Raw genomic sequence first — 126,328 nt, forward strand, 5'->3', positions numbered from 1 at the left:
AGCGTCTGCTCCCCTAAACCTGCTAGAACCTAAAAAAGTAAAACGTAATAGACATCATGATGAGATGAGTTCATAGAAACAGTCATTAAAGGCTTGAGGAAAGTTTGTCAAAAGTCACATTAGGTTTCCTAACATTTCCTAGAATATTTCCAGTAGCTGATCACATTTATTCAACTGTTTCTGATATTCTGACTTCGGTAGAATTTTTCAAGATTGACACAATGCAGGTGTATGGGCGGCCTCAATAAATCGGTAAAATATTCTTAGTTGCAAATTAGAAATGATTAACTTGCAGCAAGTGTTGACAATTCAGAAACATTTTAGAGATCAGCTTCACTGCTAAGCTATAAAGCTGCCCATAACACTCAGCTTTTAGTTGGCTTACGACGAACATTCGGCTATTGATTGTATATTTTAATGAAACAATCTAATCCTACAATTTCAATATGAATGTACTAAAAATAACAAATCTGATGATCTTTTGGCCATTAATCATTTACAGACTACAATTACACAAAAGCTATGTATTAAAAAATGCACCCATGGACATCATCGGATTTTCCAAATGAGCAATTGCCATCGTACAAAAATGTCAGGTCAATAATTTGGAGCCCACACATGGTCCAAAAATCACACAAAACTTTGCTGCAAACAATTATATCGGTGTGTGTTTGGCTAACTAAGGCTACAGAAAAAGCTGTATGTGCCATGAGACAAATTTCCAATTTTCTAACCAAACATTCAGCTCTTTAGACATTACAATTGCTCTGTCTATAGCGTTGTACCGTAGTGACACAATATTAAAAAAAGGAACAACATTAACGCTCTTATCTATGAACTGCGAGTCAAATTATTTTGCTCAAAATCTCACTAATTCAAATTAGTTTCCAAAACTTGAATATTTGATTTTTATTAAGGGGCAAATTTATCAAAATGTGAGTTTAGAGCTTAACACATAAAAACTCACCCATGTTCTATTCATTCCTATTTTTAGAAGCGCATTTATCAATGGGTGAAAGTAAGAACTATAAATATGATTTTAAAAATCCCATAGAAATGAATAGAACATGGGTGAGTTTTTTTTTTTTGTATTAAACGAACAGTAACACCAAAACCTGAAAGTGTTATAAAGTACTTAAACTATAATGTACTGTTGCCTTGCACTGGTAAGTTGTGTGTATGCTACTGAAACCCTACTATAGTTTATATAAATAAAGCTGCTGTGTAGCCATTGGGGGCAGCTAATCAAGCTAGAAGAAATGAGAAAAGACACCGGTTACGTAGCAGATAACATATTAAATACCATTGTATTATACTTAATCTGACATAACCTGTGCCTTTCCTCCTTCTGCCTTTTCCAGCTTCAATGGCTGCTCCCCGTGGTTACACAGCAGCTTTGTTTATATAAAATATAGGATTTCTGAAGCAAACACACCAGCTTTACCAGTGCAGGGTAACAGTACATTATATTTTAATTCTATTCATTTTTTGGTGTTACTGTTCCTTTAAAGGAAAAGTAACGCTAAAAAATTTGAACAAAAAAAATCTATTCTACCCTCCCCAATAATTGCCCTATCCTGAAAACTATTTGTTATTTATAATGCTTTAGAAGAAAATACCTGTAAAAAACTTGGCTTCTGGTCCTATGGGATATGGCCATGCAGGAGAAAGTATCGGGTGAAGTTTAACTATGCGGTGATCGACTGATCGAGTCTAGCCTTCGTTCTGTATAGGAAGGAGTCAGGCTAGACTCGATCAATCGATCAACTGATACTTTCCCCGGCATCGCCATATCGCCTTTGTTGAAATGACCGGAAGCCAAGTTTTTTACAGGTATTTTCTTCTAAAGCATTATAAATAACAAATAGTTTTCAGGATAGGGCAATTAATTGGGGGAGGGTAGAATAGATTTTTTAGTTAAACATTTTTAGCGTTACTTTTCCTTTAAGCTCTAAACATTTTGATAAGTGTGAAAAAAGTAAAACTTCAGCATCTAAAGGCTTGAGTTTTAATAGAATTCAACCTAGGCAACATTTAAACAAGTTTTCCATTTTTTTTAAGAGTTTGTAGACCCATTAAAATGGGTAGATATAAATTTGATGCATTCAAGTTTTTTTCATGGTTTTACTTGATTGAGTTTTGTAATTGTTTTTAATAAATAAGCAAACAGGGGTTGATTTAGAGTTTATTCGAATTGAAAAGAAAAATACTCTAGTTGACAAATTTGAATTTTGATAAATAAGCCTCTAAGTTTGTAGCATCATTACCATTCTGCAGCTGGGATCTTAGTGAATTTGCCTTGCCCACTATTATTTTGTTTTGGTTCCGTATGGAATACTTGTTGAGAAAATGTTTTCACCAGTCCAGGCCTATCGTTCTTTGAGTGAATAGGATTTATTAACCTTTTTTTATTTAAATTAAAATAACAATTTATGGTGAATTTCTAAGCCAATGCATTTGTGCCTCAATTCTTCATATTTAATTTAATTTTAAACACGCGTTTATTAAATATCTAGAGCTTTATTTTTCAAAGGGATCACCGGACTCCTCCTTAATCCTATTGCTAAAGAGAACATAATCTATATTCACTTGGGTTCTGTAAAACAAATATACAGCCAGTGCAAGGAGACATTTTGTGAATGTATTGGAAACCATTGTGGTTTCACTGGGCGTTGTTTAATGTTAATAAGTCATTTTTTAGCAAACGTTTATGGGCCAGCTCTAAGCATGTGTTGTGCCGGAAACCACGGTTTGGAATCCTATGTGTAAGGTTCCTCCTTGCCCCAAATGAAACATCCTCCACAGGTTCAGCCAAAACTTCCAAGATCACCAGATAGCATTATGGGTAAAGAGAGTTTTCCAAATCTACGCTAGATGGGTACAAACACCAGTTATAACCAACCAACCGACTACGACCTTGCAGTTCTGTATCTTGTTTGCAGCCCTTGTGTTGTAGTTAATATGTCCTCTTTGAGTTACTACAAAGTTACCCTATAATTTAATATGTTTGATTTTCTTGTGTGCAGTTGTGTGAGAGATTCTGAAATTAAAAGAATTTGCACATTTTTTGTTCTTTTTTTTTTTGGGTTTGCTTTTTTTTTCCTGCGTTAGAATGTGTGAACCATCCAGATACTCATTTCTAAACATTTTACAAAAAAAGCTTTATTGCTGTATTGAGAACTGTTTGGAAATTATTATTATTATGTTTTAACTGCACAATTATTGTATTGCAAAAATTTCCATGGACACTGTATGGCATGTTATGTCATTGTTATCCGTTACTAGACCAGACCATCTTCGTTACTAGACCAGACCATCTTATATAGTGTTCTAACTAAAAACAACACTGTCAAATTTTACTAATTATTTTTCTATACATATTTGTTCCTGCATTTTCACAACATATCAAGTTCACCAAAAATATGCCTTACTATTGTATTATATAATGCTTTACTCTGTATATCAATAAAGCACGCAATTATGATACTTATAAAAATGATGTCTTTGTTCTTTTCCCAGTTTCAAAACTGCTCCATATAACTGCCATAAAGAAACAAGTACAAGGATTATTTCCTAATGGTAACTTCTCTAAAGCAGCCATAGGAGAAATCTAACACTGGTGAGCAATAAAGGCCAGTGGGGAAGCCAACGTTAAGGGTAATGGCACACAGGGAGATCTGTCACCCATGGATAAATCTATGCTACCAAAAATGCTTTTCCACCAGCAATAATGTAAATAACTGGTGGGAAAACACAGGAGTCGCTGGCTCTCAAGTTGCCTCACTCAGAAACTTCAGGTGACTTTGGAACAGAACTTTATGCGTATGTTTTCCCCACTGGTGATTTCTAGTTCCTATGTGGACTTTAGAAATGTATTTCCTAAACTGGAGATTATCTTACTACAAGAATCATGCACCTGGTGGGAAATAACCACTTCTGAAAATGACACAGAGAGGGTTACTTTTATGTCTGGTGGAAACTTATCTTGACAGAGTGTTCTCTTAAATTAATGGATCTAATAGAAATAGAGAAACACTTAGCATATGGCACACTCAAAGTAGCTATAAAGGCAAATATTTTGAGTCAGATTTTAACTATTTGAACACAACTTTTCTCAAGATAAGAAAGATTATGAGATGAAAAGGGTTTATGACACCTCAAGGTTTTTCCAGTCTAACCCCCCCTCAGGTTTCTCCCATGGTTCCAGTACACCTAACTGTTCCATCCATAAAAATAGTTTCATCTAAACATGTCAAGTTTTTCTAGTAGAGAGTATGACTCCACAGATGCAGTTGATGGTACTACTGGCTCGCCTTCTTCTACTTTTCCTGGTGATTCTAGTTAAATCCAGATGTATTATAACTTATCAAAAAACTCCAAGACCCCAAAGAACAGTCACTGGACTATTCATTCGATGAGGATGTCTGGAAAAAAAAAAAATCTAGGAGAGGAGGCAAGCGGAGATCCAAACATTTCAAAATACCCACTGAGAAAATGGAACAAATGGTATTAAACTTCTCATCAAGGGTGATTTCGGATGTTGAACTGGATATTTTGGGGAAAGGGCTATCATTTTGTCATTTTGTGGTGAATATAATTTATTTGAGATGTGAACAGCTTTATTAGAAACCTTTTGATAAAGAAACATTTCATTGATCATGAAGGATCTTCAGTTTTGGAAAGGGAAACTTATTATCTGACAAGGATACATATTTACTACTTAAACAGAATCCGATGAATAACTTTCAGGGTTTTCTCTTTGAACTTGTAAACAGATACTGTATATTGATTTGGGAGTAACCCATGGTACACAAACCAGGTAAACCCCCCCCCCCATCCCCTTAGGTAGACCTATAGTTGTGGGCATTGGCTCCCTTGGTGAACTCCTTTCAGGGCTAATTGGCATTTATCTCCCACCCCTGGTACTACATTTACCTAGCTATATCAAACAGTGCACAAATTGTGCACTTTATTCTTCATCTAGGCATCAAAGGGATTCAGTTTCATCTCAAACAATCAACCAGTGATTTTCTTACTTGAAGCCATACACATATACTTAATTTTCGTTTTGATAAATACTACCTCCTAAATTTGCCTCAGCCAACTTGTACATGGCATAGTGGGAATAGATATACATATATGATGATGACAATTTAATTCTGTGGTTGCCATATAGATGATCCCCTTTTCATTTAGAAAGGAGATCAAGTTTTGTATGAGAGATTTGTGGAATACATAAAAACCAATGATCTTAATTTAAGATTCACCTCCAAATTCCAGACTACTTGTATTCATTTCTTAGACATTAGATTGGAAGGCACTGTTACTGGTGGCAACACCATAGTACATACTATCCCCAGAATATAAATAGTTTAACTAACTACTACCAAAAACACGCAAAGGACTAAAAGATTATGGGGTAGTATTATCAAATATATCTAGAAGAGTTTTCTAAGATATAATTTTGTAAAAGGCCAATAGCTTCAATGTAGAAGAAATATATAAATTAAAAAACTATTAAACTATTTAAGAGGGGCCTGGATGAGTGCTTGAACAATCAGAATATCCAAGGCTATTGTGATACTAATATCTACAGTTAGTATTAGTGGTTGTATTTATAGTTTATGTATGTGAGTGTATAGATTGGTAGGTGTGGGTTGTGTGTGCTGGGTTTACTTGGATGGGTTGAACTTGATGGACTCTGGTCTTTTTTCAACCCTATGTAACTATATTTATTTGATGTAAGTAACTGCAACCTCTTCCCCATCTTCCCCCTTCAACGCCTACCCAATTTGAGATGGTTTGTCTTTTTTTGTGTTGTTCTTTGGCTGAGATCTGATCTAAACATTTTGCCCTGATACCAATGATCAGAGTGTACAGGGGTCCTGTGAAGATTATTCTGGAGAGAACCCGATTTTCAAACCTGCCCAAAAGATATTTGTGCAATATTCAGACCGATACCAGGCAGCTTTAATCATTGGGCAGCTATAATCTTCATACGCCATAAATTTTGGATTCTGTATGCGGACGGTGAAACAGAATACACTTAAAATGTCCTACAAAAGACCCGTAAATAGAAAAACTAACAAGTTGTGCATGCGAGATTTGCCCATTTACTGTCACTTGCCGGTCACCCGCTAAGTGTTTTGCTTACAATTCAGAAATTGCATACTGCTGTAACAAATCAATGCCACAATATGAAATATTAACTGGCCCAGATTTAACGTAAATGAAATTTCAATGAGCTTAGTTTGGAATAAAATCTCATTTGGGGACTGCTTGTTTATTTTAATGAGTTTTGTATCAAACGATAGAGGAATTGTACACACAAAGAGTTCACAGCGCTGCTAGCAGGAGGTTGCTGATCAGTTGATATGAAAACTGGAAACACAAACAACCTTCATTTGAAATAGGATGCACCCTTTACAGCTTTCTTATTATGTAAATTGTGATTTGTATCTGCATGCAGCTTGTAGATTTTTTCTGTTCATATTATGTGTAGGGTTCTCTAGCGGTGCCACACAAGCAGAATATAAACATACTGTATTATGGATCCAATATTCTCCAACATGGATCATGCTCTGGGCCAGCATGCTTCCCTTTGTGCACATCTATGTTTAATATAGGACAATTAATATTGCAAATGTGTTCTAAATTATTTACGTGTGTGTGTATATATATATATATATATTATATATACACACTGTATTTCCTTTCAATTTTTCTATATTGCAGATGGAGTATAAACTTATTTTATTGAAAAAACATTTATATGACTATGAAAATGTTAATACTTTAGAATTATTTAGAGTAATTTGCTCGTATTTTGTTGTATACTTGAATAGTCTGCATTACCAAAAGTGTGTTTTTTGTCTTTTTTTAAAGCCATTTAGGCAATCTGACATATAATCTTTGCATTGCCATTTTTTTATATTTATTGCTTTCACACTGACACCCACTCCTGTGTTCCATTATAGTGAATAGTGCCCCTGTGTAACATTTTGCACAATGAGAAATGTATTACACCCTTAAAAGCCTGCTTTATCTCATTATATAGATCGAAAAGCGGAAAGCCTTATGCAAATGTCACCATAAGTTCAACATGTAGGAATTTGCTGACAGCTCCCTAACAAGGAGCCCATATAGCAAGTAAACACTGCATGAATAAATTGAGACCCACTTCCTTCACTCACTCCCTAATCATAGTTGTAGTTCTACTAGTCCCTGAGTGTGTTCCTCATTGCTCTGGTCTCCCTGGTGTGACCCATGATTGTTCTAGGTTACTTTTACCATGCTGTTCTGATTCTTATTCATGCTGCCTGCACCGGAATTTGACCAGTTTCAGTTTTCCAAACCTTGACCTTGGCCTGAAACTACTATGTTAGAGTTTCCATTCCTAGTGGTTTCCCCTAACTTATGGATAGACCGGACACTTTCACTACCCCATATGGGAGTCGTCTGACACCATCTCAAGTCGTCTGCATCTAAAAAGCAGCTGAACGCAAAACTAAAGTTGAAGAAAATGCCAAAAGTAATTACTGTATACAGGCAAATATTTAGTGCTCTATTTCAAGAAATTTAAGCAATTCTGCAATATATAATTATTTCAGTCTGTACAGTTTTGCACTATAATTCCATCTAATTGTACATAGGTTTTCCTGGAAGTGGATAACTTTAAGCTATTAATATATTGATGATGAAATCTGGCATTTTGTATTGACAAACTATTTATAATCGTGATTTGTACAAATCACTGTAAAAGTCTTTTCAACGAACATTTTTCATTTTTATTTGTAGATACATTTTTTTTTTAACTAAAGCAGAATATTTATTCCACAGTTGTGGGTGTGTATATATAACATTTTCATGCCAGGACCGCCATATTTTACAAAAGGAAAGGGGAAAAACGGGGGGAAGCTCTGTAGCTTGAACAGATATTGCATTATTTTTATATACCAATTATTGAAGACTCATTTCCCATACTGACTACCTTCTGTCTTCTAGTGATGCAATTTTTTGTTTAGCTTTTATCACTCAACTGCTTATCTAATGTACTCTTGCTTAAGTGATCAGAATATCAGCCAGTAACGGCAGCAGACCTGTGTGCCAATGGGGTCCTGACTAATCATGGATGGGAAAAGCTTGTAAAAATGTTCCTGTTGCAATCAGTTGTTGGGTAAAAATATTGGGACAGGGAGTTTGAGAACTGCAAGAGAGAGGAAGGGGTTACAGGTATGGGATCTATTATCCGGAAACCTGTTATGCAGAAAGTTCTCGATTAACGGTAGGTCAACTCTCTGTAATAACAAAACAGGAGCTTGTACTTGATGTGAACTAAGATATAATTAACCCTTGTTGGAGGCAAAACAATCCTATTGGTTTTGTTTAATCTTTAAATGATGTTTTAGTAGACTTAAGGTAAGGGGATCCAAATTACAGAAAGATCCCTTATCCTAAAAACCCTAGGTCCCAAGCATTCTGGATAACAGGTCTCATACCTGTATTAAAATCAGTAACCACCAATCACTGGTACAAGCAATGTTATAATGAGAGTAAAAGACTTATTTGAAGGTGGCAAGGAACCGAAATGTTACTAACCTTTCAAAATGAAATTCAAATGCCATTTTCATTTATGGACTATGTTATTACACTATTACAAAATTCCAACTGTACAATTGTATTTTCCATTAACCAAATAAAAGGATGGTGCTTGTTCTAGAGATAGTAGCCATTGTGATGTCTGAGGCCTGTTGGGCAGTTCAGATTTTGATTTTGGGATTGTCAGAAAAAAGTATCGGTCTGGCTTAGCCTAAGTGGTACTGACAAGTAATGTCTCTTACAATAACACTGGGTGCTGAGAGTACTTTGTACTTACTGAAATGGGCCAACTGCCAGCCTTAGACACATGTACATCCACACATGTACTGTACTTTGTATCTCACTGTGCTTTGGAGAGAATGTACTAGCCTCCAGCTAATGTATCTCATGCTCCAACATAATAATCAGAAATGGTAAGAAATGTGCATTCATAACCTGATTAAAACTGTATATTCCCCACACAAGCTTCATGAATATTTCTTAATACATTCTGTTTTTTTTTCCTAGGACTTTTTTTATTTTTAAATTGAAACACTTTGAAATGCTTTTTTTGAGAAGCACAGCTGGATAAATGATGTGATTGGCATTGCGGAGCTCTAGGGATATGGCCAACAGTGTCTGTTTCTATGGTTACCAGACCCAAAGGAAGACAGAATTGCACAAGGGTGGGAAATACAGAGGCAGATAACCAACTCTCTTTCATCCCTTCCTTCAAATTGAATAGTTATTCTTGTCAGAATTGCTAATTAGAATTTGTCATTGCTTCAGAAATACTTCTTTTAAGAGTACATTTGAATTTTACAATTATTATAAATGATTCTTGATTAGCAGCAACACTAATTGCTTAGACAGAATACAAGACTGGAATACTTTGGATTTGCATTGACCAATTTTATAATGTTTCACCCATAAAAAAATCCCCCACAATATGTCACGCCTGCAAAATCTAAGCATATCCATACCAACATGGCAAATTTTTAGAGCCAAAAGAAAGAGAAGCGGAAAAATGTGCAGTAACCAGACCTCCCCAATATAATTTGTTTATTTTGTAAATATATTCTTACTTTATAGCTTTACATATTTCATACAACTTGTATCATTTATTCATAGGTTAAAAACAATGAAATAGAGCTGGCATTAAAAGCTAAAATGAAAGGAGATGATAAGATAATACAAGAATCCAGTAGTAGGTGTAAAACCAGTTCAAATGGCAGCATATGTGATGGTATGGGGGTTCATTAAGGTACATGACATGCACATCTGGGAAGGCACCATTAATGCTGAACAAAATAAGCACCATATGGTGTCATCCACACTCTATATTTTTCAGGAAGACTTTGTTTATTTCAGTTAGAAAATATGTACCGTATTTTTCGCTGTATAAGACGCGACGCTCCGGAATATAAGACGCACCCAATTTTAAAGGAGAAAAATCTAGAAAAAAAAGATTCTGAACTATATAATATACTCATTATCAAGTACTTGCCATCCTGCTGTGTGCTTTGCATGACTAGAGGTGCGCGCGCAAATGTCAGCAGCGTCAGTGCGCGCCGATCGGCACTGCAAGGGGAAGAGGACGCATGGTACGGACGTCCACGGGGGGGGTAATATCCCCCCAAATATTACGAAAGTGCCCCCATACACAGTGCCCCAATTGCCCCATAGACAGTAGCCCCTACACACAGTGCCCCAATAGAAAGTGCCCCCATACACAGTACCCCAATTGCCCCCATAAACAGTGCCCCAATTGCCCCATAGACAGTAGCCCCCACACACAGTGCCCCCATACACAGTGCCCCAATTTCCCCCATACACAGTGCCCCAATTGCCCCCATACACAGTGCCCCCAATTGCCCCCATAGACAGTAGCCCCCACACACAGTGCCCCCAATTGCCCCCATAGAAAGTACCCCCAACAGACCAAGTCATCGCCGGAGGCTCCTTCTCTCTTATGCCGCTGCACAGGCACTTCTATAAGGTTGCGCCTCGTCGCTGACGTGTGACGTCATAAGCACGGGCGCAACCTTATAAAAAGGCCTGACGCTGCCGCATAAGAGAGAAGGAGCCTCCGGCGATGACTTGGCGGTACTGGGGTGAGTATTCGTCGTATAAGATGCACCAACTTTTCCCCCCCAGTTTTGGGGAAGAAAAAGTGCGTCTTATACGGCGAAAAATACGGTAACTACATTCTGCACATATAAAAGCAGTATGTCTCTGTAGGAAGAGAGCCTGGGTGCTAAACTGGTCTGTCACCTATTGCAAACATTTGACGCGTTATAAAACAAAGGAAACCCAGAGCAGCTAAAATCCTATATCAGACAAGAATTTCACTTTCAAACGTAGAGCAACTAGTCTGCTCGGTTCCCAAAATAGTTCCAGAGAGTTGTTAACAGAAGAGGTAATGCAACACAGCAAGGAACTCGCCCCTGTCTTGAATTTTTTTCAAGCACGTATTTTCAGAAAACTGAAAAATGTATGCATTTCAACATTTGGTATGTCGTCTTTGTGTCATTTTCAGTAAAATGTAAGCTTTAAATCATTTGGTATATCATTGAATTCTGTTTTTATTTACAAACTGCAAAAAGTTTGGATCAGTGCCATTACTGGGCAAACTGGCCCTCCCACATATAGTGCCAAATTACCTACAAATACAGTAGCTTAGCCATGGCGCTGATACTTTTATGTTTATTTCAGACTGGTGTAAAATACACATGTTAAAGAACCATCAACCATTTCTGCTGCATACCTTGATGCTTATGGGATGCTAGTGGATGAATCAACACCTCCTGAACCTAACAAAAACTTAACTAATCATCTAAACTGAACAAATCATCTTTCCACCTAAACCTGGTCCTACTCCCCCTTTACAATCTCTATTAAATGCACGCTTATTAACCCTGTCAAGTCAGCACAATGTCTGGACGTAGTCTTTGACTTCTCTCTCACCTTGTCTGACCATATTAACACAACTGTCAAAACCTGTCAGTTTTTCTTATAAAATATTGGCAAAATTTGTCCCTTTCCTTCAAATGCAACAGCTAAGACACTCATGCATGCTCTCTCATCCTATCCTGTCTAGACTGCAACCTGCTACTAGTCTACTGGCCTCCTAAACTCCTATTTCTCTGCCTCCTACAATCTGTATTAAATACTGCTGCCAGAATTCTTCTCCTCTCATCCAAGAGAGTACAGGCCCCTCCCCTGCTGAAGTCCTTATCATGGCTTCCCATGAAACACATAGTAACTTACACGCTCCTTCTCATGACCTTCAAAGCCTTTCATTCCTATGGACCTCCCTACATCTCTTCTCTTGTGTCTCCTGGCAAACGCCTCTGCTCCTCTTAGGATCCCTGTTTGTTCTATGAATTTATTGTTTTGCAGTACAGTGATGCATACATAAGAAGCGCTATATAAATAAAAATACATGTACAATATCCATTATGGCTTTATACAAAGTCAGCAAAATACATTTCTATGTTAGGCAAATTATAATGTTTTTTTTTTTCAGAACCACATACCCATTTGTTAATAATGTGCAGTTTTAATGTGTGTTCCATATCGAGGGAGACTGTAAGATGGTTTTTGCATTATTTACACATCATATAAAGAAACTGCTCTCAGCCCAGCTCTGGAGAGTTCAATAAATTGCACTAAACACAATATTGGTGTCATAAGTCACTATGCTATTAAAATTACAAAATCAATGTTAAAATCCATCAGCCTTTAATATATTACTTATCTGAAGTAGATAATTTTGCCAAACAACCATGCTTTCAATCAGTTATTTTGTAACGACACATGAATTAGCAAACTGAGAATTATTTTTAAATTTATTTCACTGAATACATTTTAATTGCTAGTGTACATGTTCCATTTTTAGGCATAATGTTTTGAGATCCAGCACCTTATCATGATAACAAAGAGCAGTGAAGGGCTTGGAACTAATCACAGCCTATTGTGCTTAAAAACAGTTCTAGTCTTTATATTTGCATTTCCATTTTGTCCCTCTAATCTGAAACAGTGTTTAGAGGCTGCTATTTTTTTTTAGCTATTTTTCAGTTTATTTTATCATAGGGCCTTACATAACATTGGGATTTTGGTAACTCAGTTTATTAGTTAAAATAGTTAGTTAAATACAAAGTATACAGAGTACACTCAGGGTTCATTTTCCATGTAATGCGTATCCCTTCATCTGATTCTTAAAGTTAAAGTTCAAAAAGAGAACACAATTTATGATTATCAATCTTTGCTTATCAATTTGACTAAATGCAGTTTAAGTGCGCCACAACTGATTGGCCAGAATGGTCAGCCTGCCTAACAAATTAGCCAATCTGGCATACTTTACAGACCCCAAACTTCCAATTTGGTCACATATCTCAAAACGCCACCAATGTGTGTCCACATTAAATCCCCAGATCCTCCATTATATTATAAGAAAGACGATGCAGAGACATTTTACAACAGGAGATACATTATTTATTATAATTCACAAATGTCTAAGGGGCTTAAGTAATAAAATGCACAAAGTTTGCCCAGAAGCAGTAACCTATAGCAAACCATCAGTAGGTTGAATTAAATGGTCATCTATTTAAAAGCAAACATCTTATTGGTTGCTATGAGTTAATTCTACTGGACAAACAGTGCCTTTTATTACATATTGGGTTTTGAGTCACATGGCATAAATTACATCACTAAGCTAAGTTTATAAGGATATAATTTACAGAATATTCATGGTGCTTGGGTATTGTAACTATATAAACACAAATACTGAGGAATATTGTAGGGAGCATATCCCCTTAATCAGCAGCACCACCACCATATACGCAGTATGGAAAAAATGGTGTGCTAATTATTATACAGTAATATCATGCATAATTATATCATTTCAAACACTGTATAATCCTTTCTTCTACATTTGCAGCGCCATAAATCTAAAAATGTCACCATAATGGCAATAAATCATTAAGACCTACTGTATGACAAAACTGAAGATACAATTTTTATACAAAGATTCACATAGAGAAAAGACATACAAACAGGGAGATATACCCCTTTTTATTATGAAAAACCATGTGGCAGTGCTTTTTGTTTAGAACATATCAATAATACCCAAGCCATCTTACAAATGTTTACTAGAAAAATAGCAATTTATATTGAAACAGGAGTACATATTGGGTATCACATATCATACAGAGAAACAAAGGGTATACTACATTGATCTTTTTTTTTTTTTTGCTACTACCAGAAAGAAAAATTAAATTTTAAATCTTCATGTACGTATGTATATTAGTTTTTGTTCTCCCCAGTGCATAAAAACAAAAAACAACACATTACATTTGCAACAGTGACTAAATGCATGAGACTGGAGCGCACAGTATTAGTATATTTCATCATTTCCATCAGTTGTGAAAATAAAAACAAATAATAAAGACATCATCCACAAATTTCATATGACCTGAAACAATGACAATACATTTCATTGTTCAAAATGGGAGATAAACAGAGAGGCATACAGTAACACACATGTTGCACTCATGCCTTGCCATGGATAAACCTTGAGTAGTTCTTAGTCAGACGAGTGATCATTTGATCTTTCAACTACATGGAAACTGCCTTCAACCCACCTTTGAGAAGTGTCCGCTCCAAACATTCCACAACCTCATTACACCTTACATCTCCCTCTTGGCTTGAAACCTCTTGTAAACATGGCTTTTGCCGTACTGTCTCCTAACAATATACAAAACAACTACTTTGGTGAAACGTATCTGTATGTGCAAACTGGTGTGTCTTGTGTGTGTGTCTATGCCAGTACAATAAAAAGGATAGTCATGTAGAAGGACTCTTTATAGAAAATCTATAATGCAAGAATTCAGATATTCTCTGTGCCACTTCAGCAATCCTAGTTACACCTCTAGATATTGTAATAAAACTAAGCAAAATGTAAGGCTCAAGGAAATTCTGCACAAACTGGGCCATCTCTCATGGGTTTTTATAAACAGGGAACTAAAATATATTTCATAAAATGACAGCACCAGATTCTTCAAGCAAAAATGACCTCATCACCGACCCAATACTTCTGTATCTCTCTACGCCTTTTATCTTTCATGCTCGCTTCCTTACAGTGCAATTTATAGTACAGAATTCAGAACTAATTTTTTTAAAGGTGTATCACTTTAACAAGGCATACTGATTAGGTTCTTTTAGTCCCTATCCTGCAAGATAGAAGGGCTTAACAGGACTTAACAGAACTGATTTGATTGCTTTTTTTCTCTTGCTTCAGAATCCCTTTCAGTCTTTGATTTCCCTAAATGTATTCTGATTTACAAGCAGCATGTTTTTTACTGCATTTATCTAAGTCACATTTGCCTTTGTCTGCCCCATACACCTGTGTTTTTCTTTTTATGCAGTGAACAAGTATCTATCTGATTTTAATAGGTCATTTGTGCAATAAACAAACTGTGCAAAAACACAGTTTTGCCTATATAAACATTTTTTTGTGGTTGTTACGATCCAAATTATCCTAAAACGTCCACATTTGTTATGAATGGGGGCCATTTTTAAAATAAAATTAAGAAAGAATGACCCAAAACCCAGTCAAAATCTAGTGTCATTCATACAAGCTATGACTACAACTAGTGTTTAATTCAGAGGAACATTACACTGATCTCACTAGTATATGTCTGGCTAATGGCTTTATAGATCTCTTACCTGCTAGATCTCTGAAGCAAAAACATTAAGTCCCTCTCCTTATATCAGACACTTACTGTAAAAAGTGTGCATACTAAACACCTTAGTGTGTTAACCACATTCACAGAAAAAGTTTGTTCCCGGTTTGACAAGCTCATGTTTTTCTACAAATATACAGTAATGTGGGGCAAACTTGCTGAATGATGGTCAAAGCCACCTAACAGGCTCATGCCTGGTTGGCTGAAGCCACATTTAAGTACTATCAAGCATCTCTCTGGGTAGAGTTGCCTGAAGATAGTTTAAAACATGAACCCCAGTTTGCCTGCTTGCAGTTGCTGCTTCAGAATACAATAAAGGGGAAACATATGCTCATAAGTTCATAGGTAGATAATTCTTCAAAATCTCACCCGTAGTATAGATGGGCCCAGGTGCTCATGCCCCAGACCTTCAGCTTAAGGGAGCCATCATGGATAAATCACAAATATGGAAGAAAGGCAGGCACTCCGGTGTTAAGGTGAATAAATGGCAGCCGTTCATGAAGAAGTAGAGTAAAATCACAAAAGTTTATTATGCTAACACATAATACAATTAGCCTTACGCGTTTCGTACCATGCGGTACTTAGTCGTAGGCTGAATGAGAAGTTACATACAGGAGGTATTAAAGCAAAGGAAGCCAATGGCTTTGCAAATGTAATTAACCAATCATCACATGTCAGAGTTAATTGGATGACAGACAGCGTGTTAAAACAAACCAAAATGAAAAAAGCACATGTGTTAGAACAGTGTGTTTCCTAAATGTTTACTTAGGAAATATCAAATGCATGTATAATCGAAAAGTACAAAGTGTATAAAATAGTCCTGTTAGTAGTCCATAAAATGTATCACTGTTCCATCACATATTACGAGGCTGATGATGTAAAATTTGAAACTATTTAAACTCAGGTTTATTTATATAAAGGCACCTGAGGGCCTGTGCCTAGGGCAGAACATTTTGGAGGGTAGCCCTTGGGTGCCTAAATTTCTTTTTTCAGTAAACAATTAAACATCCCCCCAGCCACTGCCGAATAGTTCCTGCTGAAATCCGGTGACAGAGCTTGGGCAGCGAGGGGGTACACCACCAAAACATGCAGAAGTAACATCAAACATGCTGCACGTGACATCTCTTCCACCAACTAGGGGGCTTTTTTGGCGTACAGTGGGGCCCGACCTTAATACAGCCTTGTTTAAACTCACACATTACAATAAGTGTGTTTTGTTGTAAATCCAAATATTTTTTATTTCTGAAAAGTTGAGTTTAGAACAAAATATTCTCTCACTTTTTTGTATTTAATTGTATTTAGTGAGTGAGTACTCACTTGTTCTGAGGTGGTTTAAGTCATTATTACACTGCCAAGTTTTTAGGAAATTTTCCAGTATTCTATTTATAAAAATTAAATAATAAAGTCTGCAAACACAGATACATTGTCTTGTCGTTGCTACATATAGGGCAGGTCTCACTCAGGACAGATCATACAGTTTTCGTGTGCTTTCAGGCAGCAAAAAACCTTGAAAAATATTGAAGGATTATTAATAAAAAATGTGATATATAAATTTCACTAAAGAATTGTGGGGGAAAAAGTAACACAGTATACATAACAGAAAGAAGGATTAGAGAACATAATCACAATTCTGTGTTGTATATGCAGTTATTTCAATATGCCCCTAGCCATTTCGAATATAACAAGATTTGGTAGTATTCTTTTGTACAATGCTTTTATTTTCTCTTCTCTCCAGCAACACTTGGTAAACAAGCAGACAAAATGCAGCTTGGATAGTTGAAAAATAAAATCCTGATGGGATATTGTATCATTAGTTCTTGCTAGAAGTAATCAAAGAGGGTTACATGTTGACGTGATTAATATACCCAGATGCTAGTAAGCACTCTCCTCTAATGCACTCATTAGTATTTGAGCTCTGCTGGACCAGAACATTTTTAGATGGGATGTTTAATATTTTAGTTACTAAGGGAAATGGCAACAATTTCATTACTGTGTGTGAGCTCCGACAATTAGATTCCACACCTCCCTTGGCAGAGCGTCATTTACTTTTATTAGATTTCTGTTAGAAGGCATAGGCTATAGAGCTGAAATTATATTCTCATTCACTTAGAAGAAAATGTTAATGTTTTCCAGCAGTTCTTCCTGTCAGTGACTCACATAAAATGCTAAACCTGGCTTTTCACCATGAATCCAAAATTGCATCCTGTGGTCCACCTTGGATTTAGCTGTTCTGATAGGCATAAAGCTCACTCAGGCTAAGAAGATTTATGGAGTTACTTTTACAGTGGATGGATGCCATCTATTGGCACGTTGTAGGCACTGTCGCTTGCAGAGGTAGCTTTCCTGATGCCAGTGTGTAATCCCAGCAATTGCAATAACTGATCAGGTGTGTCACATACTTTTCTGATCCATAAATCACCAGCATTCTCTGTTTATTGCTTGGAAATTGTTTGTACAGGTAAAGTGGTTAGTGCTTTCATGTCCAGCAGCTTTGTTACCATAAAATTACAGAAAGCTATTTGCTAAAGAACGGCTACTGTATTTCAGGTACCCGACTAACACAATTTAATACTGGTTACACAATGGACTTGTAACTAAATTCATTAGTCAGTTCTCTAACTGAAAAATATATATATGATAACAAAATGTTGCACAATGTATTCATTATTTTTAATCTAGTATCTATGATAAAAGAAAAATGGTGCTTAGTAAATAAGTCCCGTCAAATAATAAAAAAAAAAAGCACTTCTTGGTTATACACAGTACGGTTTTTTATGAGGCATTTTATGTACCAAAGGGTTTAAAATGCTATAAATGAGCACATCTGTCTACCGCTTAAAGAATTGTTCTTGCTAATAGAGCAGTGTTCCTTCTCGTAGGCTGAATAGAAATTCTGCTTGTGACTGATATCTTTAAGCTGCAAAGAATGGCAGGGTCCATTTAGAAAACAATTATTTTGTCTTCCTCAGATGCATGTTTATCCCTCTATAGATTTACAGAATGTGTTCATGTACATCATGCAGACAGAGGCATCTAAACAAAATGCAGGGTATAAGTTAATTATGAAACATAGGGCATCTCCCTATAGAAGGCAGCAAATACATGTTGGGTGAGGACAATTAAGATGCTAAACAGGGATGTATGAGCCCACAGCTACGTTTAAATTGTGTGTGAGTTCAATTACAAGATTAGCAATGAGATAGCAATGAGACGTGATAACAGGGCACAATCTCTATGGAAACTGCACTGCTGCACTTTTATAGCCAACTTCCATCTCAAATACATCTAGAAGCTTTGGTTGCTTCTTCTGGACACTTCATGGAGGTATTCATACCTAAATATAAATATTCAGCACCAGAACAGTTACAGAGTGTGAATTAATTTACACCACAAGTGGTGAAAAAGCTGATGTAAAATAAATGATGCAATTCTAAAGCTTTGCTACCTGTGAATACTGCCATACACCTGGTTATGGATACCAAAAGTGCAATCAGCACCGTGCTTGGTGCTCCCATTGATACAATTATTAACTGTTTGCATCTCCCTTTCCTTTTACCCCTCTGATCAGGCCCCAAAAATCAAACAGCAACTACGAGGAAGCACATAAAAATTAAAAATAACATTGTGTGGTATATTAAAAACAAAAATAACCTCAAGGCAAAACACACAGAGCTGCAAACTTAAATTTAATAAATTTTATTACATTATTGGTAATATTCTCTTTTATGTTCTGTACCAAGGGATTGTGGAATTGTGAAGCATTTTGGTTTCAGCACATTTAATTATTGTACTTAAGGTCCTCATACACGGGTCCCTTGGACCGATTCGGCAGCTAATCGGCCCGTGTAGGGGCAGAACCGAGGGGCCTGGCTGACCTATATCTGGCCTGAAATTGGCCAGATATCAATCGGCCAGGTTAGAAAATCCAGTCGGATCGGGGACCGCATCGGCTCGTTGATGCGGTCCCCGAACCGACTGCCCCATTTTCCGCCCACATAATCCAATCGTTTGGCCCCAGGGCCAAACCATCAAATTATTTTTTTTCTACCTAAACGCTCCCTGATATCGCCCACCCGTATACACCTATACAAGTACTGTGCACTTTATCAAGAATCGCTATATATGCAGCCCAGACTGAAATGCCAGGGCCTATTTTGAATTTGAGCTCAAACCTGATTATGGAGATAAATTATTTGTGCATATTTGACTAACGGCAAAGATAATGCCTTTAATTCACATTACTGTGCCATTCAAGTCAGTGGGACATATTCAGGCACTGAAAAATTTCTAAAGTGAAAATTTGTGTAAAAAGCTATAAAAAGTTGCATATTTTAAGCCAGAAGTACAAAATTTATGCTGATACAAATTAGCATAAAATCACAAACAGTTTTATAAAATTAGCTGATTTCAATGGTATTAAAGTACAAACATTTAAAGCCTTTCGGCAATCACAGCATATATCATCAAACTTAAATGCTGAAATCTTCTTTAGCCCTAAGAAACCTGCTTTTTGAACGGGTAAGGGGGTCTGGGGTGCAGGAAATTATTGTCTTTAATCTATTTGAGGCTGCTTCCTGCTGTATTTAATGTATTTTAGGTGCCACTGCCCTCTGTCTCTCGCTGTATTCAATTTAATTTGGGTGCCACTACTTTTTCTACTCATTCTAAAATGTATTTAGGGTTTGGAGTTATTTTTCATAGTACCACTATTTACAAGTGCATACTGTGTACTGTACAGCTAAGAAAGGCTAATGGCACATGGGGCAGTGTATTTTAGCTGGCAGAGAAATGCCTGTAGCCACCCTAAAATATTGTGGAGCAATATTAGCAATTTTGCCTGTGTGCCCACTCCCTAAATTTCATAACAGTACCAGCAGTGCTATTAGCCCATCAGTTCAGGCAGCTGAATAGCTGAATCCTTCCCATTGTTCTGCTGATCAGCTACTGGGGGGGGGGGGTGATATCCCTCCAACTTGCAGCACAACAGTAAAGTTACTGAAGTTTATTAGAGCACAGGTCACATTGCTGTGGCACCCTGGGAAATGAAGAACTTGGCTAGTCCCCCTGTGAAATTAAAAAATTAAAAAATGCATTTCAATGCAGGGTTCTGCAGGAGAAGCTCTATTAACTGATGTGTTTTGAAAAAAAAAAAAAAACATGTTTTCCCATGACAGTATTACTTTAACATCACAAAGATATGTAACAATGAGATTGGCAATGAGATTGGCAATAGTATGTAGTCTATATATTAGGAACCACAATACTGGCCATTTCATTTAACATGTGAAACAAAGGGGTGCATACAATCTCTTTAAGATGCTGAAGTTCTTGTCATACAATTTTCACACAATTTGTAATTGATGTAAATATACAAAAACTTTTTGCTAATCTTATGTTCATCAGCAAGATCCTGATGTACACTTTGCAACTGCCACTTTTCAGAAATAATGTTCTCAATTCGTAGACATAATGTTCTAGTTAAGTAGAGCTAATTATTGTGTAATTTTATATAGGTGCCAAATGGGGACATTAAATCACTTCCAGAACAAAATAGAGGTTGTGATGTCACCCCCAAGCGCTATATCTGTGCGTGTCTCCCTTTTAGGGGCAGGATGACAGATACTTGTAAATGGACATTAGACCCACAGGCTTTATTTGAATCTTGATAAAGTCATGTCCTTTTAGAAAATTTTCATTTTTTTCATAACATATGCTCCCCTTTACACCCTAATTAAACTCAGGTTAACTTGACAATACAAGTTAAGTACAACAATGCTTTATTAGAAATTGGAAGTCAGCAATTGTGAAACATGCAGTGATACATGTGCTAAAAGACTTTTAAATGCCCATGCTAGAAATAAGAAAAGGGGTAATGAGATGCCAAGTTGTTAGGCCACCAGTGTTAGCTCAACTAGTCTTCATAAAAACATACCATAGCCCAGGAACTGTGGATGACACCACCATAATTTGTTTGGTCTTCCTACATGTCCCCTGCTGGGCCCTCCTAAAATTGGTAAAGGAGACACCAAGGTAAATGAAAGAAGATGGTGGCACACCTTTCCTTCTCCTTTAAGGTATATGGTACATGTTGCTCACCAACCCCTTGGATGTTGCTCCCAGTGTCCTCAAAGTAGGTGCTTATTTTTTAATTTCTGGCTTGGAGGCAAGTGTTGATTGCATAAAACCCAGTGTAAAGCCAAACAGAGTCTTCTGTAGGCTGCCAGTCCACATAGGGGCTACCAAATAGCCAATTATAGCTCTTATTTGCACCCCCAGAAACTTTTTCCATGCTTGTGTTGCTCTCCAACACTTTTTCCATTTGAATGTGGCTCATGGGTATAAAAGGTTGGGGATCCCTGGTATACAGGTTTATATTATTTATGTGTGCATTAAGGTAATGACAAGAACTGGACAAAGATCATATTGACCAGTTTGTAGCAAGCCAACCCCCATTTAGGCAGTATCAGTGCCTAAATGAAAATTATTAGGTGTTGCTGAGGATACTATGTTCCAATAGCAAACACACACAGAAATAATAATCCATCAATCCAAGTGCCAAACAAGGGGAATATCCTAAACAAAGCACATTTTGCTTCATGACCTGCAGATGTAGCAGCTGTGCCTGCGCACATCCCCTCTGCACAGACTGTGGGACAATGACCCGTGTCCCAGGGCGCTGAGCAAACACAGTGCCTTTTAAGAGAATTTTGTCCCTTGCCCAATTCTTTTATTTTACTGAACTACAAATCCTACACTGAAATTTTGTTCTCCATTACATTTTTCTTTCACAGGGATGAAATTGAAAATATGTTTTCATAGTGTAACATTGTAATTTGTATTAAACGCCCACACTATCATATTTTTGAACAGCCAACTTATGCAAGCAATAACTAGTGATAAGCAAAACTTTGCCAGGTTTCGCCATGAAAAAAGCCCATAGACTCTCCAATGGCTGCAAAAATGTGGAGCAGTTAAAAAAAAAGTTGCACAGAAATGCCCATTGATGTCAATGCACTTCAATACGGGGAGGCCTATTTTTCAAAATTTGAATTTGTTTTCTACTTTGATTAACCTCAAATTTTAAAAAAACAGCAAATGTTACCTTATTTACTAACAAATAAAATGTTATTTCAAAATGTAAAAAAAAAACCAAATACCTAAAAATTTTCAGGTAATTTTTAATGGGCCACAAAGCTTGAAAAAATCAAAATCAAGCTCGAATTGACTAAATAGTTACAATTTTAACTTGGACAACTCCCATTATATTTATGTAATCTCTCAAGCTATTAGATGCTGAAGTTTTACATTAAAGTTTTTCCAGTTGTTTTGTTTCTTTTTGCTTAAAAAAATATACAAAAATCCACGTTTCTTTTAAATCATTCAATTTCATGATTTTTAATGCAAAAAAACTCGAGTCTTGAGTTTTAGTAGTCTAAAACAGGTTATCATGCAGTATTTAACTGTATTTTGCTCCATTGAATCCTCCTGCTGTTTTAAAAGTCCCTGTTGCAGAAAAGGCGTCCACAAATATGATGCCACCCCCACCCCATATGTTACTTTCAGAAGGACATATATTAGAACCAAAAGGCTTCAAATTAAAGGGGCAGGTTAATCAAAATGTGAGTTTAGAGCTTAATACATAAAAACTCAAAACTCACGTTCTATTCATTCCTATGGGATTTTTAGAAGCGTATTTATCTAATGGTGAGTTCTAACTTTTACCAGCTGATAAATACGCTTCTAAAAACCCCATAGGAATGAATAGAACGTGGATGAGTGTTTATGTATTAATCTCTGAACTCACATTTTGATATATCTTCCCCTAAGATCTGTGGCACTAACCGGACAAACAACTTCAAACTAACCTGAACAGCCTGGAGCAAATCTTCATGAAAGAATGGATGATAATTGATTTCAGAAGCCCATTAGTTCAATGTAGGATATGTTTAATCAATAAAATAAAAGAAGTTGTGAATATACTGTATAGAATTGCAAGAACCAGAAACAATTACATTTGTTTGGTGGGGGCATCTATTTAAAAAATGAAGTGTACCTTGATTTGTTGTTAAAAACAAAGTTTACCTTTTTTTGTTACTAGTTACAATATCTTATCCCTTGCACTGCAAAATAATGGGATATCTTTTCAGCTGCATCTGCTATGGTGCCATATAGGTTTACTGCTTTTTACAATAGACAGTATCCTAGCTTCTGTACACAGCTCTTCATGCAGAACAGATGCATGTAGTTCACTTTCAAAATGTTTTTATTAATGTATAATAAAACCAGATAGTTTTGTTTGTTCATGCCCAGGATAAATACTTTGTGACTGTTGCATTTTGACGGTATTCTGCCAAGGGGTGCCCCAGGTTTAAAGCAGCTTTTCCTTTAAAAACAGTATTTTTTAAAATGCATGCATTTCATACTCTGATATTTCCAATTTCCATTTAAATTAAATAATGTGAATTGCTAGGTAGGCTGCAATTTACAAACATCAGCATAAACAATAAAGCAGATAAAAATGATTTAAAGATTCACACAAATGCAGATTTTAATCCTGAGCCACTCAAAAATGAGAGTGCAGCTTGATTTGTATCTCTTTGTTAATTGCTGTGGAAATCACAACCTCCATATATTAGAATATTTTAAAATATCTTTCCGAATTTTGTGGATATTATTGAAACAAAGTCCAAAGGCCTATAGCGTTACCAACTTTTTTGGTTGTGAGAAGTAGATCTGTAAGCATCAGTTTGGGTGTTGTGTTTTGTGCTTAGCAAGTGTCCGTCTTTTTTAATCTGCTCTCTTATCTGATTGTGCAAGAGGCTAAGGTTACAATTTTACCTCGAATGCCCCCTTGCTTGCATAAAGTTTAAATACATAACAATGTAATTCAAATCATTGACATCAATTCAAAAGCTATTAGAATATTGTATTCTTCTTTATGTGGCAAAAAAAGACATTTGCACATACTCTGCAGCAGTAAACTGTGGGGGGGTCAATTTAATAAAGTTGTGTCAAATGCAGAGTTGTGTAAGTATTAATATAACATATGAGGTTCTGTGATCTTTTATAAAGAAACAAATCTTCTGGGACTTGCAATTACAAATCTACATAGGACATCTGAATCTTTTAGGATAGACCGGGAAGTGTTCTATGGTTGGTATGTCCCATATGCCACCACTAATCCCTGGCTAAAAGCAACTGTAAAAGACATACAAAGGCTTAATTCTAAAATTGGCCCAAAAATAGATGCAGCCAAACTGACACCATTCCTTATATGTACTTGTGTCCAAAGCTGGCTACTTTATGAGATGGGGGTAAGTGGACATGAAAAAAAATAACCAACAAACTCATGCAACTTTTCTTCTCAACTGCTAATTTATTCTTTAAAAAAGAATAGAATAGAATAGATAGAATATACCCATGTGCATTATGTCGCACTAAGTCGCACACTGGCAAGAATCACATCAAACTTGAATATTTTATTAACTCAGAAAATAAATAAATGAAGTTGTTAGAGACAATTCAGTTCTATTAAACCTCGGTAGATTTTACTTGCCAAGTTTTTTCTGTCGACTCAAATTTTCATAAATCTGCCCCAGTGTGTTGGCTAGACAATATTGGGTACAACCTCTCACTGATCAGTGTCTGAGAAATGGACAATTTAGAGTGTTATATTCTTAGCTACAAAGCTATCCAGAAAAGTTTCAAAATATTTTCAGAATGACAAGTTTTGATAAACTACTGACTCTCATTTATGAGGGATCGTATTTTATCAAAGGCAAAACTGTGTCTTACACCGTGATTAGTATGCTGTATTGTAATATTGCCCTGCTGCTGTCACAGTCATTCTGTTATGTTTGTCATTTGTTATGGTCTGGCCTGGACTATGGGGACTATTTACTAACATTTACATTTTTTTTCACAAATTTCAAAACCACGAAAAACACAAATGTATAAGGCGAAGGAAGGAGCTGCATCCACTATGCGACGATCGATTGATCAAGCCTAGCCTTCTTTCTGTATAGGAAGGAGTCAGGCTAGGCTCAATCAATCATCGCATAGTGGATGCAGCTCCTTCCTTCCCCTTATCGCCATAGTTCAATTGACAGGAAGCCAAGTTTTTGCAGGTATTTTCTATTAAAGCATTTAAAATACTAAGTGGTTTGCAGGATAGGGCAATTATTGATGCAGGGTAGAATAGCTTTTTTACTTAAAAAAATTTAGTGTTACATTTCCTTTAAAGGTTTTCCTTTTTTTTTTTTTTCATTTTTAATTCCACGAAGCTTCGCAAGAAAATGTAAAAACCAAGAAGAATTGGTGTTTTTTGTGTTCTTTTCATTTTTGTTACACAATTTAATTTGTTTGTGCTTTATCAATTTGGATCTTTTAATGTCTAGACATTTGTGGCTTTTGTGGAAATGAGTTTAATTGTGGTTTCAAAAAAAATGTAAAACCACCCAAATCTGAATGTTAATAAACCTGCCTCTAGGAGTCAGTAGATTCTAGCAAATGTTGGTGTGATCAGGGGTTATGTGTACGGTTTGATTAGTCTGTAAAAAAAATGAAACTTGCATGGTATGGGTAACCAAAATGCAATTTGTGTTTATTTTGGATTACCACAGAGCCTATAATTATAGTGTTTTCATTTCTTAATGAATCCTTTTGTTTTTGGTTGAAAAGTGTAAACCGTCTCTCTACTATCAATTCCATTTTGGCTGAACCACTATCAGCCAAAGTGTGCGAGACATTTGTCTGCTTATTTTGTCTGAGATGCAAAAGATTATGTCATCTCCAGATGAAAGTAAAGGCATCCAGATTACAATTTTACCAAGTCCTTGGGTACTAAGATTACTATAACTATAACAAATAATTTTCAGTTGTCTGGCAAATTATTTATTTTCTACAATTGCTGTCAGAGCCTATGGAAGCACTGGTGATGCCGGCGCTTTCTGGAATTTAGCACTAGGACTATCAGAAGGAACCCTATGCCTGCCTCAGCCCAAGCCATTGCCTGTCACTGCTGCCCCTGGTATACCATACATTTTTGTCAAGTACGAGGCCTTTGGCCTTACAGGTAATTTTTAGATGCCTTTCCCAGGTTCACAATGAAGTGTGCTAAAAAGACTATTTAACTATAACTGAAGAGCACAGCGCAAGGTTGAATTCTCTCTAACAAACGCAGAGGATTCCAATACATTTGGAAATTGAATTTGTGGACAATATAATAAAAGCTTGCTGTGTTCTATATAACTATGTACACCTGCGGGATGGCTACAATTACCAGGACACACTAAATAGCACAATTCCAGATAAAAATTGGGCACGTTAGAGATCCAGCAGGAGGCAAGAGGAAGTGACAAAAATGTCTATTTCTTCTTCATTCTCAATTGTAGTATAGGGAGACCTGTATGAAATTTGCCATTTTAGTTATATTTTATAACCTAAATAATTCCACAAGATGAAGGATGGAGCCACACTAAAGTTTTGGCAGTTTTGGCACTAAATTGTTTGTTCTTTTTGTCTTTTGTTTATATTTGTGTAGACTATTGCTGCGGGCAAGGAATAAAGTGAGTACATGAAATACAAGGTACATTGTAAGTAAGAATGAAACAAGAATTCAATAATTTTAACATCAATTTAAAAATTATATGAAAAGTACAGATGTACTAACAAATATCAAAAAACTGTGGAAATTAAACTATTGAAAAAAAATAATTGAGATACCATCAAATGTTTATTAAATCCATATTTACAGTTCAGTAAATGATGAGTTTTGTTTCCATCCTTGAGATGAAGAAGGCACCACCATTTGATGGCAGAGTTGGAGACACTGGGTAAGAGTTTGATGTAGTCACACTTTTTATAGGAAACTTTGAAGGTGGTAGAAATCTGTATATAAGCTTCATAATTTCAACTTGTATTGCATGGTCCACGGTACCATCATAATGGATGGAAGTAGCCAAGTTTTAAATTAAAAATTGAAAAATTAAAATTGTGGCATGTCCTCATTTGGATAATTCTCTTGGAGGCAGATTTATTAAGACACGAATTCGAATCCCGAATGGGAAAAATTCGGATTGGATACAATAATTTCTGAAGATCGCAAATATCACTAATAGGCTTACGAAAAAATCGCATTAGTCACGATAATATTGTATTGGCGATCCGAAAGTCACGAAATTTTTGTATCCGAACGATCGTAAAATGCAAGAAAACCTTTCCGACTTTGATCCTTCTGTGCATGATTTTGGAAGCCTCCCATAGGAATCAATGGCACTGTGCAGTTCCAACCGGGCCCAAGGAAAGTCACGATAACGAAGCTTGAATGAATCCGAAACTTTCGTACTCATTGCGACAATACGATTTTGTCGTGTTTTTTTTACGCACAGTACGAAAAAGTTGTGTTAAGTCGCAGAAAACACGAACGGTCCGATCATTTGTATGATAAATCTCCCTTAGGTATTATAAAGCATTACATCTCTGCCCATCTCCAGATGAAATGCATTGAGTTTTTTCTTTTTTACATCAGCAGAGGTTATATGGCTCCTCTGAGGCTGAGTTCCCTCAGTGTGCTAAGGTCACCTGGCAGTAACAGGTGACCTTAGCATACTGAGAAAGAATATAATTCACGCAGGACCAGAATCCACCTTGCAGCTCTTTTAAGTATTAATTCCTCAAAAGATAAAACAACATAAATCAATAGCTAAAATTGAAAGAGAGTGCACCCTAAAGGTGCTAACATAGTGTAAAAATTTAATTCAAAATGAAATAAATCAGGAGGCACCTTCACCCACTTAAGGGGAAACATATGATCTATCTTCAAGGAGGGTCACCACCTGTGTTCATTGAGTATTCATGGCTAAGATATGGGAAAAATGCATATTTTATGTTACATCCCTGTCTAAAAGATGTTGGTTTATGGAACCATTCAGTACATAATTACAACACAGAGAATTGATATTGAAAAGCAGTTACCTTTTTTTAGCCACTTTATCCCCCAAAAATCTTCAATTATATATAGCGATCTACATCATTTTCTTCCTGGAAACAAAAGGAATGACTTGTCACTGAGGTCCTCTTTTTAAAAATCACTGTAACAAATCTCCTTGTGTGCTATTTCTATAACTGTGCAGCTTAATTTTGATTAAATTTCTTTACAATATTCATGAAAATTGGCAAACTTATTTAAACAGTGTCAGAGCATGCAGAGGCAATCTGACTGCTGATCTGTGGCTAACTCTTGAATGCTTTCCCAACAAGATTCTTAAATAGGAGGGCACCTAATCAGACACCTAAAATCTGGTTCTACAACAATTAGGGGATGCATCCCATAAATCCAGAGCTTGGATCTTGTAAGCCAAGCCCATTAAATATAATCAAGGTTTCAAGGAAAAACAATGAAAAGAAACCCAATCTTTTATTCATGGCCGATTTAGTGAAACATCCTATTGGTTTTAAGGTTAATGTACTGGAAAACAAATAAGCAAAATGTAAAATAAATGTTAATATATGCAATTAAGATTTTCTTTTGTTTGTTATATGTCTCTTGGAGCCCAGCCAATGTATTTATTTAATGAACATCTGTAGTCTGGAAAATGAAGTGATAATTCTGGAAAATGAAGTGATAATTCAACGTATATTATAGGGGAATAATCAGCAGAGAAAAAGCAACAGGGACTTTTTTAATGGAGATTAAGCTTTGGTAGATTTTACGCAGATATTTCTTAGAAACAAAGAAAAAATAATAGTAAATAATTTTAATAGCAGGTTTGAAAAAAAAAAAAAACATATACAGTATACCCATTCATCCAGTCCATTGCAAAAGGCAGAAGGCTTAAAAATACAATTCTGATCATAAATTAATAATCAGATAACAGATCAGTACCATTGTTTCTTCCTGTTCATATCTGCATTGTCAGTTTTTACTAAAAGACATACAGTTTCTGTTGGGGGGAACACCATACTTTGCACAATAAAGGAAACTGTCATTCTATTTTTTTTTAATTTTCTTTATTTTCATTTTCAACACTTAAATGGGGGATACAGAAGGCAAGGGAAAAAAAAAATTTACATTTACTGTAGGCAATTGCATTAGCATCAAGTCATGACAGCAAGTGTATATCTAGCGTACAGATTACATCCATCTCTAAAATCTCATTCTTATCAGTGGCTTCTCTACCTGTCCTAGTCTGGTGTTCAGTAAGGCTGAACACCACTAGAAAACAGGATAATAGGAAAAAATGGGCGGAGACTAAACCACAATAAGAAATTTATAGGAACAGAACCTATGTAAAAAGAAGGGCATGAAGAAAGTACATTTGTATGAATATGAAGAAATATATAGATGCACCCAGAAAAGAAGTATATAGATGCAGCCAGAAGGAGAAATTTCAGAATCTGAAGATTTTTTTTTCCTGTTGATGATATAGTGGCCCTAATTGCAGCTATCAGAGATTCAATGGGGTTAGAGGAATCCTCAGAGCCCCCTAAAAAATCAAGCAGGTTATTTGCTAACATGAGCAAACGTGAAGCTTCTTTTCCTGTGGATGAAGCTATTAGGAACAAGATAAAAGGTCAGTGGTCCGTATTAGATGAGAAATGGGCTCCACAAAAGAAATGTAATTCTCTTTTCCCTTTGATGTGTAGCACACTAAATTCTGGGATGTACCAAAGCTTGATCCTCCTGTAGCCAAAACTGTCAAAAGGACAACTCTACCAATGGAGGATAGTTCTGGCCTCAGAGATCCGATGGATAGGAAGGCAGATGGGGCCCTAAGGAAAACCTATATGGCGGCTGCATCTGTGGCTAGATCCCTTAAGGTTTGGCTCATGCAACTGGAAAAAGCTTTAAAAAAAGAAAATCTTTTTTTCAGATGTGCTCATGGTGATCTCAGCCGCTGATTTTTTGACAGAAGCTGCTTTGTCTTCAGTGGTTATACTGGCCAAGACTACAGCATTTGCCACCTCAGCCAAAAGGGCTTTATGGCTCAAGCCAAGGATAGCGGATACAGCATCCAAAAATCATCTGCTTAATTTACCTTTTGAGGGAGAAAAGTTGTTTGGGTCACAACTGGAGCTCCTGGTTGAATAGAAATTAGATGATATGGTAAGGAGCTTGCCTCAAGACAGGAAATCATACAAGCGACCTTCCTTTTGGGGTTTCAGAAATGCTTACAAATACAGACAAGATTTGAGGGGTGGCAAGACATCAAGAGATAGAAGTTATAGCCAACCCACAAAGAAGCCTTCAAGAGGAAGAGGCCGTCCAGGCTTCAATCAGAAACCTTTCTCAGCATGATGCCTTGCCAGTTGGAGGAAGATTAAGGTGATTTGCTCAGGAATGGAAAAAAAATCACCTCAGATGAATGGGTGCTGCAAATAATAAACCTAGGATATTCAATAGAATTCAATCAGCTTCCTCCAACAAGATATATAGAGACTCGTTTACCAAGAGGAGATTATGCAAAACAGGCTATGGAACTAGAAATTCAGGAATTCAAAGAAATGAAAGTATTAATTTATGTTCCCTTTAAAAACAAAGGTTTAAAGGGGTGTATTCGCCGATTTTTCTTATTCCAAAGCCAAATGGTAAATACAGAACCATTATAGATCAAAGGTTTCTGAATCAATTTATTTGCAAAAAGAAATTCAAAATGGAGTCAATAAGATCCACCTTATTGCTTCGGGAAAGAGAAGTGATGTAGACCTGCAAAACACTTACCTTCACATTCCCATAAGGGAAAGTTACCAAAAATTCTTAAGGTTAGCCATAAAAAGACCAACAAGGACAGAACATCTTCAATTCACAGCCGTGCCTTTTGGAATATCAAGTGCCCCAAGGGTTTTTACAAAGGTGATGGTAGTAGTGGCAGCATATCTAAGAACCCAAGGTATTGCTATTATTCCTTATCTGGACAATTGTCTACTAAAAGCAGACACAGAGTGGATGTTGCAAGAACAGCTATGCAGGACCTTAAAATTTTTCAGTCACTGGCCTGGCTAATAAATTGGGAGAAGTCCAATCTAAATCCTGCCAAAGAAATAAAGTTTTTGGGAATGATATGGAACACAGAATTTTCCTTCCTCCAGAAAAAAGATCAGACAAAAAGTGCATGAATTTCAGGACAGAAGTATTTCGTCTGTAATGCAAGGTCTAGTAATTCTGGGTCTTTTTTCAGCAGTAATAGAAGCAGTTCCGTGGGGGCGCGCTCACATGAAAGATCTACAAAAATACATAAACTCCGTTTGGGACCATCAGAAGGCATCACTCTATGTTCCACGAGAGATAAAAGAATCCCTCACGTGGTGGCTACAACCAAGGAATCTTTCAAAAGGTTCTTCCCTATTTCCAGATTCTCCCCTAGTTATCACAACAGACGCAAGTGGCAAAGGTTGGGGAGCCCGCCTGGGAAGAAGGAATTGTTCATCAGACTTAACTCTTTAGAATTAGAAGCAGTATTGAGAGCCCTACTTGCCTTAAAAACAATCCTAAGAAGTCAAAATGTTTTAATACATACAGACAATATGGCAGCGGCTTATTATATAAATCTAAAAAGTCTACTAGCACACCACATTTCTGGTTGCAGCAATATTCAAGCAGATTTTTTAAGCTGCAGGTCGATACTTCCGGGAGAGTGGAGTTTAGGCCAAGAGACATTTCTTCAGATTTGCAAACTCAAGTGATAGACCTCATGGCCTCAAGATACAATGCAAAGCATCAAAAGTTTTTTTCTCTGACAGCAGGTCAGGGAGAGGAAGCTGTGGACGCAATTGTCCAATCCTGGGACTTCAGCTTAGCCTATGTCTTTCCACCAATCCCTATGCTAGCAAGGGTAATCAAAAAAAATTGCACTTTGTTATACAGAGGTGATCCTAATTGCTCCTGCCTGGCCCAGAAGGAATTGGTACTCCAGCCTCCTCCAGCTCTCTATGAGCCCTCCTTGGCTCCTTCCAGTGAAGGAAATTCTTTTGTGCCAGGGACCAATTTTTCATCCAAACCCTGCAGTTCTGTGTCTTACAGCATGGAGACTGAAAGGGTTATGAGAGCACAAGGACTATCTTCACCGGTAATTGAAATCCTGTTGCAATGTAGGAAAAGAAAAAAAAAAGGGAATTTATCAGAGAATTTGGTCCTGTTTACGGAAGTGGTGCTTAGACGATGAAATTGACACCGGAGGATGTTCCAGTTTCAATCATCCTAGATTTGTTACATGACGGCTTCAAGAAAAAATTTGCTCCAAATACACTCAAGGTCCACATTGCAGCCCTATCAGCTTTCAGGGCATCCATTAATCAGGAGATTTGTCAAGGATATCAGAAATTAGCTAAGACAAATAACTTAACTTCCAAATGGGACTTAGACATTGTGTTAAAAGCTTCGCAAGATGTGCCCTCTGAACCTCTGGAAGAAGCTTTCCTGTATCACCTTTCCTCCAATTTTCATAGGAACTTTGAAGTCATTCTTCCAGCCTTTTTTGCAAAATCAAAGAATAAGGTGGAGGAAAAACTGCATTTACTGGATGCCAGAAGAGTGTTTTGCTCTATATGAAGAGGGTCAAACCTTTTCGTATATCTCACAACCTTTTCGTTTCTTTTTGGAGAAGTAACAAAGGGAAAAGTGCCTCAAAGACTTCCATTGCCAGGTGGATAAAACTTGCAATTTCCATAGCTTATTCTGCTTCAGGAAGATCAGTACCTCCAGATCTGAAGGTGCATTCTACCAGGGCAGTGTTAGCCTCACAGGCAGAAGTTGGAGGCACTTCTGTGAACCAGATATGTAGAACAGCTTGTGGGAAAGTTTCAGAACATTTGCGGAACATTACTGTGTGAATGTGGGTACCCCTGTTGAAGTAGCATTCGCAAACACAGTGTTTTATTCTGCTTGTAAAAATACCCCCCCTTGATGTACTGCTACACAACTCTCTCTAAGTAAGTGCTGCCTTCGGGACTGAGGGAAAGTAAGTATAAATTCGTTTTTCTTTAATTGTCGCACTGAAACCACTACTTTTTCTGCCGCACAAAATAGCAGTGTCAAAAATCAGAAAACCGTTTTGACGCAAAGGATCCTCCAGGGAAGAGAAGAGACACCTGACATTGACTTCTACATAATCTAATTGGTGAATTGTTGGATTCGGATTTTTAGCCATTTTGTTGCATTGTAAAAGGCGTCCAGTATCCATCCTAAATGCATTTATACTAAAATAAGCTTCAACTAAATATGTATATATGTATATTTGAGATTTACTATTTTAATTATATTAAACTTTGCACATTTTTCAGGGTTGTATCAAACATTTTGTGGGCCTTTTAGACAAGTACAAGTCTGGGTGTAGAAAAACCAGTGTGCCTAGCAACAGCTGTTCCTCGAGTTGGTCATCTCGTTGGTATTCCATGCTATTTCCCGAACTCATTGAAGTATTTTAAAAGGGTAGCAGCATTCCCCAATCAATAACATGATAGGGACGTGTCATAAGGCAAAAGTGGGGGGGGCAGATACGGTAGCTGAACTTTTAAGAAAAAAAGCTAAATTCTACTTAAATACTAGACAATAAAATGGGATCAACTTGGGATTTATCATGAAATTCCAAAAACAGCCCAACAACAACTGTTCCTAGAATTGGAAAAAATGTGCAAATCTTTAAAAAGATGAGCAAAATGGTCAATTTTTTTTTCTAAAATTACCCAGGACCCCTACAGCAGGTCTGCCCCCCCACGCCAAATTTATTGCATGCCTGCTGAGATGCCCTGGTTTTCATATTTTAAATATTTGAAGGTACATTCTGCTTAGGGTTGCCACCTGATGATCATTTTTCTGTTTCATCCATATGGCAGTGGACACCTAAAGGGAAAATCCCTTTTGTGTAAAAAGGACAGGAAATACATAAGCTGTCCCTACCTCCATCTTTTTTTTCTCCTGTCTGTGTCTCTCCTCTAATGAAAGTTAGTGACTCCTAAAGAAGATGTGGCTATTACACGTGTGACCAGACATTAAAATATTGGCAGAAGATAAGGAAGTGTCCTGAAAGGGCATGTCAACCCCAAAAATAAGTTTTTGCCTAATAAAAGATTCTAAACAACTTTCCAATATGAATTTGTTAACATTTTTTAGTGCTTTAAAAACTATATGTAAATGTAATCGCTATTAAAAGCAGCATTTGCTAAACTTCTGGTTGTTACTTCTTAAACAATGTTGTAAAGGTCAGTCTTCTCCAGCAAGGCCTTGTGTTACATTGTTTCAACAGTCAGAGCCACCAGAGCAGGGAATAGAAAAGGACAGAAAAACACTGCTTTTAATTGCAATTATATATACAAATAACTCAAAAACCATTATAAATTATAATAAATGCATATTGCAAAGTTGCTTAGAATTTATTTTTCTATTATTAGGCAAAGTATGACATTTTGGGTTGACTTGTCCTTTAAAGGATGCAATGGAAAGAAGACAAGATTTGATTCTGAGGAAATCTTTATGGTTACTGGGAGAATCTGCAAACCAGGTATTGTTCTTACAAGAGAGGGCCGTTTGGACAGGTGTGGAGAAAGAGAAAATTAGCTGCTAAAGCTATTAGCCTGGTGGTAGCTGCTAATAGATCACTGTGGTTAAGGTACTAGTTAGCGGAAACTCAATGCAAACTTGATTTGTGCTTGCCCTTCAAGAGTAACCTACTATTCCGGACTAGGCTGGATCAAGTAATCTCTAAAATTTTAGCTCCTAATCAGCTTTTCTTTCCCAACACAGAAGAGAAAAACGATTTTTGATCTTCTGGAACTTCTTTTAGGGAAGCTAAGCAGTACAGGCCAAGTACAGGCAAGTCATATGCAAGACAATCCTGGTTCAAGTTCAGAACTCCACCTTTTTAAGGACTCAAGAAAGATGTCAAGCTTAAAACTCAAGATCCAAAATGGTGCAGGAGACCTGCTGCCATGGGTATGGGATAGATTTTCCTTAGTAAAAGCAGCTTAGACTCACAATGTTACAGACAAGTTACTGGGCATTTTACTAGACATCATAGAATTTTTTGTAAATCTGCCAGGCAACATACTTTTAGATGTTCAGAAGAAATGTTCAAAATTTGAATCTTCACCTAATCACTACAGCACAGTTGTGTAAGAAAATGATAGCAACTCTAGAATCAGTAAATTGTGTGAGAATTTACAGCAGGCCTCTGCAGATGAATTTTCTAAAACAATGGAATTTAGATAACAGCAATGCAAATAAAATTATCCAGCTGTCTTCATAAACGCTAAACTCTCTCTCTCTGTTGATAGGGCCTGCAATTCAGAAATTCCTCTGCCTCTTAGTAATACAAAGTGGAAGATCCTAACCACAGTTAGCGTAGGGAGTTCACTGAAAGATTTTCAAACTCAGGGTGCCCTATCAAAGAGAGAAAGCAGGAAATCGTCCAATTAGATTAGTTAAGAGCAGTGTATCTAGATCTGTAAGGATTTCAACATTTTATTAATCATTTGATAGTCATGGTGAGGTTAGACAATATTACAGAGAGAAACTCTCTCATCCTCATCAAGGAGGAAACAAATCATCAGATCTATTGTATTTGACCAAGACTATATTTGACTGAGCCCAGTTTATGCTGCATCCAAATGTCACATATGTATCACAGAGGGAAAATTTGTTGGTTGATCACTTGACCAGGAAGTTGTCAGTATTGGGAAATTCATCAGGAGATCTTCAATCTAATCCAAGAAAAAAATGACATTTTTCAATAGACCTTAAGATAGAAATGAATCAAAAAGTCACAGTTTATTGTTCATGGTTCCTGAACAAAAAAGCAGCCTTTGTGGGTGCATTTTCAATTAAATGGCATTTTTCTAAAGCATATGTGTTCTCTCCAATTCTTCTGGGGAAAACATAAAAGAAAATCAAAGAAGAAAAGGCAACAGTAGATCATCCATTCAGAGTTCCTCTGCATGCATCAAAAGCTTCTGTCTCTATACCCTCATACATCCAAATCTGGCAAAGTTTGCTTTGGTGGCATGGATTTTGAGAGGTAAACCTTAACTAATAAAGGCTTATCAGTTAACAGAGTAGACAGAAAACAAGTTACATTACAAAACTTGGGAGCTATTTTACTCATGGTGCCAGAAATTCAATATTTGAACTCTGATAGCTTCAGTGTTGGATGGGATAGAGGGGGCAACAGAGAGAATTTTGGTAGGTGAAAAGGGGGCCCAATTATTCAATGATAAATATATCCAAGGAAGAGCAACAGATGTTAAAAGTCATTAACCTGTTACAGTATGAGCTTAATGTCTTCCATTAACAGGTTTTAAGCAGATTTGGGATTGAAACCTTTTATAGAACACATACAGTTTTATGTAAAAGATACCTTGGACAATTTTATTACAAACTCTAAACTTATTCAGACTCTTAACTTATTGCAACTGTATCTTGTATTTATTTGTGCTTATAGTAATACTTTGTATTTATCTATTTTAATACCCCTGTTTATATTAATGTATTCTACTGTACAGCGCTGCGTACATAAGTAGCGCTTTATAAATAAAGTTATACATACATACAAGGGTAGATCATAATTTGAAGTGGATTTAATAAATTTGCAGCAGCGGGGGGTGTGGCTGACCACGGAGCTGAATGGCAGCATACTAGACGTGCTCCGCACAAAACAGAGACACAAAGCCGATTAATCTGCAAAAACATGGGGAAAACCCATAAAAATAAACCGGAACGCGAGAGGCAAGTGATGGAAAAATCTTTACCTCCGGATAAAGGCATAGCACCTATATTTAAACAATCTAGAGCCGACCGAGATACGCACAAAATGGCGCCGGCGGCTGACACAGAAGATCACACTCAAGAACAGCAAGTTCAAGACTCCTCTGACCCAGAAAGCGATAGCGAAATATCCCTTCAAACTTACCTGAAAGCACTTCCAACGAAGGATGACATCAAAAACCTGCTACGCGAATCGACCGACAGTCTAAGAGCCGAACTGCAAGAAATAAAAACGGACCTTTCAAATATGGCGGACAGAACCTTCGCGCTGGAACAAAAGCAAGGTACTGTTTTACGAAACCAAAAGAAACTTTGGGGTATAATCCACACACAAAAGTCACAGCTAGAAGAAGCAAACCGACACATAGATGATATTGAGAACAGAAGCAGGAGAAATAACATACGAGTCAGAGGAGTACCAGAGACTATCACTAAAGACGAAATCCACACAGCCTTATTACAAATATTTAATGGCATCCTGGAAAGAGAACTACTAACTGAGATAAAAATAGACCGGGAACACAGGGTCATTAAACCCAGGAATGCTCCCCCAGAGGCTCCGCGCGATATTCTATGTTGTATACATGACTTCCAGACTAAGGAAGAAATCCTTACCAAGGCGAGGTCAATTACTAAAATAACTTTTGAAGATCAAAAGATCTCCTTATTCCAAGACCTTTCCAGATAACTTTAATCAGAAGGAAACAGTTAAAGCCCTTAACAGACTTACTGAAAGCCAACAACATGCTGTATCGATGGGGCTTTCCGTTTTGCCTGATAACAATTAAAAATGGCCAGCAATACACTCTCAGATCGCCTAAAGACACTAAAGAATTTTTCAGTAAACTACAACTCTACCAGGCTGGATGGGAGAAGAGGAAGAGCTTGCCCAGCCAGACGTAGATACTGACAGCGAATGGAGAGAAGTCCCTGCTCAGAGACTCACACCTAGAACACCGAAGCACAGACTCCTCAAGGACTATAATTTAAAAGCAACCCCCAAAAGAACAAAGGAATGATCAAAAGAGAGCCTAAGCTGAGCTTTATGTCTAACAAGCTATCAGTGGGTAATGGTATATTATTTCCTAACCCCATGTTAAAATGTTAATACTGTTACTATTTTTTTTCTGTATTAATCGGCAGTGTCAATTATTGTGCTTATTAATGACACATAACAATGCTAGACCCACTCGGTCTGTGGGTCCACCACCAACCCCCCCAGTTAACATAGTTAACACAGCAAACTATATGGCTCTTATTATGTGGGGTAAGCCAACCCCCACACTACAAAGAGCGGTTTTCAACAAGGTACTAAAGTCAAATGCCAAGCCAATGTACATAAGTTTTACCTTAAGTTTTATAAGTTTATCCCACTCCCTATTATGCATTACTATGCCTACAAAAATACCAGGTTATTACTATATTATACTGTACACATGGTACCAGACATGCATAAGCCAAAATGTTAAAAAAAATTAATATGTCATCTAATGCAACCTGTTCTCTTATTTCATACAATGTCAATGGGTTAAATGAACCGGTTAAACGATCACAGGTCTTGCGTGAATGCAATAGGTTGGGAGCCAAAATAGTTTTCATACAAGAAACACATTTCAAATCGGGGAACCAACCCTATATCACACCTAAAATATATACACAAACCTTTACCAGCAATAATCCTGAAAAGAAATCATTAGGAGTTATGATACTGATCCATAAAGATATACCTTTCATTCATACCGAAACCATGAAAGACAAAAATGGCCGGTACCTTTTTATAAAAGGTAAATTAGCTAACATAACGGTTACATTAGCTAATATTTACTTGCCCAATCAAGGCCAACTAAGTTTACTTACTGAAATAGCCAACCAACTCGAAGCATTCACGGAAGGCCTACTGATACTAGGAGGGGATTTAAACCTCCCCCTGAACCCGTTAATAGATTCCTCCTCTAACAAATACAATATCTCCTACAAAACCTTAAAAAAAGTGAAAACCATCTTTCACAACCTAAATCTAATCGATACATGGAGATGTCTAAACCCTAAAGAAAGGGACTATTCACATTTTTCCTCGGTACATGATAGTTACGCACGTATAGACTATATATGGATGTCACAAAACTGGTTACACTTCTTAAAAATAGCTAACATAGAACAAATTACTATCTCTGATCATGCCCCAGTTACAATACTTTTTGAGATTCCCAACACCCTTAAACCAGAATTTCTATGGAGATTAAATGAACACATACTCATTAAGCAGGAAAATATAGATACAATACATAACCACATCAAACAATACTTTAAAGAGAATGACTTACCTGAAACGAACCCAGCCATCTTATGGGAAACACATAAATGTGTCTTGAGAGGTCACCTTATAGCCTTGTGCTCTAAAATAAAAAAAGAAAGGAATAAAGAAATAGAAAACCTAATCCATGAAATTCGTACAATAGAAAAAGTACACAAACATTCCCTAGCAAAACAAACCCATCAACTTCTAACTTCCAAAAGAGTAACCCTGAAGGCTTTACTAGATATAAAAACCTATAAAGCTTACCTAGGAACTAGACAACGCTTCTACGAGTATAATAGCAAATGCAACAAATTTTGAAAAGCAGACAAGATAAAGCCCATATTACAGCTATAAAGGATAAAAACCAAAAATTACACCATAGTACAAAACTAATAGCTGCAGCATTTCAGGAATTTTACCAAAGCTTATACAAAATGAAATCAGAAATTAACAATAGTTCAGACACTGACAAAGTAAAACAATTCATACTCTCAGCACACCTTCCCCAATTATCTAGAGCACAAGTCTTAACATTAGAAGAACCCTTCACTACTCTAGAAATAAACAAAATTATAACAGAACTCCCAAACAATAAAAGCCCAGACCCTGACGGATTCGGTGCATCCTATTATAAACAGTTCCAGGAAGACTTAACTAAATATCTTACCACGTATTTTAATTCCATTAACTCAGATCAAACATTCCCAAGCCAAGCAAAAGAGGCGCACATAACTATAATAGCTAAACCCAACAAAGACCCCCTTTTATGCGGCAGCTATAGACCAATTTCGCTGATCAACACTGATCTTAAGATATACGCTAAATTACTAGCAAATAGGCTTAAAAATATCATACCAGAACTAATCCATCCGGACCAATCCGGATTTGTCCCCCAAAGAGAAGGTAAAGACAACACTTCCAGATTAATCTCCCTAATATATCATGCACAAAAGGCAAAAATACCTAGTATGCTCCTCACAACCGATGCTGAAAAAGCCTTTGATAGGGTGTCGTGGGACTTTCTTAAACATACTTTACTAGGTTTTGGTTTAGGCGAACAAACAACTGGGAAAATACTAGCTCTTTATTCAAATCCAACAGCAAGAATCAGAATTAATGGAACCTTATCCCCAGTAATCCACATATGCAACGGAACCAGACAGGGATGCCCCCTATCACCGATTCTATTCATTTTAGTCATGGAAACACTGCTATCACATATTAGACTAGATACCAACATAACTGGGCTAACAATAAATCAACAAGAGCACAAAGCTATAGCCTTTGCTGACGACCTCCTCCTATTCATTACCAGGCCCCATATTGCCCTCCCTAATATAATGAACCTCCTGAAAAAATTCGGAGAAGTCTCAAATTTTAAAATTAACGCTAGCAAATCTGAAGCACTGAATATTAATCTACCCATAAAAGAACAGAAGCAGATTGAAGGCAACTTCCCCTTCCAATGGGCCAAAAATTCCATAAGACATCTGGGAGCGAACATAACAAAAGACCTCCCATCCCTATATTCACACAACTTTATACCTCTCCTAACCGAAATAGAAAATACTTTAAAGAAATGGGAAAACAACAATAAACTGTCATGGTTCGGGCGTATACAAATAGTCAAAATGGTAATCACACCCAAAATCCTATATCTTCTCCAACTTTTACCTATCAAGATACCTAAAGCCTTTTTCTGTAAAATAAAAGCAAGAATCTCTAGATTCATTTGGAATAACAAGAAACCTAGACACAAGTATAGCAAACTAATTCTAAACAAAGACAGAGGAGGGCTATCAGTTCCAGATATATACCTGTATTATGTTGCAACCCACTTACAACGTATACTCCTGTGGAAATTAGGCAAAGACAAAGGGAAGATCTGGCTAGATCTAGAACAGCAATGGTGTAACATTCCCTTGTATAATCTAATCTGGGCTCTCCCATCAAATATTCCCCAGGAGCTACATCACCACCCGTTGATTGGGGCCACGTTAAAGACTTGGTTTGAGATAAGAGATGTGTGGGAAATATCTCCTCACCCTTCTCCCACTACACCACTTATAGACAATCTTGACTTCCCTCCTAGCCTAGAGAAAAGAACTTACGACCACTGGGCAATGACTAATAACAGACCCACAGTCCTAACAGACCTAATATCAGACAAAGGAATCCTCCCCTTAAAAACAATACAGAGATCAAAAAAAACCCTTCCAAGGGACGCATGGTGTTATAGACAACTACACCACTACTGCAATAGCAGGAATCTAACTAAAGCAATTAGAGAACCCACATGGTGGGAACAAATGATGTCTTCACCGGGGAAAATAAAAAAACCCTTATCTAGGTTTTATAAAGGGTTAATAATAAATACGCTTAACCAAGATGAAGCTTTGGAAAACAAATGGGAGACATGCTTGGGGATAAACATAGACCCCAAAACATGGCAACAGATCTACAGGTCAATGCACAAAAGTTCAATAGCTTCTAAAACCCAAGAAACCAATTACAAATTGATATCTCAATGGTACTATACCCCGGTTAGACTAAACAAAATGTTCCGAAATGTATCCAAAATGTGTTGGAGATGTCAAAACCAAAAGGGCACGTATAAACATATCTGGTTCGATTGTCTAGGAATTAAGAACTTTTGGTCCAAGGTATTGGAAACAATGCAAAAAATAGCCCCAATACACCCAAAGGTCAATCTTCCAGCCCTAATAGTATTACACTATGACTCTACTACCAAACAAGTGGTCACAAACCAATTGTTACTTTTTATGATTCAAGCTGCCAAATCCCTAATACCTAGGAAGTGGCTCCAAAACATCCCTCCTACCATTTCAGAATGGTTGTCTACAATGGAAGAAATAAAAAAATTCGAAGAAATCAAAGCCATGAGACAAGGAACGTTTACTAAATTAAGGAAAACATGGTCCACCTGGTATACAATATAACTCATTTCATGACCTAAATCCAAACCCACTATGACCCCTTCCATTTCCATTATCATTACCTTCATAAGCTTTTCCACCCAACCCGACCAACCTCAAGGTTCACACCCCATGATTGTGTAAAAGAATGATTGTTAAATTATAACATGTTATCATAGAATGCATAACTTTCCCTGTTTATATAAAAGTTTTATATACTTACCGACACTATGGGGCTGATTTACTAACCCACGAATCCGACCCGAATTGGAAAAGTTCCGACTTGAAAACGAACATTTTGCGACTTTTTCGTATGTTTTGCGATTTTTTCGGCGTCTTTACGAATTTTTCGTTACCAATACGATTTTTGCGTAAAAACGCGAGTTTTTCGTAGCCATTACGAAAGTTGCGTAAAATCTTGCGATTTTTCGTAGCGTTAAAACTTGCGCAAAAAGTTGCGCTTTTTTCGTAGCGTTAAAACTTACGCGAAACTTCGCACCTTTTAAGTTTTAACGCTACGAAAAAGGCGCAACTTTTCGCGTAAGTTTTAACGCTACGGAAAAATCGCAATTGGTAACGAAAAATTCGTAAAGACGCCGAAAAAATCGCAAAACATACGAAAAAAAATCGCAAAATACCGATCTTTACGAAAAAAACGCAATCGGACTCATTTCGACCCGTTCGTGGGTTAGTAAATCAGCCCCTAAGTGTGTCTATGTCTGCAATCCCCCAATGTCTGTTTGTTGTTTCTTTTTCCCCCGTCCTTCTTCCTTTCTGTACCCCTTTACTGAAAAAACCAATAAAGAAAGAATTACAAAAAAAAAAAATAAATTTGCAGCAGCAAATTTCCACATCTTGAATTTTTGAGATTTATTAAACACAAAAAACTTCATAAGGCGAATGAGAACATTTTGCAGCTAAAAGCTGTAAAGTTCATACAGATTTCAACCTAATTTCCAGTTTGAGCTTTCAAAATTTGAAATTCGGTAGACTCAAAGGAGGATGTGATTTCACTGTGTCTGAGTTTGTTTTTCACGTTCATTAAGTTCTTTTATTTTGAAATGTTTTCATAAATAAGCGCACATTTTTTGAAGTACACTGTATACCAATATCAAACATGAACTGGGTATAAAAAATTGTGAGGTACTTCTTAAAGGAATACTGTCAAGAGAAAACATGTTTTTTTTCAAATGCATCAGTTAATAGAACGTCTCCAGTAGAATCCTGCATTGAAATCCATTTTTCAAAAACACAAATAGACTTTTTTATATTTAATTTTGAAATTTCACATGGGGCTAGCCATATTCTTCATTTCCCAGGGTGCCACAGCCATGTGACCTGTGCTCTAATAAACTTCAGTCACACTTTAATGCTGAGCAGCAAGTTGGAGTGATATCACCACCCACCCTCCCAGCAGCCGATCAGCAGAACAATGGGAAGGGAGCAAGATAGCATCTCCCAGTAGATATCAGAAAAGCACTCAATAGAAAGAAGTCCGGCTTGGGACTCCTTCAGTTACATGGGAGTAGGAGAAACAATAGGTTACCTGAAAGCAGTTCTAATGTGTAGTGCTGGCTCTTTCTGAATGCTCAGACTCAGGCACAATGCACTGAGATGGCTGCCAACACACCAATATTACAACCAAAAAAAAATACATTTGTTGGTTTAATAATAAAATTTTAAATGGTAGAGTGAATCATTTGCTATGTGTAATTTATAAATAAAAAGCATACCATAAAAATCATGACAGTATCCCTTTAAAGGAGAAGGAAAGGCTAATAAAGAGTTAATCTCAAGCTGCAGGCATACCTTCAGTTGTCTCAATAGTGCCCTTAAGTCTTCCCATACTTCACCCATTCAGAAGATCAGAAGCCAAACAGGCAAAATGCATCGCTCCCATAATGCATCGCTCCTTCAAGACTTGGCGACTTGTTACTGCAGGCGGCGCATGCGCACACAGCAGGAGCGTCCGGTTGCCATGGCGACGCAGCGTCGGAGAACTCTGTGACAAGTAGGTGGGGGAGCGGGGGGCAGGGTGCGGCGAGCGGTGGAGGGTTTGTGGCAGGAGCGGGGAGCTTGGGGGGGTTTGTGGCAGGAGTGGGGAGCTTGGGGGGGTTTATGGCAGGAGCGGGGAGCAGCAGAGGCTTTGTGGCAGGAGCAGGGATCGGAGGGGGGGGTGGCTTGTGCTTTTCAGCCCATACAGACACACTGGACAAGATGTCGGCGCCATTCACTGAAACAAGTATGTAGGTTCTAGTATGTGTATCTCTGTAAATCTTTCATTAGGCAAGCCAGGAATATAGCGTTTTTTTTGTAACTTACAATTTTTATTGAAAGATTTGGGGGGTACAGAAAGAAAGAGGGAAAGGGATTAGCAGTTTAATTTCCACAAATGAACAGAGCACAGTAAAGCATGTTATATCCTTATTTATACATTTGTCATCTGTTACAGTCATGTATTGAGAAAAAAGGACAATGGAAGGGAGATATATGGGTGAGGGGGGAGGGAAAGTTGTTTGCCCATGAATTTAGGGGAGAGGGCCCCGGGGGGCTTTGTCCTATCTATAGGAATATAGCGTTTTTACACAGCAATAGTAGTACTATTTAATAGTGTGCTTAATAGATTTTGACTTTCCTTCTCCTTTAAGGTGCGCTCATTTAGAGAAGGCCAATGACTGAATTAAAACGGCGGGTACATGGGCTGTCAGACCGAGGACCACAACAATGATGTGATGAGAAGATTAAACCTGCCTGACCGATATCTGGGCAATTTTAGGCCCGATATCGGCCCCAGTTTGCACAAAAAACAGAGATCCTCTGATGCCAAAGTGAAAATAAGAGCCTAAAACCTTGACATTACATTTGGTCAATTTTCCCCATTATCTTCTCCTGAATTTGCAGTTTTGCCTCTATTAAAACACTGGACCAAAACTCAATATTCCTTTTGTTCTTTGTGACCCATTGTCTACTCCTAATTTATCTTAATTAATCTACATATTCTGAAACTCTGTTAAAATACAATTATCGTCTTCTTCCTAAATTGTCAAAAGTCTGGCCCCTGTTCGCACAATAAACACTGGTACCCTCTAATGCCACCATGAGTCTAAAATCTCAAGGTAAAGGTGCCCATACACCTTCAGATCACGATATGCCCCACCTACAGGTGGGCGATATCGGGAGAATCTAGGCTAATTGTAATAAATTGTAATGACAGGTATAGGCAAAGTTTGTCCAGGGACCACATAAACGAGCCGATGCGGTCCCCAATCCAACTAGATTTTTTTAAACTGCCCGATCGAGAACTGCCCGTCGGTAGTCCACATACACGGGCCGATTAGCTGCCAAATTGGTCCGATATCGGCAGCTAGAATCGGCCAGTGTATTGGGACCTCCAAAATTAGCCCTTGTTCTGTCCCTAAATTGTCAAAAACTTGGTCTTTGCGCAAAAAATCACCAGAGCCCTCTAATACCACCATAAAAACATCTTAAAATCTCAAGATTACTTTTGGTCAATTTCATTCATTGCTTTCTCCTGCATTAACACAGAAAGAAAGAAATCGCCAGCGCTCGGTCTAACCCACGCTGTAGTGTTGACCAGCTGCTAGAAACACACTATTGTGCCAGCGCTCGGTCTAACCCACAATCTGGGGCAAACTTTCTTTCTTCTCCTGCATTAAAACTTGTTGAATTTCACACATCTTGCCCTAAATTAGCTCATTTTCTCTTGCTAAACTGTGAAAATCTGGTCAATTTTATCCACTGTTTTACTCTAAATTAGCCTTTGTTCTATCTCTAATCTGTGAAAAATCTGACCCATTTGCATAAAAAACACCAGTACCCTCTGATACCACCATGAAAAAGAGCTTTAAATGCAAAATTACTTTGGCACCTAAATTAGCTCTTGTACTGTCCCTAAATAGTGAAAAATCTGGCAATTATTTGCATTAAAACACTGGTACTTTTTGATGCCACTAAAAAAAATAGCCTAAAATGCAAGACTACTTTTGGTTAATTTGATTACTTAATTTCACTTGACCCTAGTTTGCAAATTTTGGTCATATTTGTAGCAGAAGCTCTGGTATCAGCAGATCATTTCTTGCTCCCTAGCAAAAGTCAGAGCAGTGGTGTCAGAGCTCTGATCAGAGAAAAGTTTTTTTTAGCTAAATACTGGAAGGTGAGGCTTGGGTAGTGTGGCATTTTTAGTAACCAACATATTTTTATTCGCTGGCACATGGAGTCTCTGGGGGCAGAGGGCATTGTTGGCAACCGCAAGAAAAAATGATCTTTGCTCCCTGGCAGATGTAAGTGTGAAAGCAGAGGGGAAAAATAAAGTTAAATATAATGAAAGTAATTTTACACTCAGTAAATATTATGGGCAGCGTCACTGGTGGTGATGGGTTTTGTTAACAACAAGAAAAAATGTCTCTTTTTTTATCTCTGACAGAAGTTTGAGCTCTGATTTCTGATGCAGAAATAATATGTACTTTTGGTTACATATTCTGAGCAGAAGCTCAAGTGGCAGAGGGTATTGTATTGTTGCCAACCAGACAAAAAGTATCTTTCATGTGTTCCTTGGCTCATGCAAAAGCTCTGAGAAGATACAATAAAAGTCTTCGTCTTGCCCCCTGGAACAACTAGGAACAGCAACAGCTTTACAGAGATATTTTACATTTGTTTAATATCGGGAGCAGTGCCACTGTTAGACAGCAAGTATTACTGGAACCTACCAATAAGAATTATTTGCTCCCTGGCACAATCAAGAGTTCCTGGTGGCAGAGAAAAACTAGTTTACTTTCGATTAATTTTGGAAACAAACACATTGGCAGCGGCTTATATTGCTTGCATCCATCACGGATTAAAAAAAATCCAACTCGCTGTTTAAAATCCTCCTACAGTACGACCTGTAAGACAAACGAACAACTACCGCCAGTAATAAGCGGCTTGTTCCAGTCAGCCTATTATACGCTCGCTTTCTGCTTACCCCTCCCCCTGCGAGTGCGTGCTGCGTCACCGCGCTAATAGGCTCTGAAGCCCTGACGTTGAATCTCATCTCGCGAGATTGTGACGAAACGCTGGGTGAGCTGGCCTGAAGGGGTCTAGAAGCTGGACATTTAAACGACGTTGCGGGACTTTTAAACAGCGACCCGGGACTGCGGGCTGTGTTATGAACAGCGGGACTGTTGGGCGGTATGATGTGATAAGGGCCATTGTTATTTGCTGTTCTTTCATGGTGTATTCTAGGCATTTAAAGGGAAACCATACCTTCAGAATGACCACTTAACCAGCGGATAATTGATATTATTATAGGGGCCCTATTAAAGAATCTTACTTATCTGTTATATCCATAGCTATAAATACTGCTCTTTTACATTGTTCCCATAAGCCACCATTTTGAGATGTTCTGTGTTCTTCCTTTAAAGATCACCTGACAGGAAATAATGCAACTGTAACAGAAAGAAGTGTGTGTGTGTAGAAGACACAACTCTGCCCATTCATTGGTTGGTTTAACCTAACTGTATAAGTGCCCTTGTTTATGCGTGAGCACAGTGCCTGGAATGAGCCAGAGGGTGGATCTTAGTGCTTAAAATGACAGTTTTTCCATATGGCATCATTACATTGCACATACAACTAAATGAGTATATTTTTCATATAAAAAGTGTTTTACATATGGAAGTGTTATTTTATAGAGCGTTGCAATGTTTAGAGGTATAGTTTCCCTTTAAATGCAAGGGTCGGTTTCAGCCAACTGTGCAAAAGTAGATTTATTAGGCTGACTCAGTTCTAATTATATTTCTTCTCTACAGTCTTAGACAGAGAGACTCGCAAATAGTTATAGCTCACTTTGTGATAATGGATATGCAAAGAGCTGGTGGAATGTTGTGCATGCTTGTTGTCCAGCAAAACATATGATACTGGAGCTTGGCTTATGGCAATGCTGGGCAGCTATCATTGTTTTCTAAGAACATATTTTTTGTGAACTATGTGGATTCATAAACAAAAAAAAAATGCTAAAGCATTTGTGTTTTCTTAAGACTTTGTGTATTCTGTTTTTATGAAAGCCAAAAAAACAATCTTTTCGTGAACATTTACTTTTTTATTTGAAAAAAAGCCAGGGGTGTGAACAAAACTAGGCCTTAAAAGAAAAAGTGTGCTGTCTAATTTCAGTTTTCTGTTATGTGTAGTTGATGCTTTCAATTGTGCTGTTCTGTTCCCTCCAAGATTTGTTTGGCCAAGCGGTCCAAAATCCACTTTGTTTGGAAAACCATCAGGCTGATTTCCACCTGCCAGTATGTATCCATACATGGGGAACCGCTGCTAATATGCAAAAGTTGTGGTATTGGAATACTAGTTCTTCTACGTATGTTTTTTAGTGCACAAACTCTGCATGTGAGGGCTGGTAGTATATATATTTCTCAAATAATTATGAGGATCATTAGGTAGCAAAAGGAAAAGGGTCACAGTTTAACATTTTGCTTTACAGAAGCAATGCAACCATATATATAATATGAGTGACCTTTTTGTGTGTCTGCCGAGGGGGTGGAGGCAGAAAGATTTTGTTTTACCAGGCGAGACTGGTAAATTTGACCATGATTTGGCCAAAAATGTAGTCTACACTAGTGGCTTAGATTAATGCTGTTCAACTTCTGTGGTACTGACGGGTTGAAATTTTCTCTGGCCTACATGGTGGAGGGCCAATAATGGAAGCCAATTTTGACCACTCCCTTTTTTTAAAAAAAAAACATACCTGCTTCAAGCCACACCCATGTTACCAAAAGAGCTAATGGTGGTAGCACACAAAAAAATTATAATAATTGGTGTTACTAAAGGGGTATCACCCATAACTCACATGTAAAAAAAAATAATTATGTATTATTAAGACATACTCTTAAATACATATGGCTCCTCCTCCCCTGTGGATAGTGCAGCAACCCCCAGCACATAAACACCTTGGGGTTGTTTTCTCTGGGAAAAAAGGTGCTTGCGAGGGGACATGATTACTCTGTACATATACATTTGAGGGGATTATAGGCAGATAGGGGATGTTCTTTTTTTCCCATAAAAACAATCAACGCACCAGAGGTCACCCCTTTAGATTAGAGGAAAGGAGCTTCCATTTGAAGCAGCGTAGGCGGTTTTTCACGGTGAGGGCAGTGAGGTTTTGGAATGCCCTTCCTAGTGATGTTGTTATGGCAGATTCTGTTAAAGCCTTTAAGAGGGGCCTGGATGAGTTCTTGAACAAGCATAATATCTAAGGCTATTGTGATACTTATATCTACAGTTAGTATTGATGTTGGTATATATGGTTTATGAATGTGAGTGTATAGATAGGTCAGGTCAGTATAGATTTGTGTGTGCTGGGTTTTCTTGGAAGGGTTGAACTCGATGGACCGTGGTCTGTTTTCAACCCTATGTAACTATGTGACCTTATCTGAACCTGAAAGTTACAAATTATATCCCAGATGGCTTGAATTGTGAGGTTGACTCCCCTAGGGGGCCTCATGTAAGGTTGCCTGGCTGATATTTACTGGCCTGGCCAATGATGATTAAAGGAGAAGGAAAACCTAAGTCACAACCAAAATGTTAGGCACCCCCAAGTGACTAAAATCACTTGCCTTGTACCCCGGGCTGGTGCCCCTGTTAAGAGAGAACAGCACCAGCCCGGGTAGATGCAAGCGCTTCCTTCTTCCGCATTGGCGTCCTGCGCATTAGAGTGAAAAGCCGAACACTCTAATGCGCATGCGCTGGCTCAGGGAATTCACCGCAGAAGAAACGCAGAAGAAGGAATCGCTCGCTACAGGTACCCCGGGCTGGTGCAGTTTTCTCCTAACAGGGTCACCAGCCTGGGGTACAGAGTAAGTGATTTAAGCCACTTGGGGGTGCCTAACATTTTGGCACCCCCAAGTGACTTAGCCTTTCCTTCTTCTTTAATGCCAATGTTAGTAACAGGTCAGGAAGATAAATAGAAAGGCTGTCATTCTTAGTTTAGTGGGTTGACAATAGTGGCCTGAGCTAAAGGATAGTTTGGGGGTGATTTGGGGAGTGCCCTAATTTGCCATCTCAGGAGGTGATCTTAAGGTTCTTGGGTTTTATTAGCAGACATTGATTTATTCAGGGAAATATCACACTGGAAAAATGCCTTGTGCAATTTGCATAAATCATAAAGAATATACTATAACTTCACAGAGAGCTTTGGGTTCCCTCTTGGAATTTGAATATTTGAATAATTGAAAGAAACTAATTTGTTCAGGAGAATAGCACTCTGAGAATTCAAGTTTAGTGCCAGTAATCATGTCCATGTGCATTAATCACTGCCTTTTGCAATGGCTGTACTTGTTTTCCTAACTTTTTTCCCCTGGGGAAAATAGATTCAATAAAACATTTGGTATTGCTATTACTCCCTGTTTTATTCAAATTAAATCTATTGCCCTTACAATCACAGGAGATGCTAATTTGTACCGACCCACATAGTTTCAGTTTTAAGTCAGTGAACCAGTAGTACGTTATATCCATTACCCTGCTTGTCCCAAACCCAAAATTAAGAGTGTTAATAAAGAGTCATTCCTTGTTGTTCTAAAATCCTCTGCTCTTGGTCAGAGGTAGTCCTGGAAAGGAAACCCAGGTTTTGCTCCTAGAATTTTTGTGGAACACCCCATAGGCTAGTGCTTATGCACTGTGTTTTAAAGCCAGGGATGTTGCAGATCAGATTCCAACTACAGACCAGTTTCTCCCTGATTGTGGCTCATTAATGTAGTGCAAAAATGTGTAATCCACATATGTAGAGCCAAGGAAGTGGATCCACATGAAAAGCATTCGAATAAGGAGACCCTCTCCACATTCTTTAGCAAAGCAGAAGGGATCACAGTTGCTTTACCAGTCATTCTGTATGTGTTAAGGATAGATTTCTATATAGGCCAGTAAGGTTCTTCCACTCCCATCTTAGCAAACCAATTTAATACATGGAGTCTTTATTACTAATCTGATTTTTGTATCTTTTATCTTTAGATTAAAAAAATTGAATGACTGGGTAGAGATAATTGGTAGGTCAAAGGTTAAAATCTTGATTAGATAGAATAGTTATGTGTCGGTGTCATTCACAATTTCCAGTGTTTGTTTTTTGCTTTTATTCACTTTAGACATGTTGTAGACATAGCTCTATTTATAGAGGCATATGTGGACCCTTTACTGTTATGTCAGCTTTAGAGGGATAGTGCTCAAGTGCCTTAAATATGGTGGGGGTACCCCTCTGTTTTGCGAGCAGCAAATGCACAGTTCTGTCTAAAGGAATCGCATTGTGAGTTGAAATAAACATGGCTTTATGAAGGATAGGTCATGTCAGACTAATGTTATTGCTTTATATGATGACATAAGTACAAACTTAAACAGAGGTGTTGCGGTAGATGTGGACTATTTGGATTTCTGCATAATTGGCATTATTTAATTTGGAGAATTAAACAGAAAATGGACCCCCTTTTGGACATAAGCCCAAATGTATGAGCACATGTATAGAAGGTGCATAAACCCTTTATGAACTGCCAGAAATATTTTTCTTCTACACAAATATACCTGATTTACCAGCTGAATGGGCTGGGCTATATTTTCCCTTTAAAGATGCTAAAAGCATTTAAACATACAGTAAGCATTATGGAGGTTTTACATCCATTGTATTCTTTTAATGAACAGTAACGATAGTTACTGCTTGTACAAAAAGAATGATAAGGCTGGGTTAATTCTTTTTGGGATGCAATTTCACAATCAAAATGATCAAACAATTAAAATAAATAAAGTTGCCTGTTGATGTTAATTGCATTAAAATTAGTGCATTGCTTCTTCAGAGGTTTTAAACATCAGGTGTAATAATTAAGCTCTCTTTTGTCAACCCTTTTTATAAAAGGGCCATTGGTAAACCGAGACAATTGTTATTTTGGACACAGTGCTCACTGTATTCTGCATCGGTAGCATATTTGACCTAAGCAATTTAAAGGGAACTGTCACAGAAAAGAATTCACCCCACGTCATGAGGTTCTAATTCCAGATTTTGGAGATTTTTAAATGTTTGATTAGTGTCCTGTATCAACCTGTCATTCAACATGAGAAATTCCAAAGTGCTCACTAAGGTTGGAATCCATTGTTAGGCCATGATACTATTAGTATTGTATTATTTCATGCTTCTCAAATAAATTGAATGCTATAACCAGTTGCTTTAGCTATCAGTGTCTGTGTCTCTAAAAGCATGTAGGAGGTGTGTGCGACAGGACAAAAACGTTAGGTTGAGAGAGCAAAGCAATAAAACTAGCTCAAAAACCTTTAATAAAATAATTTTTGGAAATCTACAGTAGGCCACCATTATGCTCTAACTTAATAAAATCTATTATGATTGCAGGAGAAACATCTGGGAAAGCTGCTTTATAAGACAAAGGGTGGAAGGGTGTGTTGCTGCATTAACTATGTTCTCTTCCTAATATACGAATCTGTTCCATTCGTTTATGATTTGTAAATTCTCTCCAGTGCTATCAGTTTAACAGTGAGGAGCTAACATACAGCCTTATAAATTATTGAAAGTGCTTCCGAGACATTAATATTTAATGGTTTTCCATTTGCAAAAATGCTAATTAGATGTAGCATATTTGCAAATGACAAAACTTCTTGCATCTCGTTGATCCCTAATGCTAGACAACTAACAAATTAATTCCTGTATAGGAACTTGGTAATTGCATACTGATTTTACCAACGGTAATGTCAGCACAATGCTTATTGTGCATTACAAGATTATAGAACTGCAGATGCTTTTATCACACTTTTAATGTAAGAATTACCTGACACTAGAATGGTAAATGTTGGCTTTCTGAAAACAATTGTTACTGATTGATTTCAAAGTGAGCTCGAAATGGCTTGGGTCCTGGATCACAGGTTGCAGTTGAGGGTGAGGTGAGGCAGAAAATCTTTTGCAGGATGGCCTGGGGAGTTCCTATCACATGCCTGTTTTGAATTTCATACTCACCTTATTTCATAGGATGTTGCTATGTCTCATTTTTACCAGAGGCAAGAAATTAGCTAGGGGCGGCATTTTTCGTTTTTGTCATATGCCCCACAATTAATTTGTAACTCTCATAACAGACAATTTCCTTTATATATGTTTATATTAAATTGTCACATAATTAAAATCACATTCTGCTTTTGGAGCTCATGAATGAATTTTATAGTACTGTATCCTGAGCAAATTGATATTAACTAAGTAAAAACTCCTACAGTTGAACAACTTTGTCCTGTGGGCCTTTTGAGCAAACTTAGAAAAAATAATGAGAGAATACAATGTTTTTGCTGCTTAAGGGCCATGGCCCACAGGGAGATTAGTCGCCTGAGGTTTATCTCTGTTACCGCGGGCGACCTGCAGGAGGAAACTTCAGGTGACTTTGGAAAATGAAGCAACGCATAAGCCTTCCCACCACCCATTCACCTTATGCTGGTGGGAAGCCATTTCACTGGCGGTTGCCGTCATTTAATCATGTTGACTTATTTCACAATGGCCATGGCCCTAAAGTGATACTGACACATTATTGCTATTTACAGGAATGTCATTATCCGTGAGAGACAATAACTGAAAATATGGGTCCAAAGAAAAGGAGAAATGATCCACCTGTTCGGTAGAAAATCACCATATTTTCTTACCATCTCTGTCTGTGTGTGTGTGTCCAACTTAAATGGAAAATATACCTCACTTTTTTAGCATGAGCTGATTCAGTTGTGCTGATGTAGGTGCATAAATACTATCTGAATGTCTTAAAATAAATATCATCTAGATTGTAAGCTCTATGGGGCAGGGACCTCCATCCTCTTGTGTCTTTGACTCTTAACTTATTGCAACTGTATCTTGTATTTATTTGTATTTATTGTTATACTGTGTATTTATCTATTATTATCGTAATAACCCCGTTAGTATTAATGTATTCTACTGTACAGCTCTGTGTACATAAGTACAGCTTTATAAATAAAGATATACATACATACATATACATTATTTTTTCAGACATACATGTTACCACAAATTAAAAGGAAACCATGATATATCTCTGCTTGCAGGGACCATTTCGCAACTTCCTAAAGCTCACCGTATCATGGAACTCTCCATTGTGAAATTCCCCTTTCCATAGTGGTTGGTGCACAAATTTTCTGGAAAGAAGAGGGACTTAGGGGTACATTTATTAACGCACAAACGGTCCAAGCGTATTTTGTGCGACAATTTCGTACCTTGCGACAAAATTTGTGCAACACAATCGGATTGGCGAGTACGAAAGTTTCGCATTCATTCAAGCTTCGTTATCGTGACCTTCCTTGGGCCAGGTTGGAGCTGCAGAGTGCCATTGATTCCTATGAGAGGCTTCCAAAATCATGCACAGAAGGATCAAAGTTTACAATTGTTCGGTACGGATCGCCAATACAATATTATCGTGATTAATACGATTTTTTCTAAGCATTTTTGTGATATTTGCAATCTTCAGAAATTATGGTATCCAATCCAAATTTTTCCCATTCGGGATTCGAACTTGTGATTTCATGAATGTAGCCCTTAATGTTCCACAATCCATTACTTCACAATGGAACAATGCAAGGGAGGGTTGCAAGGCACCGTGAGCTTAAGGAGGCTAGTCTTAACTTGTAGTGACCATCATGGACTATCGTGTGTGAAAAAAAAAAAATCATTTATTTATGGAAGTTCAGAGTTTATGAACTGATTAAGTTCATACCAAAAAGTGAGGTAAATTTTCCCTTCAAGTTTGACATTCATACAGTAAGAGAATATGGTAATTTTTAACCAAACTAGAATTCATCACTTTTCAGTGGGACAAGGTGAAGAAGAGGCCCTTAGGTGGGGTTAGGGAATGTTTCATACAAAGAATGTATTTTTTTTTTCAGTCTGTGTAATTGTCTGTGTCTAGAAAAATTAATATTTAATAATATATAAATTAATTTCTTGGAAGTCCAGATACTGTTTATGCACCTTTTCTACTTAAGGCCAATTTAATGAGCTCATGTCAAAAAGGTACGTATATTTTCCCCTCAATGCTAGTGCTAGTAAAAATCACTATTTGGTATCTCAGGTTGCATTTTTTGCCTGAAGATGCAGATAGCACATTTCCAGGCGATAACTGGGCCATTGTCGTGTACACAGATGACCCATTGACTAGAGCAGTTACCAGCATGTTGGTGTTGATTTCATTTACTAAGGGCAAGGGCCCACAAATACAGTATCTGCCTCAGTGCAGGAACACCCAGTGGAGTGGAGCTTAGGTCCACCCAGGCCCGGATTTGTGGAGAGTGGGGGACCGGGGGCGGCCAGTTTGGAAATCTGGCCCTGGGTCCACCTCAAAAATGCAAAAGCAGGCGTTTTTCGGGTGGACCTACACACTGCATGTGCCTACACTGAGGCGGATACTGTTGTTTTCAGTGCAGGTACACAGAGCAGCATAGGGGAGCGGATCCATTTCTCTCAGCCTGACAATAAAATTCTACCTTCCTTGTGATCTTGCCCCATACAGCTGCTCATCATTTTGGGATTTGGTCCACCAAATAAGTGTTTTCCACAAACAAACCAACCAGTATATTGTGTGTAGTAGTTTGAGCATTTGCTAGAAATCTGTGATCTTGATTTTCTTTTTTTTTTTTTTTTTGGGGGGGGTTGGCCACAGATATAAATCAGGCTGTTTGTGTACTTATTGGCTGACTGCTCTTCACATACTGCTTGTGCTCAGATTTGACCTTTAGATCTAAATATCTTTAAGTGCGCATAGTCTTACGTGACTAGTAAAAAAAAAAAAAAGGCATTGCATTGGTTCAAACGCTATCTTGGATAGTTTTTATATGTTTATTAAATTTCAACATATAAAGTTTTGATTGTTCCTTGTGGCTTTTTTATATATAACAATCCAAAAAATGAGAACAAAAAATCAAATTCTTATTTACGTTAGAAAGGAATTCCTGCAAAGCATTGAGATGTAATAGCTCAATCGTATGTTTTTCTTTGTGGCAGCTCAATTAAATAGCCAAAAAACTTTCCCAGTCATGCATAAAATCAGGTCTGTTGTCTTACTGCAATTTTAAATCATCTTTTTATGTGCAATTATTTTCTGTTGTATTTTATGACAGACGTATTACCATTTCATGATTCATTTTCTACTTCCCATTTATTCTAGTGTTTTGTCATATCAAGAATGTCTCCTTATCACTGATTACAAACTTTAAAAAGTATAATGGTGTGTATGGCATAAATGGAATTTAGTAATATGAATTCTTGAGTTTGTTTAAAGTGCAACCATGGTTGCTCATCTAGAAAGAATATGTGCCTTTTTCTGTTCTTTTCCTTTTACAGATTTTTCTTAATGTATTTTTGTTTATATAGATTTATATTATTAACACAACTGATAACCAAATGGAAGTCCACTGGCCAGATATGGCACCCAAAAGGATTATTATGTTTGCCAGCATCAGTAATGCCTATTATAGTAATAATATGTTAGATCTGCCCACTTTATGGAAGGGTTGGATAGCATTTTATTAATTGCTTCTAAATTCTGCCAGAAGCTGGAGCTTGTAGTTAGAATCTAACAGAAGCAAAAAAGCTGATTTAGTTACTACTTATTGCACTTTAACTTGTCTAGTTAAGTTGGAGCAACCATTAGAAAATGCTCTCTTAAAGGAAAAGGAAAGGTAAAAACTAAGTAAGCTTTATCAGAAAGGTCTATGTAAATACAGCCATAAGCACTCACAGAAACGGTGCACTTGTCTCCTTTTTTGTAAACATGATGTTAGGGTATCTGACTCCCTCTCTCAGAAACATATATATTGCTGATGGCAGTCTTGAATTATTTATGGATCTGGAGGTGGTCTCCACATGGTGATCTTGTTTAGTTAGGGGATCTGTAAATAATATTTGCAGGACAGTGATTACTAATAGGGCACACAGTGGAAAACTTACTTTAAAAACAGGGATGCAACAAATCCACAGTTTTAGAATCCAGCCAAACCCCGAATTCTTTGTAAAAGATTTGGCCGAATACTGAACCCGAATCAAAATTCTAATTTGCATATGCAAATTAGGATAGGAAAGGGTTACAGAGAACCGGATGTGAAGAGTGTGGTGAAAAAATTTCATTTAGAGTGCGTTATGGAAAAACATAATTTTTCTGTAATGAATAGAATTTCTGTTTTGACCCATTCTAAAGGATACCATTTCTTTCAGATACAAGATGCAGGAAGGGTCAGAAGATCATAACCACCGGAGGACTTTATGAGCCCTGTCCTGTCCTTTCTGAGTATTAGTCTACCATCAGGCCCTGTAATGGCGCAGAGCAGTCAGCAGCTCGACATGCAGGTATTAAGTGATCTTCAGCAGCGCTTCCCTGAGATTCCGCGGGATGTGGTTTCTCAGTGCATGCTACAGGTATGTTCAAGTGGTCCACAAATGATCAGCCTATTTATAGAAGTCTGTGTTCTTTTAAATTACTATTGGCATATACTTTAAGCATTGATGCCTAGCAAAATAGAAATACAGTAGAGCCCTAATTCTACATTTCACAGAGGCTGGCATCCAAAGTGATGTAAAATCCAGGGGGAAAAATGCTAATTGCCAGTATGGCTTTCAACAAAACAGCATAAATTCCAGGAAAACATTATATCCAGGTATGTAAAATTGGGGTTCTACTGTAAATAATCTAAGTAATATTTATCTGTAGCATTTTTTGCCATACTCCAACTCAACTGGTCAAACTGTAAACTGTGTTCTGTTTTTCTAGATATGCTGCTTTACTTAAATTTTTCCTAGAATTAAGTTCATGTGTACATAAAGAGAATTTGCTGTTTGCCTAAATGAGTACTTTATGTCAAATACACAAGAGAAAAACAATAAGTTACCCTTGTAAACTATTCTATTTTTGTTCCTATTATATGTAAAATTGGTTTGTTTACTTCACCACAAGGTTGGTTCCAGTTTTGTTTGTAATGATTCATTCAAAAATGATTCTGTGTCAGTCACCACTTGTGTTCCATTAAACAGTCACAAAAGAGTAAATACAAATACTGTAATTTGAAGTTTTTCGTTCTATCTAGCTTTTGGATAAGAGATCTCATACCCGTACAATAAGAAACAGAACTTATGCACAGATTAAAATGAAATAATAGGCCAAGTCAAATTAATAATTAAGTCAAAGAAGATTGAGCATTTTTTTTCTTTAAATCTAAATTACTTAAGGCAATATTACACATATATATATTATTTCTGTGATAACCTATGGCCTAGTGACATTTCCATCATGTTGGTAATAGCAGCAGGTGGATAACTAATGTTACTTGTACATGTCAGGGATACCCAACAAATGCCTGTCTACCAATGTATTTTAGGCTTTGATTCTTCTTTGTATAGTACATACAATATTAAATAGCACGGTTTAATTTTTTGTTTAAGTGAAAATATCTGGACTGTATTTGAAAATATGAACTTTTCTCCCCTAAAAGTGCTTACTGATAACATCAGTAAATAGTTTAGTGATGTCACTTTTGCGATTTTCTTATTAAAACATACAACATGTTGTGTAAGAAAAAATGTACTTTATGGAGATAATTCAAAGTTTTGAGACCTTTGCCAACATTAAGCCTTGGGCCATGTGCCATTTATATGATCGTGGAACTCTTCAAAATATTTTATGTTTTACATTATCCTTTATTTCGCCCCATAACAAATTCAAAAATCATAAGACTTTAAGACTGTACTACCCGGTTCATTACTGTTTGAGAAAGCGCATAAAATGGCCATAATCAGTTAAATGACGTTCACTGCTAAAATAAAATTCAAGTCAGACATGTTTATTTAACTGTATAGAATTATATTTGCAGTGCATGTGTTCTGGGATTGTTTGGTTGTGACAGCTGTAGTAAATGAAGTTATAACACTTCATAATAGGTGTTTCATTAAGCTGAAAGTTGAGACTATTTTTCTTTTTTTTTTGAAGAACAACAGCAATCTTGATGCTTGTTATAGAGCTCTTACACAAGAGAGTTGCAAGTACCTGTATATGGAATATCACAATTTGGATGAGGCACGAAGGAACAGTAATCTTTTGCACATCAACCTTGGTATACATCCAAGTAGCTCATATCATACGGGAGATGGAGCACAGGTTAATGGACGTCCACTGGTTCACAGCTCAAGTGATGGACACATTGATCCACAGCACTCTTCAGGCAAGCTTTTGTGTCTTGTTCAAGAGCCCCAGTCTGCTCCAGCTGTTGTGGCACAAAATTACAATCCATTCTTCTTGAATGACCAGAATCGAAATTCACCAACACCCCCTCCGCAGCCCATTCAGCAGCCAGGTGTCGGCACATCTGCTATGCAAGCTTCTCTGCCTACTTATATGCATGTACCTCGTTATAATGCAAATCCTATAACTGTAACAGTATCACCGTCGGGCCACAATGTTCCCAGAGCTTTACAGATCGTTCCTCAAGTTCAGAGCAATCCTTATGGAACACCTAGTTCTATTTACGTAAGACAGCCATCACAGAATTCTCCAGGCAGGCAAACGCAACAGAACAATCCCTGGCCGCCTTCACCGCAAGCTGTTCTTCCCCATTACAATCCATGTCCTCCTTATCCTCACAGTTTTCAACCTACACAGTATTCTCCAAAACAGCCTCAGATTCCACAGTCTGCTTTTAGATCTCCACCAACTTCACAGTGCACTTCTCCCTATAGTTCTCCACAACATCAAGTGCAGACCAACCAGCTGAGCCACCAGACATCACATGTGTTTCTGCCACCCAGCCCATCAACAGTGTCACCTCACCTATACCAGCAGGCACCTCCAGCCTATCCTAAGCAAAGTAGCCATTCTCTTGGGTATCTTCCCTATGGACCTGGTATGAACAAGGGATCTATGAACAAGATAGAAATCACAGTTGAATCACAACAAAGACCTGGACCTGCCTTGAATAGAAGTCCGTCCCCAATAAATAACCAGTCTTCTCAAAGGAGCCAACAGCATCCTGTTTATGCATCAAATGCACGGTCAGGGTCACCTTCAAGGGGAATATCTAGCCAGCCAAAGGCTTCATATAGTGGCAGCCCATTATTTATTACATATTCACAACCTCCTACAACAACTGGGACTCCAACACCTTCTTCACGTGTTTTAATGTCTCCGTCAAATCCAACTGTGTTTAAAATCACTGTTGGACGTGCTCCAACTGAAAATCTATTAAATATAGTGGACCAAGAACAGCATCCCAGCACACCAGAGCCTATACAGCCAATTTCCTTGTTGCCAGTTTCAGGTGGAGACAAAGGAATCCATAAATATCACAAAAGTTCCAGCTCTGGGTCGGATGATTATGCATATACCCAAGGTACTAAAATCTGTCCATGAAATTGACTGTAGTAATATAATGTTTCTCAAATTAAGCTAATATAATTTAGGCATTTGGTGGTAATGGTGTATTCATTAAAGAAACAGTAATATCAACAAAGAAAGTGTTTTAAAGTAATTAAAATATAATATATATTTTATAAAAAAAAAAAAAAATATATATATATATATATATATATATATATATATATATATATATATATATATATGTATATATGTATATATATAAGTAAGCTGCTGTGTAGCCATGGGGTCAGCCATTCATGGTGGGGAAAAAAGGAGAAAAGACACAGGTTACATAGCAGATAACAGATTAGCTCTGTAGAATTCATTGTTGTTTTACAGAGCTTATCTGCTATAAATCCTGATCCTTTATCAGACTGAATGGCAGCTATTTGGTCTGAAAAAGGATCAAGTAAAATAGCAGTTAAGTGCTGTAAAATATAACAATGTTCTACAGAGCTTATGTTATCTGCTATGTAACCTGTTTTATTTAGCCCTGTGTACATAGCAGCTTTGTTTATATAAACTATAGTAGTGTTTCTGAAGCTTATAGCAGCTTTTACAAGTGCAGGGCAAAAGTACTTCTTATCTTAATTAACTACTGATCATTTTTGGTCTTACCGTTCCTTTAAAAAAATTTTAGTACAGTGTTTTTTTTCTGCAGTTTCTCTGTAGTTTTGGAGATCTCGGAATTCAATTGAATATCAATGGAATTGTCTTTCGCCATAGTAGAGAGGTGTCAATTTAAAAGTGAGAAGATAAAAGATTAAGTCAGAAGATAAAAAGCAGTTCTGGCTGATTGAAAAGTAGGGTCAGCTTCCCCCCCACAATTTATTCTAGCTGCTTTCTTTTTTTTCTCCCCTCTAAGCGTAATCCACCCATATTGTTTTGGTGTCCCAGGCATCCCCTGCATCTATTTACGTTAAACACCAACACATTCCAACTTTGTCAATGTAAAAATGTATTCATTCTCCCAGAAGTCCCAGATTTTAGCATGGTTTGGTATCAGCCGAGCTGTGTTCATTCATTGTGCTCATTAGCTAATACGTACTCATGACTTTCCACAAAAGGCCTGTAGGACAGAGATGGATTGAAAAAATGATGCAGAATTTTTAAAAGTGCAGAGTTGGTGAACATTATCAGAAAAATAAACATTTTGGTCATTATGCTTTTAAACTTTTATTAATCTAATTGTATTAATGCCTGTTAAAGGGGAACTCCGGCTCTAAACCAAACCTCCAAACCCACACATCACAGAAACCCCTAATATACCTATCACTGTAATCTTTTTCTTTAAGAACATGCAGAAATAATTTTTTTCTATGATGAAATGGAGTTGTAAAACGGTTATTCTCTTTTCTGCATCATTTGAAATCCTGGCAGGGGAGGAAGGACTAAAACATTGACGTTACTAATTGTTACAACTTCTCCACAGCTTACAGACACATGCAGGAACTACATAACCCACAATGCATTGCACCATGATGTTACTTTCCTTATTGACATCATGTGTGCAGGGAATTATGGGATTTAAAGGATGCAGGCTGAGGACAGTCATCTACTGTTATTTCAAAGTAGATAGCCAGATCAGTGTGTGATAGGCTTAAGTAACTGTTGCAAACCTTATTGCAATAGAAATCATCGAAAGGCTGCATATTTTTTAACTGATGTATATTGTAAAGTTGCTTGAAATGATTATGTTTTCTTTAAAAACAAAAAAAAGCTTCAGTTGTTTTAGGGTGGAGTTCCCCTTTATAGAGAGAGGTTGCTTCTTGATACATATTCAGCTGATATTTGTTATTTAAGCACTGCAAGGCATTGTGTTTGCTCCAGCTGAGAAACTGCCAACCTGCTGCCAGAAAACACGCAATTGCATTTTAATGCCAAGATCTGTCCAGTGTGCACATTGACAGGCAAATGTCAGGGCAGTGGATGGCAGCGGATTGGTGTTTTTGCCCACAAGCAGAGAAAACACAACATGTGACAATAGCCTTAGGGCACCTACACCTTGCAGATTATGCCAGGCTAGTCCAACTGGTTAAACCCCTTCATGTTCACATTATTGAAGCAAAAAGAATTGCAAAATACCATAGCTCTTTATAGCCATCCTGTTTAGATGACACCAGTGTAAGTAAATCTGAGGGATTCTGAGAGCAAAATATGGGAATGAGTGTTGCCTCACTGCCCCACTTTATTAAAATGATTATTAATCATAACATTTTAAAAATATAGGAGGGTTAAATTAGCAGTTCAGTTAAGAACAGGAAAAAGCCAAGTGTTAAAAACTGCAGTTATTTATACAAATCAGACCTACCTTGTTATTACTTCTGTTTTCCCTTTAACTAGTGAGCTCAAAACAGTGTTTTAATATGCTGTGAAGTGCTCATACAGTTTAATCTATAATCCAAATGGGATTACTCTTCTAGTCGAAATAGGAATGGATCTTGTTTTAAAAGGTATGTGTTCCAGATAAGTCAAATCTATTGCTGAAATAATTTTATTGGCAGAACAGTCATTATGGTGTTAGAAATGTATCGTGGTTTGTATTAACATATATCTTACATTTGGTAAATGATCATTTAAGGTTTCTGTTATATAGTTAAACATAGAGAGAGAGATAAGCAGCTTGTGTGAGAGTGGCAGACTGGGCAAATCTACATGCAGTGAAATACTATAGTACTGCCTTTTTCAGTTACAGAAAACACTGTTTTTCTGTGTGTGTGTGGGGGGGGGGGGGGGTTGAGGTCATTTAAAAATCTACAATAAATTTTAGAATTTGAGGAATGTTCCCATGGTTTTGAGGGCTAAGAACTGATAAAGTGAGCCTTAATTTTTGTTTCTCACTACTTTACCTTTCAAAGCCTTATTACTGCATCAGAGGGCAAGAATGGAGCGGTTGGCTAAAGAGCTGAAACATAAAAAAGAGGAGCTGGAAAAGCTGAAAACAGAAGTTAATGGCATGGAGCATGATCTAATGCAGCGCCGCCTCCGGCGAGTGAGCTGTACAACAGCAATTCCAACTGTAAGCTCTAGGCAACATTTAAATATAGCTGCAAAGTGAAAAGCCCTACACGTAAAAGGCCAGTATACCCCCTTTTTCAACATTAGTTTAATAAATAGGGCTTGTGCTGAACATACTTTTTTGGGTTTTTTTTATTATGAAATATGTATGAATCTTGTCATCTTGCATTTATTCAGGCAAAATCTGAAACTGAAAGCATAGTCATACAAACAAAACAAATCACCAAGGCACTGAGAAGCTTCCCTGTATAATGCACTGTTCCTCATCTAAAAGCCTAAGAGCCTACAGCTGCGGTATGAGATGGGGTTTGTTTATACAGAGAGCTTCTCCATTCTCGTATGTATGTGACTGTACTTCCAGTTTCAGAATTTGTCTAAAAAAATTGGGACTATAATCTAAAAATATATTTAGCCCAGGCCTATTCATTGAGACAATGTTAAAAAGGGGGCTATATTGCTCCTTTAAAATGTGCCATCCTACAAGGGCTCATTCATACTAAACTGGCTGTTTTGTCACCTGCGTGCAATCGCCTAAGGATATGCCAGTAAAAAAACATTATTACTTGCAAAGCAATGGCAGCCATTTTCACACAATTATGCATTTCCCTTAACTTAAGGACTTTTTGTGGCGACTTGTTACGCCATGCTTTATTGCACTTATACATAGTCTGTTTTGAAAAGTTTTTGACGAACTGACATATAAAAGCCAATCTTATTGGCTGAAGGGACGGATATTTGGTCATGTGTCTACACACAATGGTGGCTATTTAATATTGTTCCATTTGTTTGCTGGCATCTATTTACCACTAAAGCTTTCTGATGTTCCTTTAATTTGCTGCTTATTTTTAAAAAAGCCAAAGATTAGTGCAAGAGAGTTTAGCCTAAAGCATGTAGTAGAACCATTGCTTAATGTTAGAGGCTAGTTGCTAAGCTAATTTTCTCTTGTGTTGCTTTTGCCAGCCAGAAGAAATGACCAGATTGAGAGGCCTGAACAGGCAACTCCAAATAAATGTTGACTGTACACAGAAAGAAATTGATCTGCTTCAGTCACGAGGTAAGGATTTATAGATTTTTTTATTTGTTAATGAGTATACTTAGTATTTTTAAATCATTAAAGAAGAAGTAAACCTTTTATTTTAAAATCCCTAAAACAACTCTAAATATCCCTCAGAATGACATACCTTTTTATACACACGTTGAGTCTGATGTCTTTCCTAGGATAGAAGCTTAAACATGCTGCAAAATCAGTAACTTTCTTATCTAGTGTTAAACTCCACCCCCTTTAGTATACTGAGCCTTCCTTTTCATTTGAATAGAAAGGCGGTCAATGAACTGTTGTGCATGCTTGCTGCCTCCTACTCTAATACCACTTGTCGACCAGCTTTCTATTCAAACGAAAGGGACGGCTTTGTATACTAAAGGGGCAGGGCTTCATGCTAAATAAGAAAGTGACTAGTTGCTGCAGCGTGGTTTCAGCTTCTGTCACAGAAAGGACATCAGACTCATTGTAGGGAGGGAGGTATGTCATTTTGGGGACGTAAAAAAAAAAACCAGGCTTAATTATTCGTTAACTAATTCATGATATAATTAAAGTAAAAGAACTTTACTAACACAAATAAAGCTTCCAGTATTGCGCAACACTGTATTAGGTTTTTTTTCAGCAGTTTGCTTTTCTAGACTCTTACAATACAAAGCTGTGACTTCAAGGCCATTTTATTGTGGCTTGCAGGTTCATGCCGCTTTTTAAAAAATTTCCGCATGTGACCCTAGCCTTAAGAAAGTTATATTCAATGTAAGTATTTGCTTCCTGGTCAGAAGGCTGTAATTTGTTGAAAAAATACATGACAAGTCATGGAGGGAGAGACTCAGAGCCCTTTTTAGTGCAGGTAATAAAATTAACACTTAATACATTTAGTAGAAGAAGAAATTCACGAAAGTCCCAGATAACCCAAGGTGTTTCGACAGCAGCTGGTGTATGGCAGAAAACTGCAGCAGTCAAAACCCCCGTTAGAGTGGAGGTCTGCATTTCACTACTGTGTGCTTTGGACAAGACAGTCAGTAACATTAGAGCCAGAAAATTGGTGTGTTGTCTACAACTGTTCTCTTGCAGTGGGTACCAGTGGTCAAAATTCCAATGTGCCATATGCTCCTAATGCTTTATCTTTCAATATTAAAGTGTTAAGAGGGACAAGGAGACATCTGTGTCCTATATCATGATATAAGCAAAACAGGCTGATTTAATCAAAGGGCTTCTATACTCTAAAATGCCTATGCAGAATTGTACTTTGTACAGGCAGACACCTGTTTGCATAGTTCTATTATAGCTTTCTATGGAAGCTATGAGAATAATTTAAGGCGTTGTCCCCATTATAGAGAGTGGAATAAGTACAGTCACCCTCTTTGACCATTCTTCCAGTGACAACAAACCAGTCCTGTTGCACAATCTCCTTATGTTATGCATGAAGGGGGAGGACTAAGGATGGTGATAAAGAAGGCTGCATGCAACTGTTCTGAGAAACAGTAGAAGCTTATGCAATGCTAAAGCCTTAATTGTATTGAGATAAGTTTGTCTACTATAGTTATAACTGCAACTGCTGCAAGTAATCTCTTCCAACTTGAATTCTGCTGTGATGTCTTTAAACCATTGCACTGTTAGTGATGATTTGTTGAAACTTGGAATGTTTAGATCATATCATAATAACTTAACTTGCTATTTCCTGCAGTGTACCTTGATGAAATAATACTTTTGTCTTATTAGGAATGGGAAAGCTTGATGTCAAAGCAATGAGTAATTTTTATGACAACCTGTCACCTGGTCCTGCTGTTCCACCTAATACTTGTAAAAAGGGTAAGTTGTGAATCAGGTGGTTATTGGGGATGCATTTCTATACCAAATGAATCGGCTACATTGGACAATAGCAGCAGGTTTTTTTTGTGTACCTGTGCAGTACATAAAGTAACAGATCAGGCCTCAGCCTCTGCCTCAGTCAAAAAAAGTTAAGGTGGCCACACACGTTAAGATCTACTCGCTTGGCAGGCGGTTGTTAAACAGGCGGCTAGCTTTCCCAATATGCTCACCTAAAGTGGCCAGTATTGGGCTAATTCGATCATTTGGTCAAATGACTGAATTACAATGGCAGGTTGTGAGCTGATTTAGTTCCCGATCCAACAGGAAAATCAAACCTACCCGATCAACATCTGGATAATTCTCGGACAGATATCGGATGGGGAGGCCCATTGGAGGTCTGAAGGGCTCAAATTGGAACCTTAAATTTGTCCGTGAATGGCCACCTTAAGAATGTTAAAAGTAAACATGTTAAGCATACTGGGGGTGTCAGTTAATTGTGTTGTATTTGTACTCGGCACATAGCCTTCCCTCGACTTTATGCATCAACCCCTGTGTAATGGATCCACAATCCACGAACCGCAAACACACAGAAGTAAGGGGTGCACTTGGCAACAAAGATACTTACAAAATAGCTTTAAATGTAATGTTCCTATCCCCTCTAGTACTGTTTAGAACTTCATAAAAGCTATTATGCGAGTATCTAGCTAGTTCGGTGTTCTCCCTACTTATATTGAAGAGGTGGCAGTTTATCAGGCAAACTCACTAACCTTTTTCTCTGAGCTGGTGCACCTAGTTTTTGTTTTTTTTTTAAAAAGAACTTATAGATGTTAATATGTATGTTCTGATGCAGATGTTAAAGATAATGTTGCACAGCAAATAGCTATTGATTTTGTGTATAGTTAGTGCAAGTTGATACTTGACCTACTTCTTAAAATGACACTCAATATGTGTGTTGCATGACACTAGTAGAACAAGAGAATAATATTCAGCACACAGTATTCCTAAGGGAAAATAGTTAAAGAATCAGTAACACCAAAAAAGAAGTTTTTTTTTAAGTAATTAAAATATAATGTACTGGTAAGACTGGTGTATTTGCTTCAGAAACCATACTAAAGTTTATATTAAAAAGCTGCTGTGTAGCCATGGGGGCGGCCATTCCTCTTGCTTGTTGTGTGACACACAAAAGTTTAGATCATAAAATACAAATTAGATTTGCTCCAAATTTGCCCTTTAAAATTGTACATTAGTATTTGATGTATACTAAACTTTCACAAAGCTGCCAAACACACTCGTATAGTGATATTTGAATGCTGAAACTATTTGCATATTAAGACTAGGAAACCAAGATAGGGCTTCCTGCCTGTTTCTGCTGTAAAGCAAATGTTGAGAGCAGTGGTTTTGTATTGTTTTTATCAGAGTCATCAGAAACCACTTCAGGAGAAAGAAAAGCCAGAAGAATAAGTGTAACCTCCAAAATTAAATCTGACCCTCCTGATTTACAGACTTCTAGTGGTTTGGATATTGGTATGTATGTTATTATTTACTGATGATATAGTGGCTGAGTAGGGAAGAAGACTGTGTGCACTCTGCCAGTGCTCAGTCTGTTGTGACACTATGCACTTTCTCTGCTTGTGGAGAAAAGGCAGGTACAGCCTAATGTTGCCCCATGTGTATTGTATTTGACAAAAATTGCAACTGCCTTTTCTGCCAGCGACAGGTGAAACCCTTCATGCCACTTACTATACACACAATGGTAGGACATCAGACTGTTTTTTCACCCAGCTGCCTTTAACATTACAATAGCCTTAAAGCTTATTCATAGAAAATATTTATTATCCCTGTCATCTAGTATGTTAAATGAGAATGCATGAATAATCTCTAAATGACTGCAAATCATCAATCATTCAGATTGTTTTTGTCAGTGCTATAAATGTCATCTTAACAAATATGGTATTTGTGCAGTTTCCTCAAGCTCTCTGTTCATCTGAAATGTGTATCTTTCAGACTGTAAAGTCATGTAAGTAAATCCGAGTGATGAGAATTGCTCTGTATTCAGTACATGACAACTTAACGACCTGGTTAGGAAGGAAGATGAAGTCTTAACAAAGCCTAGTTTCACTTTACCAATAAAGAGCTATGCCTCTGAAGAAGCCCATCTTTTCTGCAGCAAATGCTTTGGGCATATGTCATATCAGTCCTTGGAGTGTCTGCACTGTAATGCAAAGAATACGTATATAGCGGGGTGCACAGCCAAATTTATTAAGGACCGTTAAGAAGGTGTTTATAAGCTCAAAAGCTGAATAGTTTCTTTGTAAGAGGCCATGCCAAATAAGAGAAAAGCAGTTATGGTCTTTTTCCCCCCCAAAAATACTTTTTCACTAGATTAGGACACTTTCTAGGGTAATATATATATATATATATATATATATATATATATATATATTGTATATATATTGTGTATGTATATATATATATATATATATATATATATATTGTATATATATTGTATATATGTATAATATGTGGCTGCTCAGAGGCCAGTGCTAAAGCTATAATATGTTTTTTTCGAGACTAAATTACATTCTGCCTATTCTGCCCTAATACATTAATCTGCAAATCAAGTTAATGTTTACATATTTACTATTTTGGAAAAACCTGTAGAATTTAGGTGTGATTCCTAATTCCTGTTGTCTCCTTATCATCCTCTCTGCAGCATATCAGTCACAATAATTAGAAGAAAAGTACTCAAGTGCTGGGAGCACCTGTTTTTCTATAGATCCTGTTATCCCTATTTAAATGAAAAGGTTGTGTTTTTTAATTGTATTTGGTTCTGTTCTAGAAGAGCCTTATTAGGGTTTTGAGCATTTTATTCCTGAAGATACACATGCTTTTCATTTTTTTTAGTTCACTGGCAGAGGTCCAGCCCAAGACCAGCAAGGGATGAAGATTTTGAAGGGTCTCCCTGGAATTGTAATAGCTGTACTTTCCTCAATCACCCAGCACTAAACCGCTGTGAACAGTGTGAGATGCCACGATTCACCTGACTTCACTGTAAAAGCCTTCATTTTGCTTGAAGTTTTTATATTGATACTATCTAGCATGCAAGTAAGGAACCTTACTTAAGTCAGATGGATCAACAAGCTGAGGCCAGCTCCAGAGCAGGACTTGGGATTATTGGTTACAAAACCAATAATGGGAGAACCGTGGTAATGATATGCCAGAATGCTCTCTACAATCTTGACCATGAATGATGGAGGTCTCAAGATGCTGGTCATTTGGTTGCCATCATTTGTTTCCCCAGAAGACAGAATATAAGCCAAGATTGTATAGAGGCGAATGAAGTGTTTCAGGTTCGCTGACCAATTATCTGGACGTATTAGAGAAACACAGGAGAAATGGACTAAAATGTTATATTCTGCTTCTTGTAAGCATCCTACTGAATGAAGACTTTAGTTGTGGAGCAGGTGTTGTAGTATAACTTGATTTTATGAAGCCTACTCAGAAAAAAGGAATTGCTGCTTTATTCAGGGTAATTGTGTCCATATGAAATAAGAAATGCTGTTATAAAAAAAAATTGCGGGTGTGAAATCAAGGTTTTAGCCATACCTTTCTAGAACATATTATACAAGTGATATTGCTGTCCCTTTGGTTAATGCTGCGTCCAGCAAGCTGTGTCATGAAACTACTGGTTATGTTAACAATCTTACTATAAAAAGCTGAAGATGGAGATATTGCTGCATGTACTTAGTCTTTCTTCCCACCCTATTCAAGTTATACCCAAAAGCTTTGTAGGCACATTAAACACAACCTTTATGTATGATTGCTCAGGAGGATCTTAGGGCAAAGATGCCAAAACACTGATGTACTGGTATTTGGAATATACACACTAATGACATGTTATTCATACATACATACATAGATAGATAGGTATATATATATATATTCACCATACATGCATAGATACACATTCTGCGTGTGAGCTTACCATTCTGTGAATCATGCTTGATGTTTACAGCACAGAAGGTACTTTGTGCCCCTATCAACCCACTTGACATAATTTTCTATAAGAGCTGAAGATCCTTTTAAGATTCAGTAGAGCTGTGTTATTTGCACATTGTTAAAATGCCTGCTTATACAAATGAAGGCAAACAAAAAAAAAAAAATAAGAATATAATGCACTGCATTTTTTTAAAAAAAAAATGTGTTTTTTCTTTTTGTTCGCAAAAAAACACCAAATTGAAACTCATATATGGTTTTAAAATCATGTTGGTACTTCTAATGCATCTAAATTCCTGTATTGTGAAGGTGATTGGTTTGCATCCTGCAAGTTGCTGAAGTAATAAAGCATCCAATTGTTTTGTGAAACAGAGAACTCAATCTTTCTGTAGCTGAAATCTGTAGAAAACAATGGGAGAGGGATGTTATATTGGATCATGGTTGCCCCAGAGCAAATAAGATCACTGATTTTATTCTATTACCTATGCTGGACCTCCAGAAGCTTACTATTTAATGATATGGGTTACAGGACCAGGGGAAAAACATTTGCCTCTATTACAGGTATGGGATTGGTTATCCAGAATGCTCCGAATTATGGTCCATTTTAGTCAAATCCATTTTTTAAAAAAAATGATTTTCTTTTTCTCTGTAATAATAAAACAGTACCTTGTACGTGATCCCAACTAAGATATAATTAATCCTTATTGAATACAAAGCAATCTTATTAGGTTTAATTAATGTTTACATTTAGTATGCAAATTACGTTATCCAGAAAGCCCTAGGCCCAGAGCATTCTGGATAATAGGTTCCACACTTCTCTGTGCATAAGGCAAAACATAGGGGGCAAATAAAGGGCAAGCCATGTGTGTAGTGTGCATTTGTGCTTTTCCCATTGTATTATGTGGATAATGAACTGAAAGAAAATCACTTCGGCAAAATCCTCTTTGGACACTCCAGGATACATAAATTGGTCAATACAGTAGAATGAGAGTACCGTTTGGTAAAAACAAATGTTTCCCAGTTAAGTTTGGCTCTTGCTGTGAATACATTTTTCTTCTGTTTTTGCTTCTTTTCTCTTTGTATGCACTGAATCAATCTCTGCTCTTGTCGGCATTTCCATATATGCTGTTTCAGATTAAAAAGGTAAAATGAAGGTAACACTTTTTAGTGTAGCATTGTTGTGTAGTCTTTCTCCAAATTACACACATGAAGTACTAGTGCTATTTAAATCATGAAAGTGCAATATCATACCATTAAACAGCATTAATGAAAGTGGGTTTTTTTTGCCGTCTGTGTTTTTGTTGTGAATTATTGTGCAGCATTGTTGTGTAAACTACTATTTCTTTTTAATATACCCTTCATTGGGGCTTTTATCTTACTTTATATTTGACAGTTGTTTGTTGTTCTTTCACTGTGCGCTTGCCCTGTACTGAGAAAAATGGTGATGGAGGGGGGGGGGGGGGGGGAGTCTGTTATAATACTGTGCCTCCATCCTCTACCTGGCATTTAAAATTCAGAGTAGTGCAGTAAGGCTGACATATGCCATCTTGCACCACTTCAGGTTCTCCTCTTGGTGATTTTAGATTTGTCAGGACACCTACTCAGAGCAGCACCATACAAAGGTGCATGCTGCTGAAGTCAAAGGTAAAGCCAGCTTGTCCGTCATGGAACACAGGATGGGAACATTTGAAGAGAGCAAATGTTTTAGTTATTTCACTAGAACTACCCACAAGCTGCCAGTTTCTCTATCACTAGTAACCAAGGCGTTTGCCTTGAACAGTCGCTGAACCTCTTGAACATTGTCAAAAATTAAGAAGGTTGGACCCCTGGTACTTGTGTTGTTCCTATTCTGTATAAATTCCATATTTATAGCAGCTAATTTCATTCTTGCCAAAACCCACTTAGACTTGGATATTATGGTATACCATTCAATCCATTCTAAAGAATTGAAATAGAGTTTCAAAGTTTATCTAGACCTTTTGCTCACGTCACGCCATTTCCCACTTTGTAACTGAATTTAAATGGATAACCTTCAAACATTTTTTAAATTTAAATGGAAATTGAATGGACTATATTTTAGTAGAAATCTAATATATATATACACACACACAAGAACCCTGACTGGGGGGTTCCCCTATCATAGCAAGTAACTTTACATCTTATTATAATGATATATATAGGTGCCAGCAAGTTATGCAGCACTTTACATTAATTTACAACAAACTGGTCAATAATTTAACAAGGGCTACTTCAAGGTAATTAATAAACAAGATAAGAACCAAAGGGCCAAGACAGACCCATTACTCTGCTAACAATTCTGATCCATACTCACTCAATGAATTTCCATACTCACCAATATACTTAATAATGGTGTGTGTTTTACCTTTTGGTTTCTGATTCACAATAAATGATGTAGGTAGATGTCTGCTTTTGTGGACTATACTGGGCATGGGGCAGCTGGGGATTGAGGAGCTATGGTGCCTACAAGTAAGTGGTGAGCAGAAGTCTGATGTGTTAAACATTTGATGTACCTAGCACTCACAAACGCTGCACTGAGTTCTCTGTCAAAAGAAACAGGATTTGTTGTCTGTTTGTTTTCCTGTGCTTGAGATACACAGCTCTCTCCCCTCTCCTGCTCCCCCCTCCCTCAAGAATGCTTAGAACTCCCTTCCCCCTTTAGGAATGTGGATCTGAGCCAATCAGCAGGAAGCTTCCTCATAGTCTTACAAACTGAGCATGTACATCGATCTTTGTCTTGGTGCAGGAGCGTGGCATTATGGGAACTTTCTTTACAGCTCAGAGTTTTTTTTTTTCCTATGAGGCTTCTGATAATCTGAACGGGAGAAATATTGGAAGACTTAAGGGCACTATTGAGAGAACTGAAGGTATGCCTGCAGCTTGAGATTAACTCTTTATTAGGCATTAAAGCATTCACTCTGATCCTGGAAAACTGCAAGTGTTATTGATGACCTTCTAGTGAAATTATGTGATTTCAAAATTTTGACTTGAAGGGGTTTTTCACCTTTGTACAACATTCACAAATCTAATAGTTCACATTAAAGGAGAAGAAAAGTAATTTTGGCATTTTGCTGCCAATTCGCCACATTAGTCCCACCTAGAATGCTATATTTATTCAGCAGAAAGCTTTACTATACCTGAGTAAAGAGTCCTTGAAGCGTCCTCTGTTTATGATTGCAGCTGCCATTTTAGCTTGGTCTTCATAGCTTCCTGCTTGCAGTTTTAGCCATTATACCTCAGATCACACTCCTAGTGGGGGTGGGGGGAGTAAATTTTAAGAATCCTTATGGGGGGCGGGAGCAGGAGAGAGCTGCGCAGACTCTGATACCAAAGAACATGTTTACAAAAAATGAGACAAGATCCTGTGTTTCTTTTGATAGAGGACTCTCTGCAGCGTTTCTGTGAGTGCTTATGGCTTTATTTACATAGATCCTTCTGATAAAGCTTACTTACCGGTCAGTCTGACATTGCTTCCTGTGCCTGTGACAGTGCTGCAAATCTAACATAACAGTGTGTTAGATTTGTGATGTTCTGAGTCTGAAAGACATTAACCAATGACCTTTTTATTTCCTTTAAAGGGAAACTGTCAGGATTTTTACCGTATACATTTTATGTCTAAATTACACTGTTTACATAGCAAATAATTCACTATACCATTTTATTCTTGGACTAACAAATGTATTTTTTTTTTAGTAATATTGGTGTGTAGGCAGCCATCTCGGTGCATTGTGCCTGAGTCTGAGCTTTCAGAAGGAGCCAGCGCTACACATTAGAACTGCTTTCAGTTTATCAGAGCACAGGTCACATGACTGTGGCACCCTGGGAAATAAAGAATATGGCTAGCCCCATGTGAAATTTCAAAATTAGATATATAAAAAAAAAATCTGTTTGTGCTTTAAAAAAAAACATTTCAATGCAGGATTCTGCTGGAGAAGCTCTATTAACTGATGTGTATTGAAACAAACACATTTTCCCATGACAGTATTCCTTTAACATCACTGTTAATTTGCTCCTCAAAATCGTCACATGGTCTGGCTCCTTTAGTCAGGGTTACTTTGCAAGTAATGAAGAACTTAATCACTGTAAGTTGTTTCACCTTTCTGATTGTTTCTGTTACAGTTACTGTATACAATTCCAGCACATATTTATTTCACGGGCAAAATTCAAGCATGTAATTGTTTGCTATATGCTCATTTGTGTAACATTGAAATGAAAAGTGTGAACTATATTCCCTAATTAAGTTGAGAAATAAATCCGTGGATTTTTTGTTACTTTTTGATTATTCTTTATGGTGGAATTCCAGATAGTATATTGTTGTCTACAGTTAATAAACATATATGGATCTGCTCAATTGGCAATTTTGAAGATGCTGGGATCCCATTCAAGAGGCAAGTGGTTCAGTCCCATTAAGCAGATCCAGAAGATTGTAATCACAATACCATCAGCGCCAGTATCTGGTACATTAGAAAAAAGTCACTCCTTGGCACCCCCAAGGAATAAGATCTTAGCTATAGGGTGCCCCCCCGCCACCGTATTTCCCTGATTAGTTCAGCTTAAAAGATAACCTCCTCATTATTCCTGAAAAGAGTCATATTAGAAATATGTGTTTTGCCTGTTAAAGAGGTATTTCCCCTTGAAGTGTAGTATGGGATAAAATACCAGTCTACAATTATTTGCAACTGGCCTTTTTCTTTTGCTTTTTAAAATGTATTTTTTTAATATTTAACTTTTTGTTCTCTATTATGAATTTGAACTTTAGATTAAAATTTCCCTATCAAACAAACAGTGGTTTGAAAGACAGAATAAGGAGAGGAAATGAATCAAAAGATAAGTTAAATTAACATTAAAGCTTCAAGATGAAGTTGGTTAGGTTCTTGTTGGTTAGATCAGTGACACCCAACAACTAGATAACAGTCTATATTTCAAGCTGGAGAAAAGCAGAATAGAAAGGCAATTATTTCAAATACTGCAAAAAATAAAGTTACCAACTGCCTCAATATCACAATCCATACAAAAAGTTGAACTGCCCAGACAAGATCCATAGAAAATTGCATTGTTATATGGTGTTAGCCTTACAGTTAACTTTTAGGGCTCTACATTTATAACAAATAACAGTAAAATATCAAACACCATATTATGTTTTGTAATTGTAATGTAGTCATTTCAGGCTTAAAAGGGATGTTCACTTGCACAGTGCAAACCTTTACCATATTTATGGCAATATAAGGAATTCTGGGAATGAATTCCAAAGGACTCCGAGAAAATCCCATTTAAATGGGTTTATCCTATAGGCTAAAGTTCCTCCACTGTGTTTTTAAAGCAAAAGCCAGGATAATAGCTGATCAGATTCCCAACTACAGACCAGTTTCGCCTTCTTGGGGCTCATCAGTGTAGTGCAGGGTTTTCTGATCAGCTTAGGTAGAGCCACACGTGTGGATTCACAAACAAATCGTTAGGGTTGAGGAGAACGCCTCATACAGATGCCAGAAATTCTCGCCACCTGAATAGGCTATGCCTGGTGTAAAGTGGTGTGAAAAAGAAAGTGTCTCATAATGCTCGGAAGAACCGCGCATGTTTTCTTCCTTTTTATGTGTAACTAAATTCTATCATCCTCAAATGTAAAAAGAGTGTTTAACATGAAAAGACTTTCCACCAAAAGGGCCTCACTACAAACCAACAGAATCACTTTTTTACATTCCCAGCGCCCTTGTCGATGCCTTGACAGATCCACTGGCACTGGCAACATTTTAACACCTTATATGTGGTAGTTCTGGTTTTGTGTTATACGGCACCTATTGAGGAGATTTATTGCTAAAAGCTTGCTATTCCAAATCAGACTTAATTCCACCGCTTCCTTTATGCAAGTAATTTAAAGAGGAACTCTTGAAATGAAATCTCGAGAATGAAAATATAACCTTTGTCATTGTGATATAAGAAACTCTCTAAATATAAGAAATGGTACCAAATTTGTAATTGATTATATTTAAAAAGTTTTTTATTTCAGTGTGATGATGAAGCTTATATTACATTTCATGTTTATTCCCCTTTAAGTAACAAGGTACTGAGCCAGAAGCCATTTCAATGCAGTGGAAGAGTTGACTGGCTCTTTACATAAGAGAAGCAATGACTTTGTTTGGCCTCCATAAGAGCAAGTGAGAAGCACTGTACTATACAGGTATAGGACCCGTTATCCAGAATGCTCGGGACCAAGGGTATTCCGGATAAGGGGTCTTTCCGTAATTTGGATCTCCATACCATAAGTCTACTAAAAAATCAGTAAAACATTAATTAAACCCAACAGGATTGTTTTGCCTCCAATAAGGATTATTTATATCTTAGTTGGGATCAGTTACAAGGTACTGTTTTATTATTACAGAGAAAAAGGAAATCAGTTATAAAATTCTAAATTATTTGATTAAAATGGAGTCTATGGGAGATGGCCTTTCCGTAATTCGGAGCTTTCTGGATAATGGGTTTCCGGATAAGGGATCCCATACCTGTACTATAGTTACATAGTATCCTAGACTGCAAAAGTCCAAACAACATCAAACTGGGCTCTTAGTGGTTAATTCACATACAGTTTGATTATACAGCCCACAGGCCAAGCAGCACGGTTGTGAGTTATATTGTAGCGCACCTGGTTATCTTTTTTATTTGTATGGGCACAAACTGTGTATAAATTGTTTTATGCTGAACTGAAATCAAATGAAAATATAGAGTATGCTGTAGTGTTTTTGAAAAATAGAGGAACATTTTGACATTTTAAAAATAGCAATATATTCTAGGCATGTACTAATTCCATGATTTTTCAAATACCAAATCCTACACAAACAAGCCAGATACTCAACCCAAGCCTACTTTGCATATTAAAATGTAAAAAATATAAAATGTCATTTATGAACAAAACGGCATGTTTGGTTGTCCGGCACTAGTTGGTTTCTTGTTTTTGTTTAGCTGGATTCTGTATATTCTTTTGTATTTATTCAAATAAAAGCACAGATCTTATTAGAAAACCTAAAAAGCGAATGTTTATTTGAATAAACCCATAATTATCTGATTAATTATTGGTAACAGCTACATTGAAACAGACATCTTCATATTGACATAGTGTTCCCAGATATTGGCCACTTCTAACAGAGTCTTCTCCAAATGATCTTGTTGTTTCATCATTTCAATCCCATGCCATTATAATTTTACTGAAGTTGACAAACACGCCTTTGTTTGGTTTACTGTTGAATAAAGAACAATAATTAGCATTGCAAAAAAAACATATAATTGGGTGTATGCTGCATTTTATCCTATATTCTGGAAATAATGTTCAGTATAAAAAATGCATTTTTTGTTGCATCAACATTTGGAGTGATGTACCAGTTAGGTAAAGGTTTCATTCCTAGAATCAAACACAATTCATTTTATTCTAGTTTATTTATCAAAATAAATATTTGTGTAATTTTCATATTTTTTCCTACATTAAATAACCTGAAATTTATATATACACATAATTTGTAATGGTTCACAAAGCTCGGAAAAAATTTGAAAAACTCAAATTGACTAAATAGTTGAAATTTGACTTCTACGTGACCTTGCAAGCTTCCCGATACCCTAGACAACCTGGTTGGCTTGGGCCGCCCTAACCAGCCCCCCCCCCCATGTGTGCACATGCGCAAACGAGCACACAATGCATGCACACAGGGAGGCCAGGTTGCCAGGGCTGCTGCAGTGGGGGGAAAGGGCCAGAAACTAGAGGTAGGTTAAAGAAGAGTTGCTTGCCTGGCGCCTCCCCACCATTACGCACTAGGCAGTTGCCTCTTCTGCCTACCCTAGGCCCTGATCAAAGTTTTAATTTGTGTTTTTTTGCGGGTTTTTTTGCTCAATAAATATTGAAAATTTGCTTTTTTTAACCAATAATCAAATTCATGATTTTTAACGCAACAAAACTCAAATTTGTGGGGAAAAAAAATCAGGGTTGAGATTTTATATTTTCTTCCTTGACTTTCTATAACAGACTTTTTTTTTCATTCAATAATACATTAGAATTATTACTCCTGGCATAAAAGATTTCTTGCTATAAGATCTCTGAAGCTAAATTTAATGGAGAGGAGAAAATGTGCCACTTTGTTCTGAAACTCAAAATTGCACTGTATTTGCTTGGCAGGTTCTACCTGCACTCCATGAAGACCAAGAAATACACTGTACTTCCTTAAGTCTATTGGGCTTATGTATCAGTTTTTGAGTTTGTGAATTTAACTCTATTTTTCCTAATCAAATAAACTTGCATATTGAAGGCTCACTTATTTATTAATAAGAAAAACTTGTTTGAATAAACACCTCAAATTTTTCGAGTTTACAGATTCAAAATACTTGAAAAACTCTAAACATATGAGTTTGAAAATATGGCTTGACTTTGCTTAGGACAACTCCCATTGATTTCTATGGAAACTCACAAGTATTTTTTTTTACTGTTAGGGTCACTGAACTCATCAGCGCCATTAATGTAGCTTATCTTAACTAGAACAAGTGTCTAGGTTTTCTGCCTTTACAGACATACAATGACACTGTGCCATCATAGGTTTTATATTAAGCACAAACATGCTTGTTTTAAACGCAATGCATATCTCTATAGAAATCATAGAATCTCATTAAATGTCCCAAACTGACAGTTCTTTAGGTGCTCTACCCTTATTTCCAAGTTAAGATTCTTTAGTTGTTTGTCAATTTTTTTTTCTGCCTTTCTCAAGATTAAAGGTAAATACCCAAAAATGAAAAAACATGAACAACTTTTTTAAAATTTGCTAAAGTTGCTCTCAAGTGTTTTTAGTGGCACCAGAAATGAGATCCCTTAATCAAACATCATTATTACTTTTGTGGGGGAAAAAAATCCTCACCAGAGAAAGTAGCGGGTTCCTTGAAAAATTCCATCATGCTTTCCAACCTCACTGCCTTCCAGTTCAACTCCAAGGTAAACCTCTACTCTGCCGGGAAGGCAGCCTTTGTATTGGATGGTACCTTTACTTATTTTTCCTGCTGGACGGGAGAACTTCACAAGGTCTCCTACTTTCAAGTCAGCGATACTTTTTGGAGCAAAGGGGCGTCGAGGTAATACTAATGCTGAAGGTCTAGAAAATATTGAAGAGAAAGTATATACTAAATATAAACATTAGCCAGCAATGTGTATTTCTCTAACATAAGTACTCCCCAACTTGTTAGAAGTCCTAAACAAATAGCAAGCTTTGTGCCTTTGTCTATATACATTTCTATTGCCAAAAATAAGACCACACTGCTCTTTATACCAGTATAGAAGTAGAGACAGAAACAAAAGTACAGGTATTGGTTCCCTTATCCAGAAACCAGTTATCCAGAAATCTCCAAATTACAGGAAGACCATTTCCCATAAAGTCTATTTTAATCAAAAAGATTTCCTTTTTCTCTGTATTTGATCCCAAACGAGATATAATTAATCCCTATTGGAGGCAAAACAATCCTGTTGGGTGTATTTAATATTTAAATGATTTTTATCAGACTTAGGAGCTTATTTATCTATTTTTTAATTTGCAAATTCAGGTTTGTTTTTCTAAATTGAATAAACTCGCATATCGAATTTTCACTTCTTTATTAAAGTGGAAAAGTGGTGTGAATAAAAAAAACTTGAATACAGCTCATAAACTTGAAATGAACATATGGCTTGACTTCACCTAGGACAACTCCCATTGACTTTTATAGAAACTCGCTTTTTGATGGCAAAGTGTTACAGTTTTTGAGTTTTTTTGTGCTTAATAAATACCAGACATTCGAGTTTTCGAAACATAACTCAAATTCAAGTTTTTGAACTACCAAGAAACTCGAATTGAGAGAAAAATCAAACTTGACCATTGACAAAACACCCATGTGGTCTGTAGGAAGTCTTTCTTGGGGCAGAAATATATTTTTTTTATTTTCATGTCAATAAGCAAAAAATGATTTCAGTGCTTAACTACTTGCACAGCAAGTAATCCACCAAGGGTTAAACTGTTGCTAACTTATAACTAGAGGTATATATATATATATATATATATATATATATATATTAGTCTAAAGCAAACATTTACAATACCTCGTACTGCTTTCAGTTTTACAGAAAGGCTCAGGAGAATAGTTCTGATGCGGAGAGACACAATGGACATTAGCCGTGTTTTGAGTAACAGAACTGAAGTCATCATCACTCAGTTCTTGGATTTCCTCATATTTGCTGCCTATAAAAGGTAAGGTTAATGTCAACAATCAACATGGATATATTGTAAATTATTTTCCTATAAATGGAACTTTGTTATGTCTTCTGTTCTTGATGTCATTGTGTCAAATGATTTCTTGAAAATTGTGCATTTAAAAAATAATTACTGGTCTTGTAAAATGTGAGATTAAAAATTAGCACTTCAAAATGTGCTTGCATAAAGATTACTACAGGGTTAAAATTACCACTTCTATTTAATTAAGTACTGTTTGATTTCTCATGCTTGTTGATTTGGTGAAATATCTCTCTGAGCAATTGTACAATATTCCTTTTAATACAGCACGGAACAGTTTTTAGTTTATAGATCTGTCACTTTGTAGATACAAGAACTCAAGTGCCAATTATTCCTGAGACATATATAGATTTTATAGTAACTTAATGAGCTGATTTCTGTTAAGCAACAATTCTTATTGTTCTAGGGTGGTAGTTGTTTTACTCTCCAAACATGTTATGTATAAATGCATTGTAGTCTCACCATAGATGTCTGTTTCAGAAAGAAGGATAGGTGTCCCTTCCTGATAGCCCATCATTAGGATATCAGTGTTATTACTGTGCAGTGAAACCGGAGAAGAATTCCTTTTAGCACGTTCCTCAAGGTTTTCTGAAACAACAATGAGTTTTTAACAAAAGAATAAAGAAAAACATAATACACTGCAGTAAAGGCGGAGAAAACCTACATACTGTATACTAAACTGGGATATCAGTGTCCACAATTTTGTACAATTTTTGTATTCTGTGACATTGTGCCAGTATTAAGTTATGTCGCTCCTCAATGCACTCAGATATAGATCTTCCCATTTAAGGATAGCACTGTAGTCTATGGTTCTTGCGGTCAGAAATTGAGTAATGTCATGGCTTCTAGGGGTCTATGTAACTCTGAATGATCATAACAAGCTTCATCATTAGCAGTAAAAAGATTAAACACTGTCATGAGAAAAACTGGTTGTCAAAGGTTTCTAATTCATTTTAAAAAAGTTACAGACATTTTTTCTAGCAGTATAAAAATATATATAGACATGTTACCTGCCTTTATCTCTTGGAGAGATTAAAAAGTGCAATTGGATGCTATCATCATATGCATCCCATTTTTAAGTATGGAAAGTGTTCTTTTCAGAAGACTATAAAATGGAAAAGTTGGGATTTTTTTTTCTTTCACACACTTTTTTTTCTTTTTGCACACTTCCTCACAATTGCATCCAATTTGCAACAAAATGCACACACAGTTGCATTAATTTTGCCCCCCCCCCCAGATACTTAAGCTAAATCAACTGGATGAGAGGGTAGGTACCCTTCTCCTAAATGATGGGTACATGCTGTACTGCTTATGAGCCACTAGGGTAAGAGGAAAGGTGTGCCTTGGGCAGTACCAGATTTTAAATCTGCGCTGGCCCCAACAGAAAATTTTGTAAGTTCCCCTTATCTTTCCCATCAGCACTTAAGTATTGACTTTCCAAAAAGTCCTGATTACGAGCAATTGTACCAAAACTACAAGTAGGCAAATAAACTTTTTCATGTGAAAAACTGCAATTCTGTATAAGTTCTGGAGTGTAAAAGTACAGAATGGAAAGGATAAAATGTGTGCTTGTTGAGAATTGCAGGATTTATCACTTGCAGAACAAGAAAGCCCATAATTCACCAGGCTGAGAGTATTGCTGCATCAAGTGATCTCACAGATTTTATCCTAAAATAAGGGAAGAAAGCATTAAATGGCCATCAGGCCAACAAAAAGAAAGATTAGCAACTGATTTATTCAAGGATGTGCTGCGTGAAAAAGATTAATGCAAAGAAGTTAGGTTAAGCACAAATAAATAGTAATTAGTATTAATTAATACATAAGAGGAAGTAATAAATTTGGGACATAACACTTAAAACAGCATCTAAATTTAGTACCCTTCTATTTCTAAATGTGTCCGGCCATAAAGTTTCTTCAATGTCCCTGTCAGCGTATAAAGGAAAAGTCTCATTTTGTTCCTTCAAAACTAGAATTTAGCAACAACAGAGAAATCATGTATGTAGATCATTTACTGTAAAAGGCATTCAGCTGCCACATTTCAATAATTTCATTCGTTTATGTATTATATCGAATGCAAAGGTTAGCACTTCTCAGGTCAGTTGTGTAATGAGTTTATTTTGCATAGGTAGAGTAAAATAATTAGAAAAGGCAGCAGTCTGAGACCTGTGCCCCTTCTTTAATCACTGTTGCATGTAAAAGAAAATTACTCTGACTACTTACTTTCCCAGGGTTCCTTTATGTTCATGGAACCTAAGGTTGCTTTGCATCTTGAAAAGGTTCCATCCTGTTTAAAATCATTCCTGTAAAAACTAAAAGTTGAGAGATGGGAGTCAAAGTGGCACTTTGTTATGAGGTCTAACTAAAGCTTTTCTTGATGGCTGATATGGTCAGTGAAAGGTACATTTGCATTTTAATCAATTCTTCTCATAAGCACTGAATTTTGAAAAGACTAATACCGCCATAAGAGAAGCTTCACACCTCCAGCAGTGTAAGGTCAAATCATTAAACGTGTTTTTGGAATACAAATGCAGAAATCAGGAGACATTTAACATGGTTTTAAATGCCCAATCATAAGCAAAGACTGGTCTGCTGGAATCTTATAATGAAGAAATGGGATAAGTTAGCTTCCGTAAAATAGCTTCCATAAACCTTTATAGCCGGGAGGAATACAAGAACAGTCTAACACTGGGGTGGGAGCCAAAAACAATGGCCTTTATTAACCGGAGCAGAGGATATTAATGTTTCAACTGTGCATAAAAATGGCCATGCACATATCTACTAACCATTTCTGGGAACAATGTACCCTTTTCCAGCTATTAGTTCTGCCCACATCCAACTGGAATTCATATTTCAGTTACATATTTAAACAGTAAGTAAAACATTATAGAAACTGTAATTGTGTTGTTGAAGTTCTAAAGTTTCAAATGGATTATTGCATATTCTTCAAGAAATAAAAACACAAGAGAATGTTTAAGCTTTGTTCACCCATTCTACCAGGTAACACTACAGGGCTGATTTATCAAAATTCTAATTTGTGGGTTTTTCCTCTTGATTAGCAAAAAAATATGTTGTGAAAAATGCAACACAATTTTTTTTTTTTGAAACCTTGAGTAGTTATGATTTATCATATCTATCTGATCTATCTCTTGTTTGCTGGCAGAGGACATGAAGGAGGATTAGTTCTGGATAGATCAGGTCTATAGCTTCTGTTATGTATATAGGATAGTATATAGAACATATATGCAGTATATAGCCTAGATGTAATATATGGCGCTGCCATCTTAAATTGGCACAGCAGCTGGTCACTTTTACTCTCCTTCCTGTTCCTGTACAGTCTATGTATAAGACTAGGCCTGTGTAAGGTGCCTGAACAGAATTTACTTGGGACAAGAGACTAGAAATGAAAAAACAGTTTGGGATCATCTTTTCATTCTAGTGTGTTCATTCTAGTGGTAACATGGTTGGTAGTGGGCTCCATCAAGTTTTGTGGCACATAAAGATTTTATTTGACACTGTTATTATGTTAAATGGATACTTTCATTTAAAGAGTAATCTATTTTGAGAGGAATATCCCTGCCTTTACAGAATATTACCTGCCATTCATTGGCTGCCAACTTTTTTTGGAAAGTTTGTTCTTTGAAGAATCCATCCAGTGTCTACCTGCCTCTATATCTAGACAAGCACCTGTAAAAATGATAAGAAACTATAAACAATGATGCTTATATGCTTGTGTTACATTGCACTTTCCATTCATATACTTGTCTGGAAGTTAAACTCACAGTACTATAAATGAACCTAGATGGTGTAGTTTACCAAGCATATTATTTTCATACTATATTCAGATAACATGTGGAGTAAACCTGAAACACCATATCATGGTATAGTCTTGCTAAATGACATACAATATACAGCATTGCTGGCAACTAAGGCAGGTTATTAAGGGTTTGATATGCTGCACAAAGTCATATCAAGCTCAACAACTATATGGTGCATATAATAACAGATAATATTCTGTGACATGAATTAATTTTATGACTGACTTCTATAACTTGCTGTGTGCATTGTCCTTGTCTCAGAACATTCATGTTGTCTCTTAATGTCCCACAACTCTTCCCTCAGACTATAGTTTTCTTCACTGAGTTGGTGATTATGGATTCTTAGTCTTTTACATTCACTTCTTAGATAGGAGATTTCCTTGTGCAGGCCTGGCTCATATTTCTCTTCTTGGGTAAACATGGCTGACAATGAGCTAATCTGTAAAGAAAGCATGGAATATATGAATATAAGTATGAATATAAGTATTCTGCAATATGTCTATGAAGATTCCCATTCATCCAGGTCATGATATACAGTATCTAGTAGAATTAAGTAAGTATTCTGCCAAACAAATGTTCCAGTATACACAAGAACAAGCACCAAATCATTTAGAAGCAATCTAGTCTAGTACAAGAAATATTGTATGTAGATGTTTGTATGACTACAACTATGATGTTTTTAGGTATTACTTACCTACTTACCTATATATAAGATATAAAAGGGAACACACCAATGGTGTGAACCATTTAACATTTATTTAAGTTTTTTTTAATCTTTAATTAATGTTGAATGGTACACCCCATAGGGATGCTCCTCTTCTTTTTTTTATATTTTTTAGATGACTGGAGATTGATCTCTTTATGTAAAGGAGGCTGCAACGTTGGTGTGACCCTGGAACTTGCCTTCTACAACAATGGAATTGATTTGTTGGCCAGTTTGTTTCTTACATCTAACCTGTGTTGATGAACTAGGACTTAACCCAAATTATTCTCTGGAGACCTCTACGCTGATATTGGGACTGTTCATACATCATGCAGAATGTCCCACTAATATTTACTTCCATTCTTTAAGATCTATTAAGTTGCATCTACCAAATCGATTGTTAGACTATAACTATAATTGATGAAGAGATCCATTAACAAAATGACATTTGTGCAGGGATGTCACATGGTTTACATTACATAGAAGGAAAAAATTATTAGAGTTGTAAATGGTAATTGGTTGCTATGGGTTACTAGACCAGTGCCAAACCTTTCACCCTTTTTTGCATTACCTTCTTAGGTTACAAACTTTCCCAATTTTTGTACTTTGCCTGCATATAAGCCTCTGATCTTTCTTTCATTGTAACATGGCTGGACCTTAAATATAAAGGTATGTATAGGATCATATCTCACAATAAAGGATATGGGTGGTAAACTTTGCTTATCTAAAATTCAAAATATAGTGTAAATGGTTTTTAGATATTTTAACTTAAACGCCCCTCCAAATTTTGGTCTGAGACCCTTCTCCTGTTATTTTCAGCTTAAGGATATTTGAATATATGATGTTAGCAGCAATTAAACTATAGTCCAGCAATAGCCAAGACAGCAAATAAATGACCCCTAAATCTTAACTTGATTGTCCCCTCCCCCACCTCAGGATAGCTTTGGCCTTCCGTGGGGTGGGGAAGGCAGCCTAATAGTTTCAAGTGATCAAGTGCCAATTTTCTTGCTCCACAAATGTAAATAAAATACTTCTTGGCAACAAATATCTTCAGGTTCCCAGCAATGCCGAGCAAAACAGCCTCAAACAAGTGAAAATGCAGAATCTGGGTAATGATAAATACTGCAATGACGTGGTGCACTATTTCAGAAGACATATAAAATATATTGGCTGAGTTTCAAAAAGAGATCTTGTTAAGTTTATTATCATTCCCTAACCAAGGGCCTAATTTTTTAAATCTTGTTAGCTTTTTATGAGCAGTACCAGCGTGTAAAAAGATAGAGAGAATAATTATTCCAAGCTCGAACGATTCATTCCAGAGCAAAAGATAATTGTCCGAAATGTTAAACCCTGCATTGGATTTGCATTGGGGATTAATAATTTGAGTGGTATATTCCATAGGCAATGGGCACAGTCTGACCAACTGACACCTTTAATAACTTTGACAAGTGTAGATTTGAATATTTTTCCTGACAGTCAGGAAAGTTCTGATAGTACCTAAAAAAGATTGAACTGCTGGGAATCCTGATTTCCCTGATTTGTTCTTTCCTAAATCGACCCCCCCAATTTTAATAGTTATTGATATTAACACGTATTTATAAAGTGCCAACATAATATGCAGTCTATGCTGTACAATAGGTTTAATTACAGATTACATACAAAAATACAAACAGTAGCCCATACAAGAGTTAAAGAGGCCCTGTTCAATAGAGCTTACAATCTTATAGCACAATTTTATTATGCAGTGAATGCTCAGGGGACCCTTGAAACTAATTTCATCTCAAGTGGAGCTACTATGCTGTTACCTTTGGCCAAGCTTTCATTAACTTTTATAAGCCTGCAGATGTTAAAGGAGCATGTTTATCATTAGCTTCACAGCATTAATATGAAAGTGGCTTAACCTGCTTTGGGAAAGGGATCTTTAATATGAGGACAGCATGGGGCTTGTGATGAAAACTGAAAGAAGAACTAGGATAAATGGTTTTATAGACTGTTTTAAAAGAATTCAGTTTGTGGCCAGTAGCCAGTATTTTGATTTGTTACATAGTGACTGAGGCTGTAAAAAAAGGCTTTAGTTCATTCGGTTCCATCTGATAGAACTGGTTAATTCATGTTATTGTCTGTGACTATCCTTACATCCTAATCTATCCTAATACTGAGAATTGCAAACTTTTACTTTGGTCTTTGTAAAACATCCCCTTTACTACTGAATATGTTTTTTTCTAAACTTAAAAGGGTCCCAAAACTGTACATTTAAAGGGGCTTTGTCATTTAGACAAACATTTATTTCCATAGGAGTATACACATATAAAGGTAAAAAGGAAACCCAACCCTTGAGAATACTCCTGTCCCAGCTTCAGTAAGAAATGACATACACGTAGGTCAAGGACATCCAACCTAATGACCTTTAGCTGTTTTTGAACTACAATTCCCAGCATACTCTGTCAACCTGTGGACCGAGACTGGATGTTCTTGGCAAAAATACAATTAATATCTTACAATTTTTACTTTGTATAAAGGGAGAGAATTGTCAATATAAACTGTGCTTTGTATTAGGTAATGTCTCAGTTAAAGAAAAATATTAATTTCCCTTAATAGTTAACAGTTATTTTTTGAGGGGTAAAGGGTATGTAGGCATCTCCGTGGCCCCAGGCTGCTTTAGAGCCCTAAACATCATTAGCTTAAAAAAGATATCATCCATTTTCTTCATTTAGTTGATTTCCTGCTTCAGATGAGTGGATTATTTTAGATATCCAGCCATGTATATGAAACCTGAGGAATCTAACTTCAGATTAGGTTCTAGCTGGTTGCACATGCATCCAGAGACTGGCTGGAGATAGCACTCTCTGTAAATGCACCATTGAGCAGATAGGATATGAAATGCTCATGCACTTCGTGTTAGGGGTTGCTGCCTCCCACTTCAAAATGAAATATTGTGCTGCCTTGCTTTGTGTGGCCACATAATGAATATCTCAGCAGACTTAATATTCTGCACATGCATTCACACTGGATTTGTCTTTGATTTTCTAGGAGTCAAACATACTGTACATTCACACTGCAGTGGATGGAAAAAAATAGAATTTGTATGCAGCAGGATAAGTATCAATTGCCCTATCCTTGTCACAGGATATATATTGATAGCAACAGAACAATAATTTATTTCAACAGCACACCGCCAGCCTACAAATGTGCTGCATTTAGGGTTGGCAGGCAAACAGATGGAAGGTTTAAGTGTACCCTGTGCTTTTTTGCATGATGAAATTCTTAAATTTGTACATTTTATTTACATGATCTACTGGTCTGGATTTGTGGTGAAGCCCAATGGCTCGGGCCTAGGGTGGCACACATTTAGGGGCAGCATGCTGCCCAGCCACACCTGAAATTCACTCACATATGGAGCACTGGGGACTGGACATGCAGAAAACTTCAGTGCGTCCTGTTCCCATTGCTCCGTATGTGAGATAAATGGATGCGCATGCGTGTGATCCTAAACTAGGGGATGCTGGTGGCCTCTGGGTGCCATGATCTGGCGTTGATGATCTATATTTAATGTGTTCAGCTGGCATAGCACTATCATACCTCCTACATTTCATGCTAAACACTACATTTTAGTCTAATGTTTCCAGGTTATGTGAAATATCAGAAAACCTATCTAGGACAGCTATACTAATTTAAAGGGTATATGTCACCCTTCCAAATCCATTTCGATCATGTTGATTGAACAAAATAAACATTACTTACATTATAAAAATTATTTACATTTTGTTTCCTTCAGTCTTGGAATTCACAATCACAGCAAGCAGGCAGGCACCATTTTGTGGACACTGTTATTAAGAAAAGTTTGGTAGCACCCCAAAATCTTGTGTGTGCCCAGAAGGGGGGACCAATACCCATGCACAGGCCACAACATTTTAGAACATAGGGAGCAATGGGGAAATGTGAGTGACATCTAGGAAGTGCTGAATGGAAAGTGAAAGTAATTGACTGCCTCTGCTCTGCCCCTATCCCTCAGGCAATACATGATTGACAGATCAAATATTTAAATACATTTAGAACAGGTATGTATGTTTTATTTAATGAAAATACTTGGGGTTTCATGTTTAATTTGAAAAGGACTTTTATTATACAGCTTTTTATGTCTGGGTGACAGGTCCCCTTTGAATTTAAATTCAGTTGCAATGGTCTACCATCATGCATTTATTAAAAACATTCCTAATTTATCACATGATCTGGTAGCTTTCTTTTATTGACTATTAATGAGAACCTACCTTGTAATTGTCATTTCAAAATATAGGCATTTTAGCCCTTTAGCCTTTCATGATTTTAGGAAAAGTGTAGGTCACTTACTTTACTCCAGGGTGCAAGATCATTCCCCTTAGTGCTCACCTAGCAAACACTTGAGCCCCAGGGTCAGCTCTTTATTCTAGGGGCTAGCAGCAGGTCTCTGCGCTCCAAAACAGTGCACAGAGGCCTTGTGCAAAAAATGGCAGTTTGCGGCCTCTTCGGGTACTTTGCATACTGTGTTCTGCATTGTAAATTATCTCTGCTAACTTCTTATTTGCACTTTGTATTTCAATACTGGTAATATAAAAAATATTGTATTATTATTCCTTATTGCTTAATAGCTTCTATTTGTTAGAAGCTCATTTTTATTATTGCCTAAAAGTACAACCTGCCCTTTGATCTCCAATTCTAGAAACATTATAATTCTCCATCAAAAAGTCAGTGTATGGTGTGGTTAATTGTCATTGAAGGTCTCTGACCAATTAATAATTACTAGTAATGGAGCACTCCGAACAAAGAATTAGAAAGAACTATTTGCTCATAACCTATATGGAAAGATACCATAAACCCATGAACCAAGGTAATCCAGTGTATTTCTCTATACAAAGCAATCCATACAGAATATAAAGAAAGAAGGGGAGCTTTTCTACATGTCTCCTTTGTTCAAACTTTGGGGGAATAAAGGTTTTATCAACCTTAACTTAGAGAAGGTAGGGCTTTTTCCTTTTCCAAGTTAAGACATGTTGTGGGTAGTTAGCACAGCAGTCAGAGACTCCAACAAGGGGACCAGCGTTGTCACCAAACAGCATAAGTCAGTGTGAACCAAAGAGCTAGATAAATTAATTTGTTTGTTAAAATTGTTTTACCTTTTTCTTCAGCAGTTTTATTTCTTCTTGTGAATCTTGTAAGTTCTGGTTATACTCTGCCTTAAGCATAGCAAGGTCTTTTTTTCCCTGGGAAATTTCCTCATCCGCTTTTGCTAGTTCAAAGACGGCATTTTCATTAGCTTCCTGCAGGTCGCTGATTTGGTTTTTAAGATTCACTGAGATGCAGAGCAACATATGGAACAATCAGAAATGTCTGAAAACTGCAGAAACCTACATTACTTAGCAGACCTTTACTAGAAGAAAACAACAAACCCTTCTTTGTGTTACTATGGTAATAAGTTTGGTTTCTGTAATTGGTTTGTGAAGAAGCCCTTCTTGATCTGTAAAGGAACAGGAAATGCTGGTTCTAGTGCAATGATGCAACTTGGGCATTAAACAAATCAATACCAGCCATTGGATCAGAATTTTCCCATTACTAATGATGCAAAGTATATAAGTAGAGCTGCAACACAAATCAGTCCCATTCAATGCACTGCAAATTTTGAGGCCAGTGCACCTAACAAATTGTGGTGCACACCAAGAATTTTGTGTAAAACACAAAATTTTGTATCTACTGTGACATGAGCACACTCTTTTTAAAAATGTGCAGAAAATAATTTTTCTTGCACACATAGCCGACAAGGAATTAGAGGGAACATTGCTTCCATTCTGTGTGATTGTCAACATAATGACATAATTAGTCAAGTTAAATTATGTTATATGTCTACTGGGCTGGCTAATTATTTTATACCTATTGCATATCTGTAACTAAAAGTATTTTCAGAGGCTAAATTCAAATGTATAAATAAAATATTCTCTCCTTTCTTACTATTATTTTCAATACATTCCCTAACTGTCCTCTTCTTGCCATTGCACCCCACCCACCATTTTACTTCTTTAAAATCTGATGCTCTCTGCCTACCTCTTTATCACTCACTGATGCTTTACTTATCTACTTTCTATAGCTTCTATGGTCCACCTTACACAACATATTACTTTTCCTTTTACTATGTAATTTCCATTATATTCACATGTAGCCCACATACATAGAGGATTATTACTGTCTTTGCTCATTATCATTGAATACTTGGAGTGAATATACTCCTTCTGAAGGAAAATATTAATTCCCCATATAACTGTAGAGTACTGTATTCTTTAAGGCTACTCCTGATTAGTTTTAGTTCTACAGTCTCCTTGGGGTAGTCCATTAATTCACCCAGGAACACCAACAGTTGCTTTATTTTTTGTTATCTGCTCAAGGGCTTGGAATTGAGGTTCTTGGGAAATAGGAGTGGTGGTCAGAAGACTGCCCTGCTCTTGCTTATTTTTGCTCTTGTATTGTAGGCTGTTCCTACTCTATGTCACCTTAACAGCTATGCAAGTTCAACAAGATCTTATATTGATTATTCTGATATAAAACAGTGGCTTTCACAGTGTTACCTAAAGCTATGCACATTAAAGATAACTATAATTCACTATATCTCAGTAAGTGCAAGAAGGGTACATTGTTAAACTCATTACCTATTTGTTGCTGAAGAGACGCTGAAGAACTGGGGTCAAATGGATTAAGAAAGTCCTGTTTTTTTCTCTTCTTATCAAATGCAAGTGCCTGGAAATAATTTGGTATACAAACTATGATGTTTATTTGTGTAAAGCTGGCAGAAAACATAATCCTTACAGTGCTAGTTATAATTATCTCACATTCACACTATGCACACTCTACTCAAGAGCAGGTAGAAGCCAGAAGAACACAATGACATTGCATGTGGGATTTCTTTTGGAAGTACATTTCAAGCAGAATTTGATTTCCTTTTTACATATGGATGAGTTAACATCATAAATGGGTATAAAATGTATGGAATTAAATAGCAATGTCCTTTACAAAGAAATGTATAAAATATATGGCATTGAATTTTAATTTAATTGTTTTACTTTGAAGCCATAAAGGAGTCTGGTGGTAAAACGAGAAGGATTTTGGCCTAAGTCCTACAAAAGGGCAAACGCTGGGATAAGGAATCATTACTACATACGGTAAGTTATATACTCATACTTATAATTATTTATATAGCCTAAGTTTTGAACTCTATGCTTTACTTTGCTCTTTAATAGGGTCGACAATTATGATACTAACTGATTTTATTTACTATCTAATAAATTACATGGTGAAGCAAGCTACATCAAGTGCTTATTTCTTTCAATGTGTGGGTTCTTAAAAAACAGGATCCATTCATTAACATTGCCTTGGTGTGTATGTCTCACATTATATTCCTCAAACAGTACAGGCAAACAGCTGGATTTGAGGAACACACCTTGTTTTTTTTCTAAACACCAACATATTTTATAATAATTTCTTTGAAATGGATAAAAAGATATATTTAAAAGAAAAGATGAAGTAAAAGACACAGAGCACCTCCAGTTCTTTTTTTAGTGTTATGCTTTCAGAGACAATATGGTGTTTTTCTTCTTTCAAGTGCAGGTTTTCAGCTTGTATTCTCCTGAGTTCTTTGCTAAGGTCATTTATTTTCTCCTCCCTTTTCATGAGTATTGATTTTAGCAGTGACATAGAGATATTCTGCGATCCATTGGAATCTGCACCCTGGAATCAAAGAAAATTGATCTTTTAATCAGCATTGTTCTATGTCGTACACAAACCTTTGAAGACATGGCAGGCTAGATGAAATCAGTGAGGAAATACGATTTAACCCTAGTGTGCTGTGCTCCAAGATCATTTCCAAATCTACACTGATATTCTTTGAAAAGGCCAACAGAGCAGTTTATTATGACAATATTACCATTATTTATAAGTGCATATAAGGTGTGGTACTCCAGAGTAAAAAATACAAAGGCTTTCCTGCTGCAGTGAATGCAAAAAGCTAGAGTAACGTACCACATTATAGCTTATTATTGCATATTCTTGTTCAGGTATTGGACCTATTATCCAGAATCCTCGGGAGTCTGGGTTTTTTTTGGGGTCTTTTTTCATTTGGATCTCCATACCTTAAGCCTATTTATGGTAGATGGTCTTCCAATAACCCTGTGTCCACTATTACCTCACACCCTGTGCCCTGTGTATATTTGCTCTGACACACCTATTACACCCCATATACAAACTTTACCAAAAAATGCACCCCTACACTTTTGTAAAGAAATTTTAATCATCACAATAAGTATACAACAGAATTTTATAACTGTTTTTGTAATGTGTGGTTTTTGGTTCTGGCTTTATAGGGCTATCAGGATAAAGTGAATACAAACAACACAATGAAAGGTAGTGGTCTGTATGTCAGACATGGCCATTATCAAAGACCACTTTTAGCATATGAGGCACCACTGACCACTGACATAATGAACATTTTTAGGGAAATTTCAGGGAAATTATAGGCTATTTGCCCTGAGACTCTTGGCCCCGGCCTTTGTGGCCTGCCCACAAATCCATCCCTGCTTAAATCATATTTAGAAGCAGAGAGAAATGACAGTTGTGCAGCAGTTGATTACTAATTCAGAATCCTTCCTTTTGTACTTTACACTTAGAACTACTAAGAATGTTGTGATTTTTTTTTTCTTGGAAAACAAAGTCACTGATTGACTGAATGCTATAATCTGTATATTACTATATAGAAGAATAAATAACTGGAGACTATATGCAACCTGTGAGGCATTTCTGATGACAATTCTTTTCCAATTCCTCTTATAACAGTAACAATTGCTTTTGCTTCACAATCAGTGTGCAGCTTTCCCATTATTCCCTTTATTCTACTTTTTGTACTGTGTAACTTTCATTTATGTGTTCTCCTTGCACTCTTTGATTTTCATCTGCTTTGACGCCCCTAACTTTCCTCCAAAATGCCTGGCCAAGCACTATCCATCTCTCTTTCATCTAACTTTCCTCCACTATGTCTCCCATATATTATCTAAATTTCTCGACTATAACTCCACTAGTACTATCTAGCTTTTCTCCACTGTGCCTCCCCTAGTACCATCTAGCTGTCCTTTACTATGTCTTTCCTAGCATTATCCCTCTTCCTTCAGTCATGTCTCTTAAGCACTATACAGTTGTCCCCTACCATACCTTCCCTTGTACTACCAGCAGTTCTTCTACCATTCCCCCTCTAGTTCTATCCATATTTTTTCCACATTGCCTCCCCTCGCAGTGCAAAGACTATTTACACTATACCCTTTAGTAAAATCCAGCATGCTGTCACCATGCCGTCTTTGCAGTATTCACCTGTCCTTCATTGAATACAGTAGAACAGTAATAGCTAATGAGCCTTAGCATGCAAAGCCATTAAATCAAAGGACATATGCACACCAATGCAACGCATATCATTCCCAGAAATGGGTTAGGTTAGGATGTTCATTGTTATTTATTGGAGTTGCGTAAAGTCTAGCATAAAAGATTTTTTAATTTTTTTTTTGCACTGAAATCAATTCTTGCTACAAAACAAGTGAATGTATGTACCCACTGTGAGATATAGCAGTCTAGTTTAGTCCCAGATGTTCTAATTGAAATCACATCTGGATAGGCTAAGTATCTTTGCTAATGCTCATACAATCAATGGAGGATTTTTTAAAGAATGTGCAGAAAGCACAGATGTTAGTACATCCGCAGTCAGCAGGGAGACAACATAACTTCACTAATTGATAAAATTATGAAAAATTGAGGGGCCTACAGTACCGTCATGCTGTAAAATAATTGGCAGTTATTAAACTGACATTCTGCACAATACTGCGGGTACTTTACTCGCTATACTGGGGTGTAACTTAACTGATCAGCTATAAATAGAATTATTCATAGAATTAAAAGAAGAATTATCTGCAAAGGAAGAGGTATGAATGTTCTCCCTAAGTAACTTTGCAGATGTCAATAAATGTTACATCCTTTTATCTCTGGTCAGCTTTATTTATTAATGTCCATAAACAAGGGGATATCTGTGTTTAAAAATAATAAAAATAGAATTAAATGATTAGATTACATCTTACATGCAAGTCTTACACTGTACTGACTAAAAATATACAAAAAATATGTATACATTAAAATAGCTAAATCACACATTGCTAAAGCAGGACCTTTGTGCAGAGAATTTGAATATTCCATTTGAATTCTGTGCCTCACTGCAAAGTAGATTTAGCATGGGCGAGTAGGTGAGTTTCATGCTTTCTAGTAAGCAGATTTTTCTCTTTACATTACCTTCATTGTGCGCCTAAATGGCTGTGTATCAGCGTGCATCCAGTGCCTTTGTTCTGTCTAACTGTCCTTCTGCCGTGGATGTGCCTGCCTGATTGTGCAAAGATTTCTCACAAAGAGCTTTGTGCAGATGGCGGATGCTGCATTAAAGAATGAGTGGCTGGGGCCTAGTAATAATCATCTTTTCATAAGTGTTCTACTGAATGTCACATAAAAGCCTTAGCAGCTACACAAAGATTTTAGATTCTGTGTGTATCATTAACCTTTTCCAATTTGAATTTTTAAATTCTGTAACAGATAGTAAGCACATCAGGTGTTATTCTCTGCAGTAGAAAATTAACAGTTTTATTTTCTGCCATTGAAGTTAATGAGAAGCATTTTGTATGCTCTAAAAGGGCCTTTCAGAATGGCAACCTTTTGGGGAATATTCTAAATGTCTAACTGTACAAAATGGCCAAAAATCTTTCCAAATCAGAAAGGTGTGCAGCATCCTTTTAAACTAAGTAAGAGTCAGTTTTTGCCCCACAACAACCAATCAGGGGTAAGCAACATTACTGAAAGCAGGAATCTGATTGCTTGCTGTGGGTTGTAAGATGTGGTTAGATTTTGCCCATTTTTGTGCATTAGTGCCATAGTATCTTGCATCGAGTATTACCTGTAAAGAGCTCAACTCTGTTTCTTCAGAAGTGGAAGAATAAGAATGTTGTGTTTGCGTGACACTATCAAAGTCTTGCTCCGTACCATAAATTTCTGTTTGATTCATATCAGAAAATGTATGAGAACAATATGAATCTGTTTGCACTTTTTTCAGGTTATTTTTTTCTGTTATATCCTCTGTTGGTGATTGTGGATAACTTTCAGTGGTCTCGGTATTCTCATCTCCAGTGAAGTGTTCTGATAAGGATTTTGTCAATATGGTTCCAGCTGAACTAATTTGGGTTGTGCTTAAACACGAGTCTGCCTGTTTTGACTGGCTGAGGCTAAAATCCATTGTCTTTTGTTTGTTTAATTGTTGCCAGTGTAATGGAGAAATAACTTCATCTCCCACTACATCATCGACAACATCGGGATTTGCTTCTTGGCCAGGCTGTCTTGCCATAGACTCCTGATAAAATCTAGAAGGTGAAGCTTGAATTAGCACATCTTGAGATCTGGAAGATTTTAATATTGACCATTCTGGTTGTTGAAGAGAAGTCTGTGAAAATATACTATCAACAGAGCCCCCTATCTTGTACTTTGAATATGTCAATGAATGGATCTCCTCGTCTTGATTTTGTCCCGAGCTTGTCCCTTTATCCAGCCCAAAACCTTGTTCACAGTAATTCCTGGGATTCCAAACAGAATCCATACTGAACGTCTTGTTCTTCTCAGAGACATGAGGCCAGTTTGTAGGTACATACTGTTCTTCCTTAGGAAAACTGATGCCCTCAGAAGACATACCTTGTACAGAATCCATTTCCAGGTACCAAGTTTCAAGTGTCTAAATTTGAGCTTTCAACACAAAATTAGAACATGAAGCTCAGGGCTTGAGAGATGCTGAAATGACAACAAAGTGGTGAATAATATTTAAGGGTTCATTTAGAAGAATGAAAAAAGTGTGAAAAAGAAAAGAATATTATAATTTTGCCAACAATACATAGTTTATCCAGGAGGCATGCATGTGAGCACAAGTTGCATCTACCATGTAAGGGCCCATGTAGGCCTATGGGCACAACACACACTAAGGCAACCCTCTGTATATCACCTGCCTATAGTAGGCACTAAGCGCAAAGCTCTGTTTTACTGTACTCTGTACGTCGATGCACATTTAGGGGCAGCAGGCCAAATGGAGCTTCTTGCAGGCCTTACATGAAACGTAGTGCAACAGCGCAATCACAGTCTTGCAGTCATTTGAGAAGACCCTGGACATACGTACAAGAGCACTAATGGGCAATAAATCACACCCCTTGGTGTTCATTTAAGAGCTTGCTGCTTTACTGCCTGCCACAGGGAAGAAGATATGTACCACCTACCCTGTGCCTGTCATAGAACTATTATTCAATAAAGTCAAAAAGATTGTCGCTGCGATTTACTGTTTAAGAACTTAAACATGATATACACTCAGGGACCTATTTATTATTTTGTGTAAAAAAACACCAACACAAAATTCTTCTGCCAGCTTTTTACACAATTTTTTCAGTGAATTTCATTTTACACAGCATAATAAATAGTCCCCTTAGACCTTACCTTGCCATGTGTTCAGTCAGCTCCTGATAAACATTGAGCATGTTTATGTTATTACAATTACAATTTTTATTAAAAAGAACCTAATAAAAGGACCATTTCTTGACCAAAGGTAGGACATTTAAATAAATGAACCACTGATAAGCGTATTTATATGTGAGCCAGCAAATTGTTAGATATTGGCCTGTTTAACTAGTTTAGTTCCTGGAAGTGTTTTTGCCTCTTTTTTTTTGTGGCGTAGGAGCAAATATTGATTAGACTTTTATTCATGCTTCAGTGGATCCGCTTTGATGACTAATGATGCTGTTGCCTGCTTTGACACAAATACCATCAAACCTTGTATACAAAGGTATATAAAGGTTTTTCATTAAGAAAGATGGCATATTCTTATTTGCCTTGTGTCAGGGAAGTAAAACAGGTAGCAATTCTGCATCTATAAATAGAGCTTATTTGCATTATAGAGAGGCAGAAGCAGCGGTATGTCACTGAAATTACTTAGCCAAGAACATGTTGTAAGGTGAGTAAGTGGGCCTGCCAATACTGGATTATTATAAAACTCATGGGGTCACGGTCACGGTAGACTTCTCTAAGTACACTGTCTTACTGCAGGGGTTATAGGCCTTTTTTGTATCATGTCCCCTTGAAAAATGAACCTTTGGCAAAGGATCCCGTTTGCTCATAACAAGGTTACTTATATACCCCTTTTTTGGGTTCTGCCGAACTCCCCCTGATGGATTCTGCCGAATCCCAAACCGGATCCTATTTAGAATATGCTAATTAGGATTGGGAAGGGTTAAAATTTGGCGCACACATAGCGCGTGGCAAAAAAAATCCCCCCCTAAATTTTAACCCTTTCCAAATGCTAATTAGCATACTATTATGCTAATTTATGCTAATTAGGATTCGGATTCGGTTCAGCCGGGACCATGGATTCGGCCAAAACCGAATCTATCAAAAAAAGACTCCATTCGGCCTGAATCCCGAACCGAATCCGGGATTCGGTGCATCCCTAATAAAAAGACATTACTGTATCAGCCATTCGGCCTTAGTTCTACAATATCCTAAACCCTTCACGCTAAGCTACTAGGAATGTCTTAAAGGTCACACAGACATTGTTCACCCTTAGTGCCCTTTAGGCTGTGTTTCCCAGACACTGCTTCAGCCCCCACAACCTATTTTTGACAACCTATAAAATGAATCTAGCATTTATATGGGCGGATGCTAATTTGGCCCTCAAAGAGCAGGCTAGCAGCTGATCTACCTGTGTAAGGGCCAGTTTTCTGTTGGGTAGGTTTCAAAGTCCCATTGGGCAAGGATCACATTGACACTTTAATGCAGTCCAAAAGGGCCTGCATAGGCTTCTGTTATGATCTAACTGTTGGCCCAGGGGAGCTCACCAAATGAGTGTATCGCTATGTGTATGGGCAGTATAATAAAAGGCACTAAGTTTGCCCAGGAGTAGTAACCCATAACAACCAAAAAGATGTTTGCTTTTAAACAGGTGACCAGTAAATGCCTTCTGCTGATTGGTTGCTATAGATTACTGCTCCTGGAAAAACACAGTGCCGTTTATTACATAACCTCATTACTGTTTTAGCTACACATAACAAAGTGACAATAAGATATTGAAGAGTATATTTCTGCATTTACTATTAGCTACAGGTTTATGGGGGGCTGGGGGTTTAAACCAAGCTTCACAGTACTGAGCATGTGACAATAAATATTTCTATTCCATTTTATATTATACTTTAACATTCCTGGGTCTTTGTGACAGCAGTACTTAACTTGCTCAGTGTATATCAACTCCTCCATGTCTTCCAGGCAATGGTTATACTGTCCTGTCATGTCAATTTTTCTTCTGCAGTGTTAAGGGAGGCAATGAGTCAAGACTGCAACTGAACAGCACTTACTAATTGATTTGTCCACATTGTGGGAATGTAATGGTGCAGGTAATGAAATGTAACCTACAGGATGTTACATCCCCAAACTAGGAAGCTTCTCAAGACAACATTAAATTTGGTGAGATGTAATTTAGCATATCCCAACTCCCCTGAAATAAAACAAGGCATAAAACTTCATTAGCTTCTTAACCTCTTCAGAACTCCAGTGTTCTGATTAGATTAAACTCTTCCATATTGTTAGAATAGCAGGCATTCTGTCTCAGTCACAGCATTCTGCATGAAGTGCATACTGATAAAGAAGCAGTCTATTCGGAGTTCATACACACCACTATATTTAAGTAGCACATTTGTTACTTTGATTGGGTTACTAAAGGCATGATGTCATTTTATGTGAAAAATCTATTAGCGCAAGTTCATTGTGCTGGAACATTTCATTAGCAATGTAACAAATAGTGCCAATGAATTGTCTAATGTTTTTTAAAGGGCCAACATCAGAGCAGCACTATTAAGCAATTCATTCATTTATTCATTCATTCTGGGCCCTCATCCTGAGGGAGTGCCAGCTTGTTTAGAAAACATCTTTAATAAATATTCTTTATTATTACTATGTTTTGTTATAAATTATACTTTAAATATTTAAAATTCTGCATGTCACTTGTAAGTACCCTGCAACCCAAGACCTTCTTCCCAGTACCAGTTCCATTTTACAGCTCTGTACAATCGTAAGGGTGAAGACAGAATTTCCAGGATTCAGTTTTGATCTTCATCCTGCAGGTCTCCATCTGGGTTTGTACTGGGCAGCATGGTGGTGCAGTTCTTAGTATTGCTGTCTTGCTACACTGGGATTCTAGGTCTAATTCCAGCATACTATCTACAGGGAGTTTGTTTGCCCTTCATTTGCCAAAAGCAAAGCCAACAATTAATTATTGTTTTAAGATTTGGACTTGGAAATTACTGGACATTAACAGTAACAGTTGATTTCGAGCTATTCTTGTGTATTTTTGGCTTTATGCTTGGCCATCTGCCAAGGCTCAGGTTTTTGCAGACTGTATCAGGTTTTCCGCCAGGATTTCATTGTATTTTGCTGCATTCCTTACAACCGCTACCCCCACAAGCCTTCCAGGGCCTGGTGCAAAGGAGTATCTCCACAGCATGATGCTGCCTTCACATTGCTTCAGGGTGGGAACGGTGATGATGATATCAGTGTGTGGCATACACCAAACATTGTGTTAAATCTGAAGGCCAAAAAAAGTTACATTTCATTTAATCTCATCAGACCATAGAATCTTATTCCAGCCAACTTCAGATTCTCCCATATGTCTTCTGGCAAACTGTTGATGAGATCTCACGTGAGTTTTAAGTAATAGTTGCTTTTTTGGCACTCTCCCAAATGCTGCAAAAGGTGAAGCACCAAGACAACTCAGCCAGCGAAGCTGGTAACTCATTCAGAGTTGTCATAGTTCTCTTTCCTGTACGGATGTGCACTTTAGGTGGCGCTGTACTTGTCAGCTGTAAATTTTGAAAAACGTTTGAAAGACAAAATGGGGATCATTTATCAACGCAAATTTGCCCATGGGCAGTAACCCATAGCAACCAATCAGTGATTGGCTTTTTTAAATCACCTGAAGGTAGAAAAATGAATGCAACTTTTTGATTGGTTGCCATGGGTTATTGCTCACAAGCAAATTTGCCCAGTGTTTATAAATCATCCCTAATGTTTCTATGGGTTTGCACCTCCCTTCATCTTCATCGCCCCACAAAGGAAGCTGCAAACCCCATTTGTGTGTGCTGGCCCCCTTCTTTCTAACAATATTTACAGATGTGCCAAACTCTTTCAATTTCTCAATACTTGATTTAACTGTATTCCAAGGGAAATTTAGTGATTTGGATATTGCATCCATCCTCTGACTTTTGCTTTTCAATCACCTTTTCATAGAGTTGCATAGTGTTCTCGGTATATACCATGATACTGACCAGAAGGGGAACCCTACATATACACATGTATTTATACTACAATTAAAGGGCAGTTCACCTTCAAATGATCTTTTGATATGTTACAGGATGAGAATTCTTAGCAACTTTTGAATTGGTCATCATTTTTTTAGAGTTTTTGAATTATATGCCTTCTTCTTTCAGCTCTTTCCAACCTTTAAATGGGGGCCACTGCTCTGGAAGCATTTGTGAGGCTTTAATTGTTATTGTTATATTTTATTACTTATCTTTCTAGTCAGGCCTCTCCTATTTATATTCTAATGGCTCACTCACACAAATTCCTGGTTGCTATGGTGATCTGGACGCTAGCAACCAGATAGATGCTAAAATTCCAAACTGTAGAGCTGCTGAACAAAAAGCTCAATAATTAAATAAAAACCACACATAATTAAAAATAATAGTTAAAGAATAGAACTCTGTACATCATACTAAAAGTTAATATAAAGATGAGCAACCCCTTTAAATGAAACCCCTTGACTACTCAAGTGATCCACTAACTTACACTAATCATGTGACTCTGGAATATGGTGGCTGCACCAGTGATGATTTAGGTAGGTATGTCATATTAAAGGGGCTATTTTGGAACCGGTTATACAGGTATGGGACCCATTATCCAGAATGCTTGGGACCTGGGGGTTTCCGGATAAGGGATCTTTCCGTAATTTGGATCTCCTACCTTAAGTCTACTGAAAAAAAATTATATAAACAGCAATTAAATCCAATAGGATTGTTTATGCTCCAATAATGGTTCATTATATCTTATTTGGGATCAAGTACAAGGTACTGTTTTATTATTACAGAGAAAAAGGAAACCATTTTTAAAAATGTGAATTATTTGATTACAATGGAGTCTATGGGAGATGGCCTTTCCATAATTCGGAACTTTCTGGATAATGGGTTTCCGGAAAAGAGGTCCAATACCTGTACTGTGTTTTTTCATTGTAACTAAAATATATATTAATCGTGGTCAAAAAACTAAATTAAATCCACTGTGACAACAAAACATGAAAATGCCAAAGGGTGTGAATACTTTGAATATCTGTATCTATTAGAAAGACTATATTTTTGCCAGCATGTCTTGTTTCCTGCATTACATTAACACAGGCAATTTCAGTTCCAGCAAATGACTATATTTCCAGTATTTACGGAGATCTGCCACAGCAATCAAAAATGAAAGGGCTTGGAGGGGGTTGTTGGGAAGCATAAGCTGTAATGCTAATAAGGACTAACACAAACACATGGGATGTTAAGCAGGAGTGAGAAATAAAATAAAGGAGATATGGCGCTGCATGCCGTGCAAAGCCAGCCAAACATAAAGAAATGGAAAGGTACAGAAGCATGTTGTCACTGTAAGTGCCCTTTAACACTTCAGTGTATTCCATACACAGCAGGCTCTGGCAATTTCTATTTGTCGCCACAGTTCAGAACCATTTTAGCATAAGAGCTAATGGATATACTTTAAATGAATTCCAGCAATTTTGAGGCATAAACACAAAAAGTGTAGAAATTGTGACATAATGAGCGCTTACTGCTGGGATAAGTGCAGTTACTGTTCTTTGTTTCACAAATGTACAGCAACTGAAGGAAATGCAAATGCTGGCTGATATTCAGCTTTTCTGCTGCATAAGGAAGTGGAAGTCATTTGCTGAATATGACAGATAGTATTGTTCAAGTGCTCTGTCTACCTGTGCTATGAGTGCTGTGGCTGGATTATTCATTTACTTTAAACAACAGTTAAACACAATCATTGCCATGCGTTGTCATTTAATATTTGGTTTTATTGTCTATTTTCCATAAACATTAAGTAATGTAATTTTGACATCTAGAGGTAAGATTTGATATGCTTTGTTGACAAACAACACCCTTTAAATAATATCATAAAAGAGACACAAACAGATGCAAATCATGTCTGTTTGCCATTATTTCATATGTAAATGCAAACAGACACAAAGATGTATGTTGGCTAGCCACTGTATTTTTATGTAAACACCACATTCAAAGTTATCCTGAAGGTATATTGCCAGATACCATCCAGTCATGCTTAGTATGAGAATATATCAAAGAGACCCTGAAATTTACCTCATGTGCTTTCTGGCTGACTCTGTGTCTGCAGGTGCAGTTACACAAGGAACAAATGGAAGCAGATCTGTGTAGATTGGCTTTTTTTCTGTCTGTGTTTATCTGTTTTCTGTCTGTGTTTATAGCGGCCCCGGAACTGCTGCCTATATACACTAAAAATTCTTATAGTTCTGCCCTAAATTAATTATCCTTCTGTTTACCCTCCAGGCTTCACCTATATCTGTTTACTGAAGGCACAAGATGACTTTTTTTATTCTAGATTCTTTTTCCCATCATCCTTAGCTAAAAGCCAAAATCATGGTCTTTATTTATTAACAATATCTTTTCTAACTGAATAAATAAGCAGGAAATAATGGTTTTCAAACAACATTCAGTAGATTCTTGCTATGACTGCAATATATATATACTTTATGGTTTGAGGCATATTTCCTGGATTAATAAGTAACTGGTGATTGACTGAGCTACGGTGTTTCCAACCATGCTATACATAATGCAGTAACTTGTGTCATTTCTCTAGGTGCTATAAAGATAAACACGGCAGCTTTGCAAACAGCAGACTTGTTGCTATGTGTAGCTGTAGCTGTGACAGACGCCCAGCTCCTTATTTACAATAGAAGCTTTGAAAATAACTGTCACTTTTCTAATTAGTATTACTGCAAATATCTGATTAATGAAACTGTGATCATGAAAAAATATAAACAACCATTATAACAACCAGTATTCTTTTTCATTGTGTTGATTCACTTTATTCATTCTTTATAACTTTCTCTATTTCTCTCTATTTATTTATTGACATAGACAAACAGGCAAATACTAAGTTATTCTAAATGTGTTTTAACAGAGGCAATTCTCAGTATTGGCTATGGCAGGGTATTTTTGGAGTTTAGTAGCCGTGACAAGTAGCTGCTACTAGTTGCTCTGTGTGTCTTCACACGTCCCGTGTGAGCACTGGTCTACATATTAGAGTTACTACCAGATGGAAATAGCCAATTAATCTGATTTGCCAACCTTGAGTAGCATGAAACACTTTCATATTGAGTCCCTGCCCTATTGGTTAGGTCAGTGAAATGTATTGTGGAGCAACTTATTGCAAATATGTGACCCACTGGCTCACAGATTGATTGGCTATCCTGGCAGTATTCCATGACAGACAAGACAGACAAGATGTAGTATTTACATGCACTACGTCAGTAAAACTGTGCCATACATGGGCAGATTTAAGCTGCTGATTTAGACCAAATCAGCTGTTTTTCTGCTCTTGTATGGACCCTTTTCAATGGCCTTCCCAACGGATATCTGCCCAAAAACTGGACCCACATAGGCCATTGTTATATCTCAAGGGGTCAACCAAATGGATCAGCCCCAATTTGGCCCTGCACATAGGTGAACAAATCAGACAAAGTTTCACTTGTTTGGTGTTGCCAAATGAGTGGATCTCAATGTGTATGGCCTTCTCACAATTAAGGGCTACATTTAAAGAAAAAAACATATTTCCTAATTTAGTTCCAGATTTCCATCCATGAAGTTTAATTTTGTAATTTACCAGGAGATTGTTTTCCTCATTGAAATGTAGCTCACTTGAAGGCTACTTGAATTGTATGAAGCAGTTGGAGCCTCTGTATAGCTAAATAGCTGAAAACTAAATTGAATGCCACACTTTGTAAATATACCACTAAATGCAAAATAAGTTCCAACAGACTAAATTACATAATTAAAAGCTGTTTGAAAATGATATATGGGTATTTATGGGAAATTTCATGAAAGCCATAGCCACCATACCTATGTGCTTGTGTATCCTTCTGGTTTCAAAGTGGAGACAGTTACATTGAATCAGCTGATCCTGTAGGCATTTTATGGATCTCCATTGGTTTCTTTAAAGCTTTCATCAAGTCCCCTCGAGGTATACACTCTTGCGTCACTTGCCTTTTTGTGCTGTGGTGCTTGATACCCAACTAAACAGTTGGCCTGGTGCCTTAGTCCATACAACTGAAAAGCATCTTTCTATGCAGACGGTACAAAGGAAAGTGAGGTGGCCCTGCCTACAGGCTCAGGTTTCTAGCAGAAAGCACAAACACAAGACAAATAACTGAAATCCAAGCGGTAACACAGGTTTACATGAGCCAGTATTACAAAGAACCAGGCAACAGCATAAGCAAACTCCCTCAGGCACAAAGCACTGCTGGAGCCACTTATTCACTCGGTTCCTTATATTCACTGTTGTCATTCACTTGCTGTCCTTTTCCCAAGCTACTAAGGTAATACTTAGGTGTGTGGAATAAAAGCCTTTTATCATAGATAAAATAAGAATAGCAGCACTCCTTCAGAACTGAATATGATAAAGGTTTAACACTGGAGCTGGCTATTAACTACAATATATAGGAGTCAATCTTCTTCAGAGACTAACTTATTAGTTTAACTTCAAGATATCAAAATAAATATTATTTGCTCATAATTACATGTTGTGTAGATACCAAAATGCAAATGACAGGGGATTTACCGAATGGGGTAAGGTAAAGTTAGCGTGAGCTTCATTAACTTAATCCAGAATGATACAATGGCCAACCCATAGCCCACAATCCATCCACTATAGATTGATCCCTGTTAGGTACTATAATGCTACTGCACATTGATGCCCTTTATCGTGTGTTGTGTAATTATACTCTATAGCAAGTACAAATGACAGAACTGTACCAATGCTAATGAACCCTGAGAGAATGAGTGTGCCTGCATGTAGCTACAGTATGTGTTTAACTGGCAGAGTACCAAGTGCTACTATGCCTCCAGTGGTTACCACACCAGATCTGGAGGGCTGCTATCCTGTTCTGGTATCTTTGCTATTTAGTCTATTTCAGTTACATCTGGAAGCAACACCTGCTGATGGAAAGATAATCTTTGGATTAAGATGCTCACACTACTTTGCATTATTGGCTTCTATATAGTGGGATCCAGGACTACACAATGCATTGCCCTACTAGTAAATTAAATACAGTTACATTCAGTGTGACAATGAACCATAAAGTCTTTATCTATATAGCTTTCTCCTCCAGTTCCAATTATCTCAGTAATAATCACAAAGCCCATATATCCTCTCCCATGGGAATACTTGTCAATATCACAGTCTTAAACTGTTATTGATACTCCTTTCACAAACTGTTCCACCACTTAAAGGTAAGTCCCAATATAAATCACAGGTAAACATACATCTTCACTGTAATTATTCAAGGTTGCATACACTTAGAGGTCTCTGTTCAGTATAGCAAGTCTACTTTCAGGGTTCCCTTTTCTGCCTTTCAAGCTCTTGAGACCTTCCATTCACTGGGCCTGTCTTCCAACTGGGGTCACTCAGTCAGTCTCTTTCACCCGCAGCTGCTTACAACCTAAAGGAGTAGTCCACTACTGTTCTGTCAGTGATTAGGTTCTTCTGGTGTCTTTTTAAAGCTTGCTAAATAGAGTTCAGACAGCAGCCCAGCATTCAATTATATCCCAAACTGCAGTGAACACTTAGGAACCTCCAGATTAATGTATGTGTTGGGGTGGGAGGATGTGATGGTGGTGCCCACCACTTTCCCAACACAGGCAACACATACAACATGTATGAAGAAATATGCCATGGACAATCACCTATTATTTCAAACTAGCAGCAAACAATCTAAAACTTCAGTATATTCTGTGAAAAATTGTTTTTTATATTTCAATATTTTTTGCTGTAAATTTCTTCTTGTTTTCAAATTCTATTGCTTGCGTCAGTGACAGCAGTCATAGCATATTAATTGTTATACTAGATTTGTCTGTCTTTCCAGTCTCTCAATATGCCTCTTCCTCTGTCATTTAACTCCTTGCCTGGTTGCTAAAGTAGGAGGGCCCCTAACAACCACAAAACAATGTAAATTTCAAATTGGAAAACTGCAGTCCTAAAACATTACATAATTAAAAAGCAACAATGGATAAAAAGGACCATGCTTACTTAGGAGTCTACGTGCAAACATTGGTACAATTTGCCATGTTTCTTTGCCACAGTGGTTTTCCCTGTAATTTCAGTGTCATTGTGCATGGTCAGGGTTAGGTTGCACTCTGCACTCTGCATTTTTTATCTACTATGAATTAAAATAGCCCCATTTGCAAATAAACTTGGAATACCATGTCTACATCACACTAAGGGGCTGATTTACTAAGACACGAATTCGAATCCGAATTGGAAAAATTCCGATTGGAAACGAACATTTTGCGACTTTTTCGTAGTTTTTGCGATTTTTTCGGCGTCTTTACGACTTTTCGGAAATTATCGCGACTTTTTCGTTACCAATACGATTTGCGCAAAAAAACGCAAGTTTTTCGTAGCCATTCCGAAAGTTGCGCAAAATCTGGTGATTTTTTTGTAGCGTTAAAACTTGCGCGAAAAGTCGCGCCTTTTTCGTAGCGTTAAAACTTAAAAGGCGCGACGTTTCGCGCAAGTTTTAACTCTACGAAAAAATTGCGACTTTTCGCTCAAGTTTTAACGCTACGAAAAAATCGCCAGATTTTGCGCAACTTTCGGAATGGCTACGAAAAACTCGCGTTTTTTCGCAAAAATCGTATTGGTAACGAAAAAGTCACGATAATTTCTGAAAAAATCGCAAAATACCGATCATTACGAAAAAAACGCAATCGGACGCATTCGGCCCGTTCGTGGGTTAGTAAATGTGCCCCTAAGTGGTAGATTTATCAATCTTCCTCCGCCCGTGTTTGAATTCTAAAAAATAAAAATAAATACATTTGCTTGATTTTTCTAAAGTCAGCTATATAGATTTTATATTTCCAGGTTAAATAAATTTGTGTATTCTGACTTAAATTCCTAAAATACTTAAAGCATTCACCCGGTGCATTCACACCATACTGTACCTCATGGTTCCCTCCACGTGCATGCATAAGTCATTTACTCCCATATTATTATTATTATCATGTATTATAAAGTGCCAACATATTCCCTAGCCTGCACAATACATGGGTTTCATACAATGGACATACAGAATAACATACAAAGCAACCTATAGTCTATACAAGATGTGAAGAGGGCCCTGTCCAAAAGAGTTTCAGTCTATAAGAAGAAGGGGTTGAGACACAAGGGGGCAGATTTACTAATCCACGAACGGTCCACATGTGGTTTTTTCGTAATGATCTGTATTTTTGCAACTTTTTCGTCGCCGTTGCGACTTTTTTGGGACTTTTTCATCTCCATCGCGAAAAAATTGTATTGTTGCGGATTCATTTAAGCTTCAGTATCGTGACTTTCCTTGGGCCAGGTTGGAGCTGCAGAGTGCCATTTATTCCACTGTGAGGCTTCCAAAATCATGCAAAGTCGGAAAGGTTTTTCTGCTGTTTACGATCGTTCAATACGATAAAGTCGCAACAGCGACGAAATAGTTGTGACAGCGGCGAAAAAGTTACGAAGGCGGCGAAAAAGTTGCGACGGCGACAAAAAAGTTGCGAAATTTTCGTTTCCAATCCAAATTTTTGCCATTCGGGATTCAAATTCGTGCTTTGGTAAATCTGCCCCAAGGTGTGGGCAAGATTAGAAATAAGCATTGTAAGAGATGTTGAACAGGGCATTGCTTTAATTAGGGTAAGCTTCACTAAATAAACACGTTTTAAGAGATCTTTTATAGGAAGAAAGATTGGGAGAAAGTCGGACAGAACGTGGGAGAGAATTCCCATAGAAAAGAGAGTAGGAACTATATGTATTGTGAAGTTCCTCCCCTATTTATCTTCCAGTACAACTCCATACAAACCACCCCCTGGTTGCTGGAATTTTGCAGCTAAAAAGCAAGTAGATCAAAATGAAAAATATTGTAGAATCCAGAAAGATTAAAAATGAATACCGATTACAAAGTTATCTACATTTTACCAAGCAAGCCTTTGTTGCAGCTCTTCCTGAGCAAGGCATTTCAGTTTGCATCCTCCATGTACCATATAACAGGTGTTGAGGTTTAACTATCCACTGCTGACTCTACTGTGCACTGCAGTTTTTGGCTTCTCCTTGCTATGAATGTATTTCATTAATTTCTCCCTGTTTTAAACTGGATTCAATAAAAGTTACTCTTGCAGGGCAGTACAGCTGTCATATATTCTGTCAATCTGAGGTTTCACATTCTCCATCCATCCATCCAAAGAAAATCCGTTAAAAGGCCTGTTGTGTAGTATTAAATAATTTATGTACATATCAGGCCCAGGCGGTTTCCTATTAAGCTCCATCTGTCATTGTTTAATTATCAGTTTTTATAAATTACTATTTTTTTTAATAGATTTTAATTAAAACGGTGCAATGCAGACACTTACATGCAATTGCTTAACAGTTTTTTAAATGCGTATAAGAAACATTATATATATATATATATATATATATATATATATATATATATATATATATATGTTTCTTAATAATTGCACGCAGTCACAAAAGATCACGAATAAGAATGAACAATAGTTTCTTTAATTAATGTGCAATGTATCTTTTCTTTAACTCAATTTTAATCTGCCAGATTTAGGAAGCATTAGCATATCAATGTTATTGCAGATATGCTTCTTAAATCCATAACCCATAAAATTACACTATATATATATATATATATATATATATATATATATATATATATATATATATATATATATATATATATAGTGTAATTTTATGGGTTATGGATTTAAGAAGCATATCTGCAATAACATTGATATGCTAATGCTTCCTAAATCTGGCAGATTAAAATTGAGTTAAAGAAAAGATACATTGCACATTAATTAAAGAAACTATTGTTCATTCTTATTCGTGATCTTTTGTGACTGCGTGCAATTATTATGAAATTATTCAGCGAATAAATTAGCATTTTTCATTCCAGAAATTAATTTTCACTCATCATGCTGGGTTTTATGCATGTCAAAGGCTAATTAATTAGTATAATTATTTATTAATACTGTACATGTTTGCTTTATGAAAGGATCAGCCAAATCTCTGCACCCCAGTTTTATAAAAATGAAATTCCCTATTTAAATCCATTTTCCCAATTCATTCTGAGCCAAGTAGTCTATTCAGTATTTCCTCTAATCCTTTTTAATTGTTTACATTGGTTACAAACTGCGACGAATTTAAACACAGTAAAATTCAAATATCACTGTCTATACAGCACACTTGCTTTAAGAAAAAAAAAACAGGCCCAGACCCAATCCCCACTGGGTACTCCCCAGTGCCGACGGTCTCCCTCCCCCAATGCACTGAAGGTAAATTTCATTTACGTGCTGTGGGGGCCCCTTGGGGGATGCGGGGGCCCCTGGGGCAGTAGGCTGGTGGTCCCTGCACCTCTCCCCAGTCTGACCCTGTGAAGTAGAAATATTACAGTTACAGGCATCTAATATTGCAACAAGTAAATATTTAAGTTAGACTCATACAATTCTATATAGTGTCTGCATTTTTGCTAAGGACCCATTAAACTTTAGGAATCAAAACTATTTTATAACTATTTTATGCCACCATAAGCTTTCATTTACCCAATAGTGTCTTTAGATATCCTGAAAATCAGTATAAGACAAAAGAAATGTTTATTCACTGTCTAGTGCAATATTCATTTATATATCACTATGTAAATCTTGTATTTAAACTTATGGAACTGGCAACCAATAAGAACTAAAAGCCCATGAACCATTATTTAAGAGTATTCAGCAAATTATGTTGTTTTAATAACAGCAAGGCAAATAATCTGTTTTATCCCTCTAAAACCTACTGATCATACCCCTGGGAAACTCTTCCCTATGTAATACCAGTCATAATTAATTAGTTGCAATGAATTCCTGTTATTTTTGGTTCAAGGGCTGCATCTCATAAAATATACTGCAAAGCTAAGTCATTTTGATCTGGAACATGTAACATTGTCCTGACCCTTGCATATGACTGAAACAATAATTTAAGAAATGCCATATGGCAAAGCAGCAGCCTTTCTATTAATTAAAATATTTTTATCAAAATACTGAAATTTGTCACAAATCAATTGCATGCAAAGCAACATCTCAAAGGCAACTCCACTACTCCTACTGTATACTGGACATTAGAGCTCGACACAACAACATTATGCTGCTGTTTTCTTATGTACTTCAGCTTTACATCATATTTTCTTAGATTCGAATAATTGAAATGTAGAAGATTGGCTGCAAAAGATAAGGTTTGTATCCTGATATATATATATATATATATACAGTCCAAAAATCTTCCAGCACACCAAACTTGCATTCAAATTACCTGGGTGCTACCTCCATGTATCCAATTATCCAAAAATCCAAGAATATTAGGTGCACACCAGGATCTTTAAAGATAAAACATTACTTTATTAAATCTTGATAAAGGTCTTAGGTGGAGAAACGTTGGCCTGTTTTATCAGTATGATTTAATAAAGTAATGTTTTATCTTTAAAGATCCTGGTGTGCACCTAATATTCTTGGATTTTTTTATATATATATATATATATATATATATATATATATATATATATATATATATATAATATATACACACTTCCAAGGAAATTATATAGTGCTAGCCGAAACGTTAGTCTCCTCTTTAATAAAAATTATTTGTTTATATAAGTCCTGTGAGTGCGGACCCTCTCTCAAGCACCTTATATATATACACTGATATATATTTATATATATACTGACTATATATATATATATATATATATATATATATATATATATATATACAAGGTGCAGAATGAAGAGCACACCAGCACTTACAGATGATACCCGGGTGCCAGAGCAGTAATAATGGAATAAAGTGAAAGATGTCGGCACTCACAGGATTTGCACAATAGTACTTACAAACAGCAAGTCATAGTCAGATGCAATAAGGTGAGGTTTATTGGTCCAACGTTTCGGTTCCTTACTAGAACCTTCGTCAGGGAAAAACCTTTCCCTGACGAAGGTTCTAGTAAGGAACCGAAACGTTGGACCAATAAACCTCACCTTATTGCATCTGACTATGACTTGCTGTTTGTAAGTACTATTGTGCAAATCCTGTGAGTGCCGACATCTTTCACTTTATATATATATATATATATATATGCTGTATATATAGTATGATAGTGCCAAATGAGTTGCACAAAGATGCAAGAAATGAAGGTGCTTTGTATAGAAACTAGAATGATATTTCCAACTGATAAATGGCTACTTTCCTAGAAGCAGAACGCAACTCATGGAGGCAGATTTACTAAAACTCAAATTTTTCTCACTTATTTTTTTAAACTTTGCATAAAATCATTTCCACGAATGTCAGATATTTCCCAACAGAAATAGCATGTGCAGAGAAAAGTTTTTTCGACTTGTCACACGATAACCACAACTTTTTTGTATTGTTGCACAAAGCCAGAAAAAAAATCTGAAAACCTCTGAAGCAAAGAAAGATCTTTCAGGGAAGAGAAGAGACATCTGTCATTGATTTCTACATGATCTTAACAGGTTTCAGATTTGGAATTGTAGCAGTTTTGTGGTATAATAAATCTCTGAAAAGCTGCAAAACCTAAGTTTTAGCGCCAAAAAATCCAAATTGTGAAAAATGTCTGAATGTTAGTAAATGACCCCAATCAGTAGCAAGGAAAATGTTAATGTTGTTCCTAGCAGTATTTCCAATGCTTTTGCAGGCTGGATTTCACCAACGCAGTTTCATATCTCATTAAACCCCTTCCCTGTTCCCCAGCCATAGAATGCATTCCACCTCTGCCTAAATCATGCAATGCAACTAATTAGAGGACATGTAACCCCCCCCCCCCCAACACAAAAAAAATGAATCAGTAAAAAGCCTCTTTGAAAAATTTAAATACCTGCCACTGCTGTTGTTCAAAGGTTAATCGTAAGGCTGCAGCATCCCCTAATGCCTAGTGACGGCATACCCTACCCCCTCCCCGGAGATAGTGGCCGCTAAAGGTGGCAACCCTAGCGCTGAGTTCAACTGTTACAGGGTACAATCCAAGGAGCACATATGCTGTTTGCAGATGTAACATAGTAACATAGTAAGTTACGTTGAAAAAAGATGTACGTCCATCACGTTCAACCATAATGCCTATATATAACCTGCCTAACTACTAGTTGATTCAGAGGAAGGCAAAAAACCCCATCTGAAGCCTCTCTAATTTGCCGCAAAGGGGGGGAAAAAAATTCCTTCCTGACTCCAAGATGGCAATCGGACCAGTCCCTGGATCAACTTGTACTAAGAGCTATCTCCCATAACCTTGTATTCCCTCACTTGCTAAGAAGCCATCCAGCCCCTTCTTAAAGTTATATAATGTATCAGCCAGCATGACTGATTCGGGGAGGGAATTCCAGAACTTCACAGCTCTCACAGTAAAAAATCCTTTCCGAATATTTAAACAGAACCTCCCTTCTTCTAAACGGAGTGGGTGCCCTTGTGTCCGTTGGAAGGACCTACTGGTAAATAAAGCATTAGAGGGGTTATTATATGATCCCCTTATATATTTATACATCAATCCCCTTATATATTTATGTCATCAATCCTAGCTCTATCAACCGGCAGCAAAAGCCACTAGTGCATAGAATAACACCTTATAACTGCCAAGAAAGTTATTAAATAATTGCTTGGTTGTTAGAGCCCTTGCCTGCCAGTCAATATGAATTTTTTATTCCAAATGTATTGTTACTTTAGCTGATATACACTAAGGGGCCTATTCAACTAAATTTGAATTTGTGAATTTTCTTTTTCTTCAATGGAAAAACTTTAAAACTCAAATGATCGCTTCTTTATTTAAAAACTCTATCACTTAAAACATAAAAAAAGAACTTGAACACAGAGCAATCACATTCTACTAATCATTTCCTAGAGTTCTACCAAACTCGAAAAACTTGATTGACAAAATTGCTTGAATTTTGCTAGTGCAAAACCCATGGGTTTTTACATGAACTCGTCAGCTTTTAGATGCCAATTTTTTTCATTCAAGTTTGTAATAAATCGTGAACATTTGAATCCAGTAAAAGTTGAATTCAAATGTTAATAAATGAGCCCCCAAACTGAAGGCCTAGCTAACTCATGAAAGCATTTAGAATCCCCTGGAAAATTCCCAGATAATTTTAGCTCAAATACAGCAATATTTATCTTTATAACTGTTGCCACTCAAATGTCAAGATGTCTCCTTAGGAAAACAATTAGTTGTACAAAATGTTGGTACTTGCTCAAGCATAGAATATTGCCCAATTTGTTTGCAAACAGCTGACCAAACAAAGATTTCAGTTTGCAGAAATACAATTGCATTTCATTAAAAGAGACAAATTACTAGTGTTCCGACATTCCACAGTAGGGACACCAAATAAACACTTTTATATCTGAAATATGCCAAACGCATAAAGAAAGATTATCAGAACTATAAATTACAGCAAAAAAAATGAGTAATTTGAACAAAAATGATTTGGAAATGGTTAGTATAGATTTGCAGAACTAAAACGATTTTTGCCAGCGCTGAAAATGTAATTATGTTCTTTCCTCGGGCTGAGTTCAACTTTCATCACAGTTTTTATTACACAAAAAAAGTTTAATCATTTATCAGTGTGGTTAAAGGTACATCTGATTATTCTAATGTGCAGCAGGACAGAAGAGTATCTCCTCTATATACCCTGAACATTGTAATACCACATGTCACAAATGGGAAATAACATTTTGGGGCCTATTTATTATGCTGTGTAAAAACTGCAACAAAATTTGCATATCACCAAGCTTTGCTTTGTAAAAAAGCGATGTTATTTTTTTTACATTTTTTTTTCTCCTGTCAGAAGTTAAGTAAAATAACAGTGTCAAATATGGGGTTCAGAAAGAAAAAGACACCATTAAAGTGGACCTGTCACCCAGACATGAAAATCTGTATGATAAAAGTCCTGTTCAAATTAAACATGAAACCCAAATTCATTTTTATATTAACACATCCAAACCCATTATAAAGGCATTTAAAAATCACAGCTGTCAATCATATATTGCTTGCCCCGCCTCTATGCCTTAGGCATAGAGGCGGGGCAGACAGTAACTTTAGCTTTCCATTCAGCACTTCCTAGATGTCACTGCACATCTCACTTCTCCCCTCCCTCCTCCTTATCTAACTGTGTAGCCAGTGCATGGGCCTGGGCATCAGGTCCCCCATTCTATCACATAAACAAGATTTTGGCATGATACAAAGCTTGCCTTAATAACAGTGTCCACAAAATGGTGCCTGCCTGCTTGCTTTGATTGAGTAATTCCAAGACGGAAGGAAGCAAGATTTATATTATTTGTATAGAGTAAGTAAAGTTTATTTTGCTCAACTAACAATATAGAAAATAATTTGGACTTATTTCTTAGGGTGACAGGTCCGCTTTAATTTTACACAGCTTTTACACAATTTTTTGGGAAATTTTGTTATATGCAGCATAATAAATAGGCCCCTTTGTGTAAGCTGTGGACAAGAAGTAGGAAAGTTGGTTGATGCTACTAATGTAATTATATATACTGTATATTATAAATTATGTTATGTTAACCATGCACCCTGGCAGTACCTGGAGTTCTCTGTGTGCACCATTCCTGGACTTTTAATATATATGTATGTAGAAGTAAAGACTTGAACAATGCAGAAGGTGAGTTTTATTTATCCTTCATTTCAGTCCCTTACTGGAACCTTCGTCAGGGAAAAGGTTCCAGTAAGGGACTGAAAGTAGGCTAAATAAACCTCACCTTCTGCATTGATCAAGTCTTTACTCCTTTTTTATAATATATATATATATATATATACTGTATATAAATACACACATATACATGCTTTAGCATGCTTTCATTATGTTGTATTTAGCTCTCCTGCAAGCATTCTTTCACACACTGATGCAGCTGTGATTCTGAATTGGTAAATAACAAACAAATAATTGAGGGTGACTTTTTATGGGTTAAATCAAATTACCCCTTTAGTAAGGAGATCCTTTATCTGGAAAACCTCAGGTCCAGAGCATTCTAGATAACAGGTCCCATACCTGGACCATTACTTTCAACCATTCATGTTCTCTGCCTGTATTACATTTAAATATCAAATTAAATTCTCTGTTGGTATAAAAAAAACATAAATTCCAAACAATGATGCAGTCAGGTCACAACTTCACAAAACCTTTACAAAATGAGAACTTCAGTCAAGCAAACTAAAAAAGAAGGAAGTACAACAGGGAATCAATTACCCTGAATTACTTAGGTCCACACTTTGAACGAAAAGGAATCACTGAAAATTTTCAACTGTGTGAATTCAACTGAGTATGATTCATTTTCCTTTGCACTGTAGGTCACATTCAAAGCAACAACAGAATGCATTTATTCCTCATTTACTTAGATGCATTTATTTTGATTTCAGCACTTGTAGCTACAAAGCTTAGCAGCCCACATACCAATATAAGGAACAGCCCCCAGAGAGCATTTTACAGCAACATTAGTCTGCATGAGACTACTTTATATACCTATCCCCAAATATTATCATCATCATTACCACAAGTTTTTTAAGAAAAAGTTTGAGTATTAGATCACGTGTCTAAAAACATAATGAGCCCTTTCCTACGGTGGCTAAATCGACATTGGTTTGTAAGTTATTATTTACTTTGAATACTTCTCTAAACTATAGTTAATCAGTATGCAGTTTAAGGATGCTGCTAGAGAACTTTTATATTATGGACATGTTTGTGTGAAAGTGGGTCTTTTGGTATTCATATATGCATGGAATAAATCTAGGTATTTCATTGCATCCAGTGACCCTTACAGCTATTCTGTATAAACAAGGCAGTCAGCCTGGAACAGTAGGTTTATTAGGAGGATAACGATCTTCACAATGTGGCTAGGGACTTTTCTATACTTCAAAATAACAATTATTTCCAACCACTAAAGTCTGCCAGGCAAAGACAAACTATTCAATAATCCAAAAGCAGATAGTCAACATGGTGTCACGGAAAGTAGAAAATGACCAAATGTTCTAGTCACTACAGGATCACTAACGTACTGAGATACACAGGATGACGAATTGTCAAGTCTAAAAGATTAGTTGTGATCAATCAGAAAGGCCATTTAAACGAAAAAAATGTCACTTTGCAAGGCACAATTTTTAAACAAAAAGTGTCACAGCAAAGATAGTAGAAGCTGGAATTGTCCTGGCTGTTAATGGAATGAAAGCAGGAAATGTAGCACAGCAGAAGGTTGTCAACCTTATTCTCTTGGTTGGGTGAGCCCTCTCGTTAAAATGAAACATCTTTACCGTGACACTTCTTTCAAAAATTATACTGCTGGCCATATCCAGTGTCTGCCTTCTTTATTTGTGCAGTATTAAAGGGGACCTGTCACCATAAAAACTCCAATTTCTTCTCTATTGTGTTTGCCAAGCAAGATAAACTTCACTTATACTATATAAATATTATAAATCATGTTTCCTTCAGTTTTGGAATTACACATTCACAAAAAACAGGTAGGCGCCATTTTGTGGAAGGCAAGTTTTGTATCATCCCAAAAACTTGTTTATGTGCCAGAATGGGGGACCTGATACACATGCCCATGCACTGGCTGCACAATTTGATGGTGAGAAGGGTGGGGGATGTGAGGAGTGCAGTTACATCTAGAAAATGCTGAATGGAAAGTGAAAAAAACTGCATAAAGGCGGTGCAGGCAATATATGATTGACATCTGGGATTTTTAAACACCTTTATAATGGGTATGGATGTGTTAAAAAAAAAATTGGGGTTTCATGTTTAATTGAAAAGAACTTTTATGTCTGGGTGACAGGTCCCCTTTAATGGTGTTGCCAGGCAAAACTATTTATATCATACTAAAATGTATAAGCAAATCAATGCTCATTAAAGAAACTAAAAGGTAGCCAATATGGTCTACATTATATACTTGTTGTGATGCAGTGCCATTTATCTACATGAATAAATAGAGGGTGATAAGTAGATGCATATCATAGCAAGCAGTAGATGTGGCCTAAAAGTAACAATAATGGCACCATTAACATTTCAGCACCGAAAGACAAGGTTACTTTTCAGGGTTCTTCTTTCATGGTTACAAGGAAAAATGCCAGTGCAAAACAGCCAAAATAATAACCATCATATGTAATAAAATGCACTAAGTTTGTCAATTAGCAGTAACCCTTCGCAGCCAATAAGATGTTTGCTTTTAAATGGGTGACCAGTAAATTCTACCTGCTGATTGGTTGTGAGGGGTTACTGCTCTAGGGCAAACTTAGTGCCTTTTATTACTTAACGACATACATAAAGTGGCATGTAATGAGTGGAATTTAAAAACCTCTTCTAAAGAAAACTGTTGTAGGGCAAAATAATGTTATATTCTCCATTTCTGAAAAACAGGTACCTTACAGGCTGTAGGTCTCTCTAATAAGAACTTTTTTTAAACAGATTTCTGTATTTTTCCAGATATGCTTTCTTTGTTATGAAGCAATATTAACATTTGACAATTACCCAATCTATGTCCTGAGAGAGACATAAACATGGCATTTGGTCATTAAGGCTATAGAACTATATTGCGAACATAAAGTTGCCACTGAATGAAACCCAAGGTCACCGGAAGGGCAATTTTTACAATAATAATTGAAATACAGACTAAAGCAGAACATCTGCCCTGGAGAGCAGAAAATGTAAACAATGTACCAGTAGAAAACGGATAAAATTGGATTTCGTTGACATAACTAAATAGACTTGGAAAAAAGTGAACACTGTGTTCCAAGTGGAGAGAATTTTGTTTACATATCAAATAAGGTATTTCTAAAAGTGGACTTCTGTTTACTTAAAATGTCTGACTGTCCAAATTCTGTGTGGTTGAAGAACTCAACAGTGTTGGGAAAATGAATTAAGGTCAAGTAAAGGTAACAAACTTAAAAAAACAAAATGTAACCGCTATAAGCATGCACTTTCCTTTGAAAAGGAAAAAATTAGGGGCAGATGAGGGGAGGGATTTGCAAATAACTGTAATCAGTATATACTTGTTTGATTGGACCATTTTATATATGTAAAAAAAAGTGTTTTGACAGTATTCAAGAACAGAAAATGAACTTCCCCTCAAGGCATTCTCCTTTGTTTTGGGACCTCTGCTGTAAAACTATCAAACTAACTAAGCCATTGGTTCCTAATTAGGATCCTACCCCTAACTGTGCTCCACCTCTGTCTGCAGGTAAAATTACTGTACACTGAGAGCAAAACTAGATAAAGGGAAATGTAATGATAACTTGTTAGGCAGGATCATTCAGAAAATCTTTATATGGACATTTGTCCAGTTTCAACTGGCAATAATATATTCTGAACAAAAAGTTGCGATTTTTTCGTAGTGTTAAAACTTGCGCGAAACGTCGCGCCTTTTAAGTTTTAACGCTACGAAAAAAGCACAACTTTTCGCGCAAGTTTTAACTCTACGAAAAAATCGCAACTTTCGGAATGGCTACGAAAAACTCGCGTTTTTTCGCGCAAATCGTATTGGTAACGAAAAAGTCGCGATAATTTCCGAAAAGTCGTAAAGGCGCCGAAAAAAATCGCAAAAAATACGAAAAAGTCGCAAAATGTTCGTTTTCAAATCGGATTTTTCCAATTCGGACTCGGATTCGACCCATAGTAAATGTGCCCCTTAGTCTCAATTTTTTTTTGCGATTTTGTTTTATAAAAATACAGTCTGGAAAACCGATCAGTTGCCCTTCCTGAATTTAGCCAAATCTGAATCCTAAATTTTGGATTTTCTGCATTACTATAAAATAAATAAACTAACACAATACAAATCAATACAGCTTTTTAGATGGCAAATTAATAGCATCATTTTGGAATATAAAGGGCACTAAGCTTGCAGGTTGAGTACCAGAGAGAAACTAAAGAGATGGCTACCAGATCATTTGTAATTCAGGGACTCTAATAAATGCATATCACAGGGCATTTAAACTAAATTCCGGTCAGTACAGCCCTTAAAGCTAGATTTTGCTGATGTGGCTGAATTTTCAGGTAATCTGGTAACCCTACTTTGTACTGTATTGCAATCAAGAGTCTTCTAGAGGTAAACTTGGACAGAACTCCTTAATTCAATAGAATTGACATACTTGAATTCACATTTATAAAAACGTATTAATTTGTTAGTGATGAAAGGACACATCTGTATTGAAAATATTAAACTTCTTTTATCACAGTACACTTAAGGGCAATAAGGCATACTAGAGTTCCACTACATTTTACGTTTCTGCTCAGCATAGTGACTTATCTTCAGAATCTATCACTTTGCAATTGCTACACTGGCGCCAGTCATTAGTGCTGGTACAGTAGTTACTCAGATCATTAATTCTTGGCTCATTAAACATGGCTGATACATTCTTAATGGCGTAGTTAGGAAGATGTGAATCCGCAATACTGCATGATGTCTTTCCTTATAAACTTTTCCCTAAAAACACTTCTACAAAATCAGAAAACACAGTGTTCTTCTTAAGGTTAAATGGATGAAATATATTTATTTTAAAACCAAGTTTTCAAACAGTAGACATTTGTAGAAATAGAAAAAGAAAACACTTTGCATATCAAATAACAGCATGCAGGTTTCAACCCTAATATATTTATATATTATATATATATATATATATATATATATATATATATATATATATATATATATATATATATATATAGTCTTGTAAAGAATTGGCACTCACCAATATCGGGGCAAAGGCTGGGTGCTGACAAAAATAATGCATCAAACTCAACAGAATAAAGCACTCACAGCTACAGCATCAATCAGGTCAGTGATTTATTTCAGCATACCATCTACGCATTTCGATCACCACAGGATCGTCATCAGGATGATAGACAGGAAGTGAAGTGTCAGGTTAAAAACCCGCAGTATCCAATCAGTGTTTATACAACATTAACCCATTCAATAACATGTGCAAAGTGTAATCAATTACTAGGCACTTAAAAAATCCCCATATGATCAAAAATAAAATAATTATCAAACATCTAGACTCATGATAATACATAAACTAGGACATTTCCCATATATATCAATGTAGTAAGCCACATGGCAAAGCTCATAGTGAAATATAATTTTAAAGCACATATAAGTCGATCTATCAGGACACATGACAAAGTCACATGTCATATCTAAAAATTGAATTTATAAATATCACCATTAACTTCAATACTCATCTAATCTCATGCTAATACATAGACTAAAACATATCCCATATATATCAGTGTAGTAAGCCACATGGCAAAACTCATAGTGAAATATTTTTTTAAAACACATATAAGTCAGTCAAGACACATGACGAAGTCACATGTCATGTCTAAAAATTGAATTTATAAATATCACCATTAACTTCAATACTCATCTAAACTCATGCTAATACATAGACTAAGACATATCCCATATATATCAATGCAGTAAGCCGCATGGCAAAGCTCATAGTGAAATATATTTTTTTAAAACACATATGAGTCAATCTATCAAGACACATGACAAAGTCACATGTCATGTCTAAAAATTGAGATGATAAATATCACCATTAACTTTAATACTCATACACATTAACTATTACATACTAATAGGGAAAATAAGTTACCCACCCAAAGTTATAATGTGATAAAAACTAACGTGTTGTAAAAAATAATTTCATTTTCATAGTGAGATTTAGGAAATGTGAACAAATAAATGGACAAAAATTGTCCAATACTAATAAAAAACATTTCTTACAATCTTTATAAAGTTAAAAGCAGTCACACTTAAAAACATTTAAGGAAGTCACTACATAAAGACCAAGAAACATCACCTAGGATAGTGGATGATCAAAATAGCATCAAATATCTTAAATTAGGATCACGCTAATTAACTGACTTAAAATTACATAAACTAATCCTATCTAAAAAGATTGGTCATAAGGCCATCATATAGGAAATACCCAGGGACACAACAGTCAGTTTATATAAAACAAGATAATGATAGCATCTCATTTAATCCCCTAGGGCAATTGTGTCAAGTCTCCGAATACATTGGGCCTCCCTCTGCAGCAGTAGCTTGGATCTGTCTCCACCCCGTGCAAGGGGGGGAATATGATCAATCAATATTGCTCTCAACATAGGCAGTGAATGTTTGCACTGTACAAAGTGTCGGGCCAGTGGAATATCGGATTTCCCAGATGCCAGGGCCAGACGAATCACCGACCTGTGATTATTCATTCTTGTACGAAAAGCTGTGATGCATTTACCGATATAGTAAAGGCCACAAGGGCACATAATGCAGTATATCACATATTCCGAAATACATGTCAGTCTATGTCTAATCAGATACTTTTTCCCGGAGTGTGGATGAGCAAATGTCACTCTGGTGATCAGACAACCACAAGTTTTGCAATTACCACATCGATAGCAACCAGGTTTACTCTTCCTTAGCCATGTGTCTGGTATCTCCGGTTTTAAATCTGTCACCATAAGTATGGTCTCCTGGCCGTGTGCCCCTAGGATCATCTTTAAGTAGATTTTCTTTTGCCTTATTCAATTCAGCATTCAAAAAGTCAATAGAGTATCCCCTCTCAAGAAATCTGTCCCGCATCTCATTAGCTTGTTGAAGTGCAGTTACGGGATCCGTATTAATCCTGAATACTCTCAAGAATTGAGTGTAAGGAATAGATTTAATCACCATAGGTGGATGGAAGCTATGGGCATGCAAAACAGTGTTCCGATCCGTGTTCTTACGGAACAATGTGGTCCCCACCCCCACAGGTGTACGGAAAATCCTAACATCAAGAAAATCAATCACATCTTTTGACTGATTTAAAGTACACCTTACTGGAGTAGGTAAATCATTCAGGGTGGCCACGAACGAATCGACCCCAATCTGGTCCCCACGCCAAATAATGAAGATATCGTCAATGTACCTACGGTATAGCAACAAATTGTCTGCATATCTAGGATAGATATATTTACATTCAAAGGAGTTCATATATAGATTGGAGTATGAGGGGGCCACATTGGAGCCCATCGCCGTGCCAGTCCGCTGTAGGTAAAAACTCTGCTCAAATCTGAAATAGTTACATGTCAAGACCAACTGCAACAGAGAGCACAAAAATTCAATTGGTGTGTCCATCAATAAGTGCCTCCCTGCATGCTGTAATCCCCTCGTCCAGAGGGATAATGGTATACAAATTACACACATCAAGTGTCACAAATAGTGTATCATCAGGCAGTGTATCACATTGCCTTAAAATCTCCAACAGAACTGATGTATCAGTCAAATAGGATTTCTAGGATACTGGGGGTTTTTAACATGACACTTCACTTCCTGTCTATCATCCTGATGACGATCCTGTGGTGATCGAAACGCGTAGATGGTATGCTGAAATAAATCACTGACCTGATTGATGCTGTAGCTGTGAGTGCTTTCTACTGTTGAGTTTGATATATATATTCAAGGACAATTTTATTTTTACTGTCTATGAATGCTGTTCTATTCAAATAATAAAAAACGGGCCAAACTGGCTGACATAAGTCAGTCCTATGGGCTTATTTATCAATTTTCAAGTTTGTGAATTCGAGAAAAAAATTAAAAATGTAATGCTTGCATATTTATTAATATGGAAAACTCATTTGCAATAAAAAAAAAAAAACTTGAAAACTTTGAATTTGTGAGTTTACAAACTAAAAAAAAAAAGTAAAAACCACCAGTTGAAAATATATTTTACATTCCAGATTTCAGGGTTTTGTTGCACTTTAAATATCAGAAATTCAAGTTTTTACACCATAATTTGTAAATTTTAGCTTTAAAAAATTCTAAAAAATTTAAACTCAAATGTTGATAAATTATCCCCCCCAAATGTGTGTATGGCCAGCTTTAGAAATACTGCAATTCAATTTCTGCAATGTACCAGTTTTAAAGATTACGTTTAAAAACATGAGGTGAAATAAATGGCAATTATATGTATGAAATAAATCATGAAGCATGAATAGCATTATATTTCCCACCTTGGATACATCGTACACTAGGTTGTATGGTCTTGATATATTGTGAAATCTTTCTCACATTAATACTTCCTACTTCAACTCTTATAAACTCATTTGCTCCTATTAGTCCCCTTTAATTAAAGTCATGCTGTGTTTGTTCTGCTTATGACCAGTGAAGCAAGTACTGACTCCTCTCCCAGATATTACTAGAGGATAAAATGGGATGTTAGAACCTTATAGAAATGTCAGTCTGATCATCTGAGCATGAGGAACAATGGGTGTTAAAATTTAGAGCGTACATACATTCATTACATAATTATTAAAATAACATAGATAGGTTGGCTAGCTGAAGATTTGTAGGAGTATATACACAAATATGAAAGTGAACTGATTTCTTTCAAAGAAAAAAGTAGATGTAGTTACTGAGAACACATAATGGCTTGAAATAAAAGGCAAGGAGCATGAATGGTTATGTGTATGTTGTCCACATAATTTTTTTTTAATTCTGTATGGTGATGTTTAATCGAACATCCAGGGGACTGGGAACACCACACGTGATTTAAGAGACAATCTTCTATATAGTTACAGAAAAGGCAACCCAGCTATATTATAACCTGGGTGCACCTTAACCATGCCCTGTTCCACTCATGCCACACCTGTTTCGCCCACAGACCAGGGTCTGTTTCAATAGCAGTGGGTAAGAAAAATTAGGGGTGAAAATTCTGACTGTGGTTGATTAGGGAACAGAGAGACAAATCAGGGTGACTTCTAAAAATCAGGGTAGTTGACATGTCTGAAGTTGAGTTCAGGAGATTGCTCAGACTCCAACACACGTAACACATATTTTAGAGATATTTATATTCTCACAAGACAAAACACAAGAAAGCATAATTGGCAACTCAGGAGGGGGCAACAAACCAAAATGGATAGCACCCCCAAGAAGACAAGGTTTTTAATCTTTTTACATATACGTACAGTGTAAGAAAGAGTATAAATAAGGGCATTCGCTTTGTTCCCTTGCTTTTTGAGTGCAGAATGGTCACAATGTGAGAGTATTGAAAATGAAGGACCACTTTAAACATAGTACTGTATCAGCCTAGAAGTAATTAAACTTCTCCCAGTACTTCACACGCAATTGTTACATGTTTTTCGACTTTTAACCCTGGGTTGCTAATAAAGCAGAGAAATCCTATAGGAACATCAAAAAGGAAGATCAGGGGGCAATAAAAACATTAAAAGCAGATTAAAAGCTGATTATTATACTGGTGCATAAGGCTGTGTGAATAGTGATGTGTGTGTCAACTTTTTGTTGACTACACCCTAACCCGCCCCTTTTCCAGGTGCACCTGAACCGGCCCGCTGCTTTGCTTCTATTTATAGACCGGAACCTGCCCCGGTGCTCAGTTA

The 126,328-nt window shown here is 36.8% G+C and overlaps 2 protein-coding genes and 1 long non-coding RNA gene across 5 annotated transcripts; 1 reads left to right on the top strand and 2 right to left on the bottom strand.

Annotated features, from left to right (window-relative positions):
• Positions 1–35,840: 35,840 nt before the first annotated feature.
• On the bottom strand, positions 35,841–39,522 carry LOC116408697. Its single transcript, XR_004221159.1, has 3 exons — positions 39,402–39,522; positions 37,223–37,294; positions 35,841–36,017 (listed from the first exon to the last, which is right to left on the bottom strand). It is a non-coding gene; the product is annotated as an uncharacterized LOC116408697 (long non-coding RNA).
• Positions 39,523–47,305: 7,783 nt separating this feature from the next.
• On the top strand, positions 47,306–71,872 carry tab3 (TGF-beta activated kinase 1 (MAP3K7) binding protein 3). Of its 3 annotated transcripts, none has more exons than XM_004911753.4 (8): positions 47,306–47,388; positions 57,548–57,748; positions 59,313–60,708; positions 63,593–63,753; positions 64,713–64,806; positions 66,511–66,600; positions 68,017–68,124; positions 69,505–71,872. In XM_004911753.4, the coding sequence occupies exons 2-8, from the start codon at positions 57,596–57,598 to the stop codon at positions 69,642–69,644; spliced, it is 2,142 nt and encodes a 713-aa protein (XP_004911810.1). In that variant the 5' UTR covers positions 47,306–47,388; positions 57,548–57,595; the 3' UTR covers positions 69,645–71,872. The 3 variants fall into 3 exon arrangements, with proteins under 3 accessions (XP_004911810.1, XP_017947114.1, XP_002933854.1); XM_018091625.2 differs by lacking the exon at positions 69,505–71,872 and adding an exon at positions 69,314–69,481 and having other exon boundaries at positions 47,327–47,499; XM_002933808.5 differs by having other exon boundaries at positions 47,328–47,499.
• Positions 71,873–77,616: 5,744 nt separating this feature from the next.
• LOC100495307 lies at positions 77,617–105,987 on the bottom strand. The gene is made up of 12 exons (XM_002933809.5): positions 105,722–105,987; positions 96,403–97,283; positions 92,973–93,158; positions 92,084–92,171; positions 90,563–90,738; positions 84,935–85,148; positions 84,488–84,578; positions 83,115–83,203; positions 81,357–81,482; positions 80,705–80,843; positions 79,500–79,730; positions 77,617–77,843 (listed from the first exon to the last, which is right to left on the bottom strand). The coding sequence occupies exons 2-12, from the start codon at positions 97,201–97,203 to the stop codon at positions 77,786–77,788; spliced, it is 2,199 nt and encodes a 732-aa protein (XP_002933855.2). The 5' UTR covers positions 97,204–97,283; positions 105,722–105,987; the 3' UTR covers positions 77,617–77,785.
• Between the last annotated feature and the right edge of the window lie 20,341 nt (positions 105,988–126,328).

Source organism: Xenopus tropicalis, chromosome 2 (assembly GCF_000004195.4).
Source record: "Xenopus tropicalis strain Nigerian chromosome 2, UCB_Xtro_10.0, whole genome shotgun sequence".
Lineage (NCBI taxonomy): Eukaryota > Metazoa > Chordata > Amphibia > Anura > Pipidae > Xenopus > Xenopus tropicalis.

Bases quoted from the DNA above. Each gene is read 5' to 3' on its own strand.
- tab3 (XM_004911753.4), top strand. From the start codon at position 57,596: ATGAGCCCTGTCCTGTCCTTTCTGAGTATTAGTCTACCATCAGGCCCT. The intron at 57,749-59,312 runs GTATGTTCAAGT...TTTTTTTTGAAG, and splicing joins TTTCTCAGTGCATGCTACAG to AACAACAGCAATCTTGATGC. The intron at 66,601-68,016 runs GTAAGTTGTGAA...TGTTTTTATCAG, and splicing joins ACCTAATACTTGTAAAAAGG to AGTCATCAGAAACCACTTCA.
- LOC100495307 (XM_002933809.5), bottom strand. From the start codon at position 97,203: ATGGATTCTGTACAAGGTATGTCTTCTGAGGGCATCAGTTTTCCTAAG. The intron at 93,159-96,402 runs GTAATACTCGAT...CTTTGATTCCAG, and splicing joins CAGAGTTGAGCTCTTTACAG to GGTGCAGATTCCAATGGATC. The intron at 81,483-83,114 runs GTAAGTAGTCAG...TTGTTGTTTCAG, and splicing joins CATAAAGGAACCCTGGGAAA to AAAACCTTGAGGAACGTGCT.